General features: G+C 37.5%; 1 protein-coding gene across 2 annotated transcripts; it reads right to left on the bottom strand.

Annotated features, from left to right (window-relative positions):
- Positions 1 to 54125: 54125 nt before the first annotated feature.
- Positions 54126 to 117589, bottom strand: GPR174 (G protein-coupled receptor 174). Of its 2 annotated transcripts, XM_035711820.2 has the most exons (4): positions 117122 to 117589; positions 92778 to 92869; positions 65962 to 66027; positions 54126 to 59258 (listed from the first exon to the last, which is right to left on the bottom strand). In XM_035711820.2, the coding sequence occupies exon 4, from the start codon at positions 58693 to 58695 to the stop codon at positions 57718 to 57720; it is 978 nt and encodes a 325-aa protein (XP_035567713.1). In that variant the 5' UTR covers positions 58696 to 59258; positions 65962 to 66027; positions 92778 to 92869; positions 117122 to 117589; the 3' UTR covers positions 54126 to 57717. The 2 variants fall into 2 exon arrangements, with proteins under 2 accessions (XP_035567713.1, XP_025322046.1); XM_025466261.3 differs by lacking the exon at positions 65962 to 66027.
- Between the last annotated feature and the right edge of the window lie 26590 nt (positions 117590 to 144179).

Below are 144179 nucleotides of genomic sequence, written 5' to 3'. Positions count from 1 at the left end.
AACATAAAATTATGTATAATGTATAGATTTTAATAATCCGTTATAATAACCATGATCAAAAATTTCTTATAAAATATTTTCATACCAACAAAAGTTTTATAAATAGGTGCCTGCAAGAGAGTGTGTCTGCTTATAATAGTGTACACTATCATGTACTAAAGTGGGAGAATTTGCTTTTAAGAGATATAATTTAGGTCACAAATATGAAGACTATAATCTTGTTATTTGAAGTATATTATGTCCATTGATTCCTTTAATTTTATCCAGCAAAACCAACAAATCTAAGATGAGGTGTGTATATTTATAAGTATGAGGAGAAGGAAGCGGGATACTTCTTAACATAATTTGATTTTGCCACAATTGATTTGAATGAGTATTCCCAGAACAATTTGATATTGCATATTAAAACTTTAATTTTCGGGATCCCTGGGTGGTGCAGCGGTTTGGCGCCTGCCTTTGGCCCAGGGCGTGATCCTGGAGACCCGGGATCGAATCCCACGTCGGGCTCCCGGTGCATGGAGCCTGCTTCTCCCTCTGCCTGTGTCTCTGCCTCTCTCTCTCTCTGTGTGTGTGACTCTCATAAATAAATAAAACTTAAAAAAAAAATAAATAAAATAAAACTTTAATTTTCAAGGATAACAGACCAATTAAAAAAGCAATTCCTCTGCCATCATCCACTCAGTTTAAAACCACACAGACATACAATGCTGATGGATCATCAGCAGGGGAGCATCAGTGAAATGGATCAAGGGGAAAGAAGCTGAGACCCTGGCTACATATAAATATTTTTTTATTTTCCTGAAAGAGAAAAATACCTTTTAAATATCTGCAGAGACCATATGTGCCTTCTGGTTGCATAGCATATATACGAACTAAGAGCTTATGTAGCAAAAAGCTAACATTATATAGAATCCCCTCCAAAAAACATTACTTGACGAATAAGTAAACAAAACTCTTCAATATTTAGTCAAGTTTAAAAAGCTAGCAAAATGTTAAATACTGAAATTGAGAGGTAGAAGAGGATCTACAGTCCAAATCATTTTTGAAACAATTTTTCTGTGATTCTTCTGCTCCAGAACACAACTGGATAGGAGAGTGACCAAGAATGATTTCCACTTCATGAAATGAAATGTACTTCTTTACTAAGGAAAATAGGTAATTTGGCCTAAATCTACTAATGTTCAAACAGACTGCCACTGTTTTTTCTCCAAAAGGAAATGGAATTTTACTTTACCCTGATTTTGTTCAGCTTTCATATTTTGTAAATTTTGTGTTTATTGGACATAGGGGGCAATATGTCAAGAAAGGCACTAGCTTAGTAGTATACTGAGCATTTTCAAAAAATAGTTCTTCCTATAGAGTCTTACTTTCTGTCTCTGAAGGAAGTTTCTGGGCAAATGATTGACATTTTGAAAACATTTTAGAAAAAAAGTATAGATATGGGGAAGTTAAGGTCTTGAGGAGCAGGGGGCTTTAGAAAACCTAGCTTGTGCGGCAGTGTAAACACACTGAAAAGTACCAAGATAAATGAAGGCAGGTGCATGAAAGAGAGACAGATGTCAAATCTAAGTTAGAGTCAAATTGCCCACTTGGGAGCCTGGTTTAGATGCATGTTGGTATGATGGAATAGGGCCCAAATTTGAAGTCGCGCCTAGGCAAAAGCTAGATGAGTTTGATGTACTTATGAATTGGGATTTATTTTGAATAAAATGTCACCTTAGCTTCTAAAGTGGGCAATAGAATTTTAGTTTTTTTTATTTTTTTTTAAGTTTTATTTATTTATGATAGTTACAGAGAGAGAGAGAGGCAGAGACACAGGCAGAGGGAGAAGCAGGCTCCATGCACCGGGAGCCCGATGTGGGATTCGATCCCGGGTCTCCAGAATCGCGCCCTGGGCCAAAGGCAGGCGCCAAACCGCTGCGCCACCCAGGGATCCCTAGAATTTTAGTTTTAAAAGAGAGGATATTCAGTCAAAAAATACCCTGTACTTGTAAGAGCAGAAGTGTTCTAAAGCAAGTGTGGGACTGGGAAGTGAGAGACAGAGAGAAAACCTGAAGTCTGATCAGAATATGGTACTTAAAAATAAAATTGTACTGGTAGTCAGGACACCTGGATTGTAACTATAATTCTAATGTTAACTTGCTATGTCATTAGCAGGAAGATTTATCCCTCTTTGGGCTTTGTTTCCTCATCCAATTACTTGAGATGATGGTTATATTGAGTAGTCTTCCAGGTCTTTTATAATTCTGTGTTTCTAGTTTAAGTCATTTGGAATCATTTACTGCAAATTTGCTAGATTTAGACTAAAGTTCGTTTATAGCTAATAAAGTTAATTAAGCTGATAATATTAATTTTAGTTGGGGACTTTTGCTACCATCCGAATCATGTTGATGCTAAATGTGGATTATACTTGATTTTGAAACATAATGAGCACCAAACTTCACTGCCTGTGTCTGGAGATAAAAATGGAGAAAAGCATAGAGATTTGAGCTATTTCCTAAACCCAGGAAAACATACCCTGGAAGTGGCTGATTTGGCAAAATCTTTGACAGTAGCTTCTTTTTACTTTTATACTCCAAACTCCTCTCCAGTCACTAGGATTTATAGTTAAACATGGTGTTTCAGTCCTAGTTGGCTGCTTTGATCTCTCTTTTCCTGGGACCCCAAGATTTATGCAGCTAAGATATATGATCAGAGTCTAACTTTCCCTTCTGTCTGTAGAGGTTGAGGCTTTGCACATATGAATCCATCTATATCAAGTTGTTTTCCTGGTCCAACTCTGATGATGTCCTTTTCCAAAGTTCAATTTCCTTCTTTAACTCTTTAACTTTACATTAGCCATCTCTTATAACTGGGGCTGTAGGTCTAAATATGCCAGTAAATTTGGGAAGGAAATTATAAGTGACAACTTATTAAGCCTTAAGTAATTGCCCTTCTTTCAAAGGGCCATTTAATGTGGGACTTGTCTCCATGGAGCATACCCAAAAAAGTTACCTTCTAACATAGTGAAATATTCCTGTACTCAGATCAGTTTCATTTTTTGCCATGACCTTGCAATGTGATCTCAGACAGGAGTCAATCTTTCAGGATAAGAGAAGTCCTTTTCTGACATACTCTATGGATATGAAGCAGATATACTTAGGAAGATTTAAGATTTATTTTGAATTAAAAGTCACCTTAACTTCTAAAATGACTTATTAATGGAGCACTAGAAATTCAGTTTTAAAAGAGAGGATATTCAGTCAAGTGGCATACAAAATAATTTTGGGAGATTATAGATAATTTTTATTTTTATAATTAATGAATAAAGTATTATTTATAATACAATTATTTTTGCAATTGTCCCATTATGCCATATGTTACTTGCTTTCCAAACATATAGTGATAAAATATTTCCTTTTAAAGGAAGTTAAAGTTAAAATAAATACAATTAAATTTAAATAGATTAGAGAGAGACAAATCCTATTGTGCATATTAAGTGGTGATTAACAGGCATGGAAAAATGATGAAGGATGTATAAGAATGATTGAAATTTGGGAAACACAGGACCATGTAACCTCAAGGTTGCTGTCAGACCTTAGATTCTGTAATTTCACCAATGGTCACTAAAAAGAGAATTATGAAATTATTTTCTATCTAGCTCTTTATTCTCCTCCCTCCACTCAGTGCCATGTTCAGTACTTAGTGCCTGTGGAGTTCTCATTTATTCCAAAAGTATCAGCACTTCCTAGATCATATCTTCAGCAATAGCAATTCACCTAGTAGATAAAAGGCTGCCTTACCACAAGCTGACATTGCTCTTCTTGGAAATTACTATAACAGTTATATAAACAGATACACTTTTTCAAAAGGTGTTAGAAGAGCGAGAGAGATAAGCCATGGATTCTCATTTTACCATAAATGTTCATGAAAAATGTTATCTGCAGTTGATGGTCATAATAGGTCTCAAATAACCACCTAGACTTTTAGGCTGCATGGTTGTTTCACAAGTTGAGGTATAGATTTTCTACTATTGTGGAGCATGTTTTTCATAAACAGCACAGTGCTATTTGAACATTTACAACTCAGAAGAAAACCAAAAGAACAATCTAAATTCCAAAACCAAAGATCTGTTATGGTCTTTATGTAAAACGAATTTCAAATGACCTTCAGAGAAAGCAACATTCCAGGATTAGGAGTCTTGTGTGTGTGCATGCGCGTGAGTGCGTGTGTGTGCATGCATGTACCCTTTGGAGTTTATTCAAGCTCATCTACCTTTTGCTTTGTTAAGGTGAATGGAATTATCTTCCTTTGCCTAGGAAGCTGTGATTTTTGACCCATATCAGCATCTATTAAGGCTTGTGTTTTTGCTATAGTTCTTTGAACATGAGAGATCAATGAAGTTATCTTATGTGAATAGCACCTACATTTCTATTAATGTCTTAACTATTAGACAACCTAGGAAGGTAGATAAAATAGGCATTATCATCTGCACATTAGAGGAAAGAAAACTGAGAGCTAGCGTGAGAAGCACATGTGATCCACATTGTACCTTAATGGCAGGGTAGGCAACATAATTATAGAACAAAGGCATTTTGACCTCTTAGGAAATTCTATGTTCTACCAAGAGTAGGTTGTCACTCGAAGTAGCAAGGATAAAGAGTTCTGGATAAGGAGGAGAAGGTAGAGATGGATGTCTTGAGCCCTTCCTTTAATATTCAGATATCTTTTGAAAGGCATGCACAGTCCCATATCTCTAAGCTATCCTGAGAGCTGAGCATCACTGGAGGAAGCTATTCTGCTTCCATGGTGTAAACTGGTAAAATGAAGTCATATGAGGTTTATTTACATAAACATGTACTTTGAGCTGTATAGTCTAGAATACAACTGAATAAGTCATTACACATAATTTTTCTTTTGCCTTCAAGTGAGAGTAAGCCTCTTATCTTCACTTTCAAATAACATTTAATGTGGCAATAAATTCCCTTTATTTTTTTAAGATTTATTTATTTATGAGAGAAAGAGAGAGAGAGAAAGAGAGAGAGAGAGAGAGAAAAGAGACACAGGCAGAGGGATATGCAGGCTGCCCGCAGGGAGCTCCATGCGGGACTCGACCCCAGATCCCAGGATCATGCCCTGAGCTGAAGGCAGATACTCAAACACTGAGCCACCTAGGTGACCCATAAATTCTCTTTAAACATTGCTAAGGACAAAAGAGCTAAGAACAATATTTTTTAGCTATCTTTATGTCTTTGATTAAGACAGATTTCATAATATTAGTAAAAACCAAAGAAGAACAATTGTAAATGGAATCAATTCCTTAATTTCTCTTTCTTCTGTTATATTGTTAGTGTATAGAAATGCAACTGATTTCTGTGCATTGGTTTTATATACTGCCATATTACTGAATTCTTGTATGAGTCCTAGGAATTTTGAGGTGGAGTCTTTTGGGTTTTCCACAGAAAGTATCATGTCATCTGTGAATAGTGAGAGTTTGACTTCTTTGCCAATTTGAATGCCTTTTATTTCTTTTTGAAGTCTGATTGCTGAGACTAGGAACTCTAGTACTATGTTGAACATCACTTGGCATCAGAGAAATACAAATAAAAAATACAGGGAGATACCACTTCACACCTGTCAGAATGGCTAAAATTAACAAGTCAGGAAATGGCAAATGTTGGTAAGGATGAGCAGAAAGGGAAACCCTCTTACACCATTGGTGGGAATGAAAGCTGGTACAGCCATTCTGGAAAACAGCATGGAGGTTACTCAAGAAATTAAAATTAGAGCTACTGTATGACCCAGAAATTGCACTTACTGGGAATTCACCGTGAAAATACAAATGTAGTGATCCAAAGGTTCACTTGCACTCCAATATGTGTGTGTGTGTGTGTGTGTATAATGATAAAATCTTACCATTTGCATTGATGGAACTGGAGGGTATTTTGCTGAGTGAAATGAGTCAATCAGAGAAAAACAATTATCATATGATTTCACTCATATGTGTAATATAAGAAATAGTGCAGTGGATCATAGGGAAGGGGAGAAAAACTGAATGGGAATAAATCAGAGAAGGAGACAAACTATGAGAGACTAAGCGTTGCTGGAGGGGATGTGGATGGGGGATGGGGTAAGTGGGTGACAGGCATTAAAGACGGCACGTGATGTGATGAACTCTGGGTGATATATGCAATTGATAAATTACTGAACTCTACATCTGAAACTAATGATGTACTATATGTTGGCCAATTGAATTTAAATTTAAAAAGTGAAAGGGGAGAGAAGACAAAGCCATAAATTAAGCTTTAGGAATCATGAGTAATGAGGTAGTAATTGAAATCATAAAAGTAGGTGTGCTTGCCCAATGTGAATGGGCAGCACTAGAAGAACAATGGACCTTGGATATAACCTAGGAAAGGAGAATAAGGGTTGGACAGGGGGAGAGCTGTACCCAATGGAAAACAAAAGGTAACAGACATGGAAGTAGGAAGAAAATAAGGGTAGCTATTAGGTTAAGAAAACTTAAGGGAACAAATTTTCAAAAGTGGTGGTGAACAGTGTCAAACATTTTTAAAAAGCCAAAGACAATGAAATGAGGACTTGATAAAATACCACTTCATGTATTCTTTGGGAAGTCAGTAGTAACGTTTAATAGAATATTTTTATTAGAAAATGGGATTACCAGGATTTGAGAGAGATTGGGAAATAAAAGCAGTTGGTAAAAGCCATTTGTAGGAAAAACTTGAGTGTGAAAGATTATAAAAACACAATAGTAACTTTAGTGAAAAATAATTATGCTATGTTTAATGATAACATAAAAACTTCTTACCTTAAAAATCAAAGCAGAATGGCAGGTGAGGCAAAGGGGTTAATGTAGCTTATATCTGTCTATCTTTAAGTTATAAACAAAAACTCCTATGTGTGTGCATTTTGGATTTGGGTTTAACAAAGCAGAAAAGAAAAATGAGTCACTGTTACTCCAGTGTGTCATGGTACGATATATCCCAGTATATGTCTCCTCATTTTCCAGTGAGATGAAGTAGTGCCACCCAAACTGTTCCCTGACTCTGGGAAAACTATTTTCATTTTTCTGCTGGTACCATTTTTTAAAATTTTGTGGATGTTTTAGTTATTTCTGTCATCTTTCAAAGAAGTTCTATTAACTTCTATTCACACATTTCAGTGAAAACAGGTGGCCCAGGGAAAGAAATAAATAAGTGCTAATGTGACTAATGAATACTCCAAGGATACAAATAGTCATTCCAACTGGTCCCTAATATTTTAAGCTTCTTTATAAATCAATGAGTTTTGAAAAAATATATATATACTTTATATATATATATAATATATGTCTTTAATTTGTTTTTTTACAGTATTTTCATAGCAGCTTTTCTCTGCAGTGCTCAATAGTGGGGATGTCAAAATAGCAACCTGTTCATATGAGGACTCAGGGAAAGTCTGACTAACACTGTTGGCAAGGTCTCAAGTTCCCCTCCGATTTCACACCTTCCCTCTTTCTCCTTCTTGTATTTCCCTGACTTATTTTTCAGGCTTAATCCCAAGTTGAATCACAGTCTTTCAATGTCTGCCAGTTCCCGTTCCTTCCCTAAGTGTGACTTAAATATTAACACATGGAATCCCCCCAACCTGGGACCCCTCGGTGGCTCAGTGGTTGAACGTCTGCCTTTGGTTCAGAGCATGATCCCAGTTGGGGGATTGACCCACATCAGGCTCCCTGTGAGGAGCCTGCTTCTCCCTCTGCCTATGTGTATGCCTCTCTCTGTGTCTCTCATGAATAAATAAATAAAATCTAAAAATAAATAAAGGAATCTGCCAACCTGTGGTGAAAAATCTCCGTGGCCTGAACATTTGATCAGATCATATTTCACTAGCAGCAGTGGGTAATGTCTGAGAATATAAAACATACATAAAGAGGATAACTTCAGTTTAGCTTAAGGTTTATAATAGATTCTTCAGGGATTTCATGGCTTTTCTTCTTTAGTTGGAAAAATATATGCATTTCACATCACTAGGAATCCTCAAATGCAACTTACTTTTTCCTGTTTGTTGAAACTCGTTTGCTACTCAAGCATCTCAGTAATTTCACTTAATATCCAAACCTCCAACCATCTATAAACCAGTGGTTTTGAATATTAATATTTGCAACACTTTTCCCTTATGGATAGATAGTTGGTGATATGTTTTAAATGGTGCTATCAGACTTAAAACAACTTTCATATTGTTGCTTTGATAGCTCCGACTTTAATACATTACCATTCAAGGTTCTCCTGTGGCCATTGTCTTTTGCAGGAAATATTCTAAATACTTTATCCGGGAAATTTAATTTGATCCATTTACTACTCTTGTATCCACTTTCATATACTATAAATCCTAAAGGCAAATCTCCTTGTTAACTGTGAGGCTTGTAAATCTGCTCATTTAGGTTAATAGCTCACCTACTAGTCCTCAGCACCAATAATCAAGCCCAGGACTGTGCCTAGAAAAAAAAAGATGAAAGGAATTTGCCTTAGTGCCAGAGGTGTTTCTTTGCCCCCTGTACCAAAGCCATAAATAAACTCTACTGATTTATATGGGCTTATTATCGACCTTTTATGCTTAACTAATGCTATATGATGCTACCTTTAAAATTCTTCCTCCTTACTCCTCTTTTAGGTCCCAATTAAAACCTCATAAATACATAAAAAATAGATAATACCTCAATAGTTTCTCAGTTATCCCTATTTCTTGCAATTAAATAAAACAACATAGATAAAAATTAATAGTAATAATATATTTGGCCCTTAGACAAAGCCAACTTATTCTAAATACTTTGTACATAGTGTTTGTAATTAATATGAGTAAGAGGACTACCATAATGGCCTATGTTTAGAGTGTTGTAGTTTCTTTGACTAATCTATGGTTCTACTGTAATTCTGTAAGTGAGTATTCAAAGGAAAGCATTGGTGGGTTTAGTTCACACATTTCCAGTGGCCCAGAGTCTATTCAGTGAGATTAAATCTATCTGGAAGGGGAGTTGGAAGAAAGGTAACAAACTTTTGCTTGTCAAATGTCTTACGAGTGGAAAAATATCTCCATTTGTAGAGATTCAACTAGCTAGGGAAAGATTCCTTGATCACAGAAGAACATGAAACACACTGGCTACATAAAGAGTGATTTAATCTGTCTACATAAAAAGGTAATGCATTAACTATCTCAACCACAGATATAAATATTACGGTAAAAACTCAGTTCCAGCAAATTATAACAGAAGGCGTTATATGACTATGTTCTCTTTATGAACCAGGAAATAATAAGGGGGAAAACTTTGAATTTTTGGTTAGAATATTGTCCAAAAATCACACGGAACATAGTTTCTCTTTTTAAGGAAATGTAACCTAGGGCAAAGTCAAGATCATGCACTATTTTAACAGAGGCTAAAGGAAAGGAAGAGTCTCTGCTGAGCTCATTACAAAGAGTTCATTTTCTCATCAAATAGTGATTACTTTTTAAACCACACATCCCTCCCTACCAAAAATATCTCTACCACTAAATTCCCACCCACCTACCCAGTGACATAGAACAGAAACTCACAAAAAGACCTAGATGCTTTGAAGAAAGAAAAGTGAGGGTGGATCAGCACCCACTTTTTTCCATCTGAGCTCAGAGCACTTCTTTCCACATGATAACTACAATGTTATTGACTTTGACCACAGACTTTGGTACCAAATTGCCTAAGGCCAAATCTTGGCTCGGCCTCTTATTAGCAGTGTGACTTTCAGCAAATCATTTAATACTTTTGTCTTCATTTTCCTTATCTGTATAATGTAATAACCAGAATCTATATCACTGGGTAGTTGTGATGATTATATGAGTTGAAATAGTGGTTGCTATCACTATTTTAGGACATAGAATTTCTCATCCTACCCTTTTTGTTACCAGGTTTCATCTAAGCTCAGAATATTTGTCTGGATGGTTACATTGAACTTCAAAGTACTCTTCAATGTGAGGTATGTTTGTATATATGTTGTGTCAAGTGGCATGTGCATAAACCAGAAAGGTTTGTGTACTGGGTGTTCCTAAGCCAACTGACAAATTTACTATTTATCTTTTGCACAAAAGTAAATTTTTAAGATGATTCTTATCCTTTTTCTATCTATATGGAAACTTTTACTACAATATTATTTTCCCAGATTCTCAGGAGGCAATGCATTTAAACATAATTCAATTATTTTCTTTCATTGTTAGTACAACTTCAAATTTAAACACAGCCTAGTGGCCTTCAAATGTTATTAGCTTATGTTTTAGGTTTCCTTCAGTGCCCACACAGACTTCCACATTCCACTACCCTACCCTATGGGTCTACAGGGACCTACACTCTGTTTCAGATAAAGAATAAAGGTATGTGCTTTCATTTTATACTTGTGAAACAGACTAGCACCAGACACTATTGCCACACCCTTCCCCCAAAAGCCAAGGGCCAAAAGAAACTAACAAACAAAAACAAAACAAAGTTGATGCCTCCTTTTTTTCTGATTTTGCTTCATTTCATATAGATCAAATATGTTTCATTAGCTTTGAAACTCCTAAGGGTCTTTCAGGTAATGTTTTATCGCTGTTTTTGAACTCCCTTGTTCTGTTGCACACATAGAGGAAAGTAGATAAGCCATGCCTGTTAGACACATGGTAAAACAGTTCACAGCTGCTGCAACCAAGGCCTGTATTCTTGTTTGAATGTGGTTAAGCTGGGAAACTGAAGTGTGGGTGTCTATGGAAACAGCCACTCAAGTGATTATGAAATGAGACATAGAGAAACCAACTTGTAAAGAGAATGCTAACTCCAGCCTCCTCCAGAAGTGGCAAGTGATAACCCTTTGCATTTGTAAAATTGTAATTAGGGCTAGGAGGGCCACCTTCAAATTTTCCTTCAAACAGATTCAGCTGCTCGGCTATAAACTTACCCTTGGCTTAAAAGGGTGGGTCTGAGTGCTCAAGGCCATAATCAAATTATGTTATCTTAAGGCTCCAGCTGCCTACCTATTTCCACAAAGACACAATCCATTTCCCCATAATTTTTTTTGTTTTGTTTTGTTTTAATTTTTATTTATTTATGATAGTCACAGAGAGAGAGAGAGAGAGAGAGGCAGAGACATAGGCAGAGGGAGAAGCAGGCTCCATGCACCGGGAGCCCGATGTGGGATTCGATCCCGGGTCTCCAGGATCGCGCCCTGGGCCAAAGGCAGACGCTAAACCGCTGCACCACCCAGGGATCCCGTTTCCCCATAATTTTTTACAAGTGTGGCTGCCCAACTTTTTGATGGTGCAAGAAGCCCTTTGTAGTGGGAAATAAGAAAGAATGAAAAAAAAAACATTAGCATTTCAGTTAGGAACTTGTTCTTGAGTCCTGGTTCATCCAATTATTAGCAGTACGTAAGGAGGCTTTACAGTTGTGGGAGTCAGACTGCATAGGATCTTAATTCCAACTCCACATGTTAGTAGTTGTGTAACCTGGGGAAAACTACTTAATATTTTTTACTTCAATCTTCTCATCTATGAAATAGTTACAGTAATAGGTCCTATATCTCAGAGAGTTATATGAGGATTTAATGAAATAATACCTAAAACTTGTCTAAGGAAAGATAATACAATTTCAATAAATATTATAGACCACCATCACCACCACAACCACCACTATCATCATCAAATCTATATTACTCTCCAGGCAAAATGAAATTATTTTTTCTTCCTCCTAGTTGACTACTTATAAAATGATGATCATGACTTAGGGGTATTGAGAACAACCCCCAAATTTACTAATTCTAATCAAATATGGTAGTTTCTGGAGTGTCATATAACTTGTAGGGTGATAATAATTATATAGTGATAAATATCAGATACAGAAGCTAGCAAGTACTACATGCCCATTTGAGGCCACTTTTCTATGGTGTAATTACTTTAAAAGTGAGAAGACAAGTACTTACTTTCCAGCTGTTTCTGAGTAAATTAATCCTACTTCTCTCTTTCATTGGCATTTCTTCAAAGATTTATATATTCTTCCTAGATACCTTCAGAGTATCAGCCTGGTTGTCCTAGAGCAAACAAGACTTGAATAGCAGGCCTTTTTTATTTTGGCATGATATGTTATCAGAGAGAAATCTGGGATGAATTGTTCTTTGTGTATTTTGATTAGCTAAGCCCTGAATTTTCTGTGGGATCTCAAAGGAATTAGAAAATTTGTGGTGCTCCTCTCGGTTGCCTTTTATTTAAAGATTTTATTTGTTTATTTGAGAGAAAGAAAGAGAGAGAGAGGGAGGGAGGGAGGGTGGGAAAGAGCATGAGCAGGGGGAGGGGCAGAGGGAGAAGCAGACTCCCCACTGAGCAGGGACCCTGATGTGGAACTTGATCCCAGGACCCTAAGATCATGACCTGAGCCAAAGACAGACGCTTAACAGACTGTGCCACACAGGCACCCCTTGGTTACCTTTTAAAAATAATTTTAGCTTTTCTCTGTAGCATTTTTATCCCAGCATGGTTAGGTGACAGTTTCAAAGACCATGAAATTAAATTCTAGCATCATGGTTTTCTATTGTCTGTGAGGTAAGTTTTGAAGACTATCAGCTTTCTTATTTTCCTTGTGTCACATTTTGCTTGTTTCAAGTTTTTATTTAGATTCTAGTTAGTTACCATATTGGATAATACTGGTTTTAGGAGTAGAATCTATTGGTTCATCACTTACATATAACACCCAGTGCTCATCACAAGTGCCCTCTTTAATACCCATCACCCATTTAGTCTATCCCCTGCCTACCTCCCTCCATCAACTGTTCTCCATACTTATGAATCTTTTATGGTTTATTTCCTTCTCTTTTTCCCCCTTCCCTTATATTCATCTGTTTTGTTTCTTAAATTCTACATTACCCTATGATCCAGCAATTGCACTATTGGTTATTTACCCAAAGGATACAAAAATACTAGTTCAAAGGGATACATGCATCCAGATGTTTATAGCAGCATTAGCAACAATAGCCAGATTATGAAAAGAGCCCAAATGCCTATCAACTGATGAATGGATAAAAAGGATATGGTCTATAAATACAATGGAATATTATTCAGCCATCAAAAAGAATGAAATCTTGCCATTTACAATGATGTAGATGGAGCTATAGTGTACTATGCTAAGCAAAATAAGTCAATCAGAAAAAGATCTACCATATTATTTCACTCATATGTGGAATTCTTGTGTGTTTCCAATATACCTTTCCTAAGTCGTAATTAGCTAGATGTGTGAGAAGTTATGGTTCATTGTTTAAGTGGATATTTAGTTGTTTAAGTGTCCTGAAAAATGCCAACTATCATCCTTATGGTTACTCACATAGCCAACTCTCTAGCAAGTCATTACTTGGCACTGTTTTTAAAAATTATTTATTTAAATTCAATTTAATTAACATATACTGTATTATTAGTTTCAGAGGTAGAATTCAGTGGTTCATCAGTTGCATACAACACCCAGTGCTCATTACTTCAAGTGCCCTCCTTAATTTTCATCACTCAGTTACCCCTTCCCCCCCACCCACATCACCTCCAGCAACCCTCATTGCTTCCTATAGTTGAGTTTCCTCAACTCAAAATATAAAATTGTCTCATATAGTTGAGTCTGTTATGGTTTGCCTCCCTCTCTGTTTCATCTTATTTTATTTTTACTTTCCTTCCCCATGTTCATATCTTCTGTTTCTTAAAATTCCATATATATGGAACACTCATGATTCCACAACCATTCATCAATTTATGAACATCTATGCTCTTTCCATATATTGGCTATTGTGGATGTTGCTGCTATAAACATTGAGGTTCATGTGCCCCTTCAAATCACCATGTTTGCATCCTTTGGGTAAATAGCTAGTGGTGCAATTGCTGGGTCATAGGGCTGTTCTATTTTCAACTTTTTGAGGAACCTCCATATTGTTTTCCAGAGTGGCTGCACCAGTTTGCATTCCCACCAACAGCATAAGAGGGTTCCCCTTTCTCCACATCCTTGTCAACATTCGTTGTTTCCTGAATTGTTTATTTTAGCCATTCTGACTGGTGTGAAGTGGAATCTCATTATGGTTATGATTTGTATTTCCCTGATGCCAAGTGATGCTGAGCATTTTTTCATGTATCTGTTGGCCATTTGTATGTCTTCTTTGGAGAAATGCCTGTTCATGTGTTCTCCCCATTTCTTGACTGGAGTGCAAAATCAGAACTTTTAGAAGTCTGCTACAGTGGAGAATTTCCCTGGCTTAAAGATGCTCAGGTGGTGAGGTGGAGTGAAATCCTAGTTGGGACAGCGTGGTCTCAGGATCCCCAGGGTCACAAGAAGAACAGGGGTGCCTGAGTGTGACATAGTTCCCAGGCATCAGGTGGGGAAGCCAGCTGAAAACAGTGAGTCTAGGTGCTGAGTTTGTATTTCACGTTGCCATAAACCGTGAACTGCTGTGAGGTCAATCCACTGTGTTTTTTTTTAAGAATGTATTTATTTATTCATGAGAGACACACAGAGAGAGGCAGAGACATAGGCAGAGGATGAAGCAGGTTCTGCGCAGGGAGCCTGATGCAAGACTCAATCCCAGGACTCCAGGATCAAGACCAGAGCCAAAGGCAGATGCTCAACCACTTAGCCACCCAGGGGCCCCAAGCCACTGTTTTTTATACAAACTTTTGCACCTCACCAGTATAGGAGGCCAGTAGCTGTATTGTGTGGTTCATGAGAAAGCCCAGAGTCCATGTTTTTTTGTTTTTGTTTTTGTTTAAGAAATGTGTCATTTTGTCCTGTCTGTGAGGAGTGCTTCCCAGAGGTCATTGTAACTATTTCATTCAGAAGTTACTTTCCTGGAAACCTATCCACATGTTCCTGAATAGCTACAAAGCCATGTTAGCAATGCTCTGAAGATGGGATTGTTTTCTCATTCCCAACATAATATTTCTTTTTTTTGTATGTATATTTCTTTTTTTTTAAATTTATTTTTTATTGGTGTTCAATTTACCAACATACAGAATAACCCCCAGTGCCTGTCACCCATTCACTCCCACCCCCCACTCTCCTCCCCTTCTACCACCCCTAGTTCGTTTCCCAGAGCTAGTAGTCTTTATGTTCTGTCTCCCTTTCTGATATTTCCCACCCATTTCTTCTCCCTTCCCTTATATTCCCTTTCACTGTTATTTATATTCCCCAAATGAATGAGAACATATAATGTTTGTCCTTCTCCGATTGACTTACTTCACTCAGCATAATACCCTCCAGTTCCATCCACGTTGAAGCAAATGGTGGGTATTTGTCATTTCTAATAGCTGAGTAATATTCCATTGTATACATAAACCACATCTTCTTTATCCACTCATCTTTCGATGGACACCGAGGCTCCTTCCACAGTTTGGCTATTGTGGCCATTGCTGCTATAAACATCGGGGTGCAGGTGTCCCAGCATTTCATTGCATCTGTATCTTTGGGGTAAATCCCCAACAGTGCAATTGCTGGGTCGTAGGGCAGGTCTATTTTTAACTCTTTGAGGAACCTCCACACAGTTTTCCAGAGTGGCTGCACCAGTTCACATTCCCACCAACAGTGTAAGAGGGTTCCCCTTTCTCTGCATCCTCTCCAACATTTGTTGTTTCCTGCCTTGTTAATTTGCCCCATTCTCACTGGTGTGAGGTGGTATCTCATTGTGGTTTTGATTTGTATTTCCCTGATGGCAAGTGATGCAGAGTGTTTTCTAACATAATATTTCATCTGCCTCTGGAGAGTACTTCTTGCCCCAAGGAAAATAAAATGAATTTAATTACCAATGGAGACATATTCAGGAATGGTAGGAATATAAATGACTGAGTTAAGTCTACTCCCTCACCCTACTACACACATACACCTACATGGGGAGAGCTTCCTATGAAAACAATTTGTTAAAACTGCCAAAATTTTACTCACATCTGAGAGAGAAACTAATAATGCCTTCCTTTGGATGCTAATTTGTATGTCTTTCCTGAATACCTAGATGTGTTACACATGTGCATACTGTTTCAACAAAAAGGAGGGTAAGTATTATTTAGATTATTTTACACAGAAAGGAATAAAATCCAAACAAGTTTGGAAAATTGCCTAAGATCATACAATTAATAGTTAGAGAAATAGAACTAGATAAGTTAGGGTGGGGATAATCTCTATATCAAGTCTCAATGTTTTCTTTACCCCTGAAGTTTACAAGTGAAAACCTTTAGTGATTTAAGGCATAGACGAAGGGAAGGGGGGCAAACAAATAGGAAAAGAAAACACAGAAAGAAAGTGGCACATACTTTGGAAGGTTGAAAAGCCAATGACCATGGCCGCAGAGCTCTTTCTGTCATTTAGATGCATATTTCACCGTGATTGAAGGCTAACTTATTAATGAATCTTCATAGACCTAACATTCCTTATAGATGTAATATTTCCATAGCAGAAAACCTTCTTTAGCATGTTTTCTATTTCTATTTCTTCTAGCATTCCTTATAGATGTAATATTTCCATAGCAGAAAACCTTCTTTAGCATGTTTTCTAAAGTTATATTTCATTTCAATCCCCTTTAATTTGGGGAAACTTATTCTTTCATATGCAGGCTGCCCCATTATTAAAGAATTGCTTGTAAGTTCTCTATTATAACTGGATATCCATCTCCACCTAATTTCCAGTTGTTGGCCCTATTTCTTACTTTTCTTACACTACAGAATTAGCTTCTTTCACTCTTACACGTGACAGCCATTTTTTCATTCTGAAGACAGCAAACATACTTTTTCCTTCCTGTCTCCAGCATCAGTTTTCACTTCCCAGGACATCCATCATTAGTTTCACTATGTATTCTTCATTAGCCATACTTTGCAGCCTCTCACTGATTTAGTCATCTTCCTCTGGATACTTTAAGTCTGTCCCAAAATGTGATTTCCAAAACTCATCTGACTAATATGGTTTAGAACAAGAATGACACCTTCTTAATTGTGGAAAATATATCTTTCTTAATGTATTAAAGTGTTTTTCTAGCTTATAGATAGATACACTACACTATGGAGTTAATGTTTGCAAAGCTATGTCTTAAACATAAATTGTTATCATGTCAGGTCTCTTTATATCTGACTTGTATAATTATGTTATTGAACCTAAACACAAATATATAAAAATAAATTTATATATAAATATAAATTTATATATAAACATATATTTATATGTATATGTATACACAAATATATATGTATATATAATTATATACATATATATTTGTTTTATATATGTGTGTATATATATATATATTTGTTTTGCCCTGTGTTTCATAATATTTAAATGATTCTAAACCATTTGACTCCTATTTTACAAATACTTCTACTGAGCACTGTTATTACAGAATATTAAAAGCATTATATTAGAATAGGAAAAGGAGAGTAAATACTAGTACAGGATACAGACATTACAACTGATGAAAATAATACAGAAATACTCTACAAAATGAACACAAGAACTAAAAAAGTAATGTTAGTCCAGAAGCACTCAGTATAGGGGTAAACAGACCTAAACAACTCATGAGAATTTTACTATATCTGCTATACTACATAGTAAAAGAACCAAGCCATTAGAACACTCTTCTGTTAACTATACTTACTGAGGCAGGCACATAACAATCTTTAGAAACACCCTTGTTTAGGGGCCCCTATGTAGCGCAGTTGGTTAAATGTCTGCATTCAGCTCAGGTCATGGTCCCAGGGTCCTGGGATCAAGCTCTCCATTGGCCTCCCCACTCTGTGAGATCTACTTCTCCCTCTCCCTGCCACTCCCCCTGCTTGCATGTTCTCTCTCTCTCTCTCTCTCCTCTGTTAAAATAAAGTCTTAAAAAAGAAACAGACCTGTTTAAAGTCTTTTTGTATTTCTAGTGGGTTGAATGATGCCCCCTCAAGAAAAGATGTGTTCATGTTGTAATTCTTAGAAATTGTGAATGTTTTCTTATCTAGAAAACAAGTCATTGTACATATAATTAAGAATGTAGAGATGAAGACGACATCCTGAATTATCTGGATGGGTCCTAAATCCAATGACAAATATCCTTATAAAATAGAAGAGAGTAAGATACAAATACATAGAGAAGGCATTACAAAGATGGAGTAACATCGAGGAATGCAAAGAATGCCAAGAATTGGATATGGGAGTAATACTGAGGAAGGCAAAGAATGCCAAGAATTGTTAGCAGCCCACTAAAGCTAAGAGAGAGACATAGAATGGACTCTCCTTCAGAGCCTTGGGAGAAAATATGGTAGCCTTGCCAACACTAATTTTGGGATGGTGAGCTTCAGAACTATGATAGAATAAATTTTTGCTGTTTTAAACTACAAAGATTATGGTAGTTTGTTACTCCAAGCATATAAAATTAATACAGGGCTTAAAGAGCCAAATATCACTATTTGGCAAATTTATTTACATGGAAATTATTAAAAATTGAGTAAGTGAGGTATCTGTGGGTAAAAGTCAAACAAAATAAAATAACATGCATTATAGAACCTGAACAAAATTTTATAATTAATGTTTTCAACATTAAATTGAATTTACTCAACATGTATTGAAAAAACATGTATTTATCCATCCAGTTATCTACCTATCCTTCCATTCATCAGTCAAATCATTATCCATCCATCCATTTAGCCCACCAGTCAGCTGACAGTTATCTAACAACTGAACTCTACTGAATTCAACATTAAATGAACAACACAGCATTAGTTCATCCAACAATGTTGTTAACTCCAGGAACCCTTTATTTATTGTAATAGTTTTAATCACCCAGATATTTGCAGTCATCCAGATGTTGAGTATCATGACATCAAGTAATCTGAATGATGAACTAAGGAGTTTTCATTTCTTACATACATATTGATATATTGTAAATGAAGCCAAAATCTAAAATGGCCCAAAATGCAGTTGATAGGGAAGTAATCATGTTTTAGGTATAGCATACAAAATATACATGTGTCTTGGACATTCTCAATAATTTTGAGTCCCTTAGGCAGTGGGAGGAAGAGTACTTTATGCTTGATCTAGTAGCAATTTCTTTTTTAGTTGTCTGGCTTGTTTTGTGTATTAAGTTTGCTTCACCTAAAATATGCTTTTTACCTAAAAATAAGAGTGATCATTTTTGATCGAATCAAGGTGAATGAATTGGGATATATATGAACATTATTTCTACCTAAGTTCAGGATGACATTAGAAATAAAAGAGCCTTATTCATCATTCTACCAATGAAATACATGGTAAGTCTTCAAACATGAAACAAGCTATCCCTGAGAAGTAGTTGGCCAGTGACTGCTCATGAAAAAGATTTTATCAATCCAAAGCAAAGTGAGAAAACCAGGAAAATGTGACAAATGTTATATAAGGTTAAAATAATTTAACTTAAAGACATGTCTTATAGTCTCCATGTTCTTCCTAATTTGGGGTATTAGTTGATAATAGTTTATTGTCTTTTAACCACATAACTTGACAAATAAAATATGGCCAAGAATAAAAAACCGAAGGAGGAGGGGCAAGATGGCAGAAGAGTAGGGTCCCAAATCACCTGTCCCCACCAAATTACCTAGATAACCTTCAAATCATCCTGAAAATCTACGAATTCGGCCTGATATTTAAAGACAGAACAGCTGGAATGCTACAGTGAGAAGAGTTCACGCTTCTATCAAGGTAGGAAGACAGAAGAAAAATAATTAAAGAAACAAAAGGCATCCAGGGGGGAGGAGTCCCGCGAGGAGCCGGGCTAAGGCCGGGGCGAGTGTCCCCAGGACAGGAGAGCACGGTCCTGAGAAGCAAGAGCTTCACCAATCTTCCCGGACAGAAAGGGGCTCACAGGGAGTTAGAGCAGGACCCCAGGAGGGCGGGGATGCCCTGAGGCTCCCTGGGACACTAACAGACACCTGCTCGCCCAAGAGAGTGCGCTGAGCTCCCTAAGGGCTACAGAGCGCACAGCTGGACCCAGAGCAGCACAGAGGGGCTCGGGCGGAGGCTCTGCACAGAGGGGGCTGCGCGGCTCCAGGAGCAGTTCGGTGGGGCTCCGGTGGCGACTCCGCAGAGGGGGCTGCCCGGCGGGAGCGCCAATCCAACAGTAAAGGCCCGGGAGCACAGGGTGCCGGGGACACAGCCCAGGATCTGGCCTCCCCTCAGGACAGGCAGAGGCCAGGAGGGCCCAGGACAGCAAGGACGCTCCTGCCCCGAGCTGAGCAGATCAGCGGCCCCACCCTGGAGTCTCCAGGCCCTGCAGACGGAGAGCTCTGTAGATACTGCCGGAGCTGAATCCAGGGCTCCAGAGCTGGCCGCCGCCACTGTGGTTGTTCCTCCTGGGGCCTCACGGGGTAAACAACCCCCACTGAGCCCTGCACCAGGCAGGGGGCAGAGCAGCTCCTCCAAGTGCTAACACCTGAAAAATCAGCACAACAGGCCCCTCCCCCAGAAGACCAACAGACAAAGAAGTTCCAGGGGAAGTCAAGGGACTTAAAGTATACAGAAACAGAAGATACGATACGCCCCCGTGGGGTTTTGTTTGTTTGTTTGTTTGTTGTTTTGTTTTTTTGCGTTTTGATATCTGTTTGCTTCCCCCACCCCCCTTTGTTCCCCTTTCTTTCTTTTTCTTTGTCTTTTCTTTGCATTTTTTCTTCTGTTCTTCCTTTCTTCTTGTTTCTTTTTCTCTTTACTCTCCTTTCTCTCCTCTCTTTTTCGACTTTTCCCAATACAACTTATTTTTGGCCACTCTGCACTGAGCAAAATGACTAGAAGGAAATCCTCACCTCAAAATAAAGAGTCAGAAACAGTCCTCTCTCCCACAAAGCTACAAAATCTGGATTACAATTCAATGTCAGAAAGCCAATTCAGAAGCACTATTATACAGCTACTGGTGGCTCTAGAAAAAAGTATAAAGGACTCAAGAGACTTCATGACTGCAGAATTTAGAGCTAATCAGGCAGAAATTAAAAATCAATTGAATGAGATGCAATCCAAACTAGAAGTCCTAACGACGAGGGTTAACGAGGTGGAAGAACGAGTGAGTGACATAGAAGACAAGTTGATAGCAAAGAGGGAAACTGAGGAAAAAAGAGACAAACAATTAAAAGACCATGAAGATAGATTAAGGGAAATAAACGACAGCCTGAGAAAGAAAAACCTACGTTTAATTGTGGTTCCCGAGGGCGCCGAAAGGGACAGAGGGCCAGAATATGTATTTGAACAAATTCTAGCTGAAAACTTTCCTAATCTGGGAAGGGAAACAGGCATTCAGATCCAGGAAATAGAGAGATCCCCCCCTAAAATCAATAAAAACCGTTCAACACCTCGACATTTAATAGTGAAGCTTGCAAATTCCAAAGATAAAGAGAAGATCCTTAAAGCAGCAAGAGACAAGAAATCCCTGACTTTTATGGGGAGGAGTATTAGGGTAACAGCAGACCTCTCCACAGAGACCTGGCAGGCCAGAAAGGGCTGGCAGGATATATTCAGGGTCCTAAAGGAGAAGAACATGCAACCAAGAATACTTTATCCAGCAAGGCTCTCATTCAAAATGGAAGGAGAGATAAAGAGCTTCCAAGACAGGCAGCAACTAAAAGAATATGTGACCTCCAAACCAGCTCTGCAAGAAATTTTAAGGGGGACTCTTAAAATTCCCCTTTAAGAAGAAGTTCAGTGGAACAGTCCACAAAAACAAGGACTGAATAGATATCATGATGACACTAAACTCATATCTCTCAATAGTAACTCTGAATGTGAACGGGCTTAATGACCCCATCAAAAGGCGCAGGGTTTCAGACTGGATAAAAAAGCAGGACCCATCTATTTGCTGTCTACAAGAGACTCATTTTAGACAGAAGGACACCTACAGCCTGAAAATAAAAGGTTGGAGAACCATTTACCATTCGAATGGTCCTCAAAAGAAAGCAGGGGTAGCCATCCTTATATCAGATAAACTAAAATTTACCCCGAAGACTGTAGTGAGAGATGAAGAGGGACACTATATCATACTTAAAGGATCTATCAAACAAGAGGACTTAACAATCCTCAATATATATGCCCCGCATGTGGGAGCTGCCAAATATATCAATCAATTAATAACCAAAGTTAAGACATACTTAGATAATAATACACTTATACTTGGTGACTTCAATCTAGTGCTTTCTATACTCGATAGATCTTCTAAACACAACATCCCCAAAGAAACGAGAGCTTCAAATGATACACTGGACCAGATGGATTTCACAGATATCTACAGAACTTTGTATCCAAACTCAACTGAATACACATTCTTCTCAAGTGCACATGGAACTTTCTCCGGAATAGACCACATACTGGGACACAAATAGGGTCCGAAACAAAACCAAAAGATTGGGATCGTCCCCTGCATATTCTCAGACAATAATGCCTTGAAATTAGAACAAAATACAACAAGAAGTTTGGAAGGACCTCAAGCACGTGGAGGTTAAGGACCATCCTGCTAAAAGATGAAAGGGTCAACCAGGAAATTAAGGAAGAATTAAAAAGATTCATGGAAACTAATGAGAAAGAAGATACACCCATTCAAAATCTTTGGGATGCCGCAAAAGCAGTCCTGAGGGGGAAATACATCGCAATACAAGCATACATTCAAAAACTGGGAAGATCAAATACAAAAGCTAACCTTACACCTAAAGGAGCTAGAGAAAAAACAGCAGACAGATCCTACACCCAGCAGAAGAAGAGAGTTAATTGAAATTCGAGCAGAACTCAACGAAATCGAGACCAGAAGAATGGTGGAACAGACCAACAAAGCCAGGAGTTGGTTCTTTGAAAGAATTAATAAGATAGATAAACCATTAGCCAGCCTTATTAAAAAGAAGAGAGAGAAGACTCAAATTAATAAAATCATAAAAGAGAAAGGAGAGATCACTACCAACACCAAGGAAATACAAATGATTTTACAAACATATTATGAACAGCTATACGCCAATAATTTAGGCAATCTAGAAGAAATGGACGCATTCCTGGAAAGCCACAAACTACCACAACTGGAACAGGAAGATATAGAAAACCTGAACAGGCCATAATCAGGGAGGAAATTGAAGCAGTCATCAAAAAACTCCCAAGACACAAAAGTCCAGGGCCAGATGGCTTCCCAGGGGAATTCTATCAAACGTTTAAAGAAGAAACCATACCTATTCTACTAAAGCTGTTTGGAAAGATAGAAAGAGATGGAGTACTTCCAAATACGTTCTATGAGGCCAGTATAACCTTAATTCCAAAACCAGACAAAGACCCCAACAAAAAGGAGAATTATAAACCAATATCCCTGATGAACATGGACGCAAAAATTCTCAACAAGATATAGCCAATAGGATCCAACAGTACGTTAAGAAAATTATTCACCGTGACCAAGTAGGATTAATCCCCGGGACACAAGGCTGGTTCAACAGTAGTAAAACAATCAATGTGATTCATCATATCAGCAAGAGAAAAACCAAGAACCATATGATTCTTTCATTAGATGCAGAGAAAGCATTTGACAAAATACAGCATCCATTCCTGATCAAAACTCTTCAGAGTGTAGGAATAGAGGGAACAATCCTCAACATCTTAAAAGCCATCTACAAAAAGCCCACAGCAAATATCATTCTCAGTGGGGAAGCCCTGGGAGCCTTTCCCCTAAGATCAGGAACAAGACAGGGATGTCCACTCTCACCACTGCTGTTCAACATAGTACTGGAAGTCCTATCCTCAGCAATCAGACAACAAAAAGGCATTAAAGGTATTCAAATTGGCAAAGAAGAAGTCAAACTCTCCCTCTTTGTGGATGACATGATACTCTACATAGAAAACCCAAAAGCCTCCACCCCAAGATTGCTAGAACTCATACACCAATTTGGTAGCGTGGCAGGATACAAAATCAATGCCCAGAAATCAATGGCATTTCTATACACTCACAATGAGACTGAAGAAAGAGAAATTAAGGGTGCAATACAATTACAATTGCACCCAAAAGCATAAGATACCTAGGAATAAACCTAACCAAACGGGTAAAGGATCTATACCCTAACAACTATAGAACACTTCTGAAAGAAATTGAGGAAGACACAAAGAGTTGGAAAAGTATTCCATGCTCATGGATTGGCAGAATTAATATTGTGAAAATGTCAATGTTACCCAGGGCAATTTACACGTTTAATGCAATCCCTATCAAAATACCATGGATTTTCCTCAGAGAGTTAGATCAAATTATTTTAAGATTTGTGTGGAATCAGAAAAGACCCCGAATAGCCAGGGTAATTTTAAAAAAGAAAACCATATCTGGGGGCATCACCATGCTAGATTTCAGGTTGTACTACGAAGCTGTGGTCATCAAGACAGCGTGGTACTGGCCGAAAAACAGACACATAGATCAATGAAACAGAATAGAGAACCCAGAAGTAGACCCTTAACTTTATGGTCAACTAATATTCAGTAAAGGAGGAAAGACTATCCATGGGATGAAAGACAGTCTCTTCAATAAATGGTGCTGGGAAAATTGGACATCCACATGCAGAAGAATGAAACTAGACCACTCCCTTTCACCATACACAAAGATAAACTCAAAATGGATGAAAGATCTAAATGTGAGACAAGATTCTATGAAAATCCTAGAGGAGAACACAGGCAACACCCTTTTTGAACTCGGCCACAGTAACTTCTTGCAAGATACATCCACAAAGGCAAAAGAAACAAAAGCAAAAATGAACTATTGGGACTTCATCAAGATAAGAAGCTTTTGGGGAGGAGCAAGATGGCGGAAGAGTAGGGTCTCCAAATCACCTGTCTCCACCAAACTACCTAGAAAACCTTCAAATTATCCTGAAAATCTATGAATTCGGCCTGAGATTTAAAGAGAGACCAGCTGGAATGCAACAGTGAGAAGAGTTCGCGCTTCTATCAAGGTAGGAAGACGGGGAAAAAGAAATAAAGGAACAAAGGCCTCCAAGGGGGAGGGGCCCGCGAGGAGCCGGGCTGAGGCCGGGGCGAGTGTCCCCAGGACAGGAGAGCCCCGTCCCGGAGGAGCAGGAGCTGCACCGACCTTCCCGGGCGGAAAGAGGCTCCAGGGAGGTGGAGCAGGACCCAGGAGGGCGGGGATGCCCTCGGGCTCCCGGGGACAGTAACAGCAACTGCGCGCCCAGGAGAGTGCGCCGAGCTCCCTAAGGGCTGCAGCGCGCACGGCGGGACCCGGCGGGACCCGGAGCAGCTGAAGGGGCTCGGGCGGCGGCTCCGCGGAGGGGGCTGCGCGGCCCCGGGAGCAGCTCGGAGGGGCTCGGGCAGAGGAAGAGGCTCCGTGCAGAGGGGCCTGCGCGGTTCCAGGAGCAGCTCGGAGGGGCTCGGGCGGCAGCTCCGCGGAGGGGGTTGCGCGGCCCGGGAGCGTGAATCCACCAGCGCAGGCTCCGGAGCACAGGGCGCCGGGACACAGCCCAGGATCCGGCCTCCTCCGGGACAGGCAGAGGCCGGGAGGGCCCAGGACAGCAAGGACGCTCCTGCCCCAGCTGAGAAGATCAGCGGCCCCGCCCCGGAGCCTCCAGGCCCTGCAGACGGAGTTCCTGCCGGAGCTGAATACAGGTTTCCAGAGCTGCCCCGCCACTGGGCTGTTCCTCCTGCGGCCTCACGGGGTAAACAACCCCCACCGAGCCCTGCACCAGGCAGGGGCACAGCAGCTCCCCCAACTGCTAACACCTGAAAATCAGCACAACAGGCCCCTCCCCCAGAACACCAGCTAGACTGACAACTTCCAGGAGAAGCCAAGGGACTTAAAGAACACAGAATCAGAAGATACTCCCCCGTGGTTCTTTTTTTTTTTTTTTTGTTTTGTTTTGTTTTTTTTGGTTTTGTTTTGGTTTTTTTTTGTTTGTTTTGTTTTGTTTTGCTTTTTGATTTGTTTCCTTCCCCCACCCCCCCTTTTTTTTTCTCCTTTCTTTTTCTTCTTTTTTTTTCTTTCGTTTTTTTTTTCTCTTCCCCCTTTTTTTTTCTCTTTCTCCTTTCTTTCCTTCTTTCTCTCCTCTCTTTTTCTCTTTTTCCCAATACAACTTGCTTTTGGCCACTCTGCACTGAGCAAAATGACTAGAAGGAAAACCTCACCTCAAAAGAAAGAATCAGAAACAGTCCTCTCTCCCACAGAGTTACAAAATCTGGATTACAATTCAATGTCAGAAAGCCAATTCAGAAGCACTATTATACAGCTACTGGTGGCTCTAGAAAAAAGTATAAAGGACTCAAGAGACTTCATGACTGCAGAATTTAGAGCTAATCAGGCAGAAATTAAAAATCAATTGAATGAGATGCAATCCAAACTAGAAGTCCTAACGACGAGGGTTAACGAGGTGGAAGAACGAGTGAGTGACATAGAAGACAAGTTGATAGCAAAGAGGGAAACTGAGGAAAAAAGAGACAAACAATTAAAAGACCATGAAGATAGATTAAGGGAAATAAACGACAGCCTGAGGAAGAAAAACCTACGTTTAATTGGGGTTCCCGAGGGCGCCGAAAGGGACAGAGGGCCAGAATATGTATTTGAACAAATTCTAGCTGAAAACTTTCCTAATCTGGGAAGGGAAACAGGCATTCAGATCCAGGAAATAGAGAGATCCCCCCCTAAAATCAATAAAAACCGTTCAACACCTCGACATTTAATAGCGAAGCTTGCAAATTCCAAAGATAAGGAGAAGATCCTTAAAGCAGCAAGAGACAAGAAATCCCTGACTTTTATGGGGAGGAGTATTAGGGTAACAGCAGACCTCTCCACAGAGACCTGGCAGGCCAGAAAGGGCTGGCAGGATATATTCAGGGTCCTAAATGAAAAGAACATGCAACCAAGAATACTTTATCCAGCAAGGCTCTCATTCAAAATGGAAGGAGAGATAAAGAGCTTCCAAGACAGGCAGCAACTAAAAGAATATGTGACCTCCAAACCAGCTCTGCAAGAAATTTTAAGGGGGACTCTTAAAATTCCCCTTTAAGAAGAAGTTCAGTGGAACAGTCCACAAAAACAAAGACTGAATAGATATCATGATGACACTAAACTCATATCTCTCAATAGTAACTCTGAATGTGAACGGGCTTAATGACCCCATCAAAAGGCGCAGGGTTTCAGACTGGATAAAAAAGCAGGACCCATCTATTTGCTGTCTACAAGAGACTCATTTTAGACAGAAGCACACCTACAGCCTGAAAATAAAAGGTTGGAGAACCATTTACCATTCGAATGGTCCTCAAAAGAAAGCAGGGGTAGCCATCCTTATATCAGATAAACTAAAATTTACCCCAAAGACTGTAGTGAGAGATGAAGAGGGACACTATATCATACTTAAAGGATCTATTCAACAAGAGGACTTAACAATCCTCAATATATATGCTCCGAATGTGGGAGCTGCCAAATATATAAATCAATTATTAACCAAAGTGAAGAAATACTTAGATAATAATACACTTATACTTGGTGACTTCAATCTAGCTCTTTCTATACTCGATAGGTCTTCTAAGCACAACATCTCCAAAGAAACGAGAGCTTTAAATGATACACTGGACCAGATGGATTTCACAGATATCTACAGAACTTTACATCCAAACTCAACTGAATACACATTCTTCTCAAGCGCACATGGAACTTTCTCCAGAATAGACCACATATTGGGACACAAATCGGGTCTGAACCGATACCAAAAGATTGGGATTGTCCCCTGCATATTCTCGGACCATAATGCCTTGAAATTAGAACTAAATCACAACAAGAAGTTTGGAAGGACCTCAAACACGTGGAGGTTAAGGACCATCCTGCTAAAAGATAAAAGGGTCAACCAGGAAATTAAGGAAGAATTAAAAAGATTCATGGAAACTAATGAGAATGAAGATACAACCGTTCAAAATCTTTGGGATGCAGCAAAAGCAGTCCTAAGGGGGAAATACATCGCAATACAAGCATCCATTCAAAAACTGGAAAGAACTCAAATACAAAAGCTAACCTTACACATAAAGGAGCTAGAGAAAAAACAGCAAATAGATCCTACACCCAAGAGAAGAAGGGAGTTAATAAAGATTCGAGCAGAACTCAACGAAATCGAGACCAGAAGAACTGTGGAACAGATCAACAGAACCAGGAGTTGGTTCTTTGAAAGAATTAATAAGATAGATAAACCATTAGCCAGCCTTATTAAAAAGAAGAGAGAGAAGACTCAAATTAATAAAATCATGAATGAGAAAGGAGAGATCACTACCAACACCAAGGAAATACAAACGATTTTAAAAACATATTATGAACAGCTATACGCCAATAAATTAGGCAATCTAGAAGAAATGGACGCATTCCTGGAAAGCCACAAACTACCAAAACTGGAACAGGAAGAAATAGAAAACCTGAACAGGCCAATAACCAGGGAGGAAATTGAAGCAGTCATCAAAAACCTCCCAAGACACAAGAGTCCAGGGCCAGATGGCTTCCCAGGGGAATTTTATCAAACGTTTAAAGAAGAAATCATACCTATTCTCCTAAAGCTGTTTGGAAAGATAGAAAGAGATGGAGTACTTCCAAATTCGTTCTATGAAGCCAGCATCACCTTAATTCCAAAACCAGACAAAGACCCCACCAAAAAGGAGAATTACAGACCAATATCCCTGATGAACATGGATGCAAAAATTCTCAACAAGATACTGGCCAATAGGATCCAACAGTACATTAAGAAAATTATTCACCATGACCAAGTAGGATTTATCCCTGGGACACAAGGCTGGTTCAACACCCATAAAACAATCAATGTGATTCATCATATCAGCAAGAGAAAAACCAAGAACCATATGATCCTCTCATTGGATGCAGAGAAAGCATTTGACAAAATACAGCATCCATTCCTGATCAAAACTCTTCAGAGTGTAGGAATAGAGGGAACATTCCTCGACATCTTAAAAGCCATCTATGAAAAGCCCACAGCAAATATCATTCTCAATGGGGAAGCACTAGGAGCCTTTCCCCTAAGATCAGGAACAAGACAGGGATGTCCACTCTCACCACTGCTGTTCAACATAGTACTGGAAGTCCTAGCCTCAGCAATCAGACAACAAAAAGACATTAAAGGCATTCAAATTGGCAAAGAAGAAGTCAAACTCTCCCTCTTCGCCGATGACATGATACTCTACATAGAAAACCCAAAAGTCTCCACCCCAAGATTGCTAAAACTCATTCAGCAATTCGGTAGCGTGGCAGGATACAAAATCAATGCCCAGAAGTCAGTGGCATTTCTATACACTAACAATGAGACTGAAGAAAGAGAAATTAAGGAGTCAATCCCATTTACAATTGCACCCAAAAGCATAAGATACCTAGGAATAAACCTCACCAAAGATGTAAAGATCTATACCCTCAAAACTATAGAACACTTCTGAAAGAAATTGAGGAAGACACAAAGAGATGGAAAAATATTCCATGCTCATGGATTGGCAGAATTAATATTGTGAAAATGTCAATGTTACCCAGGGCAATATACACGTTTAATGCAATCCCTATCAAAATACCATGGACTTTCTTCAGAGAGTTAGAACAAATTATTTTAAGATTTGTGTGGAATCAGAAAAGACCCCGAATAGCCAGGGGAATTTTAAAAAAGAAAACCATATCTGGGGGCATCACAATGCCAGACTTCAGGTTGTACTACAAAGCTGTGGTCATCAAGACAGTGTGGTACTGGCACAAAAACAGACACATAGATCAGTGGAACAGAATAGAGAATCCAGAAGTGGACCCTGAACTTTATGGGCAACTAATATTCGATAAAGGAGGAAAGACTATCCATTGGAAGAACGACAGTCTCTTCAATAAATGGTGCTGGGAAAATTGGACATCCACATGCAGAAGAATGAAACTAGACCACTCTCTTTCACCATACACAAAGATAAACTCAAAATGGATGAAAGATCTAAATGTGAGACAAGATTCCATCAAAATCCTAGAGAAGAACACAGGCAACACCCTTTTTGAACTCGGCCATAGTAACTTCTTGCAAGATACATCCACGAAGACAAAAGAAACAAAAGCAAAAATGAACTATTGGGACTTCATCAAGATAAGAAGCTTTTGCACAGCAAAGGATACAGTCAACAAAACTCAAAGACAACCTACAGAATGGGAGAAGATATTTGCAAATGACATATCAGATAAAGGGCTAGTTTCCAAGATCTATAAAGAACTTATTAAACTCAACACCAAAGAAACAAACAATCCAATCATGAAATGGGCAAAAGACATGAACAGAAATCTCACAGAGGAAGACATAGACATGGCCAACATGCATATGAGAAAATGTTCTGCATCACTGGCCATCAGGGAAATACAAATCAAAACTACAATGAGATACCACCTCACACCAGTGAGAATGGGGAAAATTAACAAGGCAGGAAACAACAAATGTTGGAGAGGATGCGGAGAAAAGGGAACCCTCTTACACTGTTGGTGGGAATGTGAACTGGTGCAGCCACTCTGGAGAACTGTGTGGAGGTTCCTCAAACAGTTAAAAATATACCTGCCCTACGACCCAGCAATTGCACTGTTGGGGATTTACCCCAAAGATAGAAATGCAATGAAACGCCGGGACACCTGCACCCCGATGTTTATAGCAGCAATGGCCACGATAGCCAAACTGTGGAAGGAGCCTCGGTGTCCAACGAAAGATGAATGGATAAAGAAGATGTGGTTTATGTATACAATGGAATATTACTCAGCTATTAGAAATGACAAATACCCACCATTTGCTTCAACGTGGATGGAACTGGAGGGTATTATGCTGAGTGAAGTAAGTCAGTCGGAGAAGGACAAACATTATATGTTCTCATTCATTTGGGGAATATAAATAATAGTGAAAGGGAATATAAGGGAAGGGAGAAGAAATGTGTGGGAAATATCAGAAAGGGAGACAGAACGTAAAGACTGCTAACTCTGGGAAACGAACTAGGGGTGGTAGAAGGGGAGGAGGGCGGGGGGTGGGAGTGAATGGGTGACGGGCACTGGGTGTTATTCTGTATGTTAGTAAATTGAACACCAATAAAAAATAAATTAAAAAAAAAAAAAGATAAGAAGCTTTTGCACAGCAAAGGATACAGTCAACAAAACTGAAAAACAACCTACAGAATGGGAGAAGATATTTGCAAATGACGTATCAGATAAAGGGCTAGTTTCCAAGATCTATAAAGAACTTCTTAAACTCAATACCAAAGAAACAAACAATCCAATCATGAAATGGGCGAAAGATATGAAGAGAAATCTCACAGAGGAAGATATAGACATGGCCAACATGCATATGAGAAAATGCTCTGCATTATTTGCCATCAGGGAAATACAAATCAAAACCACAATGAGATACCACCTCACAGCAGTGAGAATGGGGAAAATTAACAAGGCAGGAAACAACAAATTTTGGAGAGGATGCGGAGAAAAGGGAACTCTCTTACACTTTTAGTGGGAATGTCAACTGGTGCAGCCACTCTGGAAAATTATGTGGAGGTTCCTCGAAGAGTTAAAAGTAGATCTGCCCTAAGACCCAGCAATTGCACTGTTAGGGATTTACCCCAAAGATACAGATGCAATGAAATGCCGGGACACCTGCACCCCGATGTTTATAGCAGCAATGTCCACAATAGCCAAACTGTGGAAGTAGCCTTGGTGTCCATCGAAAGATGAATGGATAAAGAAGATGTGGTTTATGTGTACAATGGAATATTACTCAGCCTTTAGAAATGACAAATACCCACCATTTGCTTCGACGTGGATGGAACTGGAGGGTATTATGATGAGTGAAATGAGTCAATCGGAGAAGGACAAACATTATATGGTCTCATTGATATGGGGAATATAAATAATAGTGAGAGGGAATAGAAGGGAAGGGAGAAGAAATGTGTGGGAAATATCAGAAAGGGAGACAGAACATAAGGATTCCTAACTCTGGGAAACGAACTAGGGGTGGTGGAAGGGGAGGAGGGCAGGGATTGGGGGTGATTGGGTGACGTGCACTGAGGGGGGCACTTGACAGGATGAGCACTGGGTGTTATTCTGTATGTTGGCAAATTGAACACCAATAAAAAGTAAATTTATTATAAAAAAGAAAAAAAATAAATTAATCAACTTCATCAATTCAAAAAAAAGACTAAAAAACCCATATTTTTGAATGTACAAGTTATGATACTAAAATAAAAAGTTACTGGTATAGAGAAAAGAATGATTATTTCAGAATTTAAAGAAAAAAAAGCAGATTCTAGTGCAATCACTGTTACTTGCTATTAAGGATGACAACATTTGGTGAATTCCTTACCTTCTTAGAGCCTTCGTTTCATCATATGTGAATGGGATATTCTACATAGCTATTTTTTTTTTGAGGCTACTGTTTGAAATCATCTGAAAAAGTATTTTATCGAGTGCTAAACAGAAGGGGATTAATTTTATATGACAAAATTCATGAAGGAAATTTTTTGATGTAGTCAAGTGATTTTTTAAGTTACAGGAAGAGGTTTCTGATTTCTGAATGCTCAATGAGCCTTATTCTGAAAAGACCACCCAAATATCCATTCTTTTTGTGGATGTCTTAGGGAATCTGTTGCTGGTCATATCAACCAAAAATCAGCTTACCAGATAAGGACTGGTATCAATAATCAGTATCCACTGCGAAGCGTTATAAGGATTTGTGCGGATACTCAAATCCAACTAGAGTCAATGTTCTCAATGTCTAGTATATTTTCAGACATTTAAAAGATGTTCATAAAATAGTTATGCAGGGAATGAATGAGAGAGGGAAAAACAGAATCAGTGATTCTGATAAGAAATCAATAGCTTTATAAATAACACTACAGTTAACTTTTTAGTGGTTTTTAGTATATTGCAAAAAATTGTGCAACAATCACCATTGTCTAATTTCAGAAGATTTTCATCACCCCGAAAAGAAACTTCATACCCATTAGCAGTCATTCCCCATTCCCTCACACACAGAGTCTTTAGAAACCACTAATCTACTTTTTGTCTCAGCTTTTGCCTATTCTGGATATTTCATATAACTGGACTCATAAAATACATGACATTTTCACACTGGTTTATCTCACTAGGCATTTTGTTTTCAAAGTTCATCCATGTTTCAGTATGTAGCTGTATTTCATTCATTTTTATAGTCAAATTGCATCCCATTGTATGGATATGCCACATTTTGTTTTTTCGTTCATCGGTTAATGGATATTCGTTTTTTTTCTGCTTTTTGACTCGACAGTATTGTTGGAATCAACATTTACCCGCAAATTTTTGTTAGCATGTTTTCCAGTTGTCATTGGTAGATAATCTTGGAGTAATTCTACATATAAATTTTTGAAGAATTGTAAAAATTTTTTCCAAAGTAGCTGCATTATTTTACATTCCCATCAGTATTGTTTGAAGGTTATGATATTTTGACATCCTGCAAACACTTGCTAATATGTTTTATTATGGGTGACAGGCACTGAGGGGGGCACTTGACAGGATGAGCACTGGGTGTTATTCTGTATGTTGGCAAATTGAACACCAATAAAAAATAAATTTATTATTAAAAAAAACCATATATGGGCATTAAATTGTGTCTTGTGATTTCAGTTTATATTTCCAAATGACTAATGATATTCAGCATTTTTCCATATGCTTTTGGGTCATTTGTATATTTTTGTTGTAGTAATGCCTATTCAAATAATAGGCCCATTTTAATTGAGTTAGTAAATATTTTATTATTGAATTATAAAAATTATTGAAATATTTGAGATGCTAATTCCTTCCCAAGTGTATGATTTGCAAATATTTATCCCATTCATTGGATTGTCTTTTCACATTACTGATACTGATCTTCCAAGCACAAATGTTTGAATTTTGATGAAGTACAATCTATATATTTTTTCTTGATTTTGGTGTCATATTGAAGAAATGATTGTCTATATAAGATCAAAAAGAAGTACTCCTATGCTTTCTTCTTATAGTTTTACAATTGCAGCTCCTAGCATTTAAGTATCTCATCTATTTTTAGTTAATTTTTGTATTTGGTATAAGGTATAGATAGAGCTTCACTCTTGCATGTAGATATTCAGTTGTCTCAGCATTATATTTGAAAAGACTTTTTTTTCTTCTATTGAATTATCTTGGCAAACTTTTTGAAAATCAATAGACCATAAATATGTAAGGTTACTTCTACCCTCGATTAAATTCCATTGATCTATATATCTATCTTTATGCCAGCGCCACACAGTCTTTATTACTATAGTTATGTATTAAGTTTGAAATTGAAAAGTGCAAGACTGTCACTCTAGTTCTACATACTCAAGATTGTTTTAGATATTATTGATCCCTAATTTTTCCTTATTTATTTTAAGATAAGCTTATAAATTTCAGAAAATAAAACCCTGGGATTTTAGTAAGTATTGTGTTAAATCTATAGATTGATTTTGGGAGAATTGCTATCTTGACAGTATGAAATTTTCCAATTCAAGATCATTTATTTAGATCTTCCTTAATTTCTTCCAATAAGTTTTTTTTAGTTTCTATTGTACAAATCTTGCAATTCTTTTTTAAATTTATCACTAAGTGTTTTTCTTGAAGCTTTTAAAAATATTTTCTAAATTTTATTGTTATGTTTTTCATTGTTAGTGTATAGAAAGAAAATATAGTTTTGCACATAAGTTTTGTATTACACAACTGGGCTAAGTATTTTATTAGAACTAATACTTGGGCAGTCTGGGTGGCTCAGCAGTTTAGCACAGCCTTCAGCCCAGGGCCTGATCCTGAAGACCCGCCATCGAGTCCCACATCAGGCTCCCTGCATGGAGCCTGCTTCTCCCTCTGCCTGTGTCTGTCGTCTGTCTGTCTGTATCATAAATAAATGATTGTTTTAAAAAAAGAACTAGTAATTTCTAAATTGGGATTTGCTACATATACAATCATATGCTGCACACACAGGGATAGTTTTATTAACTATTTTCAAATCTGGAGAACTTTCATTTATTTTGCTAGCTTTATTACCCTGCCTAGAATTTCTAGCAAATGTTTTGTCAATGATGGTTTTTTTCAGCTTTGCTGAGGTATCACTGACAAAATTATTAGATATTTACATGTACAATGTGATGATTTGACATATGTATATATTGTGAAAGAATTCTCTCCATTGTGTTAATTAAGATATCTATCACAACACATATTTACTTCTTTTAGTGATATGATAATATTTAAGTTCTACTCTCTTACCAAATTTCACTTATGCAATAATATTATCAACCATAGTCATTGTGTTATATACATTAGATTCTCAGACTTTATTTGTCTTATAAGTGGAAGTTTGTGAACCTTCACAGACTCTTTATTTCCGTCTGCCCCCTAACCCCTGCAATCACTTTTCTACTCTGTGTTTCTATGAATTTGATTTTTTTATTTAGATTCCACATAAAAGTGATACCATGCAGTGTTTACTTTTCTCTGTCTGGCTCATTTCACTTAGCACTATGCCTTCCAAGTTCTTCTATGTTAAGGTAAATGGTAGGATATTCTTCTTTTAAAAAACTAAATAATATTCCATTGTGTGTGTATACCACATTTTCTTTATTCATTCATCTGTTGACAAACATGTAGGTATTTCTTTTTTTGCCACTTGCATGGTCTAAATTGATCTTATTTTTTAAGTTTTTATTCCAGTTAGTGAACACACAGCATTATAATAGTTTCAAATGTACAGTGTAATAATTCAACAATTCCATACATCATGCAGTTCTCATCACAAGTACACTGCTTAATTCCCATCAACTGTTTCATCCATGATCCTATCCACCTCCCCTCTAGTAATCATCAATTTATTCTGTAAAATGAGGAGTCTCTTTCTTAATTTATCACTCTGTCTCTCTCTTTTTCACTTTGCTCACTTGTTTTGTTTCTTAACTTCCACATATGAGTGGAGTCAAATGGTATTTTTCTTTCTCTGACTTATTTCACTTAGCATTATTCTCTCTAGCTCCATCCATATCATTGCAAATGGCAAAATTTCATTCTTTTTTATGGTTGAATAATATAGTAATATAAAATAATATCATACCTTCTCTATCCACTCATTAATTAATGGACACTTGGGCTACTTCCAAATCTTGACTATTGTAGATAATACTGCTATAAATATAGGGGTGCAAGTATCTATTTGAATTAGTGTTTTTGTATTTTAGGGGTAGATACCCAGAATGTTCATTGCTGGATAATAGATCCAATAGATCTATTGGATAATAGATTCCAAATAGATCTATTTGGAATTTTTGGAGGAACGTCCATACTGTTTTACACAGTGGCTGTGCCAGTTTGCATTCTCACAAAAACACACAAGAGTTCATTTTTCTCCACATATTCTTTAACATCAGTTGTTGCTTGCATTTTTTATTTCAGTCATTCTGACATATGTGAAGCAATGTCTTACTGTAGTTTTGCTTTGCATTTTCCTGATGATGAGTAATATTCCCTGATGATGATTAACATGAGCATGTTTTCATGTGTCTCTTTACCATCTGTATGTTTTTTGAAGAAATGTCTGTTCATGTATTCTGCCTTTTTATTTATTTATTTATTTATTTATTTATTTATTTATTTACATCTTTTTTATTGGGGTTCGATTTGCCAACATATAGTATAACACCCAGTGCTCATCCCATCAAGTGCCCCAAGTATTCCATGCTCATTGCTTGGAATAATTAATATTGTGAAAATTACTATGCTATCCAGAGCAATTTACACATTCAATGCAATCCCTGTCAAAATACCATGGGCTTTCTTCACAGAGTTGGAACAAGTCATCTTAAGATTTCTGTAGAATCAAAAAGACCCTGAGGACAGCCCAGTTGGCGAAGCAGTTTAGTGCCGCCTTCAGCCCAGGGCCTGATCCTGGAGACCCAGGATCGAGTCCCACATCAGGCTCCCTGCATGGAGCCTGCTTCTCCCCCTGCCTGTGTCTGTCTGTCTGTCTGTCTGCCTGTCTCTCTCTCTCTTTCATGAATAAATAAATAAAATCTTTAAAAAAAGACCCTGAATAGCCAAGGGACTATTGAAAAAGAAAACCAGAGCTAGGGCATCACAATGCCAGATTTCAAGTTGTACTACAAAGCTATGATCATCAAGACAGTGTGGTACTGGCACAAAAACAGACACATAGATCAATGGAACAGAATAGAGAACCCAGAAATGGGCCCTCAACTCTACAGTCAACTAATATTCGACAAAGCAGGAAAAACTATCCACTGGAAAAAGGACAGTCTCTTCAATAAATGGTGCTGGGACAATTGGATGGCCATGTACAGAAGAATGAAACTAGACCATTCTCTTAGACCATACACAAAGATAAATTCAAAATGGATGAAAGATCTAAATGAGAGACAAGAATCCATCAAAATCCTAGAGAAGAACACAGGCAACACCCTTTCTGAACTTGGCCACAGCAACTTCTTGCAAGGTACATCTATGAAGGCAAGGGAAATAAAAGCAAAAATGAACTATCAGGACTTAATCAAGATGCCTATTTTTAATAGGATAATTTGTACTTTGGATGTTGAGTTGTATAAGTTCTTTATATATTTCAGATACTATCCCTCTATCAGATATGTCATTTTCAAATATTTTCTCCCATTTAGTAGATTGCCTTTGTTGATTGTTTCCTTCACTGTGCAGCAGATTTTTATTTTCAGGAAGTCCCAATAGTTTATTTTCACTAGTGTTTCCCTTTCCTCAGGAGACATATGTAGGAAAAAAAAACATGCAATGACTAATGTCAAAGAAGCTACTGCCTGTGTTCTCTTTTAGAATTTTATGGTTTCAGTTGTCACATTTAGGTTTTTAATCCATTTTGAATTTATTTTTACATATGGTATTAGAAAGTGGTCCAGGATCATTCTTTTGCATGTTGCTGTCCAGTTTACCTAACACTATTTATTGAAGACTGGCCTTTTTCTCATTGGATATTTTTTCCTGCTTTGTTGAAAATTAATTTACACTAAGGTTGTGGTTTGATTTATGAGTTTTTGATTCTGTTCCACTGATCTAAGTGTTTATTTTTGCGCCAGTAGCATTCTGTTTTGATTACTATAGCTTAGTAATGTAAATTGAAGTCCAGAATTATGATACCTCCAGATTTACTTTTCTTTTCTTTTTTTCTTTTTTATTTTTATTTTTATTTGTTTAATAAATTAATTATTTTATTGGTGTTCAATTTACCAACATACAGAATAACACCCAGTGATCATCCTGCTAAGTGCCCCCCTCAGTGCCCGTCACCCATTCACCCCCATCCCCCGCCCTACTCCCCTTCCACCACCCCTAGTTCGTTTCCCCGAGTTAGGAGTCTTTTTCTTCTCCCTTCCCTTATATTCCCTTTCACTGTTATTTACATTCCCCAAATGAATGAAAACATACACTGTTTGTCCTTTCTACATAGAAAACCCAAAAGCCTCCACCCCAAGATTGCTAGAACTCATACAGCAATTTAGTAGCGTGGCAGGATACAAAATCAATGCCCAGAAATCAGTGGCATTTCTATACACTAACAATGAGACTGAAGAAAGAGAAATTAAGGAGTCAATCCCATTTACAATTGCACCCAAAAGCATAAGATACCTAGGAATAAACCTAATCAAAGAGGTAAAGGATCTATACCCTAAAAACTATAGAACACTTCTGAAAGAAATTGAGGAAGACACAAAGAGATGGAAAAATATTCTATGCTCATGGATTGGCAGAATTAATATTGTGAAAATGTCAATGTTACCCAGGGCAATCTACACGTTTAATGCAATCCCTATCAAAATACCATGGACTTTCTTCAGAGAGTTAGAACAAATTATTTTAAGATTTGTGTGGAATCAGAAAAGACCCCAAATAGCCAGGGGAATTTTAAAAAAGAAAACCATAGCTGGGGGCATCCCAATGCCAGATTTCAGGTTGTACTACAAAGCTGTGGTCATCAAGACAGTATGCTATTGGCACAAAAACAGACACATAGATCAATGGAACAGAATAGAGAACCCAGAAGTGGACCCTGAACCTTATTTTCAACTAATATTCGATAAAAGAGGAAAGACTATCCATTGGAAGAAAGACAGTCTTTTCAATAAATGGTGCTGGGAAAATTGGACATCCACATGCAGAAGAATGAAACTAGACCATTCTCTTACACCATACACAAAGATAAACTCAAAATGGATGAAAGATCTAAATGTGAGACAAGATTCCATCAAAATCCTAGAGGAGAACACAGGCAACACCCTTTTTGAACTCAGCCACAGCAACTTCTTGCAAGATACATCCACGAAGGTAAAAGAAACAAAAGCAAAAATGAACTATTGGGACTTCATCAAGATAAGAAGCTTTTGCACAGCAAAGGATACAGTCAACAAAACTGAAAGACAACCTACAGAATGGGAGAAGATATTTGCCAATGACGTATCAGATAAAGGGCTAGTTTCCAAGATCTATAAAGAACTTCTTAAACTCAACACCAAAGAAACAAAGAATCCAATCATGAAATGGGCAAAAGACATGAAGAGAAATCTTACTTTTCTTTTTAAAAAGTGGTCTGGCTATTCAGAGTCTTTTGTGGTTCCATACAAATTTTAGGATTGTTCTAGCTCTGTGAACATTGCTGTTGGTATTTTGATAAGGATTGCATTAAATGGGTACATTGCTTTGAGTAGTATAGACATTTTACCAGTATTTGTTCTTCCAACGTGTGACCATGGAATATCTTTTCATTTCTTTATGAAATCTTCAATTTCCCTCATCAGTGTTTTCTAGTTTTCAGAGTTCATGGATTTCATCTCCTTGGTTAGGTTTATTGAGGGGAATCTTAATGCTTTTGGTGTAATTGTAAATGGGATTTTTTTTCTTAATTTCTCCTTATTCTGCTTCATTATTTGGTGTATAGAAATGCAATACATTACTGTATGTGGATTTTGTATCCTGTGATATTTCTGAATTCGTTTATCAGTTCTAGTATGTTTTATTTTTTTCTTGGTGGAGTCTTTTAGGTTTTCTGTATATAGTATAATGTCATTTGAAAATAGTGAAAGTTTTACTGTGTCCTTACCAATTTGGATGTCTTTTTATTTCTTTTTATTTTCTGATTGCTGTGGTTAGGACTTCCAGTACTTTGTTGAATAAAAGAGGTAGGAGTGGACTGCCTTGTCTTGTTCCTGACTTTAGGGGAAAAACAGAGCTTTTCCAGATGAAGGATGATGTTAAGTGTGGATTATTCATAAATGTCCTTTATTATGTTGAGGTATGTTCCCTCAACCTACTTTGTTGGGTGCTTGGGTGACTCAGTCATTGGGTGTCTACCTTCATCTTGTCATGATCTCAGGGTGCTAGGATTGGCACGCTGGCTTCCTGCTTAGTGAGGAGTCTACTTTTCCCTCTTCTGCTTACCGCACTCATGCTCTCACTCTCTCTCACATAAACAAACAAAAAATAGAAAAAAAATAAACCCACATTTTTAAGGCTTCTATCATGATTGGATTTTTGACTTTATCAAATGATTCTTCTGCATCTATTCAAATGATCATATGTTCTTGTTCTTCCTGTCATTGATGTGAGGTATGTTGATTTATTTGTGAATATTGAATCACTCGTGCAACCTAGGAATAAATCCCACTTGATTGTGGTGAATGACTTTTTAACGTATTGTTGGATTCAGTAAGCTAGTATTTTGTTGCGAATTTTTGCATCTATGTTCATCAGGTATATTGGCCTGCAATTCCACTTTTTAGTGGACTCTTATCTGCTTTTGGTATCAGGGTAATGCTGGCCTTTCATATATAGAGAAAGAAGACAAAAACAACTTTAAAATGATTTATATTAAGTATATTTTATTATTAGAAATGCCTTTTCTCAGGGATCCCTGGGTGGCTCAGTGGTTTAGCGCCTGCCTTCGGCCAGGGCATGATCCTGGAGTCCCGGGATCAAGTCCCGCATCAGGCTCCCTGCATGGAGCCAGCTTCTCCCTCTGCCTGTATCTCTGCCTCTCTCTCTCTCTCTCTCTCTCTCTCTCTCTCATGAATGAATAAATAAATAAAATCTTAAAAAAAAGAAATGCCTTTTCTCAATATTTAAGCTTCTCTAGTGGTTCTAATAATCCTTACTTTTCCTCTAGTTTCCCAAACCACTTTTCTTCCCTTACCTCTTTATTGCATACAACCAAAGTTGTCAGTTGTTATAGAATACTAGAATGCTGTGTAACTGAGTTCAACTTATTTATCTTCATTTTCTATTTATCCATTCAAAAAAATATATATATAACTGAGATATATTTGGCATACAAAATGTAAATTTAAGGTATACAACATATTGATTTGATACATTTATTTTGCAAAATGATCACCATTATAGCATTAGATAATACTTTTGAAGCATCATACAATTATCTTTTCTTCTTGTTGTTAAGAAAAATTAAGACCTAGTCTCATAGCAAGTTTAATGTTTATAATACATTTTTGTGGTCTATAACCCCTCTATTGTGTATTAGGTCTCCAGGACTAACTTATCTACTAGTTGCAAGTATGTATCCTTAAACATCATCTTTCCCATTCCCTAACCCCTAATTTCTCTGGTTCTACCATTTTACTATCTGACTTTCTGCATTCAGTTCTTGTCTTTTTTAGATTCTACATATAATAGATTCTATACAGTATTTGTATTTCTCTGTCTTATCATACTTAGTATTATATCCTCAATGTCCATCCATGTTGTTGCAAATGGCAGAATTTCTATTTTTCACAGCTCAATAGTATTATATTGGATATATATATATATATATAATACTATATTGGATGCTATATGTAATATATATTATAACACATAACATGTATAATATATATTATTATATTGGATACATATATAACCCAATATAATGCTATTGTGTGCTATATACACTATATAATAACACATATAATATATAATATATATAACACATATTATATATTATATAACATAATATACATAACACATATTGTATATTATATAATAAAAATAAAAATATATAATATAGATAATTTTATATATTATAATATAAATGGAATATATGATGTAAATAAAATATAAAATAACATATATAAAATATACTAATATCTATATCTATATCATCTAAATCTATATCTGTATCTATATCTCACCACTTCTTTATCCGTTCAACCATTGAGGAGACAGGTTATTTCCAGATTTCCAGATCTCAGCTATTGTAAATAACGGTGTAATAAACATGAGAGTGCATATGTCTCTTCAATAATCTGTTTTTATTTTCTTTGGGTATAAATCTGGTAGTGTAATTGCTGGGTCATATGATAGTTCTGTATCTAATTTTTTGAGGAAGATCCATACTGTTCTCTAGAGTGGCTGAACCAGTTAACAATCCCACCAACTTTGCACAAATGTTCCCTTTTTTAAAAAAAGATTTTATTTATTTATTCATGAGAGACAGAGAGAGAGAGAGAGAGAGACAGAGAGAGGCAGAGATACAGGCAGAGGGAGAAACAGGCTCCATTCAGGGAGCCTGACATGGGACTTGATCCCAGGTCTCCAGGATCAGGCGCTGAAGGCGGCGCTAACCCGCTGAGCCACCCAGGCTGCCCAAATGTTCTCTTTTCACTATTTCCTCACCAACATTACTTTTCTTCTTGATGATTGTCATGGACAGGTATGAGGTTATTATCTCATCTTGATTATAATTTTCATTTCTTTGATGAATAGCAGTGTTGAGCACCTATTCATGTAGCTGTTAGCTATTTGGATGTCTTCTTTTGAAGAATGTCTATTTAGTTCCTCTGCCCAGTTTTTAATTTGTTTGGGGTTTTGTTGTTGTTATTGAATTTTATGGGCTCTTCATAAATTTTGAATAGTAGCCCCTTTCTGATATATAACATAGTTTGCCAAAATTTGATCCGATTCTCTCTGGGTTGCTTTTTTTTTTCCTTTTGTTTATTGTTTTGCCTTGCAGGCATTTTAACTTTAATTTAGTCCTACATGTTGATATTTTATTTTCTTGTTTGTGTTTTTTCGGTGTCAAGAAAGCACCGTTAAGACCAATGTCAAGGACTTTCCCCTATGTTTTCATTTAGGTGTTTTACAGTTTAAGGCCTTATGTTTACAACTTTGATCCTTTTAGAGTTCATTTTTGTGAGTGATATAAGATACACACCCATTTTTCTGCATGTGGTAATCTAGTTAAACAACACCATTTATTTTATTTTATATTATTTTTTAATAATAAACTTATTTTTTATTGGTGTTCAATTTGCCAACATACAGAATGCTCATCCCGTCAAGTGCTCATCCCGTCAAGTGCCTCCCTCAGTGCCCGTCACACACTCACCCCCATCCCCTGCCCTCCTCCCCTTCCACCACCCCTAGTTCGCTTCCCAGAGTTAGGAATCTTTATGTTTTGTCTCCCTTTCTGATATTTCCTACCCATTTCTTCTCCCTTCCCTTCTATTCCCTTTCACTATTATTTATATTCCCAAATGAATGAGAACATATAATGTTTGTCCTTCTCTGATTGACTTACTTCACTCAGCATAATACCCTCCAGTTCCATCCACGTTGAAGCAAATGGTGGGTATTTGTCATTCATAATGGTTGAGTAATATTCCATTGTATACATAAACCACATCTTCTTTATCCATTCATATTTCGATGGAACTGAGGCTCCTTTCACAGTTTGACTATTGTGGAAATTGCTGCTAGAAACGTCGGGGTGCAGGTGTCCCGGCATTTCACTGCATCTGTATCTTTGGGGTAAATCCCCAGCAGTGCAATTGCTGGGTCGTAGGGCAGGTCTATTTTTAACTCTTTGAGGAACCTCCACACACATTTCCAGAGTGGCTGCCCCAGTTCACATTCCCACCAACAGTGTAAGAGGGTTAGAGGGTACCCTTTTCTCCGCATCCTCTCCAACATTTCTGTTTTCCTGCCTTGTTAATTTCCCCATTCTCACTGGTGTGAGTTTGTATCTCATTGTGGTTTTGATTTGTATTTCCCTGATGGCAAGTGATGCAGAGCATTTTCTCATGTGCATGCTGGCCATGTCTATGTCTTCCTCTGTGAGATTTCCGTTCATGTCTTTTGCCCATTTCATGATTCGATTGTTTGTTTCTTTGCTGTTGAGTTTAATAAGTTCTTCAGAGATCTTGGAAACTAGCCCTTTATCTGATACGTCATTTGCAAATATCTTCTCCCATTCTGTAGGTTGTCTTTCAGTTTTGTTGACTGTATCCTTTGCTGTGCAAAAGCTTCATATCTTGATGAAGTCCCATTAGTTCATTTTTGCTTTTGTTTCTCTTGCCTTCGTGGAAGTATCCTGCAAGAAGTTACTGTGGCCGAGTTCAAAAAGGGTGTTGCGTGTGTTCTCTAGGATTTTGATGGAATCTTGTCTCACGTTTAGATCTTTCATCAATTTTGAGTTAATCTTTGTGTATGGTGAAACAGAGTGGCCTAGTTTCACCCTTCTGCATGTGGATGTCCAAAATCCCAGCACCATTTACTGAAGAGGCTGTCTTTCGTCCAGTGGATAGTCTTTCCTCCTTTATCGAATATTAGTTAAACATAAGGTTCAGTGTCCACTTCTGGGTTCTCTATTCTGTTCCATTGATCTATGTGTCTGTTTCTGTGCCAGCACCACACTGTCTTGATGACCACTGCTTTGTGGAACAACCTAAAAGCTGGCATTGTGATGCCCCCAGCTATGGTTTTCTTTTTTAAAATTCCCCTGGCTATTCGGGGTCTTTTCTGATTCCACACAAATCTTAAAATAATTTGTTCTAACTCTCTAAAGAAAGTCCATGGTATTTTGATAAGGATTGCTTTAAACGTATCAATTGCCCTGGGTAACATTGACATTTTCACAATATTAATTCTGCCAATCCATGAGCATGGAATATTTTTCCAACTCTTTGTGTCTTCCTCAATTTCTTTCAGAAGTGTTCTATAGTTGTTAGGGTATATATCCTTTACCACTTTGGTGAGGTTTATTCCTAGGTATCTTATGCTTTTGGGTGCAATTGTCAATGGGATTGACTCCTTAATTTCTCTTTCTTCAGTCTCATTGTTAGTGTATAGAAATGCCACTGATTTCTGGGCATTGATTTTGTATCCTGCAATGCTACCAAATTGCTGTATGAGTTCTAGCAATCTTCAAGTGGAGTCTTTTGGGTTTTCTATGTAGAGTATCATGTCATCGGCAAAGAGGGAGAGTTTGACTTCTTCTTTGCCAATTCGAATACCTTTAATGCCTTTTTGTTGTCTGATTGCTGAGGATAGGACTTCCAGTACTATGCTGAATAGCAGTGGTGAGAGTGGACATCCCTGTCTTGATCCTGATCTTAGGGGAAAGGCTCCCAGTGCTTCCCCACCGAGAATTATATTTGCTGTGGGCTCTTCGTAGATGGTTTGAAAGATGTTGAGAAATGTTCCCTCTATCCCTACACTCTGAAGAGTTTTGATAAGGAATGGATGCTGTATTTTGTTCAATGTGTTCTCTGCATCTAATATGAGGATCTTATGGTTCTTGGTTTTTCTCTTGCTGATATGATGAATCACATTGATTGTTTTACGAGTGTTGAACCAGCCTTGTGGCCCAGGGATAAATCCTACTTGGTAGTGGTGAATAATTTTCTTAATGTACTGATGGATCCTATTGGCTAGTATCTTGTTGAGAATTTTTGCATCCATGTTCATCAGGGATATTGGTCTGTAATTCTCCTTTTTGGTGGGATCTTTGTCTCTTTTCGGAATTAAGGTGATGCTCGCCTAATAGAACAAATTTGGAAGTACTCCATCTCTTTCTATCTTTCCAAACAACTTTAGTAGAATAGGTATGGTTTCTTCTTTAAACGTTTGATAGAATTCCCCTGGGAAGCCATCTGGCCCTGGACTTTTGTGTCTTGGAGGTTTTTGATGACTGCTTCAGTTTCCTCCCTGATTATTGGCCTGTTCAGGTTTTCTATTTCTTCCTGTTCCAGTTTTGGTAGTTTGTGGCTTTCCAGGAATGCGTCCATTTCTTCTAGATTGCCTATTTTATTGGCATATAGCTGTCCATAATATGCTTTTAAATTCGTTTGTATTTCCTTGGTGTTGGTAGTGATCTCTCCTTTCTCATTCATGATTTTATTAATTTGAGTCTTCTCTCTCTTCTTTTTAATAAGGCTGGCTAATGGTTTATCTCTCTTATTAATTCTTTCAAAGAACCAACTCCTGGTTTTGTTGATCTGTTCCACAGTTCTTCTGGTCTCGATTTCATTGAGTTCTGCTCAAATTTTAATTAACTCTCTTCTTCTGCTGGGTGTAGGATCTGTCTGCTGTTTTTTCTCTAGCTCCTTTAGGTGTGAGGTTAGCTTTTGTATTTGAGTTCTTTCTAGTTTTTTTAAAATTTTTATTTATTTATGATAGTCACAGAGAGAGAGAGAGAGAGAGAGAGGCAGAGACACAGGCAGAGGGAGAAGCAGGCTCCATGCACCGGGAGCCTGATGTGGGATTCGATCCCGGGTCTCCAGGATCGCGCCCTGGACCAAAGGCAGGCGCCAAACCACTGCGCCATGCAGGGATCCCTCTTTCCAGTTTTTGAATGGATGCTCGTACTGCGGTGTATTTCCCCCTCAGGACTGCTTTTGCTACATCCCAAAGATTTTGAACGGTTGTATCTTCATTCTCATTAGTTTCCATGAATCTTCTTAATTCTTCCTTAATTTCCTGGTTCACCCTTTCACTTTTAGCAGGATGGTCCTTAACCTCCACGTGTTTGAAGTCCTTCCAAACTTCTTGTTGTGATTTAGTTCTAATTTCAAGGCATTATGGTTTGAGAATATGCAGGGGATGATCCCAATCTTTTAGTATGGGTTCAGACCTGATTTGTGACCCAGTATGTGGTCTATTCTGGAGAAAGTTCCATGTGCACTTGACAAGAATGTGTATTCAGTTGAGTTTGGATGTAAAGTTCTGTAGATGTCTGTGAAATCCATCTGGTCCAGTGTGTCATATAAAACTATCATTTCTTTGGAGACTTTGTGTTTAGAAGACCTATCGAGGGGAGAAAGTGCTAGATTGAAGTCACCAAGTATAAGTGTATTATTATCTAAGTATGTCTTAACTTTGGTTATTAATTGATGGATATATTTGTCAGATCCCACATTCAGGGCATATATATTGAGGATTGTTAAGTCCTCTTGTTGGATAGATCCTTTTAGTATGATATAGTGTCCCTCTTCATCTCTCTCTACAGTCTTCGGGGTAAATTTTAATTTATCTGATATAAGGATGGCTACCCCTGCTTTCTTTTGAGGACCATTCGAATGGTAAATGGTTCTCCAACCTTTTATTTTCAGGCTGTAGGTGTCCTTCTGTCTAAAATGAGTCTCTTGTAGACAGCAAATAGAAGGGTCCTGCTTTTTTATGCAGTCTGACACCCTGTGCCTTTTGATGGGGTCATTAAGCCCGTTCACATTCAGAGTTACTATTGAAAGATATGAGTTTAGTGTCATCATGATATCTATTCAGTCCTTGTTTTTGTGGATTGTTCCACTGGAGTTCTTCTTAAAGGAAAATTTTAAGAGTTCCCCTTAAAGTTTCTCGCAGAGCTGGTTTGGAGGTCACATATTCTTTCAGTTCTTGCCTGTCTTGGAAGCTCTTTATCTCTCCTTCCAGTTTGAATGAGAGCCTTGCTGGATAAAGTATTCTTGGTTGCATGTTCTTCTCATTTAGGACCCTGAATATATCCTGCCAGCCCTTTCTGGCCTGCCAGGTCTCTGTGGAGAGGCCTGCTGTTACCCTAATACTCTTCCCCATAAAAGTCAGGGATTTCTTGTCTCTTGCTGCTTTTAGGATCTTCTCTTTACCTTTGGAATTTGCGAGCTTAACTATTAAATGTTGAGGTGTTGAACCGTTTTTATTGATTTTAGGGGGGGGGGATCTCTCTATTTCCTGGATCTGAATGCCTGTTTCCCTTCCCAGATTAGGAAAGTTTTTAGCTATGATTTGTTCAAATACATATTCTGGCCCTCTGTCCCTTTTGGCGCCCTCGGGAACCCCAATTAAACGTAGGTTTTTCTTCCTCAGGCTGTCGTTTATTTCCCTTAATCTATCTTCATGGTCTTTTAATTGTTTGTCTCTTTTTTCCTCAGTTTCCCTCTTTGCCATCAACTTGTCTTCTATGTCACTCACTCATTCTTCCACCTCGTTAACCCTCGTCGTTAGGACTTCTAGTTTGGATTGCATCTCATTCAATTGATTTTTAATTTCTGCCTGATTGGATCTAAATTCTGCACTCATGAAGTCTCTTTAGTCCTTTATGCTTTTTTCCAGAGCCACCAGTAGCTGTATAATAGTGCTTCTGAATTGGCTTTCTGACATTGAATTGTAATCCAGATTTTGTAACTCTGTGGGAGAGAGGACTGTTTCTGATTCTTTCTTTTGAGGTGAGGTTTTCCTTCTAGTCATTTTGCTCAGTGCAGAGTCACCAAAAACAAGTTTTATTGGGAAAAGGAGAAAAAGAGATGAGAGAAAGAAGGAAAGAAAAGAGAAAAAGTAAAAGAAAAAAGGAAGAAAAAAAGAAAGAAAAGAAGAAAAAGAGAAAGAAAAAAAAGAAAGAGAAAAAATAGGGTGGGGGAAGCAAACCGAAACCAGAAAGCAAAAAAAAAAAAAAAAAAAAAAAAACACACACACACACACACACACACAAAAACACGTGGGAGTATCTTCTGATTCTGTATACTTTAAGTCCCTTGACTTCCCCTGGTACTTGTCCGTCTAGCTGGTCTTCTGGGGGAGGGGCCTGTTGTGCTGATTTTTCAGGTGTTAGCACTTGGGGGAGCTGCTCTGCCCCCTGCCTGGTGCAGGGCTCAGTGGGGGTTGTTTACCCTGTGAGGCCCCAGGAGGAACGAACACAGTGGCAGCAGCCAGCTCTGGAGCCCTGGATTCATCTCCCGCAGTAACTACAGAGCTCTCAGTGTGCAGGGGCCTGGATGCTCTGGGGGCAGGGCCGCTGATCTGCCCAGCTCTGGGCAGGAGAGTTCTTGCTGTCCTGGGCCCTCCTGGCCTCTGCCTGTCCCAGGGGGAGGTCGGATCCTGGGCTGTGTCCCCGGCACCCTGTGCTCCCGGGCCTGTGCTGTTGGATTCCTGCTCCCGGCCGGGCAGCCCCCTCTTTGCAGATCCGCCGCCCGAGCCCCTCAGAGCTGCTCCTGGGACCACGCAGCCCCTCTGTGTGGAGCCTCTTCTTCTGCCGGAGCCGCCTCCGAGCTGCTCCCGGGGCACACAGCCCCCTCTCCGGGAGCCGCCGCCTGATCCCCTCCGAGCTGCTCCCGGGTCCAGCGGTGCACATGCTGCATCCCTTCAGGGAGCTCAGCGCACTCTCCCAGGGGCGCAGGTGTCCATTAGTGTCCCAGGGAGCCTGAGGGCATCCCCGCCCTCCTGGGGTCCTGCTCTAACTCCCTGCGAGCCCCTTTCCGCCCAGGAAGATTGGTGAAGCTCCTGCTTCTCTGAGAAGGTGCTTTCCTGTCTTGGGGGCACTCACCCCGGCCTTAGCCAGGCTCTTCGTGGGACCCCTCCCCCTTGAATGCCTTTTGTTTCTTTATTTCTTTTTTCCTTCGTCTTCCTACCTTGATAGAACTGCGAACTCTTCTCACTGTAGCATTCCAGCTGTTCTCTCTTTAAATCTCAGGCCGAATTCGTAGATTTTCAGGATGATTTGAAGGTTATCTAGGTAATTTGGTAGGGACAGGTGCCTTGGGGACCCTACTCTTCTGCCATCTTGCCCTCCTCCTCCTGCATTGGTCTTTTTTATTATTATATGATGATTTTCCTTATCTGTCGCTACTTTTTTTGGCTTAACATCTATTTTGTCTGATATTGCTCCCTCTACTTTCTTTTGGCTTCCTCTTTTATGGCATGTCTATCTCCATCCCTTCACTCTGAGTTTATATGTGCCCTTAAATCTGAAATTGGCTCTCTTTAGGCAGCATATAGTTGGGTTGTTTTAAAAATCTTCCCAGCCAGGGACGCCTGGGTGGCTCTGTGGTTGAACATCTACCTTTGGCTCAGGGTGGAACCCTGGGATCAAGTCCAGCATCTGGCTCCCTATAAGGAGCCTCCTTCTCCCTCTGTCTATTTCTCTGCCCCTCTCTCTTTGTATCCCATGAATGAATAAATAAAATCTTCAAAAAATAAAATAAAATCTACCAAGCCATTGTGTGCCTTTTAATTGGTAAATTCAGTCCCTTTATATTTAGAATAATTATTGAGGGCAGCCCCGGTGGCTCAGCGGTTTAGAGCCGCCCTCAGCCTAGGATGGATCCTGATCCCGGAGACCCGGGATCGAGTCCCAAGTCAGGATCCATGCATGGAGCCTGCTTCTCCCTCAGCCTGTGTCTCTGCGTCTCTGTGTGTGTGTGTGTGTGTGTCTCTCATGAATAAATAAATAATTTAAAAAATAGAATAATTATTGATATATAAGGACTTACTAATGCCATCTCACTGACTTTTGGTTGTTTTGTATTTTCATTGTTTATTTTTCCTTCCGCCTCTGTGTATTTTTGTAAATTGGCTAATTTCCATAGTGATAATTTGTTTCCTCTTTTTCTTTGTGGATCTACTCTAGATTTCTGGTTTGTGGTTACCTTTTACATTATTCAAAATATCTACTAGACAAAAGAGTCCATTTTAGGCTGATAGGAACTTATCTTTGAATGTCTATACAGTATCTACTCTTTTATTCTCTTTTACATTATTGATGTTACAATTTACTTTTTTTATGTTATGTATTTAACAATTTATTGTAGTTATAGTTAATTTAATTATTTTTCCCTCTAACTTGTATAGTGTAGTTGAGGTGTTAACTCATCTTCCTAATATATAGGTACAGTTTTCTAAGTCTGGCTGTCTATTCTTCACCTTTACCAGTGTGTCATGTACTTTCATAAGTTTCCTTATCACTAATGAGCATTTTCATTTCAGCTTGAAGAACTTTTAACATTTCCTTCAAGGCAGGTCTAGTGGTGGTGGGTTCTCTTAACATTTGTTTGTCTGAGAAAACTTTTATTTCTCCTTCATATAAGAAGGCTACATTGCAGGATAAAGTCTGCATCACACTTCTGCAGTCGAAGGCTTATTTAAGGAAAACAGAATCATGTTAATAGACATTTTTATTTTAGTTGGAACCTGTTCATATTGATCAAAAGGGAGTTCTTTTGTTTATTTCTTTCTTACTATTTGATTAGCATTTTAAAATGTATGAATGAAACTTGTCTTTGTACAGATTGTAGATATCCAATATGGCTTAGAAAGGGCTGAGAAAAATCTTTCCATTATGCCCAGAATCAAACTTTGAAGAGCAAAGAATCCTAAGTCTGCCTCGGAACTTTGCTTCTGAAGCTTTTGCAAAAAGATAACATTCAGGTCAGAGTGATAGTTGCTCTATTATTCTTTGAAGATATCCAAGTAAGTCAATCGGAGGACAAACATTATATGGTCTCATTCATTTGGGGAATATAAAAAATAGTGAAAGGGAACAAAGGAGGAAGGAGAGAAAATGAGTGGGAAATATCAGTGAGGGTGACAGAACATGAGAGACTCCTAACTCTGGGAAATGAACAAGGGGTAGTGGAAGGGGAGGTGGGTGGGGGGATGGGGTGACTGTGTGACGGGCACTGAGGTGGGCACTTGACGGGATGAGCACTGGGTGTTATGCTATATGTTGGCAAATTGAACTCCAATAAAAAATATACAAAAAAAAGATATCCAAGAAGGCAAAGGTAAGGTGTCAAATAAGAGCTATGCCTATAGAGGGATTAGCAGATGCAGAATAGGGAGTTAAATAAAACTTAGTCAACAAACTATAGAAGAAAAAGTGTGGTCTTGACAAAATCAAATAAGGGTTCAAGTCTGAAGAAGTTCTGCTGAGGAAGTAGTTGATAAAGTTCAAGAAAGTTATAGTACATTGTCTTGTTTCCCAAACATACATCACATTCTCTGTAGCTGAGGAATAAGTAAAAGAGCCACATTTACTTGAAAGTTTTTCTCACTCCTTCTCCCCAAAGTATGGTAGTGAAGGCAGTGAAATTACTTCTAGTCTGGCTTTAGAAAGATGCAGAAAAGTTATATATGTGATTTGAGGGTATTGGAAGCATGGGCCAGATCTCATATTTATATCCCTTTGTTTTCTTCATGTCTATCTAAACATCAGAGATTTCTCTTTAGAAAATCCTTTACCCCTTCCTAGGAAATTATTTCTGCAATAACCAAAATGTTCAATTCTTTTTTTCTTTTCCTTTATCCTTTATTTTTTAAAGTTTTTATTTAAATTCTAGTTAGTTTAATATTGATTTCAGGAGTGGAATTTAGTGATTCATCACTTAGCCATAACACCCGGTGTTCATCACAAATTCTTTCCTTAATATTTATCACTCATTTAGGCCATTGATCTCCCACTCCCCTCCCGCACCCTCAGTTTGTTCAAAATGTGTAATAACTAACAACTTGCTTATTACAGAATATATCTGGGCTTAACCAAAGCACTAAGGATATAGGTACGATAAAGAGGAAGTTGCTAAAGTGTAAGAAAGAGAAATAAGATGAGAAGGAGGCCAGAGACAATTGCACTGTCTTTGCATTTTTTATTAATTTTTATTTTACTTATTTTTAAAAGATTTTATCTATCTATCTATTTATTTATTTATTTATTGATGAGAGACACACAGAGAGAGGCAGAGACATAGGCAGAGAGAGAAGCAGACTTTCCACAGGGAGCCTGAAGTGAGACTCTATCCCAGGACCCAGGATCATGACCCGAACCAAAAGCAGACACTCAACCACTGAGCCACCCAGGCATCCCTTGTTTGTTTTCAGGTCTGTTTTTGGAAGAGTAGAGGGGGACAATGGAAACTTGTGGTTTGGTTTTGTTTTCTTTTGTTTTCCTGGCAAACCACAAAACAAATCAGATTATCAGGTATTAACATCCCTTAAGAATAAAGAGAAAATATCCTTTCAACCACTTCATCTGCTTTTCTGCCAGTAAACTATATTCTAGAAAATACAGGGTGTTATGTCATTCAAATAAATTTGGTCCACTAGTGAGTGAGAGGAATAATCTTAGTAGGATGTGGATAGTAAATAGTCTATCTGTGGGAGAAGTTGATGGAAGGGTGGAGTGGGATGAAGGAATTTCCTCATCTTTCTATTTGAGAATAGAATTCACCTCCCAGGGAGAGAAAGTGAGATTTAAACCTCATAGGGTTTATCTATATGTGTGAGGATACTGTAAAAAATCCTCAAGTGTATCATGTTCTGAAAAAGTCATTGAATATACCTTGGCTTTGGGAGGCAGAAAACGTAATTACAGAGACTATCTTTACTATTAAAATGTAAATTATAAGTTACAGATGTAAATAAATTCCAAATGCAATATGTTCACAGTGTCTTGGAAGTAAAAATAGAAAAATGATACAAAAATGAAGTTGCACAAATGTTACACTTATGTAGTCTTTCAGATCAAGGTAGGTTGCTCTGTTGTTCCTAGGGCAGATGGTTCCTTTTTTTAAAATTTTTTTAATTTATTTACGATAGTCACACACACACACACACACACACAGATAGAGAGAGGCAGAGACACAGGCAGAGGGAGAAGCAGGATCCATGCACCAGGAGCCCGATGTGGGATTCGATCTCCGGTCTCCAGGATCATGCCCTGAGCCAAAGGCAGGCTCTAAACTGCTGCGCCACCCAGGGATCCCAGATGGTTCCTTTTTTTATGGAATTACAGATTAATAGAATTAGCTGCTTACCTGAGTGACAATGAAAACATATAAAACATTTGAATATAATAATAACCACAACAATAATAAATAATAATAATTAATAATAATGAAAATAAAAACATGGAAATCACTCCATATTCAAAATCTTTTTTTTATAAATTTATTTTTTATTGGTGTTTAATTTGCCAACATATAGAATGCTCATCCCATCAAGTGCAAGTGCCCCCCTCAGTGCCTGTCACCCAGTCACCCCCATCCCCCACCCACCTCCTTTTCTACCACCCCTACTTTGTTTCCCAGAGTTAGGAGTCTCTCATGTTTTGTCTCCTTTTCTGATATTTCCCACTCATTTTTTCTCCTTTCCCTTTTATTCAAAAATCTCTGTTTTTTGGAATAATTATGTGTATATTTTGGAATCAGAACTGAAAATAACTTTATATAGGAAATGTGAATTTATTTATCTTGAATTGTATATTACCATAGTTGATGATATTCACATTTTGCACCCTGATTTCATTGAACCCAGAGAGTGACAAATAGGAGATGCAAAAAGGAGATTTTCCAAGGAAAAGAGAAGCTCAGAGAGGAAACTGATGTCTAAATGGCAGCTGCAGTAGCACATCCCTCCTACTCCTAAAATTGATGTTTTTCTCCTGGGAATAAGGTCCAGAGTTGGAAGGGGAAAAGTCAAAAAGAAACAAGAGAGATCTGAGAAGCTGATATATTGTTAGATAGATAGATGATGTTAGATAGATAGATGATATATCTCCTAGAATTATGGTAAGCAAAGTAGGTGATCAATTACTATATGTAATTTAAAAGACATATCAGAAAGGGAGACAGAACATGGAAGACTCCTAACTCTGGGAAACAACTAGGGGTGGTGGAAGGGGAGGAAGGCAGGGGGTAGGGGTGACTGGGTGGCGGGCACTGAGGTGGGAACTTGATGGGATGAGCACTGGATGTTATTCTGTATGTTGGCAAATTGAACACCAATAAAAAATAAATTTATTATTAAAAAAAAAAGAGTCAGCGCCCAACCGACAGAGCCACCCAGGTGCCCACTTCCATAATCTTTCAATGTTCGATGGCATCACAGGTAAAATATCAGGGACTATAATATTTTTCATATGAAGATTTTAAATTCCATTTTTTGATTATACAGGAATATTAAAATGTAACACTTTTTATTTAAAAAAAAAGACACTACTGTAAAATCCACTTTCTTAAAAAAATCTTCCCCTCCAGTTTTCTTCAGTGTCTTTCTCCCTTCCATTAAAAGTAAGGAAGGGGCACCTGGTTGGCTCAGTGGTTGAGTGTCTGCTTTTGGCTCAGGTCATGACCCTGGGGTCCTGGGATCAAGCCCTGTGTTAGGCTCCCTGGTGGGAGCCTGCTTCACCCTCTGACTCTCTCTCTACCTTTCTCTGTGTGTCTCTCATGAATAAATAAATAAAATACTTTTTAAAATAAAATAAAAGTAAGGGATTAACACTTTGATTTTTCGTTTATCCCTAAAACTTGAATTCAGATAGCCCTGAGCAAGTTAATATTAAGCTAACATTCGTCATAGCACCTTAGTGTGAATAGATTGATCAGATTACTCCCTAAAAGAACAAAGAAATAGGACAAAAGGAAAAGCATATTGATGGGGAAGAGGGGTAAATAAGTTACAACACAATACAAACCTAGATGGGTAGACCTGGGGAGAAGTGGTGGTCCTAGCTAAGCAGCATAAGAATATAGGACACTTGTCATCTCTTCTAATGTCGTAAGTGATCTGCAAGGGCTTCTGGGCCACCTAATAAGTGATCACTAACTCCTTTAACCATTCCTCTAAGAAATTCATTAATGTCCTAGAAATATTTCCTCTCCCTTTTAAAAATGAAAATAGACATTCTTAAAATAATAATACATTAATAAAATTAAATCTCTGGTATCCCAAAATGATCCTAAAAAGTATAATCCATGCTAATCTGAAAAAATAGTAAACAAATATAATATGGACAAGGCTCTTCCATTATAAGAACCCACAAAATTATTACTTGTGATCCCATTACAATGCTAAATTATATTCAAACACAAAGCACTGTTAAATCAAACAGACCAGAAATGGTTACAGTTACTCTTTTTAAAACACAATATAACACTCATTTAGAATTCATATAACACATCAAAATATGTATCTTACAATGAATTATAAGGAGATAAATACACTTGTTAGCAGCACAAAGTCTGTTTTCTAGTAAGATATTATTTTAATAACAAAGGACAAGCAAAATCAATACTTTTCTAGAGAAAACATTAGAAAAATTTCCATTTCTCTAAGATATTAGAATTGATTTTGGTTTTATCATTCCCCCCATTCATATTAGTATCATAACTGTGTGGCTAAAACAACTCCTTGTCTATAAAAATATGTTGGAACCTTTGTTGATTTCCACATTCCTCCAGATGAGAAGTAGCATGTATCTTTATTATATAGCACACAGATTTTATGTAGATCATTGTTTTAAATTAGAGCATTTTGCAAAAACATGTTTCAAAGTACTGTAATATTTTAGATCTCAGATTTAATTATGAATCATATCTTGGGTCTGCTACTTGCATACTAGTACCAAACTAGTACTAGTATACTGCTACAGGTAGCAGATAAATAACTGTAAGGGGAGTCCAATGCTGCCAAAATTAATCTTTTGCAGTTTTTTTTCTCCCAAAATGTGAAAGAATTTCCTTCCATAGCTGCTAGGAGGTAGGCTGTGCATGACTCACAATGGTATGACTCGGGTAAAGCTGGACCAGAAAAATTTCTGAAGGTCCACAAATTTCAATGGTCCACATGCCTAGCTGCCTTCAGTCCATGAAGGTGACTTGACAGTTGCCACTTAAATTAAAGAAATAAATACAGAATGGTGAGGCTTTTAAAAGGTGTACCCATCTCTTCATCTTTTTTCTCTGGCCTAAGCTTAGTAATTAATTAGTGCACTGCTTCTTTCATAGGCTCAAAAAGTGCAGTAACCTGTCAGAGATAGTCAATGTTACTCTAGGAGCATGGTAAAAACTCTTTGTATTATTCAGGTCCATATATTTCATTACATATTCTTTGGAAATAGTTTAAGAGTACTGGAACTGTGATTATCACTTATCTGCTGTCTCCTGGACCTATAGAGACAATTTGGGTCACATTGTATGTTCTTTGGTGAACTATTTGGCTTGGGTGGATTCAGTATGACATCTTATACAGGCCATAGAGGTTACTGTATGTGAATGTATTTCTTGTTATTACTTTAAATATAACAGAGGCCTGAGTTCAGATTTTCATTTTATGAACAGGTGTGATAGATGATGTTTCATATTGACAGTTAAATGAAGGAAATAGTTATTTGAGTCTTCAAATCCTGGATTATAATCACACATGGGAGATAAAAATGATCCCATGTTTATACCACTTTCTTTTCACAGAATAATATATTGTCCATCCTACTTAAAATACAATCAAAATATGATGTTTGAATATAAACTGTGGCTACTAGTATAAAAAGACAAACTACATTGCCTCTAAATACAGAGACTCAGTGTCCATTGCAGCAAAACTAAGTGCTTATGATGAGCCCAAGCTGATAGTCTCCTGTGTCTTAGGTTCACATAAAACTGATGACTCTGAGTACATATATATAGAATGCCACTGAAGTTTTACAGTTTAATTCCTGACTTGATAACAAATTATTACATGGACATGTCAACATGTGATGGTGGAATACAGTGCTTTAAACAGCTTCCTCATATAGGTAAAATAGAGCATAACTGAAAAGTCGTCAGTGCTCCCTGTGATTACTTTCCAGTGGCTTGTGATATTACAAATACCTTCTGATATACTTGCATTTCAGATAACATTCAGGTTTTGTTTTAATTTAGCATAATTCAGTGGTATGGTTGCTTACAAAGGATTTTGCATGGAGTTGGATGCTATCTTGTCTTGAAAGTCGTCTTCTGAACTCATTAGTGGTGAAGTAGTATATGACTGGGTCAAGACAGGAATTCATACTAGCAAGACAGAGAGCAACTGAATGAAATATTAGAATCACCCTTCTGGTTAGGCAGCTTTGAATTTTGTTGGACTTGACCAGGAAATCCAAAGGAAAACTGAAGTGATAAGGTGCAAAGCAAATTAGGAATACTCCTGCACAGGTTAGAATCATCTTCAAGGCTTTCTTTTTCTCCCCAAGGTCTTGGGCCACAGGATATTTATCATGCAGTGATAAAACTGTCTTCCAGGTACAATATAGGACAATCAGAAGAGGAGTGACAAACCCAATCAATTCGCCAATGGTCATCATGGCAATATACTGGGCCAAATTGACATTCCTGGTAGGAAGATCCACAAAACATTTGGTTCTATTACCTGCGGTGTCATCACTGGTTCTGAGGAGAGGAAAGAGAAGACAGGCAAGGCAGATGATCAACCAGCCAGCAATGCTGATATATAGGTCATATTTCTGTTTGCAATCATGGAAGCGAAAGGGGTATATAAGAAACAAAAACCGTCTCACGCTTATGCAGACCAAGAAGTAGATGCTTGCATACATGTTGACATACTTCAGGTAGAAACAGAACATGCAGAGGCCAGGCCCAAATGGCCAGTCATGATTTAAGTAGTAAAAGATCCTCAGTGGCAGGGAGAGAACTTGTAGTAAGTCAGCAATGGCTAAGTTTATCATGAATATCACAGCCCGTTTGGTTTCTTTCATATAGCCATAAAATACCCATAAAGCTAATATATTCCCTATGAGACCTGGCACAAGAATTACAGTATATGTCACTGCATAGATAAAATATCGAAAATCTGTCTTGTCCCCATCTGGCCCAGTACACGTGACATTAATAGGCATGTTTCTTTCCAGAACAACTATCTTTGCTAAATGGTGGATCAAAACAGTAATTCACGATCAACTGCTCCTCTTTCTAAAGACTTTATCAATGGGTTGTAGAGAGTGAGAATAAAATAACCTCTTTCTTACTTCATTGGTCTGAGCCTTTACATAATTTGGAAGACTTTCAAAGAAGTATTTGCATATTTGCCTTGGATTTTTTTTATAGTAATCACACTCAAGTCTAATGTGCAAGCACCGATTAACAAGCTATTATAACTTTTCCCTCTTGTTTACTGTTATAAGGCCTTCTGGGACATCATGACAGTTGATTCTCTCCCATTTGGATTATGAATGTGCCACACAGAAGCTCTTCAAATTTCCATATGATGATAGGCATCTCTTTACAGGTGTTTGACAACAGTTTTTTTTTTTTTCTGACTTTTGGCTCACATAGAAGGAAGGTTTTGTTTAGTACTCAGTGAGTCCGCAGTTCTTCAGAGGTGATTAACTTGGATACATCAGCTTTCTGAGACTTTTTCAGTTAGGTGTTGAAAGCTAAAAAATGGGAAGCAAAGGCAGAGCTGCAAGTGAAAAAACAAATAAATTATTGTCTGGCACTTTTGCAAAAAAATAAAAAGCCTATGTGTACAAAAATCTATTCATTTGAATGGAAAATTCTGATGTAAGTGAGGGTGACAAACCAGTTTATGTAAATCACTTTAGAATCACAGGAAAGTATAGCTAGAAGTAACCTGAAAGGTAATGTAGTCTGTGTCTTGAACCAACTTTAAGAGCTTTTTAGAAATGCTGAGGACTCTCAGGCCCCACCCAGGACCTGTTGAAACAGTCTGCAGTTTAACAAAAGCGACATGTGATTTTTATGCATATTTACATTTGAGAGGCTCTGATTTAGATCCTGATTCACAAACCACATTGATTGTCAGACTCATCTGATGGAGTTTAAAAAAAAACAACTTTCTATAGCTTTCCTGGTATCTCCTCCAGAGATTCTGATTCAGTATATAAGCCCCAAATTTGTATTTTTTAAAACCTTTCCACATGATTCAGATATAGTCAACTGAGCATTCCTCCTTGAACCATCATTATAGAGGCTACTAACTTGGTCAGAATCCTTCTCAGATGTCTGAAAATAAGTGAGCAACCAGCCTCTCTTTAAATACTGCATTAACATGGGTCATTTAGTCATCTCTTAAATATCCTGGTTAACAGACCATAGTACCAGTAGAGAGAATCAAAATCCCAAGGTAATTGATTCAGCTGGACCCATGAGTTTTGTTCTGTGGTGAACAAATTTTAGCTTAAGGACTTGAATAGTTGCCTTAAGGCTGCTGCAATTCAGGAAGATTTAACTGACTTTAAAGACATGTGGGAAGAACAAAAATGGAATAAGAATTATGTAACATCCTGCTTTATATTATCAAATCCATTGTGCTTTAAAGTGTGCTTTAAAGTGCTTCCTGCCATTGAAAGAATTGTTTTGTTAAATTTTTTTGACTCAATTGCTTAATAAGAAAAATAGCACATTTTTTTCAAAGATATGGTGCTCGGGATCCCTGGGTAGCTCAGTGGTTGAGCGCCTGCCTTCAGCCCAGGGTGTGATCCTGGAGTCCCAGGATCGAGTCCCACATCGGGCTCCCTGCATAGAGCCTGCTTCTTCTTCTGCCTGTGTCTCTGCCTCTCTCTCTCATGAATAAATAAATAAAAATTTAAAAAAAAGATATGGTGCTCATTTTAACTAAAAGACCTGATGAATTATATCTTGGGTAAGGACAAAGTAGATAGATGACATTATAATATACAAGGAAGCACAGCTGTAAAGAATAACATAACATAGATATTGAAAGTGATTAAAATTAGAGGTTGTTTAATTCTAAAACTGAAATACATCTTTATAATATTTACACAGGTAGTGATTTTGCATAGGTGGCAGGCAAAATAAGGTGGCAGATCAAACAATCAAAAGCCCTTGGTTTTCAACCTTCTTTTAACTATACAGCAGTCATGGTCTTCTAATGTCACTGAATAGACATTAGTTTAGAAGTTTATACAACTATACATCCAGTCAACCTCCATTGAACATCCATTTTTCCTTGTGGGCAATGACTCTTAAATTTATATTTCTTTTACGCTGTAGCTCTCTTTCCAACTTTATATAAGAACTCTTGAGTTATCACCTCAAAATTCAATCTATGAAAATTAATATTTGTTCAAAAATATGTCTTATCTTATCTTGTCAGATTATGTCATCTCTTTGATAAAAAAAATCTAATGGTTTTTGCTCCTCTTACTTAGAAGAAAGATCAAAGTTATTTACAATGGCCTACATCTCTGGGGTGCTTGAGTGGCACAGTCGGTTAAGCTTCGGACTCTTGGTTTCACCTCAGGTCTGATCTCAAGGTTGTCAGATCAAGCCCCATGTGAGGATCCATGCTCAGTGCAGAGTCTGCTTGGGTTTCTCTCTCCCTCTCCCTCTGCCCCTCCTCTCTCTACCTCTCTGTTTCAAATAAATAAATAAATAAATAAATAAATAAATAAATAAATATTTTTAAATGGCCTAATCTGTTTTTTAGTTATTAATTTCTGTCTGTGTCCTTTTTATGCCTCTGTTTTCCTGCTTATTCCACCCTACCATAGCAAGGCCAGAAATTCTTTGAAGTCAGAGGCTGGGGTTTAGACACCTTTATATCCCCTGGAGCACCCAGAGGTATGTTTGGAATGTGATGGATTCATCCAATATTTATTCAACAAATATTTATTCAACATCTACCATTTGCCAGGCACTGCTCTTGATATGAGGATAGAGTGGAAAAGGGCACATGATTTCAGTCTTCATGGACCTTATTTTCTAGTGAGGCAGAATGATAATTGCCATACAGTATTTAAAAAGTGTGTTTGTAGGCAATCTACAGCATACTCTATAGGACAAATGAAGGTAAACTAAAATATTAAGAACATTTTTCCTTAAGTGAAGTGAAATCAAATCTATGACTACCCTCCCAAACTCTATAATCTTCCTATTTGTCATTCTGTCAGTGGGCACATTTTAGTGCATTTTCATATGTATATCCTAGCCTGTAACCTCAAAATGCTTCTGAATAGAATATATACTTTACAATTCCTCTGGCTTCCTCTGGGAATGTTGATGATGATTTCCCTTTGTTTAAATAGCATTATTTTCTAGTAGGAAAAGTTGCTTGGAGTGACTGAAAAAGCTTTCCTTCATGGGAAAAAAGAAACTAGTTAAAACCCATGCTTTAGAATGAATATAAACTCCTCAGTTTTTAAAGAGTGATGGAGACAAAAAAATAAAGGAGGCATTTTTCTTCAGAACATGACACTATTTTCTGAGATTTTCCTTTCTTAGGAAAGAAATCCATATCACCTCAGACACAGAAAGAGACTCCAGTTTGAATGAGGTATTTATTTAAAGAATCATGCCAGCATCTTTGATCAAATTATTTTTTGCTATCAGGAGACTAATCTTCCTTAATTTTACATACTTCCTTTTGCGAAGAAAAAAAGAAGAGAAAAACATGAAACTAATGGCCTAAATCTGACCTGATCCCCAGCAATCTACACGTCAGAAACTATTTCATATGGAGTCCTCATGGGAAGTTATTATCTTCATTTACAGATATTTATGTTCATCCAAACCTGAAGCTTTACTAAATTTCACTCATGATATGGTTCAAGAGTATTTTCCAGCAATATTTTGCCTTTGGTTGCTTTTCCAGGAAAGACGTGATTCAAATGAATATCAGGGATAACTTTTTGTGTTATTTTACTGGGACTTCTTCTGAACAAGTTACTATTATCTATGAAGGTGCTAGACTTTTACCCATCAAAATGTGTTTTTGTATTTTAATAAAGAAAGTGAACGACTGGGGTGCCTAGGTGGCTCAGTCCATTAAGTGTCTGCCTTCAGCTCAGGTCATGATCCCAGAGTCCTGGGATCAAGCTCTTCACCTTGGGCTCCCTGCTCAGTGGGGAGCCTGTTTCTCCCTTTCCCTCTGCCCTTCACTTGTGCTTGATTTCTCTCTACTTCTCTCTCTCAAATAAATAAAATCTTTTTTTAAAAAAGAAAGTGAACCATTAAAAATATTAGATCATCAAATGACCTAATTTTTAATGGTGGTCTTCAAGCCATATTAGGGGCAAGTAAAGACTATATTTTGGGATGTGAAACTCTGCCCAGCAACCATCCAGTCATAGGTCATAGGCAACTACTTACCCAAAAGCCAATTTTATTTTAGAGTTCTAGTTAGGTTTATACTTTAGTAAGCCAAAAAAAGGCAGATCTAGTGCTTCAAGTGACTGCAAATGATGTGGGACTGAATAAGGTGTGTACATGTGTGTGGGAGGCAAATGTTTGTTCCACTATAATTCATAAGTAATCACAAATATTGAATGCAAGAGAGCAAAATAATTTCTTCCTGATTTTTATCAAGACACAGCATATATCAGGTGTCCTTTTTCACTTTTAAAAATCTTCAAAGTCAAATGCTTTATAATCTTTCCAGAAAACCTGTCTGGCAACTGCAACTAGGTAAAGAGCTGACTACAACACAGTACACAAATACTTTAGAAAGTCTTTCCTGGCTAATCCTCTTAGGGAATTTACCAGTTCTGTCCTACTGAAAATTTAATCATAATTTTTATTTTAAAGAGGTGTGTTCTGCTTGGATACTACATTCAATTAGGCTTCCAATTTCTCTTATATTTGATAACTCTTATGATTCCTTCATAAGCCAACTTCATAAAGAGGAGGAAGTAACTATGTTTGGACACACAATGCAGTTACTGTGGGCATTGGCAGTTTGCCAGTAAGTTCTTCCATTTGCCTCAGTCTAAATGTCTTTGCGGAGTTCTGAAGCCCATTTCCTCTTCAACAGATAGTGCATCTTGTTACTCTGAGTAGTACTCTTTTAATTACCAAGAGACAGCAAGGAGTATATTACTCCCTCTCACATTACCAATAAGTAATGCCCAGTCACGTTGCCTTTTCTCTGATATCCTACGTTTTGATCTTTCATATCCTGGAGACAAAGGAACATCAATTGGTATTGGTGACCTCAGAGGCTATTAAAATCTGCACTGATAATTAACAAGTACTTTAGCCACTATCCACTTCCTTGCTCTTACCATCTGTTAAAAACTGTTAGTTTGTTCTTATACAGCTCGTATCTCTCAGTATCTTGTTCTTTACACACAATAGAAAGCTATTTGTTTTTATTTTCCCTTTTTCTTAAGCAGTGTTTCTCAAAATGTGGTCTCTGCACTAACTGGAATGCATATTAAAAATGAAAATTTCCAGATGGAACAAATCTTAACTTTCAAAGGATAGAGCCAAGGTAGCTACATTTTAACAAGCTACTAAGATAAACAAATCTGAGACCCTTCAAATCAGAGTCTTCTTTGAGTTACAAAGGGCAACATCAATATTAATTTAGTAATTTTCTTAAGCTAAAATCTTCAATTAGATGACTTTGAAGGGTTGAATGGATAAAAGAACAAAACCCATATATATGCTGCCCATGAGAGACACACTTCAGAAATAAGGACAACACAGATTGAAAGTGAAGGAATGGATAAATATATTCCATGTAAATGAAATAAAACAATAAAAACAAAGCTGGCATATCTATAGTCAGCAGACAAAATAGATTTTAAACAAAGACTGTAATAATAGACAAAGAAAAACACATAATGATAAAGAAGTCAATCCAATAAAAGGACCCAACATTTACATATACATATACATATACATATACATATACATATACATAAAACGTAGGAACACGAAAGTACATAAAACAAATACTAATAGACCTAAAAGGAAAAAAATTACAGCAATGCAATAATAATAGAAAATTTTAACTTCTCACTTATATTAATGGAGAGATCATCCAAAGAAAGAATTAATAAGGAAACATCATTCTTAAATGACACATTGAACCAGATGGACTTTTTTTAAGATTTTATTTATTTATTCATGAGAGACACACAGAGAGAGAGGCAGAGACACAGGCAGAAGGAGAAGCAGGCTCCTCACAGGGAGCCCGATGTGGGACTTAATCCCGGATCCCAGGATCAGGCCCTAGGCCGAAGGCAGATGCTCAACCGCTAAGCCACCCAGGTGTCCCGAACCAGATGGACTTAATATATAGAGAATGTTGCATCCAACAGCAATAAATACACATTCTTTGCAAGTGTACATAGAATATTCTCCATTATAAATGACATGTTAAGCCACTAAACAAGTCTTAATAAATTCGGGGAGACTGAAATTGTATCAAACACATTCTCTGACCAATATGGTATGAAACTAGAAAGAAATGGCAAGAAACATTTGGAAAAACCACAAAAATGTGGAGATTAAACAACATGCTTCTGAACAACTAATGGGTCACTGAAGCAATCAATGAAGAAATTTGAAAAATACCAAGAGAGAAATAAAAACAGAAATATGTCGTACCAAAATATATGTGATACAGCAAAAGTGTTGCCTGAGGGAACTTCCTAGCAATACAGCCCTACCTCAAGAAACTAGAAATATCTCAAATAAACCATCTAACTCTATACCTAAATAAGCTAGAAAGGAGTAATAAAAAACCTCAAATTCAGTAGAAGAAAGGAAATAATAAGATCAAAGTGGAAAAAAAATGAAATAAAGACTAAAAAGAAAACAGAAGAGATTAATGAAATTAAAAGCTGCTTCTTTTCAAAGATAAAAAGAATAATAGACCCTTAGCTATACTCACCAAGAAAAAGAAGATAGATGGCTCAAATAAAAAGAAATCTGAAATGAAAGAAGTTACAACAGGTATCACAGAAGTACAAAGGATCATAAGAGACTATTACTAATGTACACCAACAATTTGGACAACCTGAAAGAAACAGAGAAATTCCTAGAAATGTACAATTTTTCAAGACTCAACCATGAGGAATTAGAAATTCTGAATAGACAGATTACTAGTTAGGAGATTGAATCAATAACCAAAAAACCTCCCAACACATAGAAGTCCAGGACCCGATGGCTTTACTGCTTAACTCAACAAACATTGAAAGAATATTTAATAACTATCCTCAAAATCTTCCAAAAAATTAAAAACACTTTCAAAGTCATTTTACAAGCCCAGCATTACCTTAAAACAAAAATTAGACAAAGACACACCAAAGAAAGAAAATTACATGTCAGTGTCCCAGGTAAATATACCTGCTAAAATACTTAACAAAATATTAGCAAATCAAATTCAACAATACCTTAAAAAGGGTGATACACCAAGATCAAGTGGGATTAATTCCAAGGATGCAAGAATGGTTCAATGTCTGCAAATCAATCAATGCGATACATTACATTAATAAAATGAAGAATATAAATTATATGATTAAATGATTATATATGATTGCAGATGGAGAAAAATAATTTGACAGAATTCAGTATTCATTTATAATAAAACAAAGAGGGTATGGAGGGAATGTACTTAAATATAATTCAGGCCATATATGACAAACCTACAGCTAATATCATACTCAATGATGAAAAGCTGAAAAATTTTCTTCAAAGCTCATGAAAAAGACAAGAATGTCCACACCTCCTATTTTTATTCAACATAGTTTTAGAAGTCCTAGCTAGAACAATTAGGTGGGAAAAATAAATAAAAATGTATCCAAAATGGAAAGGAAGTAAAACTGTCAAAATTTACAGATGACAAATACTGACAGTTATATACTTTATATAGAAAACCCAAAATACTCCATCTAAAAAAATGGCTAACACATGAACTCAGCAAAGTGTCAGGATAGAAAACCAAGATGCAGAAATCTGTGGTGTTTCTGCATGTTTATCAAATAATCAGAAAGAAATTTAAAAAATAATTTTAAAATTGCATCAAAAATAAAATATTTAGATATATATTTAATCAAGGAAGTAAAAGACTTGTACACTAAAGACTATAAAACAGTGCTGAAAGAACTCGAAGATGGATTTAATATATGGAAAGATATTCTGAGAGAGAGAAGATGACAGCAGAGTAGGGAGACCCTAGGCCTGCCTCATTCCACAAATACAATAAGATAACTATCAAATGATCCTGAATGCCATAGAAATTGACCTGAAGACTTACAGAACAAATTCCACAACTAAAGGGAGAGAAGAGGCTATATTGAAGAAAGTAGGATGTGTAGAGACACAGTATGAGAGAAAGAGACCATGGACTTCATAGTGAGAAGGGAACCATGGTCCTGGAGAAGAGTGAGACACAAAATTCTGGGTGTGCATGAAGAAAATGAATTCTCATAGGAACTGGCTTGTAAAGCCAGAGGGGCTGAATCTCACGACTTCTGGCAACCGGGGGGGGGGGGCTTAAAACCTGGAGATCCAAAGGTCAGCCGTCTTCACTCAGGGAGATCCCAGAGGCATAGGGGTTGCAATTTAGTATAAGCATAAAATCACCTACAGAAACCAACACATCACCAACACTGCTATCTAACTTGCTTATATCAAGCCTTGCCCTGACATACTTTATTGGAAACACCCTTCCCAGTCACCCTTGCCTCAAACCCAGTGTAATTCCTGCAGGTGGTGTTGTGCTTATACTGAGATGCAGGGGAGGGAAATGGCACCTGACATTCCTTTGTTCCAGTAGGAGTCTCTCTGTGAATGCTGCTTCTCTGGAACATGCTCTGAAATAAACAAATATTCTGTCTCCCTTTCTGATATTTCCCACACATTTCTTCTCCCTTCCCTTATATTCCCTTTCACTATTATTTATATTCCCCAAATGACTCCTAACTCTGGGAAACGAACTAGGGGTGGTGGAAGGGGAGGAGGGCGGGGGGTGGGGGTGAATGGGTGATGGTACTGAGGGGGGCACTTGACGGGATAAACACTGGGTGTTATTCTGTATGTTGGTAAATTGAACACCAATAAAAATAAATTTATTATTAAAAACAAAACAAAAACATAGGAATCACAATATTTACAAGTATCTGCAGGACCCAGAACAGGACTATGGAAGGGACAATGCACTTGAAAGCTTTCCCTTTAAGCACTGCCCACCTGGAGTTCCTGGGGCTGATGATGATGACCTGGAAGACACTCAAGAGGCGGACAGTGCCAATGGACACTCCCCTGCCAACCCCATGAATATAGAGAAAAAAATTGCATCCAAAATCACTGAGGATATGATATAACCCCCAAAATGGCATTGCATTGTGTATTCCAAATGAGAACAGGACCAAAATGTTGGCTACAATCAGATTCTTAACAATGAAATCTGTGGACCTTAGCCTACACCCAGTGAAATAAAGGAAGAGATAATGGTTAAGAAGAGATCAAAAAGGGTGTTGCCTCTTGATGGGATGAGCACTGGGTGTTATTCTGTATGTTGGCAAATTGAACACCAATAAAAAATAAATTTATTATTAAAAAAATAAAATAAAATAAGTAGGACATACTGTAAAAAAAAAAGAAATAAACAAATAACTTCCTCACTGTGTGTTCAAGTGCTCTTCAGAAGGTTGTCATTTCAATCCTTCTCTTCAAGTGCAACAGGAGAATGGACTGAGGGAACTCAGCAACTCCATCAAACATAGTAACATTCATACTATAGTAGTCCCAGCAGAAGAGAGAGAAAAAGGGGTAGAAAATTTATTTGAAGAGATAATAGATTAAAACATTGCTACTCTGGGTAAGGAAACAGATATCTAGATCTATGAGAAACAGAGAATCCCTGCCAAAAAGTAACAAAAGCAGATCCACAGCAAGATATATTATAATTAATGTAATGCAAAATATAGAGATATAGAAAAATATGAAAAGCAGTCATACAAAAGAAGACAGTTATATAAAAGGGAACCCACAAAAGAATATCTTATTTTCACCAGAAACTTTGCAATCTAGAAGTTACATGAAATTATCTGTCATCTGTCTATCTATTATCTATCTATCATCTATCTATCTATCTATCTATCATCTATTTATCTATCTATCTAGTGCTGAATATGGAAAACCTGTAGCGAAGAATACTCGATCCAGCAAGGCTATCATTCAGAATAGAAGGAGAGACAAAGGGATTCTGAGACAAACAAAAGGGAAAGGAGTTCATAACCACTAAACCATCTCTGCAAAAAAATACTAAAGATGATTTTTTAGTGGAAAGGGGAAACCAAAAGTTAGAGTGTAAAAGTAGGAAACATAAAAGCAGGGGAAATGAATATTTCCATAAAATAATCAGTGAAAAAAATACAAGGATTAAAAATATGAAAACACAATCCTAAAGTATGGGTAACAGAGGAGAAAAGAATGGGCTCAAACTTAAAAAAAATCAACTTAATATAGACTATTATATGCAGAAGAGATTATATAAATATTTAATGGCAATCATATATTAAAAACCATTAATAAATAAGAAAATAATAAAGAGAATAAAATCCAAACATATCACTAAAGAAATTTAACAAAACAGGAAAGGTTAAGACAGGAAAAGTGTCAGAGAAAATCATCAAAAACATCTGTAAAACATGTAATAAAAGAGAGCAAATACATATTTATCAATAATTGCACTAAATGCAAATTGACTAAATTCTCCAAGCAAAAGGCATATGCTGGAAGAATAGAATAAACACACATACACACACACACAAAAAGACCCAAGTATAGTATATGCTGCTTATAAGATCTTTGTTAGACTTAAAGACACCTACAGAGTGAAAATGAGGGAATGAAGAAACATTTATCATGAAAATAGACATCAATCAGGGAAATACAAATCAAAACCACAATGAGATACTACTTTACACTGGTGAGAATGGCTAAAATTAACAAGACAGGAAACAACAAATGTTGGCAAGGATGTGGAGAAAGGGGAACCCTTTTGCACTGTTGGGAATATACACTTGTGCAGCCACTCTGGAAAACAATGTGGAGGTTCCTCAAGAAGATAACAATAGAGCTACTCTATGACCCTACAACTGCACTACTGGCTATTCACCCCAACTATACTGATGTAGTGAAATGACAGGACACCTGCACATCAATGTTCATGGCAGCAATGCTCACAATAGCCAAACTGCAGAAGGAGCCACAATGTCCTTCGACAGAGGAATGAATAAAGAAGATATGGTAAAATCAGAGAGGGTGACAAAGCATGAGAGACTCCTAACTCTGGGAAATGAACAGGGAGTAATAGAAGGGGAATTGGGCAAGGGGATCGGGTGACTGGCTGACGTGCACTGAGAGGGTCACTTGATGGGATGAGCACTGGGGGTTATACTATATGTTAGCACATCGAACTCCAGTAAAAAAAAAATATACAAAAAAGGGGATCTTGGGTGGCTCAGCATTTAGCACCTGCCTTCAGCTCAGGGAGTGATCCTGGAGTCCCAGGATCGCATCCCACATCGGGCTCCCTGCGTGGAGCCTGCTTCTCCCTCTGTCTGTGTCTCTCATGAATAAATAAATAAAATCTTTAAAAAATATATACAAAAAATTAAAAAGAGAAAAAAGATGTGATATATATATGTATATATATATACATATATATATATATATAATGAAATATTACTCAGCCATCAGGAAGGATGAATACCTACCATTTGCTTCAAAGTGGATGGAACTGGAGGGTATTGTGCTGAGTGAAGTAAGTCAATTGGAGAAAAACAATTATCATATGGTTTCACTCATATGTGGAATATAAGAAATAGTGAAAGGAAGTATAAGGGAAAGGAGGTAAACTGAGTGGGAAAAAATTAGAAAGGGAGACAAATCATGAGAGACTCCTAACTCTGGGAAACAAACAAAGGGTTGCAGAAGGGGAGGGAGGTTGGGGGTAGGGTAACTGGGTGACGGGTATGAAGGAGGGCACTTGATGGGATGAGCACTGGGTGTTATATATTGGCAAATGGAATTTAACTAAAATGTGTTAAAAAAAAGAAAATGGATGTCCAAATAAAGCCAAAGTACCAGTACTTACATCATACAAGATAGACTTTAAAACAAAGACTGTAACAAAATACAAGGAAAGACACTATATAATAATAAAGGGGACAATCTATCAAGAAGAAATAACAATTGTAAATATTTATTCATGCCATATGGGGACACCCAAATATACAAACAGTAAATAACACCATAAAGGTAGCAATTGCTAATAATACAATAATAGTATGGGACACCAACATCTCACTTACATAAATGAACAGATCATCTATAAAGAAAATATACAAGGAGCCAATAACTTTGAATGACACACTGTAACAGATAGCTTTAATAGATATATTAACAGAGTACTCCATCATAAAACAGAAGGATTCACATTATTTTCAAATGCACATGGAACATTCTGCAGAATAGGTGAGTTATTAGGCCATAAAACACACACCAGCAAATTAAAAAGATTGAAGTAATACCATGCATCCTTTCTGACCACAATGGTATGAAAGTTGAAATCAACCACACAAAAAAATCTGGAAAGAACACAAATATATGGAAATTAAATAACATGTTACAAAACAATGAATGGGTCCACCAAGAAATAAAATAAGTAAAATAGTCCATGGAAGTAAATAAAATTGAAAAAACAATGGTTCAAAACCTTTGGGATGGAGCACAAGTGGTACTAAGAGGAAAGCTTATAACAAGACTTACCTCAAGAACTAAGAAATATCTTAAGTAAACAACCTAACATTGCATTTAAAAGAGATAGAAAATGAACAGCAAATAATACATAAAATCAGCAAAAGGAAGAAAATAAAGATTAGAACAGAAAAAAAATGAAATGGAAATTTAAAAAGCCAATACAACAGATCAATGCATGAGAAGATGATTATTTGAAAAAGTCAACAAAATTGATAAACCTCTAGCCAGACTTCTAAAGAAAAAAATTTAAAGGACTGAAATAAAGAAAAATACAATGAGAGAGGAGAAATAACAACTAACACCATAGAAATAAAACCCCATAGGAAAATATTATGAGAAACTAGATAACAACAAAATGGACAACCTAGAAGAAAAGGATAAATTCCTAAAATCATATAACCTACCAAAACTGAAACAGAAAAAAAATCGTAGACTGATTACCAGCAAAGAAATTGATTTGGTAATCAAAAACAAAAAAAAAATAATAATCCCCAAAAAACAAAGTCTCAGACCACACATCTTCACAGGTGATTTCTACCAAACATTTAAATAAGAGTTAACACCTATACTTCACAAAGTATTCTAAAAAATAGAAATGGAAGGAAAACCTCCAAACTGTTTCTATGAGGCTGGCATTATCTTGATACAAAAATCAGATAAAGGCAACACTACAAAAGAGAACTATAGGCCACTGTCCCTGATGAAAAAGATGCAACAATCCTGAACAAAATACTAACTAAATCCAATGATACATAAACTAATCATTCACCACATTCAGGTGTGATTTATTCCTGGATTTCAAGTGTGCAGTCAAATGGGGTTTATATCTGGATTGCACGTGTGCAGAAATCAATCAACATGATACATCCCATCGGTAACAGAAAAAATAAGAACCATATGACCATTTCAATAGAGGCAGAAAAAGCATTTGACAAAGTATAACAACCATTAACAATAAAAACCCTCAACTAAATAGGTTTAGAGGGAACATACCTCAACATAATAAAGGCCTTATATGAAAATTCCACAGCTAATAACATTCTTTTTTTTTAAGATTCTATTCATTTATTCATGAGAGACGAGAGAGAGAGAGAGAGAGAGAGAGAGAGAGAGAGAGAGAGAGAGTCAGAGACACAGGCAGAAGGAGAAGCAAGCTCCATGCAGGGAGCCGGATGTGGGACTTGATCCTGGGTCTCCAGGATCAGGCCCTGAGCTGAAGGTGGCACTAAACCGCTGAGCCATCAGGGCTGCTCAGTTAATATTATTCTTAATAGAGATTATCTGCAGGCTCTTCCTCTAAAGTCAGGAATAAGACAAGGATGACCATTTTTGCTACTTTATTCAACATAGTACTGAAAGTCCTAGCCGCAGCATCAGACAACAAAAAGAAATAAAAGATATCTATATTAGTAGAAGTAAAACATCCACTACTTGCAGATGACCTGATAGTATATATAGAAAACCCAAAGACTCCATGAAAAAAAATGAATTTATAAATGAATTCACTAAACTCAGTATACAAAATCAATATACAGAAATCTATTGGTTTCTATATATCAATAATGAAGCAGCAGAAAGAGAAATTAAGAAAACAATCTCATTTATAATTGCACCAAGAATAAGATACCTAGGGATAAAAATAACCAAAGAAGTAAAAGATCTATACTCTGAAAATTATAAAGCATTGATGAAAGAAATTCAAGAATGACTCAAAAAAATGGAAAGACACTTCTTTCTCATGGATTAGAAGAACAAGTATTGTTAAAATGCCTATACTCTCCAAAGAAATCTACAGGTTTAATGCAACACCTATCAAAATATGAACAGCTTTATTCACAGAACTGGAACAAACAATCCTACAATTTATAGGAGACCACAAAAGACCCAGAATAGCCAAAGCAATCTTCAAAAGAACAGTAAAGCTTGAGGCATCCCAATTCTGGACTTCAAGTTTATTACAAAGCTGTAGTAAATAAAATAGCATGGAACTGGCACAAAATAGACCATAGATCATTAGAACAGAATAGAAAATGCAGAAATAAGTCCAAAATTATATGTTCAATTAGTCTTTGAAAAAGGAGGAAATAATATCCAATGGGAAAAAGTCACTTCAACGAATGGTGTTGAGAAAACTGGAGAACAACATGCAAAACAATGAAACTGGACCACTTTCTTATATCACACGTAAAAATAAATTGAAGTGGATTAAAGACTTAAATGTGAGACCTGAACCCATAAAAATCCTAGAAAAAAGCACAGTCCATATCTTTTCTGACATTGTCCATACCAACTACTTTCTCAATAGGCCCCCTGAGGCAAAGTTATTAAAAACAAAAATAAACTATTGGGACTACATCAAAATAAAAAACTTCTGCATAGTGAAGGAAACAATAAAAAAACCTAAAAGACAACCTATGGAATGGGAGAAGATATTTGCAAGTAACATATGCAATAAATGGTTAGTATCCAAAAATATAAAGAACTGATAAAACTCAACATTGCAAAAATAATCCAATTAAAAAGTGAGCAGAAGACATGAACAGACATTTTTCTAAAGAAGACATACAGATGTCCAATAGCTTACAAAAAGATTCCCATCATCACTTATGATCAGGGCAATGCAAAACAAAACTACAATGAGATATCACCCCACATCTGTCAGAATAGCTAAAATCAATAACACAAGAAAGAACAAGTGTGGTGAGGATGTGGAGAAAAAAGAACCCTCCTGCACTGTTGGTGGGAATGCAAACTGATGCAGTCACAATGGAAAAGAGTATGGACTGTCCTCAAAAAGTTAAAACTAGAACTACTTGGGGTGCCTCAGTGTCTTAGTTGGTTAAGTGTCCAACTCTTGATTTCAACTCAGGTCATGATCTCAAGGTTGTGAGATTGAACCACATGTCTGGCTCCATGCTGGGTATAGAGCCTTCTTAAGAGTTTCTCTCTCTCTCTCTTCCTTTGCCCTTCCCCACAATCTCTAAAATAAAATAATAATAAAATAAAATAAAATAAAATAAAATAAAATAAAATAAAATAAAATAAAATAAAATAAAAATAGAACAACCTTATGATACAGCAGTTGCATGACTATTTGCCAAAAGAATACAAATACACGAATTCAATAGGATACATGCACATCTATGCTTAAAATAGCATTATATACAATAGCCAAGATATGGAAGCAGCCCAAGTGTCCTTTGATTAATGAATGGATAAATAAGTGGCATGCGCATGTGCACACACACACACACACACACCCAATGTAATATTACTCAGCCATGAAAAAAACTGCAATCTTGTCATTTACAATCACATGAATAGATCTAGAGAATATAATGGTAAGTGAAGTGATTCAAAGAAAGATAAATACCTTACAATTTCACTGTTTTTCTTTTTAGAGAGAGAAGGAGAAAGAGAGAGAGAAAGAGACAGACAGTGGGTAGAGGAGAGGAAGTGGGAAAGGGAAAGGGCATCTTAAGTAGGTTCAAAGACTAGCAAGAAGCCTGATGTGTGGCTCAATCTCACAACCCGGAGATCATGACCTGAGCTGAAGTCAAGAGTTGGTCAACTGACTGAGCCACCCAGGCACCTCATGATTTAACTCTTGTATGGAATTTATGGAAGAAAACAAATGAGCAAAGGGCAAAAAGAGAGAAAACCAAGAAACAGACTCTTAACTATGGAGAACAAACTGAAGGTTACCAGAGGACAAGTATGTGTGAGGGGGTTAAATAGATTATGGGGATAAAAGTGGATTGGTCATGATGAGTACAGGGTGAAGTATGGAAGTGTTGAATCACAATATTATACACTGGAACTAATATAATACTGTATGTTAACTGTAATTAAAACAAAAACTTATAAAAATTGGAAATACACCTATATTAATGGATTGCAAAATTAATATTGTCAAGATATTCATAGTACCCAAAGGAATCTGATTTAATGCAATCCCTATAAAAATTCCAAAGTCATTTTTCACAGAACTAGAACAAATAATCCTAAAATTTGTGTGAGCCCACAAAGGACCCTTAATAGCCAAAACAATCTTGAGAAAGATAAACAAAGCTGGAGGTATCACACTTGTTAATTTCAAGCCAAGCTACAAAGTTATAAAAATTGAAACAGTATGGTATTGGTATAAAGACAGAGACACAGATCAAGAGAACATAACTGAGAGCTCAGTATTAAACCCAGTACATAGACAATTAATTTGTGACTAAGGAGCCAAGAACATACAATAGAGAAAGGACATTTTCTTCAATAAATGACACAGGGAAAGCTGGACAACTAGATGCAAAAGAATGACATTAGACCACTAACTTACTCTGTACACAAAAGTTTACTCAAAGTGGATTAGATAATTGAATGTGATCCCTGACACTATGAAATACCTAAAGGAAAACAGGTGGTAAGCTCATTTACATTGGTTTTAGTGTTATTTTTTTTTTGGATTGGACTCCATATACAAGTGAAACAAAGGCAAAAATATGCAAATGGGAATACATCAAACTAAAAAGCTTCTGTGCAGTAAGAGAAATCATCATTAAAACAAAAAGCCAACATACTGAATGGGAGAAGATTTTTGCAAATTATTTATCTGACAAAGGGCTACTAACTACAATATATAAAGAATTCATTAAACTCAGCCACAATGATGAAAATAATTTAAAAACTGGCAGAGTATCTGACTAAATATTCTCCCAAAGAATACATACAGATAACCAACAGGTACTTGAAAAGATGTTCAGCATTACTAATTATTAGGAAAATGGAAATAAAAATTGCAATAAATTAGCATTTCACACCAGTTAGAATGATTCTTATCAAAAAAATATGAAATAACAATTATTGGAGAAGATATGGAGCAAAAGTGAATGCTCCTGCACTGTTGATGAGAATGTAAATGGTGCAGTAACTATAGAAGGATGGAATATGCATTATTCCTCAAAAATATAAAAAATAAAACTACCTTACAATTCAGCAATGGCAGTTATGGGTATTTAATTGAAGAATACAAAAATACTCATTTAACAGTACTCATCATCCAGGAAATATGAATCAAAACTACAATGAAATATCACCTCACATTTGTCAGAATGGCTAAAATAAACAACACAAGAAACAACAGATGTTGGTGAGGATGTGAAGAAAGGGGAGCCCTCTTACACTGTTGTGGGAATGCAAAGTGGTTTAGCCACTCTGGAAAACAATTTGGAGGTTCCTCAAAAAGTGGAAAGTAGAACTGTTCTTTGATCCAGCAATTGTACTACTAAGTATTTACCCCAAAACTACCAAAGTATTAATCCAAAAAGAGACATGCACGTGGATGTTTTTTTACATTTCTTTTTTAAAAATACTTTATCCATTTATTTGAGAGAGAGAGAGAGGAATAAAGAGAGGGAGAGAGAGAGAGAGAGAGTGTGGAGGGAGGAGCAGAGGGAGAGGGACAAGCAGACTCTGTGCTGAGAACAGAGCCCAACACAGGGCTCAATCCAATGACCCTGAGATTATGACCTGAGTGGAAACCAAGAGTCAGATGCTAAAGTGACTGAGACACTCAGGCACCCCCATGCAGATGTTTATAGCAGCATTATCTACAATAGCCAAATTATGGAAACAGCCCAAGTGTCCATAGACTGATGAATGGATAATGAAGTGATATATGGGATGCCTGGGTGGCTCAGCAGTTGACCATCTGCCTTTGGTTCAGGGCATGATCCCAAAGTCCCAGGATTGTGTCTCACATCAGACTTACTGCATGGCACCTGCTTCTTCTATGTCTCTGCCTCTCTCTGTGTGTGTGTGTGTGTGTGTGTGTGTGTGTGTGTGTCTCATGAATAAATAAATAAAATCTATAAAAAATAACGAAGTGATATATATACCATTTCCTTATCCATTCACATATATATATGAACACACACACACGTATGTATATATATATACACACTTTTAAAGAATGAAGAATATTTAGAGTGCCCCCTCCCCCAGTAAAGAAATGAGAGCCTAGATAAACTGACTTTCGCATGGTCGCACTGACATCCAATGGCAGAGATGGAACAAGAACTCAAGAATTCTCACTCTTAATCTAATATGATTTTCATTACACTGAAGTTCCTCTGCTATGACTAATTTAAAGAAATTCATCACAATTTATATTTTCCAATCTATGTTACCTTCAAATGGTCACTTTGCAATGCTGTATGCTTACCCTAGTGATGCTATGTTTTGAGAAATATTCTCATAATGTATTCTTTGTATTTATCTTTGAGGCAATTTTGAACTAGTCAAGAAAAAGAGAGAGAGAGGCAAACCATAAAGTGGACTTTCAACTATGAGAACAAACTGAGTGTTCCTGGAGAGGAGGTGGGCCAGGGGGATGGGATGCTTGAAATATGTGATGCGTATTAAGGAGGGCACTTATTGTGATGAGCACTGGGTGTTTTATGTAAGTGAGAATCACTGAATTCACTAATCACTGCCACTAATATTACATTGTATGTTAACATTGTATGTTAACTCACCAGAATTATAAAATAAAATAAAATAAAATATAAAACAAAACTTTGGAAAGGTAACAAAATGCTGATTCAAAAAGATATATGTATCCCTATGTTCATTGCAGCATTAGATACACTGGCCTATAATTGAAACAACATAAATGTTTGTTGATGAACAATTTACTAACATAGAGAATAACACCCAGTGCCCGTCACCCATTCACTCCCACCCCCCGCCCTCCTCCCCTTCTACCACCCCTAGTTCGTTTCCCAGAGTTAGCAGTCTTTACGTTCTGTCTCCCTTTCTGATATTTCCCACACATTTCTTCTCCCTTCCCTTATTTTCCCTTTCACTATTATTTATATTCCCCAAATGAATGAGAACATATAATGTTTGTCCTTCTCCGACTGACTTACTGATGAACAGATAGAGAATATGTGTATGTATACACACACACACTGGATTACTACTCAGCCATAAAAAAAGCATGAAATCTTGCTATTTGCAACAACATAAAATCAAATAAAGAATCTTTATCAGCAAATGCAAATCTTTGTAACTTTCCATAATAAAACCATTAATATTTAGCAATATTTCAAAAGGTGGAACATATATTTATATTTTATATCTTTCTATAACATTTTGACATGAGTAATAGCTTTGTTTTCTCTTTATTATGTTAAATAGCATAACTTTCTTAGTTTAGATTGATATAAATCTGCAGGTGTCTTTATCAGTTATAGGTTGAAGCATATGTACAAAATCTTTTAAGTATCCACACTGTGATGACCTAAAACTCTGACATTCAAAAAAACTTATTTATTTTTCTGGCCTTATCACTTATACTCTTCTAAATGCTCTAGGCTTCCATTATGTCAGGGTATCCTTGAATACATCATGTACTTTGCTCTGACATCTCTGACTTTTAATTTAACCTACACTTCTTTATTTTCCAAGTTTTTGAATAATCCAGTTTCACATAATTTTTGCACAAGTGTTATATTCAAATATATTTGAATATGAATATAGCACAAGTGTTATAGTATGTGTTTTAAAGTCTTTTCAAGTTATAAAATTCAAAAACATTTAATAATTTCTACCTAATGTTTTAATCATTGATATGAGCTACATCAAAGCATTTGGGGATTACAAAAGACACTTTTTAAAAGAACATTTCCTTTTATTAGAATTACATCTGATTTTTTTTATAGAATTGTCTCTCTTCCCTCAACAGTAAAATTTGTTCTTATGTATTATCATTTGCTAATGGATAAAACAAGTGCTCTGAATGGCATCCCAGTGAACTGATTAGGATTTCCTTCATGGTTTCTCCTGAAATATTTACAATATATTCATTTAAGTATTTGGGAATCAAATTGAAGAAACTTTCAGGAACAATCAAAAAGAAAATACATCTTCAGAGAAACCGGGGTCTCACAAGTTCATTGTCCATTTCGCATTTTTTAAAAAAGTCCAATTGTAAATTTATGATTTTCATTTGCAGCCTTGAACTAAGGCAGAATACACAACTCAAAATAGTCACTGCTTTTTAAAAAAAATAACTCTCCAAAGTATACATTTAAGCAGCCACATTGTATTACCATCAAAGGAAGTACAAATAAAATCAAGTCAGATTAAAAAAATATCCCCTTCCATTCAAATACACAACAAGATGGAGTAGAGCACACTTTGTGGCAATGTGGTACTCTTTTTACTTTCTCTACCACAGCCTGCTGCCTTCCTATAGGAGGAAATGACGAGTCCCTCCCCCACCATAGCAAGGGGAATCACCAAGTACCTTAATGTGTGTTGAATGGTCCCTGGTCTTTAAAACTTGAAGTTGAAAAAAAGATCATACTTTTTCTAATTAAATTTACCTGTTGATTTTATCACTTTTATTTCTGACATAGGCCAATTTCTTACCTCTCTATGTTATGAACTACTCAAAAAGATGGACTTCTGGATACCTGTAAGCCTAGGAAATAAGTTTAGCCTACGGGAAGTTTAGGAGTAATTTAGTCACGAGCTTGGTATTTTCTTATTTTAAATTCCTTCCCCTTAAGTGAATCTTGCAAAAGGTTAAAAGAGAAGCCATTTCTTTTTTTAAATATTTTTATTTAGTTATTCATGAGAGAGAGAGAGAGGGAGGGGCAGAGACACAGGCAGAGGAAAAAGCAGGCTACATGCAGGGACCCTGATGAGGGATTCAACCCCGGGACTCCAGGATCAGGCCCTGGGCCAAAGGCAGGCATTAAACCGCTGAGCCACCCAGGGATCCCCAAAAGAGGCCATTTCTAAACCAAAAAATTTGTGTGTGTGTGTGTTTCGTGGTATCATTTTTTTAAATAATAAATTTATTTTTTATTCGTGTTCAATTTGCCAACATACAGAATAACACCCAGTGCTCATCCTGTCAAGTGCCCCCCTCAGTGCCCGTCACCCATTCACCCCCACCCCCTCCGCCCTCCTTCCCTTCCACCACCCCTAGTTCGTTTCCCAGAGTTAGGAGTCTTCATGTTCTGTCTCCCTTTCTGATATTTCCTACCCATTTTTTCTCCCTTCCCTTCTATTCCTTTTCACTATTATTTATATTCCCCAAATAAATGAGACCATATAATGTTTGTCCTTCGATTGACTTATTTCACTCAGCATAATACCCTCCAGTTCCATCCACGTTGAAGCAAATGGTGGGTATTTGTCATTTCTAATGGCTGAGTAACAAAGTAAAAAGTATTTTTTTTTTCTCAACGAAGAGCATTATTTCCAATATTTAGTTGTTTTTAATGGTTATATTTCTGAAATGAAATGTAAGTACCCACCCCTTGAAATGCATTTAGAGTTCATTGTATTTACCCCTTTTCTTTGTACATTTTAACAAGTGTTAGCAAATTACAATTTAGCTTTAAGAGATGGCCATGGCTTGAGTTCAGATGGACCGTCTGTACTTACCAACATAAATATATGTCATGTACAAAGTGATTGGAATAATAACTCTAACAGTTTGATATTCCATTGCTTTTTATCAGCAGTTCACATCAGTGACAGAGTAATTGCAAATATGTGAAGTCTGATTATTTTTATCAGGATGATCTTCAAATGGTTATATGCTTCCATCATTTGTTATGTTAATGGTACTATCTCTCTCTCTCTCTCTCTCTCTCTCTCTCTCTCTCTCTCTCTCTCTCTCTCTCCCTATGTACCTATCATCCAACTATCCATACACGAATCACTTAGACAAGGCTTCATACATGAGATAAGAGGAATATTAAAACAAACTGCTAACAATTCTAAATTTATCTAAAACCAAGACCCTTCTCTTTCACTGTCCTTTCCAATATTGGGAACATCACTGATATCATTAATAATTCAAGGGTTCAAATTTAAAGTCTTCTTTAATCCTTCCCCCCCCCAAGACTTTTCTTCTCAGCCTTCTTTTTTTAAAGATTTTATTTATTTATTCATGAGAGACACACACAGAGAGAGGCAGAGACACAGGCAGGAGAAGGAGGCTCCATGCAGGGAGCCCGACGTGGGACTCAATCAGTGTCTCCAGGATCATACCCTGGGTGGAAGGCAGCGCTAAACTGCCACCAGGCTGCCCTCTTCTCAGTCTCCTTATATAGACTGCTACTGGGTTCATTTGATCTTCCTCATAACATTGTTCTGATCAGCCTTATTTTTGCCTTAGCCCTGGCTCTATCTGACTTATTACTCTCATAACCTTTCTAACTATTCCATAAACATAGTCTACATACCACACCAAGGTATTCATCTGTAGGAAAATCCTTTGCCTGGGAGGATGAATAGTACTCTCTATTTGGAACCTCTGCATTTGTGGAAAATTACCCAAGAAACTCAAACACAACACACACAACACACACACAACACACACACACACACACACACACACATATTACCATTCTGGACTCCATCAATGCATTGAAAATTTAGAATACGGAACATCTCACAGTGCTACTAAATAAAAAAAAAACTTATCAAAAAGTAAGCATCCAACTGAGTTTGCTTTTCCTACCATTTGAAGGTAATATAGATTTGAAAATATATATTGTGATGCATTTCTTTAAATTAGTCATAGCAGAGGAACTTCGGTGTAATGAAAATCATATTAGGTTAAGAGTGATAATTCTTGAGTTCCTGTTCCATCTCTGCCATTGGATGTCAGTGCGACTATGGGAAAGTCAATTTATCTAGGCTCTCATTTCCTTGCTGGGGGGGCACTCTAAATACTCTTGATTTTTAGTTTTTACTTGACGTCCAGATAGTTATCCAGTGCAATGCTAGTTTCAACTGTACAAAATATAGTGATTCAACACTTCCATATAGCACCCAGTGCTCATCACAAGTGCACTCCTCAATTCCCATCATCTATTGAACCAATGCCCCAACTCCCACTCCCCTCCAGTAATCATTCGTTTTTTTCTGCATAGTTACCAGTCTGTTTCTTGATTTGCTTCTCTCTCTTTTTTTTACTCTTTGCTCCTTTGTTTGGTTTTCTACTTCCATATATGAGTGAAACAACATGGCATTTGTCTTTCTCTGACTGACTGAATTCACTTAGCATAACACTCTCTAACTCTATCCATGTCATTGCAAATAACAAAATTTCATCCTTTTTTATGGCTGAGTAATATTTCAGTGTGTGTGTGTGTGTGTGTGTGTGTGTGTGTGTAAGACTTCTTTATCCATTCATCAGTTTATGGACACTTTATCCATTCATCAGCTGTTTCCATAATTTGGCTATTGTAGTTAATGCTGCTATAAACATCTGCATGGGGGTGCCTGAGTGTTTCAGTCACTTTAGCATCTGACTCTTGGTTTCCACTCAGGTCATAATCTCAGGGTCATTGGATTGAGCCCTGTGTTGGGCTCTGTTCTCAGCACAGAGTCTGCTTGTCCCTCTCCCTCTGCTCCTCCCTCCACACTCTCTCTCTCTCTCTCTCTCTCTCCCTCTCTTTATTCCTCTCTCTCTCTCTCAAATAAATGGATAAGTAAAGTAGTTTTAAAAAATAAATATAGGGATCCCTGGGTGGCGCAGCGGTTTGGCGCCTGCCTTTGGCCCAGGGCGCGATCCTGGAGACCCGGGATCGAATCCCATGTCGGGCTCCTGGTGCATGGAGCCTGCTTCTCCCTCTGCCTGTGTCTCTGCGCCTCTCCCTCTCTCTCTCTGTGTAACTGTCATAAATAAATAAAAATTAAAAAAAAAATGTTTAAAAAAAAAAAATAAATAAATAAATAAATATAAAAAAATCCAGGTGCATGTCTCTCTTTGGATTAATATTTTAGTAGTTTTGGGGTAAATACTTAGTAGAGCAATTGCTGGATCAAAGAATAGTTCTACTTTCCACTGTTTGAGGAACCTCCAAATTGATTGCCAGAGTGGCTAAACCACTTTGCATTCCCACCAATAGTGTGAGAGGGTTCCTTTTCTCCTCATCCTTGTCAAATCTATGTCTTGTGTTGTTGATTTTAGCCATTCTGACAGATATAAGGTGATATCTCATTGTAATTTAGATCTCCATTTTCCTGATTATCAGTAATATTGAGCATATTTTCATGTGTATGTTGATCATCTGTATGTCTTTATTGGAAAAATGACTATTCATGTCATCTGCCCATTTTTAACTAGGTTTATTGGGGTTTGGGGGTGTTTTTTGGTTAGTTCCTTATAGATTTTGGATACTACATCTTTAACAGATATGTCCTTTACAAAGATCTCCCATTCCAAAGGTTACCTTTTAGATTTCTTGATTGTTTACTTAGCTGTGCAGATTTTTATCTTGAAGCCCCTGTAGTTTATTTTTCCTTTTGTTTCCCTTGCCTCAGGAGACCTAGTTAGTAACAAGGTGCCAAAAACGAAGCGGTTGCTGCCTGTGTTCTCCTCTAGGATTTTTTTTAAATTTTTTTTTAAATTTATTTATGATAGTCACAGAGAGAGAGAGAGAGAGGCAGAGACACAGGCAGAGGGAGAAGCAGGCTCCATGCACCGGGAGCCTGATGTGGGATTCGATCCCGGGTCTTCAGGATCGTGCCCTGGGCCAAAGGCAGGCGCCAAACCGTTGCGCCACCCAGGGATCCCCCTCCTCTAGGATTTTGATCATTTCCTGTCTCACACTTAAGTCTTTCATCCATTTTGAATTTATTTTTGTGTATGTGTAAGAATACAATCTAGTTTCATTTTTTTTTTTGCATGCTGCTGTCCATTTTTCCCAACACCATTTGCAGAAGAGACTCTCTTTTTTTCCATTGGATATTATTTTCTCCTTTTCAAAGATAAACTGACCGTATACTTTTGGATTTATTTCTGGATTTTCTATTTGTTCCATTGATCTATGCATTTGTTTTTGTGCCAGTACCATACTGTCTTGATCACTACAACTTTGTAATATAACTTGAAGTCTGGAATTGTAATGCCTCCAGCTTTGCTTTTCTTTTTCAAGTTTGCTCTGGGCATTGGGGGTCTTTTGTGCTTCCATACAAACTTTAGGATTGTTTACCCTAGGTCTGTGAGAAATGCTGGTGGTATTTTGATAGGGATTGCATTGTATTTTTTAAGATTTTAATTTATTTATTTGAGAGAGAGAGAGAATGAATGGTGGGGAAGGGAAGAGGGAATGAGAGTAGCAGACTCCCCACTGAGCAAGGAGCCCATTGTGAAGCTGAATCCCAGGACTTTGAAATCATGACCTGAGCTGAAGGCAGACACTTAATTGACTGAGCCACCCAGATGTCCGACAGGAATTGCTTTAAATGTGTAGATTTCTTTGGGTAGTATTGACATTTTAACAATATTTGCTTTACAATTCATAAACATGAAATATCTATCTATTTCTTTGGTCATCTTCATTTTCTTTCATTAGTATTTTATAGTTTTCAACGTACAGGTCTTTCATGTCTTTGCTTAGGTTTATTCCTAGGTGTCTTATTAATTTTGTTGCACTTATAAATGAGATTGATTCTGGAATTTCTCTTTCTGCTGTTTTATTATTGGTGTATAGAAATGCAAGGGTTCTGTATATTGATTTTATATCCTGTGATTTTACTGAATTTGTTTATCATATCTAGTAGTTTTTAGTGGAGACTTTCAGGTTTTCTATATACAGTATCATGGCATCTGCCAAAAGTTAAAGTTTTACTTCTTCCTTTCTGATTTGGATGCCTTTTCTTTCTTTTTGTTGTCTGACTCCTGTGCCTAGAACTTCCAGTCTATGTTGAATAAAATCATGTGAGTGTCCATTCTTGCCTTGTTCCTGACCACAGAGGAAAAGCTCTCCATTCTTTATCATTTTGCTTGACATTAGTTGTAGGTTTTTCATATAAGGCCTTTATTATTTTAAGGTATTTTCTATCTACATCTACTTTGTTGAGGATTTTTATCATGAATAGATGTTATAGTTTGTCAGATGTTTTTTCTGCATCTATTGAAATTATTGCATGGTTGTTATATTTCTTTAATTAATGTGATGCATCATGTTACTTTATTTGTGAATATTGAACAATCTTTGCATACCAGAAATAAGTCCCACTTGATCATGATGAAGGGTCTCTTTAATGTACTGCTAGATTTGGTTTGCTCTTATTTTATTTTATTTTATTTTTTTATTTATTTTGTATTTATTTATGATAGTCACACACAGAGAGAGAGAGAGGCAGAGACATAAGCAGAAGGAGAAGCAGGCTCCATGCACCGGGATGCCCGACGTGGGATTCGATCCCGGGTCTCCAGGATCACGCCCTGGGCCAAAGGCAGGCGCTAAACCGCTGCGCCACCCAGGGATCCCTGCTCTTATTTTATTGAGGACTTTTGTGTTTTTATTCATCAGAGATATTGGACCTTTTTTTAGTGGAGTCTTTATCTAGTTTTGGTATCAGGGTAATGCTGGAGACCTAGAATGAATTTGAAAGTGTCTCTTCCATTTCTGTTTCTTTGGAATATTTTGAGGAGAAAAGTATTAACTCTTCTCTAAATGTTTGGTAGAATTCACCTGTGAACACATATGGTCATGGACTTTTGTTTTTTGGGAGATCTCTTTTTATTAATGATTCAATTTCTTTGGTGGTTATTGGTCTGTACAAGTTTTCTCTTTCTTCCTGTTACATTTTTTGGTAGTTTATATCTTTTTAGGAATTATTTCTTCCAGGTTGTCTAATTGTTGGTATATAGTTTTTCATTATATTCTCCTTTAAGTATGTTTCTCTGGGATTGGTTGTTATTTTTCACTTGTAATTATTGTTATTTGGGTCCTTTCTCTTATTTGATAAACCTGGCTAGAGTTTCATCAATTTTATTTTTTTTAAATAAATAGCTTCTGTTTTCATTCATCTGTTCTATTGGTCTTTTTTTTTTTTTTAGCTTCTCTATCATTTATTTCTGCCCTAATCTTTATTATTTCCCTCCTTCTGCTATCTGTAGGCTTCATTGTTGTTCTTTTTCTAGCTCCTTAAGGTGAAGGTTAGGTTTTTTATTTGAGATTTTTATTGCTTCTTGAGATAGACCTGTATTTCTATATACTTCCCTTTTAGGATCACTTTTGTTTGGATCCTAAATGGTTTTGGATTCCAATGGTTTTGGGCATTCTGTTTTCTTTTTCACTTATTTCTGTGTATTTTTTACTTCTTCTTTTATCTCCTGGCTGTCCCATTCATTGTTTAATGGCATGTTATTTAAGCTCCATGCATTTGTGGTCTTTACAGATTTTTCTTGTAGTTAAGTTCTAGTTTCATAGCATTGTGTTCTGAAAAGGCGTATGGTATGATTTCAATCTTCTTGTATTTGTCAAGGCCTGTTTTGTGGCCTAATGTGTGATTTATTCTGGAGAATGTTCCACGTGGACTTACAAAGAATGTGTATTCTGCTGTTTCAGGATGAAATGCTCTGAATATATTTGTTAAGTCCATCTGTTCCAGTTTGTCATCCAAAGTTATTGTTTTCTAGTTGATTTTCTGTTTAGAATATTTGTCCATTGATGTAAGTGAGGTTTTAAAATCCTCTGCTGTCATTATATTATTACCAATTAGTTCTTATATGTTTTTGTTATTTTAAATTTTTATTTATTTATTCATGAGAGACACACACACACAGAGAGGAAGAGACACAGGCAGAGGGAGAAGCAGGCTCCTTGCAGGGAGCCTGACGTGGGACTAGATCCCAGGACTCCAGGATCACGCCCTGGGCCAAAGGTGGCGCTAAACCACTGAGCCACCTGGACTGCCCTTAATTGGTATTTTTTGAATAGAGAGTGGACGTGAGTATGGGGGGAGGGAAGAGGGAGACTGATAGTCCTAAACAGGCTTAACACTCAGTATGGAGCCCAATGTGGACTTCATCTCACAACCCTGATATCATGACCTGAACTGAACATCAAGTATCAGATGCTTAACCAACTGAGACACCCAGGCACCGTTTGTTATTAATTGTTTTTTATATGTGAGTGCTCTCATGTTAATGTATAAATATTTACAATTGTTACATCCTCTATTTGGATTTTGCCCTTTGTTATTATATAGTGCCTTTATTTGTCTCATGTAACATTCCTTGTTTTAAAGTCTAGTTTGTTTACAATAAGTATTACTGCTCAGGTTTTCTTTTGACATCCATGTGCATGATAAATGTAGGTGTTTTTAGGTCTAAAAATAGTCTCTTTTAAGCAACATATAGATTGTTGTTTCTTTTTAATACATAATAACATCCCATGCCTTTTGATTGGAGAATTTAGTCCATTTATATTTAAAATAATTATTGATAGATATGTATTTATTGCAACTTTCTTACTTGCTTGTCATTGTTTCTGGAGATTTTCTCTGATCTTTTCTTGTCTTTGTCCCTTTTAGTCTCTTCTTGGCACTAAAAACATCTCTGTTAATATTTCTCACAGGGCTTGTCCAATGGTCATGAATTACTTTAGTTTTTGTTTTTCTGGGAAACTCTTCAGTCTATTTCTATTCTGAATGATAGCCTTGCTGGATAGAATATTTTTGCTTCAGATATATCCCATTCAGCAATTTGTCACATAATGTCACTCCTTTCTGGCTTGTCAAGTTTGTGTTGAGAAACCTTCAGCTAGACTTAATGGTTTTTCTCTGTACATTAGGGACTGGTTTTGTTTTGCTACTTTTAAGATTTTTTTCTTTATCATTATATTTTGGAAATTAAATCACACTATACCTTGGTGTTGACCTGCCTTTGTTAATTTTGATAGTTCTCTGTGCCTTCTTGATCTCGATGTATGTTTCCTTCTGCAGATTAAGGAACTTTTCAACTATCATTTTTTGAAATACATGTTCTGATGCTTTTTCCCACTCTTCTTTTAGCACTTCTATAAAATGAAATTTTGATGTACTATGTTTGATGGACTCATTGAGTCCCCTAAATCTACTCTTGTGTTGCATTATTCTTGTTTCTCTCTTTGTTCAAATTGATTACTTTCCATTACTTTGTCTTCCAGGTTATGAATCCATTCCTCTCTTTGCTATTCATTGCATCAAGCCTGTTCCTGATCTTGTTTATCACACTCTTCATCTCTGAAACCTTTTAAATTCCTTTATCTCTGTGGTAAGGGTCTCACTGATGTTTTCTATTCTATCCTCAAGCCCACTGAGTAGCCCCATTATTGTTGCTTTAAATTCTCTATCAGGGATCTTACATATATCTCTTTTGCTTATATCTCTGGCAATGGTTTTATTCTGTTCTTTCATTTGGGATAAATTCTTCCATCTTTACATTTTGTCTAAGTCTCTGCCTTCTTATCTGTGTTAGAAAGGCAAATTATGTTTCCTACTCCTGAAAGTAATGGCCTTATGAACCCAAGGTCATGTAGTGCCCATATCCTGGTGCTTCAGAGTGTGTCACTAGTGTGTGCTGCATGGACTCTATTTTTTTTTGTCTGCTCCATCTTTCAGGCCAGTCATCTGCAGAAGCTCTCCTTTCCTCCTGTGGGCAGTGTTTCATACTTGGCCTGAATGTAGTGTGTTTTAACTAGGTGAGCTCTGGTTTGCTTGTGAAATGAGACCTGTCACTTTCTCCTCCAGAACTGAGTCTCTGTAGAACTCTCTGGTTGGAAGACATGGTGTGTGTAGGGGGTTGTGCTGGTCTTCTGGGTGAGGGGCCTGCTATGGTGGGAATGTCAAGAGTTATTGAGAAGAGCACTCTTGCCAGATCATAGAGTTTTGGGTTTATTGGATTTAAGTTAGGCAGACAGCATGGGTGCTGTGGTGCTTCCTGAAGGTGGCTCTGTGTTTATGCTGAGTGCTGGGTGAGGGAAATGTTGTTGTCCTTTGTTCCCAGTGAAGTGTGTCTATGAATGAAGCCTCTCAGGGACAAACTCTGGGAAGAGTGAATCATCTTCCCATTTTGTGCCCTAGGCAGTCTTAAGATTGCTGCTTCCACACTGTCTGCCTCTGCATTGTTTCCCTGCCTTCTCTTCAGGGTCTGATCTGACTAGCATCAGCCAACCCTACTGACCATTACTCCAGTCTATAAGCTGGGTTGGTTACAAGAATTGATGGAAGTCAGCCTCTCATTTTACAAGCCAATGCCTTTTGGCAGAAGTTTATCTGCATTCTCCTGTATGCTCCTCTCTCTTATCCTCTGTGCCTGTGGTTCCCTTTTCTGTAGCACTTGCAATCCATTTCTCCTCTAAATCATGTCCGCATGCTTCCTAACTTCTTCAGTGTGGTCTCCTCTCCCTTTAGTTGTGGAGTTTGTTCTGTCAGTCTTCAGATGTATTTCTGAGGTATTAAAATGATTTGATAGTTATATAATTGGGTTCATAGAATGAGGCAAGACAAGGGTCCTCCTACTCTGCTGGCATCTTCTTCTCTACCTCCTCATTATTCTTTGAAATGGGTAGATTAAACTAACTTTTATGGGCAATTTTAGCTCTAATACTGCATCATTTTACTTCTGGGTTTTAAATAGCCCTGGTATTTAATGACATATTTCGTGCGGATGCATATATAATTATTGCATAATATACAAATATTTCATAAATAATGAGGCATCATTTATGGTTGATAAGAGCATGGGACTCTGGAACCAGTCTGCCAAAAGGGAGGTGTCTGGAAAAATGGTTAAAATAGATAAAGACAATTAAGAGGTAGAAAATTCCAGTTATAAAAACGTACACCATAAGTAATATAGTCCATAATACTGTAATAACATTATATTGGGACAGATGGTGACTACAATTATCATGGTGAGCATTGGGTAATATATAGAATTACTGAATCAGTATGCTACACATCTGAAACTAACATAGCACTGTATGTTCATTACACATCAATAAAAAAATCAGACTCTGCCTCTGACTAGCTGTGTGATTTGGGGCAAGTTACCTGAACATTTCTGTGTCTCAATTGCCTCATCTGTAAAAAGTGATAATAGTGCCTACCTCTATGAGTATTGAATGAGTTAATATTTCTGTAAGTGATATATAAATATGTTCTTAAAAATGAACAAATTCTGGGGTGCTCTAATGAATGCAAACTCATGTCTTTTAATCATTAAAAGAAATTACATATTTTTTCATGCATATATTTTTATTACTAAAAACTTCTATTGTTTGTTTTGCTTTTTGTTTTTGTTTTTGGCTAATAGTAATAGTTATGTATTTCCTTTTCTCTCTCAAGCCTGAGGTTGTATTATGATTAGAGACATCTGTGGCTATTAATAAATAAAAATGCACTTGAATTTCCCCAGTTAACTTGACTTTTATATCATAACATGAACTCAGGATCAACCAGCACTTTCATTTCTTAATACCTCCAATGGAGGTATAGTTCTTTACTTGAGGCAAAAGATAATTATTTTTTGACAAAGGAAGTATGCTATTTAGGCTACCCCACTTATTAATTACTAATTTATGAGTGTTGAAAATATAATGTGCTTCAACAGGCACCTAATTATTTTTATTCTTGTTTCACTGAGCTCTCCATCTATACTCATCCTGATTATGTCAGGGAAAAAGTTTCAAGTAGTCTTGTACAGAGGTTCTTTCCACTTTTACAAGAAAGTGCAACTAGAAAGAAAAGATAGAATGATTTCAATTTTGCTTCCAGATAGCCATAAATCCATACACTAAAAAGTTAAACGTGCACGTATTCACAAACAGGGATTATGAACACTCTAAGGAGTTGTGTTAGTTATTAAAACTCTGAACTCCTGGGTAATTGAATGTGACCATGTTTAGGGTCTTTTTCTCTCCATGTTTAAGTTATCTGTGCAGTCATTTTGCTCCTGATTCTTTTGAAGTATAATTAGCATTCAGTGTTATATTAGTTTTAGGTATGAAATATAATGATTCAATAACTGTACACATTACTTAGTGCTCATCAAAGTAAGTGTTTTCTCAATCCCCTTTATCTATTTCACCCATTCCCCAATCCACCTTCCTTCTTGCAACACCAGTTTGTTCTCTGTATTTAATAATTTGGTTTTTTTTTTGTTTGTAGTTTTTGTTTGTTTTGTTTCTTTTTAATTTTTTAGAAGGAGAGAGAGAAAGAGAGAGAGAGAGTTCAGAAGGAGAGAGAGAGAGAATCTTAAGCCGGCTCCACCCCCAGCACAGAGCTGGATTTAGGGCTCAGTCTCACAACTCTGAGATCATGACCTGACCCAAAATCAAGAGTTGGATGCTTGACTGGCTGAGCCACCCAGATGTTCCTGTTTCTTTTGTGTCTTAAATTTCACATGTGAGTGAAATCACATGGTATTTGTCTTTCTCTGACTGACTGATTTCACTTAGTATAATACTCTCTAGGTCCATCCATGTTGTTGCAAATGGCAAGATTTCATTCTTCTTATGGCTGAGTAATATTCCATTAGATAGATAGATAGATAGATAGATAGATAGATAGATAGATGATAGATATCACTTCTTTATCCATCCATCTATCGCTGGACACTTGGGTTGCTTCCATAATTTACCTGTTGTACATTTAAGTATTTGGATAACACCAAAATAAACAGCTTTTGCACAGCAAAGGAAGCTGTCAAAAAAAGGCCATCTACTGAATGAAAGAAAATAATGCAAATGATGTATCCAATATTTCATTAATATCTAAAATATATAAAAAATACATACAACTCAACAGCAAAAACCTATAATAACCTTATCAAAAAATGGACAGAGGATCTAAATAGACATTTTTTTTCCCAAGGAAGACATACAAGTAGCCAACAGATACATGAAAAGATAACATCACTAATAATCAGGAAAATGTAAATTAAAATCACAATGAGATATTTCTGGCTGATATTTTTTAATGAGCTTAAGTATTAGACATGTCCTCTTACAATGGTTAGATATCTAGGCTGGCGCTTCAATAATACCTTTCTTATAAGAATAAACATCTAGAAAAATGAGCCAAAAATAAAAAATCAACACTCCCCTCTCTCCAAAATCTGCATCTTCCAAATCTGTTCTTAACCTAAGATTCAATGACTTTTAAGTTTACCAATCAATAAATAGCTCTTTCCTATTATTCATGTGATTCACTTACAACTATCCTATTATTCCTTCTCAGTAAATAGCATCCCCTTCCTCAGTGCACACATATTACTCTTTATAACTAGAACGGACAATATGTGCTGAGTGATACTTATGTATTTTTGTTTGCTTAATAGATAAAGTCAGGGACAGTATGGCTCATTTCCCTTTTGCCTCAGTTTCCAATATGACTCAACAAGACAATATTTGAAAGAATATCTCATTCTACAAAATACTCCAGAAACAGTAGCTTTTCATGTTCCATAAGATACATTCTTTGACTGCAAGAATCTGATTATTTTCTGGTAATCTAAAAATGAACCAGCAAATGTAGGACAGGTGACTAGTGAAGGCTCTCAGGCCAGTGCTCACAATGAAAAAGCACTCTGTTAGGGATGATGTCAAAATGGAATCAAGACTATTTGAGTACCTACCCTTTTCTCCAATGCTGGTGGAGTTCCTTAATCAGAGCAATAGGGTCTTCTGAAGAAGCCATGAGGAATCTTGCTGGTTTAATTCATTTATGCTTGAAAAAAATAGAAAAACAGTGATCAAGTGAAGAAGATTCTCATAGAGGGCTGGGATATTTCAGTAGATGGATGCTGATACCCCAAAAATGGATTACCATGGGCAAAAATAGTATGGAGCGAGTTATACTTAGCTGCTGGTGGTAGTAAAGTTGAGTGGGCATCCCTTTACCATCTGACATATTTTTTTGACTTAGTCTTTGGAAAGGGTGAGCAATGATAGGAATTTCAGTGGCAGGATTCACATGTCACTCCTTGGTCACAAGGAACTCTTAACTATGATTAACTAGCCTAGAAAAATCCCATAGCTTGTAGTCAAACACAAAACAGTTGGAGGGTAGAAACTGATTTTTCTCACATGGGAATCTTTTCTGAATTCTTATAACCACAACTGCTTCATTGATTAATGTATACACACGGAGAGAGATCTAAATGGACACTGGCTCAGCTGATGCTGAGAGAGATTAACTTCTACAAAAAAACTGCCTCGCAGGTACCATTGCAATGCTTGCAGATGGCTTCTTATGTGGGGTAGTTTAGATGCACCAAAAAACATACTCCACTCCTTTCTGTTCCATGTTGTGCAATGATATCTTGCCTGGGGTTGCCACTTTCCCTGAAATATCCCATTATAGATTCAATTCTTTAACTCACTTGGTCTCCAAGAATTCCTTTTTTTTAATGGCTTGTATTCTGAGAGAGAGAGAGAGAGAGAGAGAGAGAGAGAGAGAGAGAGAGAGAATGTGTGAATGGGGGAGGGACGGGGAGAGAGAGAGTCTTAAGCACGCTCCACACCCAACACGGAGCCCCATGTGGGGCTCAATCTCACTACCCTGATATCATGACCTGAGCTAAAATCTAAAGTCAGATGCTTAACTGACTGAGCCACCCAGGTGACTCTACAAGTATTTCTTAATAAATGAAAATACTACAAGGAGGATTTTAACATTAACCTATAAACTGTAGTCAATCAGATATGTTAGTTTTCACCTTAGAGACTGAACAGGATGAAATATACAAATAGAGATGCATTTTACTTTGTAGAAAAGGGAAGTAATGGAACAAAGATGGGGACAGTCTTAGGTGGTGCAATGTATTAGGATTACTAGAGAAGCCAGATTATATCATAAGTGTTGTCAGAGAATTCTACAAAAGGGAGGAGTAGACAGGAAAGATAGAAGGCAGACAGCCAACATAATAGCTTCTACTAAACAAATTTGTGTCAAACTAGTTCTTTTAAGAGTCTTTTCTCATCAAGAGTGCAATCTCCTTGGGGAGAGGCTTCCTTTCGAGGAAACTAGAATTTGAATACCAGCTTCATTTTGGAGCTGTTGAACCACTTGTTTTCTGCTCTCCTCCCTGCCCTGCTTCATTTTCATCCTTTTTTACAATAAGTACAATAATGTATACCCCTGGGGTGTGTTGTTAAGATTACGTAAGATATCCCAAGTAAAAGGCAGTAGGACAGTGCTTTGCACATAATAGATCTCAATACCTGTCATTTTCTTTTTTATTCTGGCCTCTAACATATATTAAATAAGATGTTTACATCTTATTTACAAAGGGTACAAAGGGACTTTTCATAAATGCTTAAAAAGACTTGGTGAAGGAAAAAAATAGTGGTGACAATAAAATATACTAGAGTAACCAAAAGGCAATCCATATTAGTATTTCAAAAGGGCTAGGAAAGAAAGCCCAGACAGAAAATTACAAATTAACAGAGTTATGATCCTTATTGGTACTTTTTAATGTGTGAAGGCATAGTCAGAACTATCCAAATACTACCCAAGTGGGCTAGATATATGAGGACAAACTAGAGCAATTGTTCATAAGGACATAATTCAGTGACTGAGAAGAGTTACAGATTAATCATAAACATCACCAGGTAAATCCAGCTAGAGAGAAGCAGATCTTATTGAAATGGTGAATATTTTCAGGGACTTTTTTTCAAGTCTATGTTAATTATATTTCATGGACAAGAGTCATGTAAAATATAAAAACTGGTTTTAGTTTGGGGTTTACTTCATCAAGTACTTTTAGAGAAGTCATATACTCCCAAAGTATTTCACATTATTTGCTGGCTTTTTCAACTCCCAAGACTGGCCACATAAGCTGAGAGAAAGCAGAGTATGGGGGGAAAGCACAGGTGAGAGAACTAGGACACCTGCCTTCTAGTTTTCACCTTATCACTAACTGGTGGTATGACTTTGAGAAAATTACTTCTATTTCTAGGCTTCAATATTTCATCTGTAAAATGTAATAGTTGGACTATATTATCCCTAAGGTTTCGTTGAGTTCTAACAGTCTAAGTCTAGTACAAAGTTTGATTTAGTTAGCATAGGAAGATATTATAGTATGTGGATCCTAAGCTCACCTCGTCCCATGGGTATACCTCGTCACACCAGTGCAACTAATCCAGGAAACAACACAAAGACTGACAGAACAGACTCTGCAGTTAATCCCAGGGAAAAGCCTGCATCAAAAATGGCAGTAGGAGCAGGGATGTGATTGCAAACCAAACTCATGGCCAGACTAACCACAAATGGAAGGGAGAGAACAAGCATGGAAAAGAAAATGAATAAACCCCACACCAGGCACCCCAGACAAAAGCGACCACATTGGGAAGATGAGTCCTAAATTTGGCTTTTAAAACCAGTGGCATTTAACTTTGAACTTTTTTAATAAGTAGGACTTGACTCTGGGTGCTTTAAAAATCAGCATTTTTAGCTGTGGGAAAGCCAAAAGGGAAGCTGAGTCCCATCCATTACGGAGACAGAATATCAATTTCTGCAAAACACAGCAAAGAACCAACAGTTTGAGCAGTGCCTGGAGTATAAGGGAAGGAGATTTATTTACTAATCTCAGAATGTGAGCTGGAAAAACATTGTTCTTTAAAAGACTTCAAGAACAAAATGGCTGGTGGGCACCATTTATCTACCCAATCCCAACCTAGATAGCCAAACACCTCCTGGAACCATCTTGAACTCTCTTCACCTAGCTTGATAACACTGTAGGCCCCATCTCTGTGTTCTTCTGCATAGCTGCCCATCCAATCCAATCCACTCAGCAGTAGTCCCTCCAAAGTGACTCCTGCTCTGGGGAGATAAAAGATAACCACACATACCATCTCAACTGCAGTCCCAGCAGTGGGCTGAGGGCAGATATCTGGTCTGGCCTCTACTGTCAATAAAAACCTCACCAAGGGCAGCACAAGGAGAAAGCCTTGTAGTTTGAGGTCACTGAAACCCCAAGAGACAGACTGAAGGCAGACATCTGGGTCTGACCACAGGTCCCACTCACCAAGGAAATCATCTCACAATGTAAGAAGAGAACCCTGCAGTTCAGTTCAACAGCAGCCCCAGCAAAAGGGCTAAGAGAAGGCATCAGCTATGACCCAACTATAATTCCAAGGCAGTCCTAGACTGGCCCCTTACTGGTACAAGGACCAACAGGCAAAGTGGGCCATTGCAGCTGACTAGACTGAAGGCAAACATGATTCAGCCACAACAGTAGGGTGCATGCAACACAAAGAAGACATCCTTGAAGTGCCTGGCCTGGGTAACTAGGAGACATTGACCTACAGGGCATTGCAGGATCTCTTCTTCATAACACCACTACTTTTAAGATAAGAACCATAACTGATCTTCCTAATAACAAACATAGGAAGTTAAACAAAATGATGATGCAGAGGAATATGTCCCAAATGAAAAAAAAGGGGGAAAAATCACAGCAAAAGGGCTAAATGGAATGGAGATGAGCAATATGCATAATAAAGAATTCAAAGTTATGGCCATAAAGATACTTACTAGACTTGAGAAAAGAGTAGAGGATATCTTCAACAAAGAAAAAATATTATATTTTAAAAAGAACCAGACAAGAAAAACTCAATAACTGAAATGACAAATATGCTATAGAGAATATATAGCATATTAGAGGACATAGAAAAACAGATCAGTGAGTTAGAAGACAAAAAAATAGAAGCCAACTAAGCTAAATGGCAAAAAGGAAAAAAAAGAATAGTTAAAAAGGAGAGTAGGTTAAGGGAATTCAATGACATCATCAATTGTAATAATATTGTCATTATGGAGATTCCAGAAGGAAAAGAGAGAGAAAAGGAACAGAAAATTTATTTGAAGAAATAATGGCTGAAAAACTCCCTAATCTGGGGAAAGAAACAGACATCCAGATTCATAAATCACATAGCTACTGACAAAAGAAAGCCAAGAAAGTTTGCACCCAGACACATAATAATTAAAATGGCCAAAAGTAATAATAGAGAGTTTTAAAAGGAGCAAGAACAAAACAAACAAACAAAACAGTTACATAAAGGGAAACCCCATAAGGCTATCAGCTGATGTTTCAGCAGAAATTTTGTAGGACAGAAGACACTGGCATGACATATTAAAAGCGCTAAAAGAAGTAAAACACCTGTAATCAGAAATACTCTATACAATAAGGTTTTATTCAAAATATAAGGACAGATATTTTCCATGACAAACAGAAATTAATGGAGGTCACATCACTAAAATAGCCTTACAAGAAGTGTTAAAGGGCATTCTTCAAGTGGAAAGAAAAGGCCATAATCAGGAGTAAGAAAATTAGGAAAGGAAAAAAAAATTACAAGTACATGAAAACATAACAAAGGTAGTAGATTGATCACTTATAAACCAGTATAGAGTAAAGCACAAAAGCAGTGAAATCAATTACACCTACAAAAATCAATGTATTTATGAAATAAAAGTAATTTACGGCATGATATCATATACGTAAAATGTGGAAAGTGGAGTAAAAATTAGTACTTTTAGCATGAGTTGAACTTAAGTGATCATCAACTTAATATAGACTTATATGCACAGGATGTTATATATATAAACCTAGTGGTAACCACAAATAAAAAACCTGTAATGGATTTGCAAAAAATAGAGAGAAAAGAATCTAAGCATATCATTAAATAAAGCCATCAGGCTACAAGAGAAGAGATCAAGAAAAAAGAGAGAAAAATACAAAAACAACTATAAAACAAGTAACAAAATGACTATGAGCACACACTTGTCAATAATTATTTTGTAAATGCAGTAAATGGTCCAATCAAAAACACAGGCAGAAAGACTACACAAAACAGCAACACCTACCTATGTGCTGCATAGAAGAGATACATGTCAGTCCTAAAGACATATATAGATTGAAAGTGAAAAGATGTAAAAACAATTATCATGAAAATTGAAACAAAAAGAAAGTATGGTAGCAGTACTTATATCAAACAAAACATACTTTAAAGAATATAATATTCATTTGTTTTAGGGAGGAAGAGAGAGAGAGAGAGCATTCATGAGCAGAGGAAGGGGCAGAGAGAGAGAGAGAATCTCAAGCAGATTCCACCCTGAGCACAGAGCCTGATGCAGGACGTGAACCCATAACCCTGAGATCATGACCTGAGCCAAAATCAAGATACCAAAGTTTAACCAACTGAGCCACTGAGGCTCCTCAAACAAAATAGAATTTAAAACAAAGATTATAACAAGAGATAAAGAAGGATATTACATGATCATAAAGGAAAAATCAAACTAGAAGATATGTCAATTATAAATATTGATGGACTCAACATGAGAGCACCCAAAGACATTAAACAAGTATTAACAGACATGAAGGAAAACCTCCATAGTAACACAACAAGGGAAAAGGACAAACATTATAAGGTTTCATTCATTCAGTGAATATGAAAAATAGTGAAATGGATTAAAAGGGAAAGGAGAGAAAATGTGTGGGAAATATCAGAGAAGGTGACAGAACATGACAGACTCCTAACTGGGAAATGAACAAGAGTTAGTGGAAGGGGAGATGGGTGGGGGGATGGGGTGACTGGGTAATGGGCGCTGAGGGGGGCACTTGATGGGATGAGCACTGGGTGTTATACTATATGTTGGCACATCAAACTCCAATTAAAAAATACAAAAAAAAAACAATGGTAGAGGACTTTAACACTCCACTTCCATCAATTGATAGATATTCCAGACAGAAAATCAATAAAGAAACAATGGCTTTGAATAACACATTGGAACAGATGACTTTAACATATATTCAAAACATTCCATTCAAAAACAGCTGAACACACATTCAAGTACATATGGAACACTTTTTTTCCAGAACAGATCACATGTTAGACAACAAAACAAGTCTCAATAAACTTTAAAAATGTCAACATCAGGGGATCCTTGGGTGGTTCAGTGGTTTGGTGCCTGCCTTCAGCTCAGGGCGTGACCCTGAAGTCCCAGGATCAAGTCCCACATCGGGATCCCTGTATGGAGCCTGCTTCTTCCTCTGCCTGTGTCTCTGACTCTCTCTCTCTCTCTCTCTCTCTGTGTGTCTCTCATGAATGAATAGATAAAATCTTTAACAAATATATCAAAATCATTTCATACTTCTTTTTCAAACACAATGATATGAAACTAGAAATCAATTACAACAAAAATCTGGAAATAACAAATACATGGAAGATAAGTAGTATGTTAGTAAACAATTAATGTGCCAAAGAAGAAATTAAGGAGGAACTAAAAAACATATGTGAAGAGAAATGAAAATAAAAGCACAATGGTCCAAAATATTTGGGATACAGCAAAACCTGTTATAAGAAAGAAGACTATAGAGGAGGGGCAAGATGGCAGAAGAGTAGGGTCCCCAAATCACCTGTCCCCACCAAATTACCTAGATAACCTTCAAATTATCCTGAAAATCTACGAATTTGGCCTGAGAATTAAAGAGAGAAGAGCTGGAACGCTACAGTGAGAAGAGTTCGCTCTTCTATCAAGGTAGGAAGATGGAGAAAAAGAAATAAAGAAACAAAAGGCATCCAAGGGGGAGGGGTCCCGTGAGGAGCCCGGCTAAGGCCGGGGCGAGTGTCCCCAGGACAGGTGAGCCCCGTCCCGGAGAAGCAGGAGCTGCACCAACCTTCCCGGGCGGAAAGGGGCTCGCAGGGAGTTGGAGCAGGACCCCAGGAGGGCGGGGACGCCCTCAGGCTCCCTGGGACACTAACAGACACCTGCGCGCCCAGGAGAGTGCGCCGAGCTCCCTAAGGGCTGCAGCGCGCACTGCGGGACCCGGAGCAGCTCGGAAGGGCTTGGGCGGCGGCTCTTCAGAGGGAGCTGCGCGGCCCGGGAGCAGCTCAGAGGGGCTCCGGCAGAGGCTCCGCGGAGGCGGCTGCGCAGCCGGGAGCGCGAATCTAATAGCGGAGACATGGAGCACAGGACGTCGGGACACAGCCCAGGATCCGGCCCCCCCCGGACAGGGAGAGGCCGGGAGGGCCCAGGACAGCATGGACGCTGCTGCGCCGAGCTGAGCAGATCAGCGGCACCGCCCCGGAGCCTCCAGGCCCTGCAGACGGAGAGCTCCAGAGTTCCTGCAGGAGCTGAATCCAGGTTTCCAGAGCTGCAGCAACCACTGGGGTTGTTCCTCCTGGGGTCTCACGGGGTAAACAACCCCCACTGAGCCCTGCACCAGGCAGGGGGCAGAGCAGCTCCCCCAAGTGCAAACACCTGAAAATCAGCACAACAGGCCCCTCCCCCAGAAGCCCAGCTACACGGACGACTTCCGGGGGAAGTTAAGAGACTTAAAGTATACAAAATCAGAAGATACTCCCCGTGTTTTTTCTTCTTTTTGATTTCTGATTGCTTCCCCCACCATTTTTTTTCACCTTTCTTTCTTTTTCTTTCTCTTTTTCTTCTCTTTTCCTTCCCTTTTTCTTTTTTCTTTTTCTCTTTTCTTTCCTTCTCTCCCTCTCTTTTGCTCCTTAACCCAAGACAACTTGTTTTTGGCCATTCTGCACTGAGCAACGTGACTAGAAGGAAAACCTCACCTCAAAAAAGACTCAGAAACAGTCCTGTCTCCCACAGAGTTACAAAATCTGGATTACAATTCAATGTCAGAAAGCCAATTCAGAAGCACTATTATATAGCTACTGGTGGCTCTAGAAAAAAGCATAAAGGACTCAAGAGACTTCATGACTGCAGAATTTAGATCCAATCAGGCAGAAATTAAAAATCAATTGAATGAGATGCAATCCAAACTAGAAGTCCTAAAGACGAGGGTTAACGAGGTGGAAGAACGAGTGAGTGACATAGAAGACAAGTTGATGGCAAAGAGGGAAACTGAGGAAAAAAGAGACAGACAATTAAAAGACCATGAAGACAGATTAAGGGAAATAAACGACAGCCTGAGGAAGAAAAAATTATGTTTAATTGGGGTTCCCGAGGGTGCTGAAAGGGCCAGAGGGACAGAATATGTATTTGAACAAATAATAGCTGAAAACTTTCCTAATCTGGGAAGGGAAACAGGCATTCAGATCCAGGAAAAAGAGAGATACACCCCTAAAATCAATAAAAAACCGTTTACCACCTCGACATTTAATAGGGAAGCTTGCAAATTCCAAAGATAAACAGAAGTTCCTTAAAGCAGCAAGAGACAAGAGAGCCCTGTCTTTAATGGGGAGGAATATTAGGGTAACAGCAGACCTCTCCACAGAGACCTGGCAGGCCAGAAAGGGCTGGCAGGATATATTCAGGGTCCTAAATGAGAAAAACATGCAACCAAGAATACTTTATCCAGCAAAGCTCTCATTCAAAATGGAAGGAGAGATAAAGAGCTTCCAAGACAGGCAGGAACTGAAAGAATTTCTTGCAGCTCTCCAAGAAATTTTAAGGGGGACTCTTAAAATTCCCCTTTAAGAAGAAGTTCGGTGGAACAATCCAAAAAACAAGGACTGAATAGATATCATGATGACACTAAACTCATATATTTCAATAGTAACTCTGAACGTGAATGGGCTTAATGACCCCATCAAAAGGCGCAGGGTTTCAGACTGGATAAAAAAGCAGGACCCATCTATTTGCTGTCTACAAGAGACTCATTTTTGAGAGAAGGACACCTACAGCCTGAAAATAAAAGGTTGGAGAACCATTTACCATTCAAATGGTCCTCAAAAGAAAGCAGGGGTAGCCATCCTTATATCAGATAAACTAAAATTTACCCCGAAGACTGTAGTGAGAGATGAAGAGGAACACTATATCATACTTAAAGGATCTATCCAACAAGAGGACTTAAGAATCCTCAATATATATGCCCCAAATGTGGGAGCTGCCAAAAATTTAAAACAATTAATAACCAAAGTGAAAAAATACTTAGATAATAATACACTTATACTTGGTGACTTCAATCTAGCTCTTTCTACCCTCGATAGGTCTTCTAAGCACAACATCCCCAAAGAAACGAGAGCTTTAAATGATACACTGGACCAGATGGATTTCACAGATATCTACAGAACTTTGTATCCAAACTCAACTGAATACACATTCTTCTCAAGTGCACATGGAACTTTCTCCAGAATAGACGACATACTGGGTCACAAATCGGGTCTGAACTGATGCCAAAATATTGGGATCATCCCCTGCATATTCTCAAACCATAATGCCTTGAAATTAGAACTAAATCACAACCAGAAGTTTGGAAGGACCTCAAACACGTGGAGGTTAAGGACCACCCTGCTAAAAGATGAAAGGGTCAACCAGGAAATTAAGGAAGAATTAAGAAGATTCATGGAAACTAATGAGAATGAAGATACAACCGTTCAAAATCTTTGGGATGCAGCAAAAGCAGTCTTAAGGGGGAAATACATTGCAATACAAGCATCGATTCAAAAACTGGAAAGAACTCAAATATAAAAGCTAAACTTACACATAAAGGAGCTAGAGAAAAAAACAACAGATTGACCCCACGCACAGCAGAGGAAGAGAGTTAATTAAAATTCGAGCAGAACTCAATGAAATTGAGACCAGAAGAACTGTGGAACAGATGAACAGAACAAGGAGTTGATTCTTTGAAAGAATTAATAAGATAGATAAACATTAGCCAACCTTATTAATAAGAAGAGAGAGGAGACTCAAATTAATAAAATCATGAATGAGAAAGGAGAGATCACTACCAACACCAAGGAAATACAAACGATTTTAAAAACATATTATGAACAGCTATACACCAATAAATTAGGCAATCTAGAAGAAATGGACGCATTCCTGGAGTGTCACAAACTACCAAAACTGCAACAGGAAGAAATAGAAAACCTGAACAGGCCAATAACCAGGGAGGAAATTGAAGCAGTCATCAAAAATCTCCCAAGACACAAGAGTCCAGGGCCAGATGGCTTCCCAGGGGAATTCTATCAAACGTTTAAAGAAGAAATCATACCTATTCTACTAAAGCTGTTTGGAAAGATAGAAAAAGAGAGAGAACTTCCAAATTCGTTCTATGAGGCCAGCATCACCTTAATTCCAAAACCAGACAAAGGCCCCACCAAAAAGGAGAATTACAGACCAATATCCCTGATGAACATGGATGCAAAAATTCTCAACAAGATACTAGCCAATAGGATCCAACAGCACATTAAGAAAATTATTCACCATGACCAAGTAGGATTTATCCCCTGGACACAAGGCTGGTTCAACACTCGTATAACAATCAATGTGATTCATCATTTCAGCAAGAGAAAAACCAAGAACCATATGATCCTCTCATTAGATGCAGAGAAAGCATTTGACAAAATACAGCATCCATTCCTGATCAAAACTCTTCAGAGTGTAGGGATAGAGGGAACTTTCCTCAACATCTTAAAAGCCATCTATGAAAAGCTCACAGCAAATATCATTCTCAATGGGGAAGCACTGAGAGCCTTTCCCCTAAGATCAGGAAGAAGACAAGGATGTCCACTCTCACCACTGCTATTCAACATAGTACTGGAAGTCCTAGCCTCAGCAATCATGCAACAAAAAGACATTAAAGGCATTCAAATTGGCAAAGAAGAAGTCAAACTCTCCCTCTTGGCCGATGACATGATAGTCTACATAGAAAACCCAAAAGTCTCCACCCCAAGATTGCTAGAACTCATACAGCAATTCGGTAGTGTGGCAGGATACAAAATCAATGCCCAGAAGTCAGTGGCATTTCTGTACACTACCAATGAGACTGAAGAAAGAGAAATTAAGGAGTCAATCCCATTTACACTTGCTCCCAAAAGCATAAGATACCTAGGAATAAACTTATACAGAGAGGTAAAGGATCTATACCCTAAAAACTATAGAACACTTCTGAAAGAAATTGAGGAAGACACAAGGAGATGGAAAAATATTCCATGCTCATGGATTGGCAGAATTAATATTGTGAAAATGTCAATGTTACCCAGGGCAATTTACACGTTTAAAGCAATCCCTATCAAAATAACATGAACCTTCTTCAGAGACTTAGAATAAATTATTTTAATATTTGTGTGGAACCAGAAAAGACCCCGAATAGCCAGGGAAATTTTAAAAAAGAAAAACATATCTGGGGGCATCACAATGCCAGATTTCAGGTTGTGCTACAAAGCTGTGGTCATCAAGACAGTGTGGTACTGGCACAAAAACAGACACATAGATCAATGGAACAGAATAGAGAACCCAGAAGTGGACCCCGAACTTTATGGTCAACTAATATTCGATAAAGGAAGAAAGACTATCCATTGGAAGAAAGACAGTCTCTTCAATAAATGGTGCTGGGAAAATTGGACATCCACATGCAGAAGAATGAAACTAGACCACTCTCTTTCACCATACACAAAGATAAACTCAAAATGGATGAAAGATCTAAATGTGAGAGAAGATTCCATGAAAATCCTAGAGGAGAACACAGGCAGCACTCTTTTTGAACTCGGCCACAGTAACTTCTTGCAAGATACATTCACAAGGCAAAAGAAACAAAAGCAAAAATGAACTATTGGGACTTCATCAAGATAAGAAGCTTTTGCACAGCAAACGATAAAGTCAACAAAACTAAAAGACAACCTACAGAATGGGAGAAGATATTTGCAAATGACGTGTCAGATAAAAGGCTAGTTTCCAAGATCTATAAAGAGCTTCTTAAACTCAACACCAAAGAAACAAACAATCCAATAATGAAATGGGCAAAAGACACGAAGAGAAATATCACAGAGGAAGACATAGACATGTCCAACATGCACATGAGAAAATCCTCTGCATCACTTGCCATCAGGGAAATACAAATCAAAACCACAATGAGATACCACCTCACACCAGTGAGAATGGGGAACATTAACAAGGCAGGAAACCACAAATGTTGGAGAGGATGCGGAGAAAAGGGAACCCTCTTACACTGTTGGTGGGAATGTGAACTGGTGCAGCCACTCTGGAAAAGTGTGTGGAGGTTTCTCCAAGAGTTAAAAATAGACCTGCCCTACGACCCAGCAATTGCACTGTTGGGGATTTACCCCAAAGATTCAGATGCAATGAAACGCCAGGACACCTGCACCCCGAAGTTTTTAGCATCAATGTCCACAATAGCCAAACTGTGTAAGGAGCCTCAGTGTCCATTGAAAGATGAAAGGATAAAGAAGATGTGGTTTATGTTTACAATGGAATGTTACTCAGCCATTAGAAATGACAAATACCCACCATTTGCTTCAACGTGGATTGAACTGGAGGATATTAGGCTGAGTGATGTAAGTCAATCGGAGAGGGACAAACATTGTATGTTCTCATTCATTTGGGGAATATAAATAATAGTGAAAGGGAATATAAGGGAAGGGAGAAGAATTGTGTGGGAAATATCAGAAAGGGAGTTAAGACATAAGGACTCCTAACTCTGAGAAACGACCTAGGGGTGATGGAATTGGAGGAGGGCGGGGTTTGGGGGTGAATGGGTGACGGGCACTGAGGGGGGCACTTGAAGGGATGAGCACTGGTCGTTATTCTGTATGTTGGCAAACTGAACACCAATAATAAATAAATTTATTATTAAAAAATAATAAAAAATAAAATAGTACTGAAAGTCCTCTGATTCTATATACTGTAAATCCCTCGACTTCCCCTGGAACTTCCAGTGCGGCTTCGTCAATAATTTCTTTTTCCCCTGTCCGTCTACCTAGTATCCAAGATCTATAAAGAACTTAAACTCTACAGCAAAGAAACAAACAATCCAATCATGAAATGGGCAAAAGACATGAACAGAAATCTCACAGAGGAAGACATAGACATGGCCAACATGCACATGAGAATATGCTGTGTATCACTTGCCATCAGGGAAATACATATCAAAACCACAATGAGATACCACCTCACCCCATTGAGAATGGGGAAAATTAACAAGGCAGGAAGCAACAAATGTTGGAGAGGATGTGGAGAAAGGGGAACCCTCTTGCACTGTTGGTGGGAATGTGAAATGGGGCAGCCACTCTGGAAAACTGTGTGGAGGTTCCTCAAAGAGTTAAAAATAGATCTGCCCTATGACCCAGCAATTGCACTGCTCGGAATTTACCCCAAAGATACAGATGCAATGAAACGCCAGGACACCTGCACCCCAATGTTTCTAGCAGCAATATCCACAATAGCCAGACTGTGGAAGGAGTCTCGGTGTCCACTGAAAGATGAATGGATAAAGAAGATGTGGTCTATGTATACAATGGAATATTACTCAGCCATTAGAAACGACAAATACCCACTATTTGCTTCGACGTGGATGGAACTGGAGGGTATTATGCTGAGTGAAATAAGTCAATCGGAGAAGGACAAACATTTTATGGTCTCACTCATTTGGGGAATAAGAAATTAGTGAAAGGGAATAAAGGGGACAGGAGAAAAAATGAGTGGGAAATATCAGAAAGGGAGACAGTACATGAGAGACTCCTAACTCTGGGAAACGAACTAGGGGTGGTAGAAAGAGAGGTGGGCGGGGTGGGGGTGACTGGGTGATGGGCACTGAGGGGGGCACTTGATGGGATGAGCACTGGGTGTTATTCTATATGTTCGCAAATTGAACACCAATAAAAAATAAAAATAAATAAATAAAATAGTACTGGAAGTCCTATCTGCCACAAACAGACAACAAAAAGAAATAAAAATCATCCAAATCAGCAAAGTATTCAATCTTTCACTATTCACAGATGGCATGATACTCCATGTAGAAAGTCTGAAAGACTCCAGCAAACAATTACTGGAACTGATACATGATTTCAGAAAAGTCACAGAATACAGGGGACCTGGGTGCCCCAGTTGGTTAACCATGTGCCTTCAGCTCAGGTCATGATCTAGGGATGGAGTCCCACATAGGGCTCCCTGTTCAGAAGGATGTCTGCTTCTCTGGCTCTCTCTCCATCTTCTCCCCACCCCTTGTGCTCCATATCTTTCTCAAATAAATCAATAAATAAATATCTTTTAAAAATAAAATCTGCATATAGAAATCTGCTGGATTTTTACACACCAATAATGAATCATCAGAATGAGAAATCAAAGAATTTGTCCCATTTACAAAATAGCACCAAAAACCATAAGATACCTGGGAATAAACCTATCCAATGAAGTAAAAGATCAATACTCTGAAAACTGTAGGACATTTATGAAAGAAATTGAGGGAAACCTGGTGGCTCAGTTGTTGAGCGTCTGCCTTGGGCTCAGGGCATGATCCTGCGGTTCCAGGATCAAGTCCCACATCAAGCTCCTCGCAGGGAGCCTGCTTCTCCCTCTGCCTATGTCTCTGCCTCTCTCTCTCTGTGTCTCTCAAGAATAAATAAATAAAATATTTTCTAAAAAAGAAAGAAATTGAAAAGAACACAAAGAAATGGAAAAACAGGGGCATCTGGGTGGCTCAGTGGTTGAGTGTCTGCCTTTGGCTCCAGTCATGATCTCAGGGTCCTGGGACCAAATCTCACATCAGGCTCCCCACAGGGAGCCTGTTTCTCCCTCTGCCTATATCTCTGTTTCTGTCTCTCTATGTGTCTCTCATGAATAAATAAATAAAATCTTTAAAACGAGAAAAAATAGAAAGATATTGCATGCTCATGGGTTGGAAGAACAAATTTTGTTAAAATGTCTATACTACCCAAAACAGTCTACCCTCTCTTCTGATGGTTGATGTGTAGATGCAAATTTGTATATGAAAGATCTAATGTTTTTCTTTCTAGCTTAGATGCCCTATAACTAATATTGAGTGAAGGTGGAGGACAGCAGATATGTATACACATAAATAAATCTATTCTTCTGGACTTATTTCACAGATTCTCTATGTATAATTTTCTTCTGAGCCCTTTCCTTGTGTAGATTTTAACTTTCATCTAAAATCACACATTCTGTCCTTCTCTCTGATATAGCCTTACATCTGGAATTCAGGATGTAAGGAATACATCTGGAATTCCTTTGCTTTAAACTTAGCATAACATAGATTAGCAGAACATAAGAAATCAAATATTTTGCAGAAGCTCTAATATGATTTCCTTTTTGCAATACAGCAGTTTAAATGTGAATGGTGATGATGACTTCCTGTTTAAGGCAAACTATGTTATGAAATCTTATACCTTATTCAAAATTCCTTTTGTATAGTGAGATTTAATATGTACTACTATATCCTCCACAAGTAAATAAGCTCCATAATGGTAGGGGCTATATCTTATATGATTCTTATTATTACTCATACTCCACCTGAAAAATAGTAAACACACCATAAAGATTGCTCAAAGAAAAAGTATGTCATCCATGTTTTCTTTTTTTAAGATTTTATTTATTCATGAGAGAGAGAGAGACAGAGAGACAGAGAGGCAGAGACACAGGCAGAGGTAGAAGCAGGCTCCATGCAAGGAGCCTGATGTGGGACTTGATCCTGGGTCCCCAGGATCACACCCTGGGCTGCAGGTGGCGCTAAACCGCTGCGCCACCGGGGCGGCCCTCATCTATGTTTTCTAGGATCCCCATTTTAATCTCTTTTATTCCCTATTTTATGTTTAAATTTCCCCCCATCTCTTAGTTCATCTAACAGAAATCTAATAAAAGAACAACCTATTTTTAAATTGGTACATCTTATCTCTGTTATTAATTATCTTGATCCTCAAAATCATGAAATATAGCCGTATCATATACACAGTATAGTCTAATGTAAAGACTTTTGGCAGCAAATAGAACTGCGTTTGAAACACAACCAAGACAGTTGTACAATTTGGGATAGGTTGTTTAATTTTTGGTTTCCTCATTTATAAAATGGTGGAAATTAATAGAGTTATTGTAAAAATATAAGAAACCTTGCCCAATAAGAGTACATCATAAATGCAAAATAAATAAGAATCATTATTATTTTTTTATGATAGAGCACCTAAAATCAAAGTTAGAGCCAGTAATAGATAGGCATCAAAAGCTTAGTCTATCTGGTAGACTCTAGGTAGCTGCTCAGATGCTTATTAGCTTTTTCTGGAATCATTAATAGGAAGATAATCGTTTTTGAATAGTGTATGTTATTTCAGGAGAAAATTAAAAGCTTTGGAATAGCGTGGATCTCATGTAGACCTTTACTCCATGTGAGGACTTTAGCCATGCTATGACATTCACACTGAGTTTTAAGGAGGATTTGGCATACACTAAATATACTTATGAACCCCCAACTCACCTTGGAGAATTCTGATTTATTTTCCCTTTGCTTTAAAAACCATATTGACTTCCCAGAGCTGTGAGAATAGACCACGACCAAACACTCAGAATTCTCCATGAAGAAAATGAAGTTGGCATGATTAGGAATAAAACCAAGGAAATCAAAACCAATTTATATTCCAAAGTGAATTTTTCAAACCTAAAAATAACTCCATGCCACAAAAAGGTTATGTAAAATTAAAACTTTATTTTGAAAACAAAGTTTTAGTTATGCAAATAAATCAATTTTTTAAATCAATGTGCTGAAAATTTACAGAAAGAGATACTGAACTGATAACCACTCCTTGAAGTACTTCATATTTCTTGGCCCCATATGACTAGTGGGTTAATGAATGAAAACATTACTAAATTAGTCTTAAAATTTCCTATGCAACATGATACAGTCTTTGGAGGACAATACATTATAGTGGTTCACCAGCAATTTTAATTGTATATGTATCCAAAATATTTCCAACCAGTTCCCCAATGTTGGTAAATGAAAAGTCAGGGGAAAAATATCTCTATTTAGTGTATTAAAGCATTCCACACATTGGATATTCCATAGCATTTGGGGAGAGCCAGCATGATTGACCATCATGCCCATATTCTCCAGTGTTAGTTTAGCCTCGGTTTTTACTCTGGCTATGCTTGGCTCAAGTCTCAGTTAGGGAGTAGCTTATAATCCAGGGTAATAAACTTTAGTTCTTGACCATGAACCATGGTCACAGAGAAAATCTCTGTGATTTCTAATAAATTAGAAAATTTATTGATTCCCAGAATTTTGACAGCTTTAAATTTCCTCAGTGATTTTCTCCCCCTAGGAAATGCTCAGACAGATATGGCATTGATCCATGTGCAAATCATACAACTTTAACTTAGAACCAAGATGGTTATTAATAAGTAATTTTATGTTAAATATGACCTAGGGCACACTCTGTGAATTCTGAAAGAAATCGCTGTTCTCTCTGCAGATTGCAAAATATCTTCACAGAGCTTTGCTTAATCATATTTCATGGTTCAAAATTGGGGGAAGCTTACTCTATCCTCCGGGACTAGAAGGACCTTTCAGCAAATGGCCAGAATAAAGCTGAGTAGCCCAAAATCCAACGGATTATCACCCGCTCTGGATAACACAGGCCCTGAATCAATGTTCCTTAATTCATATAGATTGATTTTCTAGACTGGCCACTTCACTGACTGTCATATTCATACTTTACTTCAGCTAGGTAAATCATCACTAGGTTAGTTTAATTATATCCACTGATGTGAAATTAATCAAAATTATTCTCCTTTTTAGTACTGATGTGTAAAACCAGACTTATTTATTGATCATCAGTTATGTTTTTTTAAATACCCATTTAACTCTAAACCTGCAGAAGGAAATGTTTTCTTGACATTTCTGATTGATGTCACATCAATATGGACTAAACTATGCTGATTATGAAGATGAATAAAGTAGTAATATAATAGCAAGAAACTACAGAAACATTTTGTGTTCTAAATTAAGTTTTGCAACTCAAGACTTCAAGTTATATTACAAAATTTTAGTGACCAAAATTGTATGGTACCAGCACAAAAATAGCACATAGATCAAAAGAACAGAATAAAAACCCAGAAATGAACTCATAACTATGTGGTCAATTAATATTCAACAAAGGAGGAGAGAATGCCCAATGGGAAAAAGTCCTCTCAACAAATGGTGTTGGAAAAACTGAACAGCAAATGCAAAAGAATGAAACTGGACAATTTTCTTCACCATACACAAAAATAAATTCAGAAAGGATTAAAGACCTGAATATGAGACATGAAACCATAGAAATCCTAGAGAAGGACACAGACAGTAAGCTCTTTGACATACATCATAGCATGTTTTTCCTAGATATGTCTCCTGAGGCAAGGGAAACAAAAGCAAAAAGAAACTATTGGGACTTCATCAAAATAAAAAGCTCTGCACAGAGAAGGAAACAATCATCAAAACTAAAAGATAACCTATAAAATGGAGGAAGATATTTTTAAATGGCATATCTGATAAAGGGTGAGTATCCAAGATATATAAAGAACTCATAAAACTATACCCTAAAAACTATAGAACACTTCAGAAAGAAATTGAGGAAGACACAAAGAGATGGAAAAATATTCCATGCTCATGGATTGGCAGAATTAATATTGTGAAAATGTCAATGTTACCCAGGGCAATTTACACGTTTAATGCAATCCCTATCAAAATAACATGGACTTTCTTCAGAGAATTAGAACAAATTATTATAAGATTTGTGTGGAATCAGAAAAAAACCCGAATAGCCAGGGGAATTTTAAAAAAGAAAACCATATCTGGGGGCATCACAATGGCAGATTTCAGGTTGTACTACAAAGCTGTGGTCATCAAGACAGTGTGGTACTGGCACAAAAACAGACACATAGATCAATGGAACAGAATAGAGAACCCAGAAGTGGACCCTCAACTTTATGGTCAACTAATATTCGATAAAGGAGGAAAGACTATCCATTGGAAGAAAGACAGTCTCTTCAATAAATGGTGCTGGGAAAATTGGACATCCACATGCAGAAGAATGAAACTAGACCACTCTCTTTCACCATACACAAAGATAAACTCAAAATGGATGAAAGATCTAAATGTGAGACAAGATTCCATGAAAATCCTAGAGGAGAACACAGGCAACACCCATTTTGAACTCGGCCACAGTAACTTCTTGCAAGATACATCCACAAAGGCAAAAGAAACAAAAGCAAAAATGAATTATTGGGACTTCATCAAGATAAGAAGCTCTTGCACAGCAAAGGATACAGTCAACAAAACTAAAAGACAACCTACAGAATGGAAGAAGATATTTGCAAATGACGTGTCAGATAAAGGGCTAGTTTCCAAGATCTATAAAGAATTTCTTAAACTTAACACCAAAGAAACAAACAATCCAATCATGAAATGGGCAAAAGACATGAAGAGAAATCTCACAGAGGAAGACATAGACATGGCCAACATGCACATGAGAAAATCCTCTGCATCACTTGCCATCAGGGAAATACAAATCAAAACCACAATGAGAAAAAAAAAAGAAAAAAAAAACCACAATGAGATACCACCTCACACCAGTGAGAATGGGGAATATTAACAAGGCAGGAAACCACAAATGTTGGAGAGGATGCGGAGAAAAGGGAACCCTCTTACACTGTTGGTGGGAATGTGAACTGGTGCAGCCACTCTGGAAAACTGTGTGGAGGTTCCTCAAAGAGTTAAAAATAGACCTGCCCTACGACCCAGCAATTGCAGTGTTGGGGATTTACCCCAAAGATTCAGATGCAATGAAACGCCAGGACACCTGCACCCCGATGTTTATAGCAGCAATGTCCACAATAGCCAAACTGTGGAAGGAGCCTCAGTGTCCATTGAAAGATGAATGAATAAAGAAGATGTGGTTTATGTATACAATGGAATGTTACTCAGCCATTAGAAATGACAAATACCCACCATTTGCTTCAACGTGGATGGAACTGGAGGGTATCATGCTGAGTGAAGTACGTCAATCGGAGAAGGACAAACAGTGTATGTTCTCATTCATTTGGGGAATATAAATAATAGTGAAAGGAATATAAGGGAAGGGAGAAGAAGTGTGTGGGAAATATCAGAAAGGGAGACAGAACATAAAGACTCCTAACTCTGGGAAGTGAACTAGGGGTGGTGGAAGGGGAGGAGGGCGAGGGGTGGGGGTGAATGGGTGACGGGCATTGGGAGGGGGCACTTGACAGGATGAGCACTGGGTGTTATTCTGTATGTTGGTAAATTGAACACCAATAAAAAATAAATTTATTAAAGAATAAATAAATAAATAAATAAATAAATAAATAAATAAATAAAAAGGTAAAAATAGAACTACCCTACAATCCAGCAATTGCACTACTAGGTACTTACTCAAAAGATACAAAATACTGATTCGAAGGGGCATATGAACCCTGATGTTTATAGCAGCATTATCTACAATAACGAAATTATGGAACTAGCCCAAGTATTTGTCTACTGATGAATTGATGTAGAAGATGAGGTATATATATATATATATATATATATATATATATATATATATATATATACACAATGGAATATCAGTCATAAAAAGAATGAAATCTTTTCCTTTACAATGATGTAGATGGGTCTAAGGAATATTATGCTAAGTGAAATAGTCAGAGACAGACAAATACCACTTGATTTCCCTTATATGTGGAATTTAAGAAACAGAACAAAATAGTATAGGGGAAAAATATAGAGGGAAGGAAACCAAGAAATAGACTCTTGACTATAGAGAATAAAGTGATGGTTACCAGAGGTGAAGTGAGTGGTGAGGATGGATAAAATAGGGCATGGGGATTAAGGAGTACAAGCATGGGGTATTGTAGGAAAGTATAGATCACCAAATTGTATGCCTGAAACTAATACTATATTTTAACTAACTGGAATTTAAATAAAAACTTAAAAAAATAAATATGTGGTAATATGTTGTTAGCTTTATAGAAATACCTGAATGTGATCTGCTAAGTAAAGCTGAAAAGAAGTTTAGCTAAGTATTTATAATTATGACAAAATTAAATTCTTTCTTCTGTTGCTGAGAATGTGGAGTAAACCTTGCTATTCCCTTCCCTACATAGCATAACATTGAGCAAAACCTTTTAGAAGAAAAAATATATCATCAGGAAGTAAGAAAGGAATTGAAAGGCTTTTTTAGATAATGGATGGCATTTGCATATATTTTAGGCATCTAATGAGATAGTAATCATGCTATTCAAGATACAATTGAACCTGAGTGGGCAGGCTTGCCTCATGCTCTGGGCAGGAGAAATTTTTTTCATGGTTTATGAACTGATCATGGCCAATGATTTAAACTTTTGTTTCCCCACTAGCTAATTAGATTTAGTGAATTTCTTTACCCATATGCATCTCCAGAATCTATACAGACTTGATTTTGATTACTAACCTGTACTTCTGATTATTTCTCAGGTACTGTGATTCTTGATTCACAGCTTATGCTAATGCAGTCATTGCTGCAAGTAAAAGTTATTCCTCTGATGCACACCCTGGATTATCTTTCAATGACTATACCAAGAGAGCCTGCTTTAATTTTCAAATCCTAGATATCATGTTGTTATATGATAAGCAGTAATAGTCAAGCCATCAATGACTGCATCTGCTTCTGGACTCACATACCACCAATTATTATAATATTAACTTCCTCACACTTTATTCTAAGTCTGTTTAACTTTTGTGCTTACCCTGTAACCTTGACTCCTTTCTCGGACTTGGAATCTCCTAGACCTCAAATACTTTCTTTTGTCTTATAGATTGGCCAAACTATTGCTCTGGCACATGATATGGTACATAAACATCCAGTACATGACCAGGTCTGTGTTAATGTTGTATTATATAGCACTTTGTGCATATCCATTGTCATTTTAGGTTTTTTCTTTGAGGATAGTAGAATAATTATCTCCTATTCTTGCAGGGAAACAGTGGCAAAGTCCAGTAAACCCAAATTTGTTACATTCTCCCGTGGAAGAAGTCTGAAGGGTGCCCCTCATTCTTGAGTGATTTCAAAATGATATCTTTTAACATTTCCCAATGAATAATACATTTGTCTCTTAATCCTCAAGCCTTGCTAAACAGTAAGAAAAAATGAAATGAGCACTGGATGAAGTGTCACAGATGTACATTGCAGCCTTTTCTCTGTGATAGACTCACAGAAGTACTTGGCCCCGTCATTTCAATTCTCTGAGCATCAGTTTTTCCGATTATAAAATGCAAACTGTCAATCTCTGTCATTTTTCAAATCATAAGAGTCTTAGATGTTTTCCATTGCTCCATCACTGACAGGATTGGACTCTTTTTCTGACTTTCTTAGACTTGGGGTCTGCAGACTTATTCTCTAGACATATGGCACAAGAAAAAGACTTTTTCTGAGAGGTCACTTTAGTGGGCAAGGGAAACAGCACTATCTGTGGTGCCTTCTTTCAGAATTAGGTAGGATTCAGAAGAAAGAGTTGAATTCCCTTTCTGGTTCTGAGCATATAATTAATGCCAAACGTTTCTATTAGAGGAATACAAAAAGAATGCTTCTTTCTCCTATTCATTTCATTTTCCTAATGCAAAGGGGGAAAACTGAGTTCATTCATTCCTAAGAGTCTCTAGGTGAAAAATCAGTGAACTATTTGGAAGAATCAGTGTCCCCTTTTATATTTATTCACCTTTATAATATTAAATACAATATAGTACCAGCCAAAATAGAATAGATACATTAGATGATTCTTGTCTCACAGAAATATTGCTGAAAACATATAGCAAGATAGAGCGGTACACGTGTTTACAAGTGCAAGGAATGTTTTCTATAATTAAAAAAAAATCCTTCCCCTTAGACACAAACTTCTTGAAGGATGGCTTTTATGTGATCCAGATATTTGCTAGTGTGGCTGGTGGAATCTTTCCTTCAGCTAAAAAAACTTGAATCCCATCTATAAGATTAATGCCTTTTCCACAAAACCTGGTATTTATAGCAGCTGCAGGAAAGAAATACACCTCGCTGAATGATCCAAACCTCTCTAACAAATGTAGCTCTAGTTGAATGAAATTATATTCTTTTTCTTCCCTTCGAAGATTAGAGCAGTATAAAATGAAGTCCATGAAAAAAAATAATAAAAAATAAAATAAAATGAAGTCCATGCACACTATTATTGACAGCAGAGAAAGAAGAATGAAAGTCATTTGAGATTTCATCCTGGGTTACGCTGCAACATGGAAATCCACCCTTCCCTTTAAAAAAAAAAAAAAAAAAACTCTGAATGCAGCTCCTAACAGTTACATGCTACTGATAACTCCACAATTTGGTTTAAAGTTAGAAGGCATCTTCTTCAGTATTTCTACCTGAGCATAAAAGAAACAACATGCAAACCAGGGAACAATTTTACTTACATTGTCTCAAAATAAGTTGATTACTAGTATCTAAAAATGTAAATTTAACCTAAAATCATTTAGCCAACTGTTGATTTTTTAATGTACTGATTATTCTGATAGATACAGATTATCTATGAGAAACAGCAACTATATCTCTTGTCTTATTTCTTCTCTTTTATTATAAATGTGTCTTTTTGTTGTTCAGGAGTGCTTTCATTGAAAGCAGAATCTCTTTATCTAACATTAATTACAATTCGTTTTTGCAGTAAAATATGTAACTTATACAAGCTGATAAGAACATGCAGTCATGTTAGTAAAGGTCCTGAGACATTATAGTTCTTATTTTTTAATCATAGCTCATTTTGAAAATAACAGAAACCTAACCATTTTAATAATTTAGTAGATAAAAAAATCACCTCCAAAAAATATAACAAAGAGTAGATAAAAAAAACATTCTGCACATTCTGCAAGTAACTCTACTTAATACAGAGTTGGTTAAATTACAAATGTTCATGGGGTTATTTTATTCAATATCAATTGAGTGAAACAAATCAGGAAAAAATCTCTCCATGTCAAACTTACATTTCTCCCCATTCAAAGTTACCTCCCCCTCCTACATCAAGAAGCCAACTGCATAATTATTTTTGTTTGTGCAAATACTAAGGAAACGACATACAAGGATGGTCCAGGTTCATGATATCCATATCACCCTTAGATATGACAGGTTACCCAGAACCGGGTGTGAAGAGACCAATTCTAGATTATTAATAGTAAAAAGCACAGATAAGATCTTATTTATAATTTTAAAAAGAGCCTACCGTTTCAGTTTCTTTCCATTTTCTCCAGTAATCCCCAAAGAATTCAAGCGAAAGCCATTCCAACAAAGATGCTACTGATATGTGCATCAATTCCAGCTCCCTGTTCTGAGAAAAACTATTCGAATCCTATTTACTACCAAAAAAAAAATTAAAAAGGGAATAAAGACAAAAATAAATGAAAGAAAGAAAGAGAAAAGAAAAGAAAAAAGGAAGGAAGGAGGGAGGGAGGGACAGAGGGAGGAAAGAATAAAAAGAAAACAAAAATTTTTAAAAGCCAAAAAAATGAAGATAAAAGGAAAAAAATAAAATTTTTAGCATTCCACCATCATGTTGGAAAACACTGTAGTGAAATCAGCATGAAATACACAAGCCTCTGTGAACACTGAACATTTCCGTTTTCCAGGGGGTAGCTTGAGCTAGCAAGCTCACTGGTGCTTGATCTCTCTCTCTCTCTCTCTCTCTCTCTCTCTCTCTCTCTGGTTAATGATGCAGAACTATGATATGGGCTGTACATAAAGCCTGCTAAGCTTCACACTTAGCAAAGAAACTCTTGTTTCTATTTATAGGGCCACCGTGCATTTTCTTCCAATCTTGTGGTTGCACTCAGCTTTGAGTTTGTGACAATACATGGCCTATTTGTTTATGGAGCTTTTTGCAGCAGCTATGTGCCCTCTGGTTCCTTTCATAGATAGTGAACCACTGCAATCATTACTGTGATCCTTTATCTCAGGCCCTCAGTTGTTGTGTTCAGATACCAAAGTGGGCACTCCTAACTTAAGGTTGACCCATAGGTAGCTCCCAATAGAAGAGTTCAAAGTGGGCATGATCTCTGCCTAGCACATTCTTAGATGTGCAGACCTAGGATTAAAATAAATGTTAAATTCGTTAAGAAAAACTTTAAGATACCTAACTCACCTCTTACTTCCTGTTCACCCATTCCCCCCAGAGTCCTGGGCCAGGAAGTGCAAGTAAACCTCCATTTCCTCTCAGTGGTTACGGATAATTCGGTGAAAAGGGCCTCATTTCCTGGAGCCCAGACCCTTAACCGCAGCCTGTTGAAGACGGTGTTTCAAGGAGTCTCAGAGCCTCAGGGCCCAGCACCACACTGTATTAGACACCTAACATATCACCAGCAGCAGCACCCCTGGGAGATGAAGAGAGGGCAACTGAAGGCAATGTCTTGAGTAGTATTTTACATTATACCAAGGGAAGTTTGCACACTGACCATGGGACAAAGAAACATATCAGTGCAGGTCCAGCCTCATGCCAGGACATACCTTCACAGTAAATTATAGAAAGCATCTACAGGATGCTTTGCCTCAAAATACTTCCTTCACAAATGCCTGAAACACAAGTCCTTTGGAGGCAAGCATTTCCTTCTTCCTGAGTCTTGAGTTTCAAATCCTGACACTCTTAGGAATATACTTAGTTGAAAACCTCTTTGTGAATGAATTTATTAGAATTGAAAAGATGAGAGTAGATGGTGGGAGCAGGATATAAAAGAAAAATGAAAAGATTCCAGGACACAAAAACTGATTTGCAAAGAGGAATCTTTAATGATTTTGCACTAAGCTAGCTATGGTGAGAATAGTTTTGAGCAAGTGGAGAAAATATGAGGGAAAGGGGTAAATTAATCTAAATTTGTATTAAGTCAGATATATTTACAACGGACGACAATTCATTGCTCCTGCTGTATCTTTTTATTCTGTATTTCACAGTCTGGAAGAATATGGCATTAATGCTTTGAGGTTATTGTGATGTTCTCTCCCTTCATGCAGACTTAGCTTCATTCAGCAAACACCTACTGAATACCTGCCAAATACAGACCAGTAGACCAAACACAGATGAAGAAGAGAGAATAAGGGAAAAAGAGTAGGAGAGAGCTGAGGGTAAACAAAAGGATGCCATGTCCCAGCAACATTTTATTTTATTTTATTTTATTTTTTTTTTTTAAAGATTTTATTTATTTATTCATGATAGTCACAGAGAGAGAGAGAGAGGCAGAGACACAGGCAGAGGGAGAAGCAGGCTCCATGCACCGGGAGCCCGACGTGGGATTCGATCCCGGGTCTCCAGGATCGCGCCCTGGGCCAAAGGCAGGCGCCAAACCGCTGCGCCACCCAGGGATCCCCCAGCAACATTTTAAAATGTAGTTAAGCAGATAAGACATCATGTAATTGCCTCAAACATAAGGAAACATACATGTCATAAGGGTCTAAAAATGTCATATATACTGCCATAAGATTTTACAGAGGAAGTCAGAGATCCCAGGGGAGCTGGGATAACGAATGGAATTTCAGGATGCAAGTCAGGCAAATCTTCCAGAAGAATGAGAGTTTGGGCTAAGCCTATTAAGAATGAAAGGATTTCAGGACACCTCAGTGGCTCAGTGGTTGAGCATCTGCCTTTGGCTTGGGGCATGGGCCCAGAGTCTTAGGATTGAGTCTCACATCGGGCTCCCCTTGAGAAGCTTGTTTCTCCCTCTGCCTATTTCTCTGCCTCTCTCTGTGTGTCTCTCATGAGTAAATAAATACAATCTTTTTTAAATGATAGGATTTAAATAAGTACAAAACAGAAAAAAAATTTTTTTCCAGATTTCTAAAATCTATGAATTTTGCTACATTTTATAGTCTCACCTTTTATTATCCTCCAGTTCTTCCTGTCTGCTTCCACCAAATAAGCTTTGGGCATGGACATATCAGTCTCCAAGTTTCAGCTGGCTGTCCCTAGTAGAACTCTTAGGCACCAATCCTCATGTATTTTGAAATAAAATACCGACCATAAAGCTCAGGTTCCACTTCTGGGTTCTCTATTCTGTTCCATTGATCTATGCATCTGTTTTTGTGCCAGTACCACACTGTCTTGATGACCACAGCTTTGTAGTACAACTTGAAATCTGGCATTGTGATGCCCCCAGATATGGTTTTCTTTTTTAAAATTCCCCTGGCTATTTGGGGTCTTTTCTGATTCCACACAAATCTTAAAATAATTTGCTCTAACTCTCTGAAGAAAGTCCATGGTATTTTGATAGGGATTGCATTAAACATGTAAATTGCCCTGGGTAACATTGACATTTTCACAATATTAATTCTGCCAATCCATGAGCATGGAATATTTTTCCATCTCTTTGTGTCTTCCTCAATTTCTTTCAGAAGTGTTCTATGATCAACTAATATTCGATAAAGGAGGAAAGACTATCCATTGGAAGAAAGACAGTAACTTCAATAAATGGTGCTGGGAAAATTGGACACCCACATGCAGAAGAATGAAACGAGACCACTCTCTTTCACCATACACAAAGATAAACTCAAAATGGATGAAAGATCTAAATGTGAGACAAGATTCCATCAAAATCTTAGAGGAGAACACAGGCAACACCCTTTTCGAACTCGGCCACAGTAACTTCTTGCAAGATACATCCACAAAGGCAAAAGAAACAAAGGCAAAAATGAACTATTGGGACTTCATCAAGATAAGAAGCTTTTGCACAGCAAAGGATACAGTCAACAAAACTAAAAGACAACCTGCAGAATGGGAGAAGATATTTGCAAATGACGTATCAGATAAAGGGCTAGTTTCCAAGATCTATAAAGAACTTATTAAACTCAACACCAAAGAAACAAACAATCCAATTATGAAATGGGCAAAAGACATGAACAGAAATGTCACAGAGGAAGACATAGACATGGCCAACAAGCACACAAGAAAATGCTCCGCATCACTTGCCATCAGGGAAATACAAATCCAAACCACAATGAGATACCACTTCACACCAGTGAGAATGGGGAAAATTAACAAGGCAGGAAACCACAAATGTTGGAGAGGATGCGGAGAAAAGGGAACCCTCTTACACTGTTGGTGGGAATGTGAACTGGTGCAGCCACTCTGGAAAACTGTGTGGAGGTTCCTCAAAGAGTTAAAAATAGACCTGCCCTACAACCCAGCAATTGCACTGTTGGGGTTTACCCCAAAGATTCAGATGCAATGAAACGCTGGGACACCTGCACCCCGATGTTTCTAGCAGCAATGTCCACAATAGCCAAACTGTGGAAGGAGCCTCAGTGTCCATTGAAAGATGAATGGATAAAGAAGATGTGGTTTATGTATACAATGAAATATTACTCAGCCATTAGAAATGACAAATACCCACCATTTGCTTCAACGTGGATGGAACTGGAGGGTATTATGCTGAGTGAAGTAAGTCGATCGGAGAAGGACAAACATTATATGTTCTCATTCATTTGGGGAATACAAATAATAGTGAAAGGGAATATAAGGGTAGGGAGAAGAAGTGTGTGGGAAATATCAGAAAGGAAGACAGAACATAAAGACTCCTAACTCTGGGAAACGAACTAGAGGTGGTGGAAGGGGAGGAGGGCGGGGGATAGGGGTGAATGGGTGATGGGCACTGAGTGGGGCACTGGACGGGATGAGCACTGGGTGTTATTCTGTATGTTGGCAAATTGAACACCAATAAAAAATAAATTTATTATAAAAAATAAAAATAAAAAATAAATTAAAATACCGAGTAATAAAATTTCCTGACCTAGACTGTACTTATCATTCCTAATTAATCAAGGAACTTTAGCCTGATTAGAATCAAAGTAATACCCCTATTGGAACATTGTTAATTTCCACTCCAAATTGGTCAAATAAGAATACTATATCAAAGCTGATTGCAATATGAGTGATTATGAGTGATGATTTAGTCTAAGCTTTCATTTTAAAAGTGAAGAAGGTCATAGAAATAACCTGATTCATGTCTCACAGTGAGTTAATAATAGTAAAGCTGGTACTTAAGCGTAGGTTTCCTGCCTTTTAAGACAATGTCCTTACCAAAGTCATTTCCATCTGACCAGTGTCTTATGACATTAATGATATGAGTAATTTGTTCGCAATTATATCATCTGTGGCCAGGCTTTATCTTACTTAGTTACAGAGGAAAGGTCAAATATCAAACTCAAAAGCTGAATTCTATGCCTCTGTTTTTATACATCAAAGAGGTAGATATTTTGACTCACTTAGATCCACTTAAAAAAGAAAAGAAAGTTTAAGCCCACTCAAACTAGAGATATAGGCCAAGACTATAAATTTTATCTCAATAGTGTAATTTTGAAATATAAAACATGTTAAAGTGGAAAAAAGGGGGGGAAATGGTTGCAGAATAGGAGGACCCTAGGTTCATCTCCTCCCACAAATACAACTAGATAAGTATGAAATCATCCTAAATGCCCCAGAAATTGACCTGAAGACTCCCAAAACAAACTCCACAACTAAAAGTAAAGAACGATCCACACTGAAGAAGATAAAAAGTACAGAGATGTGGTTTGTTAGAGAAATGGATTGTGGCCCCTGCAGTGGGGATGGAACCATGGTGGTAGAGAAGGATGAGAGACAGACTAGCTCAAGGGAAAGTGCATGGGGAAAAGATATCCCCATAGTCATTGGCTTGAAAATCAAGAGGGAATGAATTTCCTGACTTCAGGAAACCAGCTGGGCTTAATGCCTGGAATTTTAAAGATCAGTAGGCTTGACTCCAAGGTAACATGAACAACATTGGGTCTGCTCTTGTAGAGAAAGAAGGGCAAACAGTCTGGGAATATAGGCATGAAAACAGCAATCTGAAGAGAACCTGGGGTACACAGTGGAGATGTTATTTGCTTATTTCAGAACATGTACCAAAGAAGCTGTATTCACAAATATAAGGAAACATACATGTCATAAGAGTCTAAAAATGTCATATGTACTGCCATAAGATTTTACAAAGGAAGTCAGGGATCCCTCCAGTAATACTTTATTATTATTATTATTATTATTATTATTATTATTAGGAGGCATCATTTCACTTCCCTCCCTTCAGCATAAGCATAGAGCCACCTGCAGAAACCAGCAAGGATCCAAATCTCACTATTTAACTGCTTACAGCAAGACCTGAACCACTCCGCAGTGGAAGATCATCACTCCAGTGGAACCACCCTTCCCTTCCCCAGTCATGCTTGTGTCAGTAAAAGGTGGTGGGGCTCCTCCCCCAGAAGTTCCAGGAATTTCTCAGGGACACAGTTCCAGAGGCAGTGACAACAGGTATCATTTTGCTAGCAGACCAGAGTACACCTTCTTAAAACTTGCTATATTCAGGCCAGGGACCAAACACCACACACAAGGGCAAAAAAAAAGTTTCTGTAGACTACTGGCCTGAAAGAAATTAACCAGGATAAAACAGCAGAGCCCACACAGCACACATTGGGACACTCTTAAATGTCAGGCCCTGGGGAACAAAAGACACTACACTGAAGGGCAATATGGGACCTCTTATTCATAAGGCCATTACTCTCAAGAACAGATGTAGCTGACTTTCCTAACACAGAGAAACAGACACAGAGACTTTTAGACAAAGTAAGAAAACAGAAGATTTTGTCCCAAATGAAATAATAGGACAAGGCCAGAGTCAGAGATCTACCAAAACACATATAAATGCAGGCCCAATAGAGAATTGAAAGTAATGATTATAAAGATTCTCACAGACTATGGAAAGGAGTGGAAGTCATCAGGAAAACCCTCACCACAAAAATAAAAAAATAATGTAGTAGAGATAAAGGGTTCAATAAACAAAATAAGGAACATTCTTGATAGAAAGAACAGCAGGCTGCAAGAAGCAGAGGAATAAATAAAGGACCAAGAAAACAGTAATGGAAAGTAATCAAGCCAAACAAAAGAGACAAAAAAGATTATACAAAATGAGGATAGACTTGCAAAATTGTGGAACTCAGAACATTCATATTATAGGGGTCCAATAAGAAGAATATAGAGAAAAGAGGGCAGAAAACATATTTGAAGAAAAAATAGCTTAAAACACCCATAAATTAGGAAGGAAAACAAATATCCAGACCCACAAGGCACAGATAAACTCCAACAAAATTAACAAAAGCAGATCTGCAAGAACTATTGAAGGGGATTGTTTGAGCAGAAAGGAGAGGGCAAAAGTGACATTAAGAAAGTAGGAAATAAAAAAGCAGTAAAAATAAATACTCTATTTTAAAAAATCACTCAGTAAAGTCACAAAGTAAAAGTTATAAAATATGTTAATGTATACCTAACACTTGAGGAGGAGAGAAGAAAAGAATGGGTTCTAATTTAAATGAACATCAACTTAATTTAAAATGCTATAAACAGAAGAGGTTATATACAAAGCTACTAGTAAAAATATATTAAATACCAGTAATACATAGACAAAAAAAGAAAGAAATCCAAATATATCACTAAACAAAACAAAATTAAAAAAATGAAAGATAAAAGATAAGAAAGGATCAGAAAAAAATCTTCGGGAACAACCTCAAAACAAAAAAATAAAATGGCAACACATAAATATCTATCAATAATTACTTCAAGTGTAAATCGATTAAATGATCCAATCATAGGATGACAGAATAGAATTTTAAAAAACAGGACCGGGGGCAGGTCAAGATGGTGGAAGACTGGGGTCCCCAAGTCACCTGTCCACACCAACTTACATAGATAACGTTCAAGTCATCCTGAAAACCTACCAATTTGGCCTGAAATTTAAAGAGAGAACAGCCAGAAGGCTAAAGAGAGAATAGATAGTGCTTCTAACAAGTACAACTTTTTTTTAGCCCCTCTGCACTGAGCAAAATGACTAGAAAAAAGAACTCACCACAAAAGAAAGATTCAGAAACAGTACTCTCTGCCACAGACTTAAAGAATTTGGATTACAATTCGATGTCACAAAGCCAATTCAGAAGCACAAGTATAAAGATACTGGTGAGTATGGAAAAAAGCATAAAGGATTCAAGAGACTTCATGACTGCAGAATTTAGATCTAATCAGGCCAAAATTAAAAATCAATTAAATGAGATGCAATCCAAAACAGAGGTCCTAATGACAAGGGTTAATGAGGTAGAAAAAAGAGTGACTAACATAGAACACAAGTTGATGTCAAGGAAGGAAGCTGAGGAAAAAAGAGACAAACAATTAAAAGATCATGAGGAAAAGTTAAGGGAAATAAATGACAGCCTCCGAAGGAAAGAATCTACATTTAATTGGGGTTCCAGAGAACACCAGAAAGGGACAGAGGATCAGAAAGTGTATTTGAACAAATCATAGTTTAGAACTTCCATACTTTGGGGTGGGAAACAGGCATTCATATCCAGAGATAGAGAGATCCCCGCTAAAATCAATAATAACCTTTCAACACCTTGACATTTAATAGTGAAACTTGCAAATTCCAAAGACAAAGAGAAAATCCTTAAATCAGCAAGAGACAAGAAATCCCTAAATTATATGGGGATAAGTATAAGATAAACAGCAGACCTCTCCACTGAGACTTGGCAGGCCAGAAAGGGCTGGCAGGATATATTCAGGGTCCTAAATGAGAAGAACATGCAGCCAATAATACTCTATCCAACAAGGCTGTCATTCAGAATAGAAGGAGAGATAAAGAGCTTCCAAGATAGGCATAAAGTGAAAGAATATGTGACCACCAAACCAGCTCTGCAAGAAATATTAAAGGGGACTCTGTAAAAGAAAGAGGAAGCCCAAAGAAATAATCCACAAAAACAGGGACTGAATAGGTATCATGATGACACTAAATTCATATCTTTCAATAGTAACTCTGAATGTGAATGGGCTTAATGAACCCATCAAAAGGTGCAGGGTTTCAGACTGGATAAAAAGCAAGACCCATCTATTTGCTTTCTACAAGAGACACATTTTAGACCTAAGGACACCTACAGCATGAAAATGAAAGGGTGGAAAACTATTTACCATCCAAATAGTCCTCAAAAGAAAGCAGTGGTAGCAATGCTCATATCAGATAAAGTTTACCCCAAAGACTGTAGTAAGAGATGAAGCGGGACACTATCATATTCAAAGGATCTATCCAACAAGAGGACCTAACAATCATGAATCTTTATGCCCCGAATGTGGGAGCTGCCAAGTATATCAATCAATTAATAACCAAAGTTAAGACATACTTAGATAATAATACACTTATACTGGGAGATTTCAATACCATGCTTTCTGTAAATGAAAAATCTTTAAGCACAATATCTCCAAAGAAACAAGAGCTTTAAATGATACCCTGGACCAGATGGATTTCACAGATATTAACAGAAATTTACATCCAAACGCAACTGAATACACACTCTTCTTGAGTGCACATGGAACTTTCTCCAGAAGAGACCACATACTGGGTCACAAACCAGGTCTCATACAATCTCAAAAGATTAGTATTGTCCCCTGCATATTTTCAGACCATAATGCTTTGAAACTAGAATTCAATCACAAGAAGAAATTTGGAAGAAATTCAACCACGTGGAGGTTAAAGACCATCCTGCTAGAAGATGAAAATGTCAACCAGGAAATTAGAGAAGAATTAAAAATATGCATGGATACTAAAGAGAATGAAGATACAACTGTTCAAAATCTTTGAGATACAGCAAAAGCAGTCCTAGGATGGAAATACATCGCGATAAAAGCATCACTCAAAAAACTGGGGAAAACTCAAATACAAGATTGGTGCCAACCTTGCACCAACAGGAACTGGAGAAAGAACAGCAAAAAAGACCTACACCAAGCAGAGGAAGAGAGTTAATAAAGATTCAAGCAGAACTCAATGAAATAGAGACCAGAAAAACTGTGGAACAGATAAAAAAAAAAAAAACAGGGGGTTGGTACTTTGAAAGAATTAATAAGATAGATAACCATAAGCCAGCCTTACTAAAAACAAAAGAGAAAAGACTCAATTTAATAAAATCAAGAATGAAAAATGAGTTATCACAACCAATACCAAGGAAATACAAAAGATTTTTAAAACATATTATGAGCAGCTATACGGCAATAAATTAGGCAATCTAGAAGAAAAGGACACTTTCTGGAAAACTACAAACAACCAAAACTGAAACAGGAAGAAATAGAAAAACTGAACAGGCCAATAATGAAGGAGGAAATTGAAGAAGTCATCAAAGAACTCCCAAAACACAAAACTCCAGGGCCAGAAGGCTTCCCAGGGGAATGATATCAAATGCTGAAAGAAGAAACAATACCTATTCCACTAAAGCTGTTCCGAAATATAGAATGAGATAGAATAGCTCCAAACTCGTTCTATGAGGCCAGCATCACCTTAATTCCAAAACCAATGACCCCACCGAAAAGGAGAATTATAGACCAATATCCCTGATGAACACAGATGCAAAAATTCTCAACAAGATACAAGCCAATAGGATCCAACAATACATTAAGAAGATTATTCACCATGACCAAGTGAGATTTATTACCAGGATGCAAGGCTGGTTCAACACTCATAATGCAATGTGATAGATCATATCAAAAAGAGAAAAAACAAGAACCATATGATCCACACACTAAGATGCAGAAAAAGCATTTGACAAAATACAGCATCCATTTCTGATCAAAACACTTCAGACTGTAGGGAAAGAGGGAACATCCCTCAGTATCTAAAAAGACATCTACAAAAAGCCCACAGCAAATATCATTCTGGAAGCCTTTCCCCTAAGATCAGGAACAAGACAGGGATGACCACTCTCACCACTGCTATTCAACATAGTACTAGAAGTCCTAGCCACAGCAATCAGACAACAAAAAAAAGTTGGCAAAGAAGAAGTCAAACTTTCCCTCTTTGCAGATGACATGATACTCTCCATAGAAAACCCAAAAGATTGCTGGAACTCATACAGCAATTTTGCAGTTTGGAAGGGTACAAGATCAATGCCTATAAATAAATGGCATTTCTATACCCTAACAATAAGACTGAAGAAAGACAAATTAAGGAGTCAATCCCCATTTACAATTCCACCGAAAAGCATAAGATACCTAGGAATAAACCAAACCAAAGAGGGAAAGCATCTATACCATAAAAAGTACAGAACACTTTTGAAAGAAATTGAGGAAGACACAAAGAGATGGAAAAATATTCCATGCTCATGGAGTGAAAGAATTAATATTGTGAAAATGTCAATGTTACTCAGGGCAATTTACACATTTACTGCAATCCCTATCAAAATACCATGGACATTCTTCAAAGAGTTGGAACAAATCATCTTAAGATTTATGTGGAATCAGAAAAGACCCTGAATAGCCCGGGAAATATCAAAAAAGAAAAGTAGAGCTGGGGCATCACAATGCCATATTTTAGGTTGTACTACAAAGCTGTGATCATCAAGAGAGTGTGGTATTGGTACAAAAACAGACACATAGATCAATGGAACACAATAGAGTATCCAGAAATGGGCCCTCAACTCTATGGTCAACTAATATTAGACAAAGCAGGAAAGAATATCCACTGGAAAAAGGAGAGTCTCTTCAATAAATGGTCCTGTGAAAACTGGACAACCACATGCAAAAGAATTAAAGTAGACAATTCTCTTACACCAGACACAAAGATAAACTCAAAATGGATGAAAGATCTAAATGTGAGACAATAATCCATCAAAATCCTAGAGGAGAACACAGGCAACACCCTTTTTGAACTTGGCCACAGCAACTTCTTGTAAGATACATCCATGAAGGCAAGGGAAATAAAAGCAAAAATGAGTTATTAGGACTTCATCAATATAAGAAGCTTCTGAACAGCAAAAGAAACAGTCCATGAAACTCAAAGACAACCTACAGAATGGGGGAAGATGCTTGCAAATGACCTATCAGATAAAGGCCTAGCATCCAAGATCTATAAAGAACTTATTAAACTCAACAGAAACAACTCAATCTTGAAATGGGCAAAAGACATGTACAGAAATTACACCAAAGAAGACATAGATATGGCCAACAAGCACATGAGAAAGTGCTCTGCATCACTTGCCATCAGCTGAGATACAAATCAAAACCACAATGAGATACCACCTCACACCAGTGAGGATGGTGAATATCAACAAGACAGGAAGCAACAAATGTTGGAGAGGATCTGGAGAAAGGGTAACTCTCTTGCACTGTTGGTGGGAATATGAACTGGTACAGCCAGTCTGGAAAGCTATGTGGACTTTCCTCAAAGAGTTAAAAATAGAACTGCTCTGCAACCCAGCAATTGCACTGCTGGGGATTTACCTTGAAGATATAGATGCAGTGAAATGCCGGGGCACCTACATCCCGATGTTTATAGCAGCAATGTCCACAATAGCCAAACCGTGAAAGGAGCCTCAATGTCCATAGAAAGATGAATGGACATAAAGAGGATGTGGTATATTTATACAATGGAATGTTACTCAGCCATTAGAAACCACAAATACCCACCATTTGCTTTGATGTGGATGGATCTGGAGGGTATTATGCTTAGTGAAGTGAGTCAATCAGAGAAGGACAAACATTATATGGTCTCATTCATTTGGGGAATATAAAAATAGAGAAAGAGAATAAAGGGGAAAAGAGAGAAAATGAGTGGGAAATATCAGAGAGGGTGACAGAACATGAGAGACTCCTACTCTGGGAAATGAACAAGGGTAGTGGAAAGGGAGCATTGGTGGGGGGTTACAGTGACTGGGTGATGGGCACTGAGGGGGACACTTGATGGAATGAGCACTGGGTGTTATGCTATATGGTGGTAAATTGAACTCTAATAAAGAAAATAATTAAAATAAAAAAGTGAAATGAAAATAAAAGAGGGACGCCTGTGTGGCTCAACATTTGAGCGTCTGCCTTTGGCTCAGGGCTTGATCCTGGTGTCCCGGATAGAGTCCCACACCGGGCTTCCTATATGGAGCCTGCTTCTCCCTCTGCCTATGTCTCTGCCTTTCTCTCTCTGTGTGTGTATGTGTCTATCATGAATGAATAAATAAAATCTTTTAAAAAATTAAAAGATATGAATTGAGAATCTTCCAAATATATATGGGCATATCCAATATCATGAGAAATAGAAAGGTTGTGTTTATTTATTTTTTTATAAATTAATTTTTTATTGGTGTTCAATTTACCAACATACAGAATAACACCCAGTGCTCATCCCGTCAAGTGTCCCCCTCAGTGCCCGTCACCCACTCACCCCCACCCCCCGCCCTCCTCCCCTTCCACCACCCCTAGTTCGTTTCCCAGAGTTAGGAGTCTTTACGTTCTGTCACCCTTTCTGATATTTCCCACACATTTCTTCTCCCTTCCCTTATATTCCCTTTCACTATTATTTATATTCCCCAAATGAATGAGAACATACAATGTTTGTCCTTCTCCGATTGACTTACTTCACTCAGCATAATACCCTCCAGTTCCATCCACGTTGAAGCAAATGGTGGGTATTTGTCGTTTCTAATGGCTGAGTAATATTCCATTGTATACATAAACCACATCTTCTTTATCCATTCATCTTTCGATGGACACTGAGTCTCCTTCCACAGTTTGGCTATTGTGGACATTGGCCTCACGGGGTAAACAACCCCCACTGAGCCCTGCACCAGGCAGGGGGCAGAGCAGCTCCCCCAAGTGCTAACACCTGAAAATCAGCACAACAGGCCCCTTCTCCAGAAGACCAGCTAGACGGACAAGTTCCAGGGGAAGTCAAGGGACTTAAAGTATACAGAATCAGAAGATACTCCCCCGTTTGTTTTTTTTTCTTTTTGATTTCTGAAAGATTTTAAATAGAACTATATAATGATGCTTCAATTAACCTGTTATCTGTAGAAAATGTCCTTTCAGAGTCAATAAGCTGAATTTAAAAAAAATATTCATAACTCTGATGAAGCATACTGGTTTGCAGCTGCATGAAAAAATATTTTAATCAGGAGCATCTATTTATTATAGGACAATTTGATGAAAACATAGTCAACCCAAGGGAAATTTATGAAGTCTATCAAGTTTATTGTCCCTGTACAATCTCTTCTTTCTTTCCTGCTATGTGATTGCTAACCTCAATTTCTTTCTTTTTTTTTTAAGATTTTATTTATTTATGAGACAGAGAGAGAGAGAGAGAGAGAGAGAGAGAGGCAGAGACATAGGCAGAGGGAGAAGCAGGCTCCATGCAGGGAGCCTGATATGGGACTCGATCCCGGGTCTCCAAGACCAGGCCCTGGGCTGAAGGCGGCACTAAACTGCTGAGCCACCAGGGCTGCCCTAACCTCAATTTCAAATAATGTCCATGCTTTTCTCATTTTATATTTATCTAAAAAAATTTATCTATGAAAATATCTACTGATAAGTAGTTATTTATAGATTATGACTGTTGTACACTGATTTAAACATCTTCAATTAAACATATCTTTAAATGTTAAATAATGGATTAAAGGATTTTGCTTTGCTTACTCCTCCTCCACCTCCTCCTCACAGTCCTCCTACCCCTTCTCTTTCCCTCTCTCTTCCTTCTTGAAGGTATAATACTACTAACAGATGAGATGTTAGGATGGCAGGTAGAAGGAAACCCCGAAGTTGTAGTTGATCTTCTTAATTATAAAGTACACACATGTACACACACTCAAACAAAATGAGGTGAGCTTGCATGGTCATTCAAGTCAACTGATTATGTTAAGTACATATTATGCATATATACTTGTGAAAGTATGTGCAAACAATTTACTTTTAGTGTGTTAATGTTTATGCTTGCTTATAAATATTCAGATATATTTTGTATTAGTTTTATATTGCTTAGGTAGCAAATTACAACACACCTTGGATTAAATCAACACAAATTTATTTTATAGTTCTTCAAGCTAGAAGTCTAAAATGGGTCAGCAAGCAACCTTTCTTCTGGAGGCTCTAAGAAAGAATCCAGTCTGTTTTCTTGACTTTTTTCTAGCTTTTAGAGACTGCCTACATGTTTTGACTTCTGTTCTCATCATATGTTTTCTTTCCCTCTACTTTTGTTATCACATTGCCTTCTCTATCTGCAACTTTCTTTTTTTTTTATCTGCAACTTTCTTGACTGTCTCTTATAGGGACTCTTTTAATTACATTAGTTTATGCAGATAATTCAGCATAATTGCCCCATCTCAAGTTCCTTAACTTAATCACTCCTGCAATGTTCCTTTTGCCATGTAAGGGAATATATTCACAGGTTCTAGGGTTTAGGATATGGACACATTTGTGAGGACAATTTTTTATCCTACTACAATTTTGAAAAAAAAATAAAATTTTAAATAAAAATTGCATTAATAAAATCTATGTATCAACCAAAAATGAAGATATAATATTATTTTATCATAATATAGTCAAGATATATATATATATAATGGAATATTATGTATAAAGATCCTTGGAATACCTCCTCACTTCCATTATTCTATTCTCTTCAGAGTCATTCCCCAAACTGAATTTCAGAAGTAAATTTTTAGCTTATAGTTAATGGACATTTTCAGAATAGTGTTGATATTTAATTTTTTAAGATTTTATTTACCTATCCATGAGAGACACGCAGAGAGAGGCAGAGACAAAGGCAGAGGGAGAAGCAGGCTCCATACAGGGTGCCCGATGCGGGACTCAATCCCGGGACTCCAGGATCATGCCCTGGGCCAAAGGCAGGTGCTAAACTGCTGAGCCACCCAGGGATTCCTTAATTTTTTATTTTGATGTAATAAAGATGTGTAAATCTAAATACTGGAAGATTGGGATCCCTGGGTGGCGCAGTGGTTTGGCGCCTGCCTTTGGCCCAGGGCGTGATCCTGGAGACCCGGGATCGAATCCTATGTCGGGCTCCCGGTGCATGGAGCCTGCTTCTCCCTCTGCCTGTGTCTCTGCCTCTCTCTCTCTCTCCTCTGTGACTATCATGAATAAATAAATAAAATCTTTAAAATAAATAAATAAATAAATAAATAAATAAATAAATAAATAAACAAACAAATACTGGAAGATGTCTACCAAAGACAATTATTTTTTTTAGTATAATTGAAATTGAGCTTTTTTTCTCCTTGAAACTAATTAGATGATAACATTAGGTTAATACAAAAAAAAACATTAGGTTAATATCATTTTATTATATTGTTAACATCAGTGTGATTATAGAAAAGAAATATTAAAATTTTAAATATTAAAAACATAAAAATTAAATTTAATTAAATTAATAAAACAGGACCAATCTATATGCTGCCTACAAGAGATTAATTTTAGACCTAAAGAAACCTACAAATTTAAACTGATGGGATGGAAAAAACTTTATCATGCAAATTTCTGTCAAAAGAAAGGTTGAGTAGCAATACTTACATAAAAAAATAGTTTAAAACAAAGATTGTAACAAGAGACAATGTAAGGCCCTATATAATAATAAAGGGGACAATCCAACAAGAACATATAACAATTTTACATAGTTATGCACCCAACATGGGAGCACCCAAATACACAAGACAGTTAATAACAAAGATAATGGGGACTGATAGTAAAAAAGCAATAACACGGGACTTTTAAAATTTTTTATTTAAATTTGTTAGTTAACATGCAGTTATAGATGAACAATATAGTGATTCAAGACTTCCATACAACACTTCAGAACAAGTAAACTCCTTAACTCCTTAAACCCCATCATCTATTTTTTAATATTGTATTAATTTAATCATAAGAGACACACAGAGAGAGGGAGAGACATAGGCAAAGGGAGAAGCACGCTCTCTGCAGGGAGCCTGATGCAGGACTCAATCGCAGGACCCCAGGATCATGCCCTGAGCCAAAGGTGAACACTCAACCACTGAGCCACCCAGGCATCCCCACATCACCTATTTAAACCCATTTCCCACCCACCTCCAAAATATTTTTGGATCACAGTGTTTTCATTTTGATTGGTTCCTTATGCTTTTTTGATTTCTTCTTTGGTTTCCTGGTTGACACGTTCATTGTTTTGTAACATATTACTTAACCTCCATGTATTTGTAATCTTTCCAGATATTTTTGTTGTTGCTGACTTCCAGGTTCATAACCTTGTGGTTAAAAAAGATGCATGTTTTGACATCAATATGCTTGTATTTGTTGAGACCTGTTTTGTGACCTAATATGTGACCTATTCTGGAGAATTTTCCAAGTGCCAATAATAGGGGACTTTAACACTACACTTATATCAATAGACAGATTTTTCAAACAGAAATCGACAAGGAAACAAATGCTTTATAGGATGGATAGGACCAGGCAGATTTAGCAGGCATATTTAGAACACATCTTCTAAAACAAGAGAATACACATTTTTTTTTCTGGTGCACACAGAGGATTCTCCAGAATAGATCACATTTTAGGCCATAAAACAGGTCTCAACAATTTAAAAAGGGTTGAATTCACACCACGCATGTTTTCTGACCATGACACTATGAAACTGGAATCAAACACAAGAAAAAATCTGGAAAGATCACAAAAACATGAGGTTAAATACCATGCTATTAAATGATGAATGTGTTAACCAATAAATCAAAGAAGACATCCAAAATCACATGGAAACAAGTGAAAATGAAAATGGAAACACAACAGGCCAAAACCTTTGGAATGCAGCAAAAGTGGTTCTAAGAGGGAAATTTAGAGCAATAGAGGCCTACCTCAATAAGCAAGAAAAATGTAAAATAAACAACTTAACCTAGGACTAAACCTAATCAAAGAGGTGGAAGATCTGTACTCTGAACAGTATAGAACATTAATGAAAGAAATTCAGGATGACGCAAAGAAATGAAAATATATTTCATGAACACGGATTGGAAGAAAAAATATTAGTAGAGGAAGGGGCAAGATGGCGGAAGAGTAGGGTCTCCAAATCACCTGTCTCCACCAAACTACCTAGAAAACCTTCAAATTATCCTGAAAATCTATGAATTCGGCCTGAGAATTAAAGAGAGAACACCTGGAATGCAACAGTGAGAAGAGTTCGCGCTTCTATCAAGGTAAGAAGACGGGAAAAAAGAAATAAAGAAACAAAGGCCTCCAAGGGGGAGGGGCCGCGCGAGGAGCCGGGCTGAGGCCGGGACGAGTGTCCCCAGGACAGGAGAGCCCCGTCCCGGAGAAGCCGGAGCTGCACCGACCTTCCCGGGCAGAAAGGGGCTCGCAGGGAGTTGGAGCAGGACCCAGAAGGGCGAGGATGCCCTCGGGCTCCCCTGGGACAGGTAACAGAGCAACTGCGCGCCCAGGAGAGTGCGCCGAGCTCCCTAAGGGCTGCAGCGCGCACGGCGGGACCCGGAGCAGCTCGGAGGGGCTCGGGCGGCGGCTCCGCGGAGGGGGCTGCGCGGCCCCGGGAGCAGCTCAGAGGGGCTCAGGCAGAGGAAGAGGCTCCGTGCAGAGGGGGCTGCGCGGTTCCAGGAGCACCTCGGGGTGCTCGGGTGGCGGCTCCGCGGAGGGGATTGCGCGGCCCTGTAGCGCGAATCCAACAGCGCAGGCCCCAGAGCACAGGGCGCCGGGACACAGCCCAGGATCCGGCCTCCCCCGGGACAGGCAGAGGCCAGGAGGGCCCAGGACCCCAAGGACGCTCCTGCCCCAGCTGAGCAGATCAGCGGCCCCGCCCCGGAGCCTCCAGGCCCTGCAGACGGAGAGCTCCGGAGTTCCTGCGGGGGCTGAATCCAGGTTTCCAGAGCTGGCCCCGCCACTAGGGCTGTTGCTCCTGAGGCCTCATGGGGGAAACAACCCCCACTGAGCCCTGCACCAAGCAGGGGCACAGCAGCTCCCCCAGCTTCTAATACCTGAAAATCAGCACAGCAGGCCCCTGCCCTAGAAGACCAACTAGACTGACTGACAACTTCCAGGGGAAGCCAAGAGACTTAAAGTACACAGAATCAGAAGATACTCCCCCGTGGTTCTTTTTTTCTTTTTTTTTTTTTGGTTTGCTTTTTGATTTGTTTCCTTCCCCCAACTCCCTTTTTTCTCCTTTCTTTCTTTTTCTTTCTCTTTTTCTTCTTTTTTTTTCGTTTTTTTCTTTCCTTTTTTTTCTCTTTCTCTTTTCTTTCCTTCTTTCTCTCCTCTCTTTTTCTCCTTTTCCCAATACAACTTGCTTTTGGCCACTCTGCACTGAGCAAAATGACTAGAAGGAAAACCTCACCTCAAAAGAAAGAATCAGAAACAGTCCTCTTTCCCACAGAGTAACAAAATCTGGATTACAATTCAATGTCAGAAAGCCAATTCAGAAGCACTATTATACAGCTACTGGTGGCTCTAGAAAAAAGCATAAAGGACTCAAGAGACTTCATGACTGCAGAATTTAGAGCTAATCAGGCAGAAATTAAAAATATATTGAATGAGATGCAATCCAAACTAGAAGTCCTAATGACGAGGGTTAACGAGGTGGAAGAACAAGTGAGTGACATAGAAGACAAGTTGATAGCAAAGAGGGAAACTGAGGAAAAAAGAGACAAACAATTAAAAGACCATGAAGCTAGATTAAGGGAAATAAACGACAGCCTGAGGAAGAAAAACCTACGTTTAATTGGTGTTCCCGAGGGTGCCGAAAGGGACAGAGGGCCAGAATATGTATTTGAACAAATTCTAGCTGAAAACGTTCCTAATCTGGGAAGGGAAACAGGCATTCAGATCCAGGAAATAGAGAGATCCCCCCCTAAAATCAATAAAAACCGTTCAACACCTCGACATTTAATAGTGAAGCTTGCAAATTCCAAAGATATAGAGAAGATCCTTAAAGCAGCAAGAGACAAGAAATCCCTGACTTTTATGGGGAAGAGTATTAGGGTAACAGCAGGCCTCTCCACAGAGACCTGGCAGGCCAGAAAGGGCTGGCAGGATATACTCAGGGTCGTAAATGAGAAGAACATGCAGCCAAGAATACTATATCCAGCAAGGCTCTCATTCAAAATGGAAGGAGAGATAAAGAGCTTCCAAGACAGGCAGCAACTAAAAGAATATGTGACCTCCAAACCAGCTCTGCAAGAAATTTTAAGGGGGACTCTTAAAATTCCCCTTTAAGAAGAAGTTCAGTGGAACATTCCACAAAAACAAGGACTGAATAGTTATCATGATGACACTAAATTCATATCTCTCAATAGTAACTCTGAATGTGAACGGGCTTAATGACCCCATCAAAAGGCGCAGGGTTTCAGACTGGATAAAAAAGCAGGACCCATCTATTTGCTGTCTACAAGAGACTCATTTTAGACAGAAGGACACCAACAGCCTGAAAATAAAAGGTTGAAGAAACATTTACCATTCGAATGGTCCTCAAAAGAAAGCAGGGGTAGCCATCCTTATATCAGATAAACTAAAATTTACCCCAAAGACTGTAGTGAGAGATGAAGAGGGACACTATATCATACTTAAAGGATCTATTCAACAAGAGGACTTAACAATCCTCAATATATATGCCCCGAATGTGGGAGCTGCCAAATATATAAATCAATTATTAACCAAAGTGAAGAAATACTTAGATAATAATACACTTATACTTGGTGACTTCAATCTAGCTCTTTCTATACTCGATAGGTCTTCTAAGCACAACATCTCCAAAGAAACGAGAGCTTTAAATGATACACTGGACCAGATGGATTTCACAGATATCTACAGAACTTTACATCCAAACTCAACTGAATACACATTCTTCTCAAGTGCACATGGAAATTTCTCCAGAATAGACCACATATTGGGTCACAAATTGGGTCTGAACCGATAACAAAAGATTGGGATCGTCCCCAGCATGTTCTCAGACCACAATGCCTTGAAATTAAAACTAAATCACAACCAGAAGTTTGGAAGGACCTCAAACACGTGGAGGTTAAGGACCATCCTGCTAAAAGATGAAAGGGTCAACCAGGAAATTAAGGAAGAATTAAAAACATTCATGGAAACTAATGAGAATGAAGATAAAACCATCCAAAATCTTTGGGATGCAGCAAAAGCAGTCCTAAGGGGGATATACATCGCAATACAAGCATCCATTCAAAAACTGGAAAGAACTCAAATACAAAAGCTAACCTTATACATAAAGGAGCTAGACAAAAAACAGCAAATAGATCCTATACCCAAGAGAAGAAGGGAGTTAATAAAGATTCGAGCAGAACTCAACGAAATCGAGACCAGAAGAACTGTGGAAGAGATCAACAGAACCAGGAGTTGGTTCTTGGAAAGAATTAATAAGATAGATAAACCATTAGCCAGCCTTATTAAAAAGAAGAGAGAGAAGACTCAAATTAATAAAATCATGAATGAGAAAGGAGAGATCACTACCAACACTAAGGAAATACAAATGATTTTAAAAACATATTATGAACAGCTATACACCAATAAATTAGGCAATCTAAGAGAAATGGACGCATTCCTGGAAAGCCACAAACTACCAAAACTGGAACAGGAAGAATTAGAAAACCTGAACAGGCCAATAACCAGGAAGGAAATTGAAGCAGTCATCAAAAACCTCCCAAGACACAAGAGTCCAGGGCCAGAGGGCTTCCCAGGGGAATTCTATCAAACGTTTAAAGAAGAAACCATACCTACTCTTCCTAAAGCTGTTTGGAAAGATAGAAAGAGATGGAGTACTTCCAAATTCGTTCTATGAGGCCAGCATCACGTTAATTCCAAAACCAGACAAAGACCCCACCAAAAAGGAGAATTACAGACCAATATCCCTGATGAACATGGATGCAAAAATTCTCAACAAGATACTGGCCAATAGGATCCAACAGTACATTAAGAAAATTATTCACCATGACGAAGTAGGATTTATCCCTGGGACACAAGGCTGGTTCAACACCTGTAAAACAATCAATATGATTCATCATATCAGCAAGAGAAAAACCAAGAACCATATGATCCTCTCATTAGATGCAGAGAAAGCATTTGACAAAATACAGCATCCATTTCTGATCAAAACTCTTCAGAGTGTAGGGATAGAGGGAACATTCCTCGACATCTTAAAAGCCATCTATGAAAAGCCCACAGCAAATATCATTCTCAATGGAGAAGCACTGGGAGCCTTTCCCCTAAGATCAGGAACAAGACAGGGATGTCCACTCTCACCACTGCTATTCAGCATAGTATTGGAAGTCCTAGCCTCAGCAATCAGGCAACAAAAAGACATTAAAGGCATTCAAATTGGCAAAGAAGAAGTCAAACTCTCCCTCTTCACTGATGACATGATACTCTACATAGAAAACCCAAAAGTCTCCACCCCAAGATTGCTAGAACTCATACAGCAATTCGGTAGCGTGGCAGGATACAAAATCAATGCCCAGAAATCAGTGGCATTTCTATATAATAACAATGAGACTGAAAAAAGAGAAATTAAGGAGTCAATCCCATTTACAATTGCACCCAAAAGCATAAGATACCTAGGAATAAACCTAACCAAAGATGTAAAGTATCTATACCCTCAAAACTATAGAACACTTCTGAAAGAAATTGAGGAAGACACAAAGAGATGGAAAAATATTCCATGCTCATGGATTGGCAGAATTAATATTGTGAAAATGTCAATGTTACCCAGGGCAATTTACACGTTTAATGCAATCCCTATCAAAATATCATGGACTTTCTTCAGAGAGTTAGAACAAATTATTTTAAGATTTGTGTGGAATCAGAAAAGACCCCGAATAGCCAGGGGAATTTTAAAAAAGAAAACCATATCTGGGGGCATCACAATGCCAGATTTCAGGTTGTACTGCAAAGCTGTGGTCATCAAGACAGAGTGGTACTGGCACAAAAACAGACACATAGATCAGTGGAACAGAATAGAGAATCCAGAAGTGGACCCTCAACTTTATGGTCAACTAATATTCGATAAAGGAGGAAAGACTATCCATTGGAAGAAAGACAGTCTCTTCAATAAATGGTGCTGGGAAAATTGGACATCCACATGCAGAAGAATGAAACTAGACCACTCTCTTTCACCATACACAAAGATAAACTCAAAATGGATGAAAGATCTAAATGTGAGACAAGATGCCATGAAAATCCTAGAGAAGAACACAGCCAATACCCTTTTTGAACTCGGCCACAGTAACTTCTTGCAAGATACATCCATGAAGGCAAAAGAAACAAAGGCAAAAATGAACTATGGGACTTCATCAAGATAAGAAGCTTTTGCACAGCAAAGGATACAGTCAACAAAACTCAAAGACAGCCTACAGAATGGGAGAAGATATTTGCAAATGACCTATCAGATAAAGGGCTAGTTTCCAAGATCTATAAAGAACTTCTTAAACTCAACACCAAAGAAACAAACAATCCAATCATGAAATGGGCAAAAGACATGAAGAGAAATCTCACAGAGGAAGACATAGACATGGCCAAAATGCATATGAGAAAATGCTCCACATCACTTGCCATCAGGGAAATACAAATCAAAACCACAATGAGATACCACCTCACACCAGTCAGAATGGGGAAAATTAACAAGGCAGGAAACCACAAATGTTGGAGAGGATGCAAAGAAAAGGGAACCCTCTTACACTGTTGATGGGATTGTGAACTGGTGCAGCCACTCTGGAAAACTGTGTGGAGGTTCCTCAAACAGTTAAAAATAGACCTGCCCTACGACCCAGCAATTGCCCTGTTGGGGATTTACCCCAAAGATACAGATGCAGTGAAACGCCGGGACACCTGCACCCCGATGTTTATAGCAGCAATGGCCACGATAGCCAAACTGTGGAAGGAGCCTCGGTGTCCAACGAAAGATGAATGGATAAAGAAGATGTGGTTTATGTATACAATGGAATATTACTCAGCTATTAGAAATGACAAATACCCACCATTTGCTTCAACGTGGATGGAACTGGAGGGTATTATGCTGAGTGAAGTAAGTCAATCGGAGAAGGACAAACATTGTATGTTCTCATTCATTTGGGGAATATAAATAATAGTGAAAGGGAATATAAGGGAAGGGAGAAGAAATGTGTGGGAAATATCAGAAAGGGAGACAGAACGTAAAGACTGCTAACTCTGGGAAACGAACTAGGGGTGGTAGAAGGGGAGGAGGGCGGGGGGTGGGAGTGAATGGGTGACGGGCACTGGGGGTTATTCTGTATGTTAGTAAATTGAACACCAATAAAAAATAAATTAAAAAAAAGAAAAAATATTAGTAAAATATCCCTACTACTGAAAGCTATCTACACATTTACTGCAATCTCTATAAAATGCTCATGGCATTTTTCACAGAGGTAGAACAAAAATCTTACAATTTATATGGAACCACAAAAGAATAGTAATTGCCAAAGTAATTTTGAGGAAGAAAATCAAAGCTGTAGGTATCACAATTTCATACTTCCAGTTATATTACAGAGCTGTCGTAATGAAAGCAATATCATACTGGTACAGAAAATAGACACATAGATTAATGGAACAGAATAGAATACTCAGAAAGAAACCCACAACTATATGGTCAGTTAATCAAACAATGCAGTAAAGAATATCCAATCGGAAAATTCCTTCAATAAATGGTATTGGAAAAACTGATCTGCTGCATGCAAAAGAATGAAACTGAACCACCTTCTTACATCATATGCAAAAATAAAAATTTAAATGTGAGACATGACACCATAAAAATCCTAGAAGTTAGCCAAGGCAGTAATATCTCTGGTATCAGGTTTAGGAATATTTTTCCTAGATATGTTTCCTGAGATAAAGTAAATAGAAGCAGGATTAAACTTTGGGTACTACTTCAAAATAAAAAGCTTCTGTACAGCAAAGGAAATTGTCAATAAAACAAAAGGCAACTCACTAAATAGGAGACAATATTTGCAAGTGACATATCCAGTAAAGGGAGGATGTTAAACAAATCAACACCAAAAGCCAAATAATCTAATTTAATGGGCAGAAGAAATGCATAGATATTTCTTCAAAGAAGACCTACAAATGGCCAAGAGACACATGAAAAGATGCTCAACATCACTTCTCATCAGGAAAATGCAAATCAAAACCACAAGGAGATATCCCTTCACATCAGAATGGCTACAATCAAAAACATAAGAAACAACCTGTGTTGGTGAGTATGTGAAGAAAAAATCCTCTTACACTGTTGGTGGGACTGCAAACTGGTGTTACCACTGTGGAAAATTGTATGGAGATTCCTCAAAAAGTAAAATAGAACTACCCTATGATCAAATGATTTTTCTATAGGGTACTTACCCAGAAAATTACAAAAACATGAATTGAAAGTGATACATGGACCACTGTATTTGCTGTATAGTTTATTGTAGCCAAATTATAGAAGCAGCCCAAATAAAATGTCCATCAGTAGATGAATGAATAAAGAAAATGTGACATATATATGTAATAGGATATTATTCATCCAGAAAAAGACTGAAATCTTGCCATCTGCAAGGACATGGATTGAGCTAGAAAGTATAATGCTAAGTGAATGTCAGTCAGAGAAAGACACATACAATATGATTTCAGTCATATGTGGAATTTAAGAAACAAAACAATTGAACAAAGAGCAAAAAGAGAGATAAACAAGCCAAGACACAGACTCTTAACTATTGAGAACAAACAGATGGTTACCAGAGGGTAGGTTGGTGGGGGAATAGGTTAAATAGGTGATGAGGACTAAGGACTGCACTTGTGATGATCACAGGCTGATGCATGGAAGTGTTGAATTGCTATATTGTACACCTGAAACTAAGATAGCACTCTATGTGTAACAGTAACTATGTTGGAATTTTTTAAAAACATTGATAAAAAGAATTCTGTTTTGGGATGCCTGGGTGGCTCAGTGGTTAAGCACCTTCCTTTGGCTCAGTTCGTCATCCCATGGTCCTGGGATGGAGTCCTGCATCAGGCTCCCTGAAGGAAGCCTGCTTCTCCCTCTGCATATGTCTCTGTCTCTCTCTCTCTCTGTGTCTCATGAATAAATAAATAAAATCTTTAAAAAGAATTCTGTTTTGCCTTGTTCACGGCATAATGGCCTTGTAAATTATTGTAAATTATTCTCCATAATCTCCTATTTATACAAATAATGTTCATCTTGTGAGGCAAAGTGATATAATAATAATAATAATAATAGTAGTAATAATAGTAATAATAAAGTGTAATGCACCTGCATGACTCATTCAGTTGAGTTTTGCAAATTGATTTTGTATCCTGCAACTGTACAGAATTCATTTATCAGTTCTAGTAGATTTTTGGTGGAGTCTTTCAGGTTTGCTATCTATATGACATAGTATCTGCAAATAGTGAAAGCTTTACTTCTTCCTTGCCAATTTGAATTCCTTTTATTTCTTTTGTCTCAGATCATGATGTCAGGGTCGTGGGATAGAGCCCTGAAACAGGCTCCATGCTCATAGAGGAGTTTGCTTGAGATTCTCTCTCTCCCTCTCCTGCTGCTCTGCTTCCCCACTTGTGCTCTCTCTGTAAAGTGAATAAATAAATCTCATACAAAAATAATAAAATATAAATAAAGGAAAAGATTGAGCTTTTGTTATTGATTTGAGAAGAGAATTTTCTTATTAATATGTTTCATTATCATCTAATGTTTACTTCATGATTCTAAAATTGCTTTCAAATTAGCTTATTGTGTTGCATAATACACTATACAGTCATTGAAATATTTTTTTCAACATCCACGTTGAAGCAAGTGGTGGGTATTTGTCATTTCTAATGGCTGAGTAATATTCCATTGTATACATAAATCACATCTTCTTTATCCATTCATCTTTTGATGGACACTGAGGCTCCTTCCACAGTTTGGCTATTGTGGACATTGCTGCTATAAACATCGGGGTGCAGGTGCCCCGGCATTTCACTGCATCTGTATCTTTGGGGTAAATCCCCAACAGGGCAATTGCTGGGTCCTAGGGCAGGTCTATTTTGAACTCTTTAAGGAACCTCCACACAGTTTTCCAGAGTGGCTGCCCCATTTCACATTCCCACCAACAGTGTAAGAGGGTTCCCTTTTCTCCACATCCTCTCCAACATTTGTGGTTTCCTGCCTTGTTAATTTTCCCCATTCTCACTGGTGTGAGGTGGTATCTCATTGTGGTTTTGATTTGTATTTCCCTGATGGCAAGTGATGCAGAGCATTTTCTCATATGCATGTTGGCCATGTCTATGTCTTCCTCTGTGAGATTTCTGTTCATGTCTTTTGCCCATTTCACGATTGGATTGTTTGTTTCTTTGGTGTTGAGTTTAAGAAGTTCTTTATAGATCTTGGAAACTAGCCCTTTAACTGATACATCATTTGCAAATATCTTCTCCCATTCTGTAGGTTGTCTTTTAGTTTTGTTGA

Source organism: Canis lupus, chromosome X (assembly GCF_003254725.2).
Source record: "Canis lupus dingo isolate Sandy chromosome X, ASM325472v2, whole genome shotgun sequence".
Classification (NCBI taxonomy): Eukaryota; Metazoa; Chordata; class Mammalia; order Carnivora; family Canidae; genus Canis; species Canis lupus.
The sequence above is the reverse complement of the archived record's forward strand: the minus strand, read 5'-3'. Positions and strand labels throughout refer to the sequence as shown.

Bases quoted from the DNA above. Each gene is read 5' to 3' on its own strand.
- GPR174 (XM_035711820.2), bottom strand. From the start codon at position 58,695: ATGCCTATTAATGTCACGTGTACTGGGCCAGATGGGGACAAGACAGAT.